This window comes from Perissodus microlepis, chromosome 22, assembly GCF_051167445.1.
Source record: "Perissodus microlepis isolate ML-2025 ecotype Zambia chromosome 22, ASM5116744v1, whole genome shotgun sequence".
Classification (NCBI taxonomy): Eukaryota; Metazoa; Chordata; class Actinopteri; order Cichliformes; family Cichlidae; genus Perissodus; species Perissodus microlepis.
The window spans coordinates 10,155,308-10,290,276 of record NC_140481.1 but is presented as its reverse complement, the minus strand read 5'-3'; the positions used below and the strand labels follow the sequence as shown (position 1 = coordinate 10,290,276).

The 134,969-nt window shown below is 41.3% G+C and overlaps 3 protein-coding genes across 3 annotated transcripts; all 3 read right to left on the bottom strand.

Annotated features, from left to right (window-relative positions):
• Positions 1 to 7,967: 7,967 nt before the first annotated feature.
• Positions 7,968 to 11,488, bottom strand: LOC146362590 (cholecystokinin-like). The gene is made up of 4 exons (XM_084919759.1): positions 11,369 to 11,488; positions 10,667 to 10,787; positions 10,432 to 10,587; positions 7,968 to 8,403 (listed from the first exon to the last, which is right to left on the bottom strand). The coding sequence occupies exons 2-4, from the start codon at positions 10,785 to 10,787 to the stop codon at positions 8,267 to 8,269; spliced, it is 414 nt and encodes a 137-aa protein (XP_084775885.1). The 5' UTR covers positions 11,369 to 11,488; the 3' UTR covers positions 7,968 to 8,266.
• A 51,831-nt stretch (positions 11,489 to 63,319) lies between these two features.
• On the bottom strand, positions 63,320 to 99,539 carry trim71 (tripartite motif containing 71, E3 ubiquitin protein ligase). The gene is made up of 7 exons (XM_084919182.1): positions 97,475 to 99,539; positions 77,316 to 77,483; positions 73,793 to 73,927; positions 67,349 to 67,591; positions 66,728 to 67,225; positions 66,344 to 66,484; positions 63,320 to 66,148 (listed from the first exon to the last, which is right to left on the bottom strand). The coding sequence occupies exons 1-7, from the start codon at positions 98,228 to 98,230 to the stop codon at positions 65,576 to 65,578; spliced, it is 2,514 nt and encodes an 837-aa protein (XP_084775308.1). The 5' UTR covers positions 98,231 to 99,539; the 3' UTR covers positions 63,320 to 65,575.
• A 2,617-nt stretch (positions 99,540 to 102,156) lies between these two features.
• On the bottom strand, positions 102,157 to 128,922 carry topaz1 (testis and ovary specific TOPAZ 1). Its single transcript, XM_084919502.1, has 23 exons — positions 128,783 to 128,922; positions 125,897 to 126,027; positions 116,453 to 120,409; positions 111,023 to 113,549; positions 110,888 to 110,937; positions 109,030 to 109,133; positions 108,632 to 108,678; positions 108,473 to 108,537; positions 108,264 to 108,325; positions 107,597 to 107,683; positions 107,339 to 107,396; positions 107,049 to 107,200; positions 106,862 to 106,954; positions 106,654 to 106,766; positions 106,513 to 106,576; positions 106,255 to 106,426; positions 106,020 to 106,120; positions 105,750 to 105,915; positions 104,572 to 104,724; positions 104,133 to 104,336; positions 103,748 to 103,931; positions 103,338 to 103,521; positions 102,157 to 102,469 (listed from the first exon to the last, which is right to left on the bottom strand). Exons 3-23 carry the CDS (start codon positions 116,745 to 116,747, stop codon positions 102,338 to 102,340), a joined length of 5,013 nt encoding a protein of 1,670 aa, XP_084775628.1. The 5' UTR covers positions 116,748 to 120,409; positions 125,897 to 126,027; positions 128,783 to 128,922; the 3' UTR covers positions 102,157 to 102,337.
• Positions 128,923 to 134,969: the final 6,047 nt, after the last annotated feature.

Sequence of the window (134,969 nt, the reverse complement as noted above, 5' to 3'; positions counted from 1 at the left end):
ACAGGATGTCTGGAAGCATCATTTTTATTCAATAACTGACACCCAGACTACTCTCACAGGATTTAGTGTTTATTAAAGGCTTGGGGTATTTGTTTGTTTTTTAAAATTTACCATACAATGTTGTTTCTCTGTAACGTCTTCGCTTAGCCCCTGGATTGCAGACTGCTTGGTGGTCTTTATAAATGCTTGTTAACCGGTTCATGTGCTGACATTCAAGCCCCTCGCAGTAATTCCTCTTGAAAGTCAAACACCTAAATAAAAAGATTTTTTTTCCTGTGCATGTGTTTCCTTTTTCCCACTCAAATGTGGAAGAATGAGTCTCTGGACCTGATTTGTGCAGATGAATGGGGGAAAAGCACCTAAAACAAACAAGATGATATTCTCGAGAAATGGGATTAGTAGCTTTTCCTGATTGCAAAGATGTGCACTACAGTGAGTGAAAAGATTATTTATTGATGGGAAACATCCCTCTGAATTTTTGATTCAGTAGCATCACACAATTGCTGCAGATTTGTCTGCTGCACATCCGTGATGGGAATCTCCTCTTCCACCACACCCTAAAGGTACTTGCCTGAGATTTGGTGACCATAGAAACCATTTAAGTGCAGTAAACTTCCGGTCATGTTGAAGAAAACAGTCTGAGATGATTTGAGGTTTTGAGACATGGAGCTGTATCCTGCTGAAAGCAGCTATCAGAAGATGCGTACACTGTGGTCATAAAGGGATGAACATGGACTCGCGTAGGCTGTGACGTTTAAACAATACTTAATTGATACTAATGGACCTAAAGTGTGCCAAGAAGATATCCCCCACACCATTGGATGGATCCATGCTTTATGTTGCTGCCAAATTCTGATCCTGTCATCCGAATGTTGCAGCAGAAATCGAGGCTCATAAGACCAGACGACATTTTTCCAATCTCGTTCTCCAGTTTTAATGAGTTTCCTCAGTTTCCTGTTCTGTGACATTAAGTGTGGTCTTCTGCTCGTGTAGATGATGAAGGTTTGACGTGTTGTGAACTCAGAGATGCTCTTCTGCATAACTTGGTTAGTAACCAGTGATTATATGAGTTACAGATGCCTTCCTATTAGCTCCAAGTAGTCTGGCCATTATCCTCTGACCTCCGGCATCAACTAGGCCTTTTCACTAGAGAGCAATGGCTCACTGGGCATTTTCTCTTTTTCAGACCGTTCTCTGTGAACTCCAGAGATTGTTGTGTGGGAAACTCCCAGTAGATCAGATTCTGAGCAGCAACAACCATGTCATGTTCAAACTCCCTTAAATCACCTTTCTTCCCCATTCTGATGGTCACGTCAAACTTCAACAGGTCAGCTTGACCATGTCTACATGCCTAAATGTTGCATGTAGTTGCTGCCACGTGATTGGCTGATTTAACATGTCGGTTATAAGCATTAAAAGGTGGCTGATGAGTCTACGAAGATATTAAAGACGTGTGAATATAAACTGCGATAAAGACATTAACAGACATGCTTTTAGCAGGAAAATTAATACAAGCAATAATTATTTCAGGCTTTATTATTATTTTATATAGTAACATATTCAGAAGACGTTACTCTCATTGAGTAACGTAACGGAATACATTACAAAATACATTTTGGAGCATGTGTTCTGTAATCTGTAGTGGAATACATTCTAAAAGTAACCTTCCCAACACTGGTCCAAAGATATCCATGTTAGTGTTACTGGTGGCTGTAAATTGCCCAAAGGTGTGAAAGTGTGCATAAATGGTTATTTATCACTTTGAGTTCATCTGCGATGGCCTGTTCAAGGTGTACTGCTCTGGAGGATCTGATTGAACTTCTATTGTATTAATATTCCTTCCTACAGTCCTTCGTTCTTTTTAACTGTCACTGCTTGAACCATGATCACTGGGTAGCAATAGCTACCAAGCTAAATAAAACACAAGAGCTATCTTTTTCCTATTTTAGTTACAAAATTGAGCTTCCTGTACTGGGAAATTTACCAGCTGAGCCATTTATATATATTGTATTCAACTTTCTTTATAATTATAAATTAAAATTGCAACCATTAATAACAAAAGTATGCTAAAATAACAAGCATTACAGGAACTACTTAATGAGTCCTATTAGCTAACTGGCCCCTGCCATATGTATTCCCAACTAGCAGCAACACTAAGAGCATCTTTCTAACAGTTCAAAATGCATAGCTATCCCATTTTATCATCAGCGTCTTTGCTGCACTGTCAGGTGGTGCTGTTAGATGAATCTGCGTTATATAAGCTTGGAATCGGAGCATTTTGGAGTTCAACTCCAAACATCAGAGGCATTAAAGACTCCCGATTTTACCACAAGCCCTTTTCTTTTAGACACCTCTGAAATGTGTTTCAAATGACAGATCTGAAGTCAAAGGAAGGAAAGTTTTGGAGATGGATAGAACAGAATGAAACGCAGCATATTCAGCCAGTTTCAGGAAGAGCTCAGACCATCTGCTCATCAACATGGCTGGAACTTCATTAAAGCCTCACGCCTGTTCCTTTCATGACTGCGTGGCTTTGCCCATAAACAAAATCTTGTCCATACAGGAGTGGTCAAATTGCCTAACATAGGATATGGTAGGCTTATGGTAGGCTCTGACATTTTTTATTTCTGCACTGACAGTTCTGAAACCACACACACATACAGATGTGCACGATACAAATGGAGACATTTACAGCTCGTTCCACTGAAGCCTTTAAACCTCTCCTAAGCCTTTTTAGCTCTGTAGCCTTTCTGGCCTCAGCTCTTTAAACAGAAGGCTGAATCGATTCCCATGGATCGCTGTGAATCTCAAGGCTCTGTAGGTTTTTGCTTCATGTGCGACCTCAGTCCGAGCCAGTGGCTTTAATGCCCAAAACACACACATACGCCAGCACAGCAAAACCAAACTTTTCCCCCCAGGGTTTCCCAGCCCACTTCTCTGAATAATTCACCGAACCTGCTTTGTTCATCGATCGCCCTCTCCACCTCTCGCTCACAAAGACACATCTTTCACTTAACACACACAGCCAGGAGCAGCATAATGGGCATCATTCATTATAATTCACCACCACTGTGGCTATTGTGTCTGCTAATACTTTCTACAGGCTCAACTTTATAACACTTTGTAACCACTGGTATTGTTTTCAAGATCATTTCAAAGAAAAGAGCCAAAATGTCAAGTAGACTGGAGTAAACAATATGACTAAATGTCAGTGCCGAGCTATCAAATCAGCTTTTCTCTTTGCCTACATTGTTTTCACAGCACGCCAAAATATACCAGACTCCGCAAAAGCCTTTCCTGCCTCTCAAGTGGAGTCAAAAGCAATTATTAGGATTTAGATTCAGACCTGCTTTAATAATTCAATTGATACCAGTTTCCCCCAGACGCTTCAAGCCATTTCAATATTTAGCATAGATGTTAATGCTCATAACGATCTTGCTGTTCTTTTGAAGATATTTTTGAACTCTCTCCAGCTGGCTCCCTAAATGATACGCTCTCAGACTTTCATCTCCTTTGTGCTGCTCCAAGTTGTCCCTTTATGTCAGCCTTAGACATTTTCTCCTTTACATTCATCATATTCTAAAGACAACATCATTACCGATAATACTTCATGTCCCTGCAAGGTTTTTTATTATTATCCTGTCTTCCTTTTCTCACCCCAACCGGTCGCAGCAGATAGCCGCCCCTCCCTGAGCCTGGTTCTGCCAGAGGTTTCTTCCTGTTAAAAGGGAGTTTTTCCTTCCCACTGTCGCCAAAGTGCTTGCTCATAGGGGGTCATATGATTGTTGGGTTTTTCTCTGTATCTATGAAGCGTCTTGAGGCGACTTTTGTTGTGATTTGGCGCTATATAAATAAAATTGAATTGAATTGAACCTTCTGCGTAGGATGACCTCTGTGTTCACATGATTATACAATGCTTGCAACGCACTTCTCTTTCCCTTTAACATGAGATTGATGTTATAGATTTTTTAACAAAATACTTATAAATAATCACTGTCCACCAAACTGTAGTGAAACTTGAAAGAGTGCAGTGCAAATGAGAAGTGAAACAAAAAAAGTGTCATGTCTTGTCGCTGTGACCAACAAATTCCAAAATATGCAACTTTTACTTTGAAGGCGAACATTCTCTGTTTTCAATTGGCGCTATACTTTTTACAGATTCAGTGCAGCTTTGCAAGTAGTTGGCAAGTGTTTGCAGACAGGTTGGCATCTTGCACGCATGCTATTACTGACTGCGGCAACCTGCTTGTGACAAAAGCAACTGCAAGGAGGTTTTGGTGCAGCACCACATATCTCTTTGCGACCAGTTTCACATTAGAGTCTGCCAGCAACCTCTACCAACCACTTGCCAACCTGTTGCAGAATAAAAACGTCTGCCTAGTTACCAGTGAGTCACTGACTGGTCTCTAGACCTATGGGCCCTCAGCAATTTCTTTTATTGTTAGCAACAACTCACAACCAGTCAGGTAATGCATATTTTTCAGATAGACACCGAAGTCCAATCTGGATGACAAACAATGGTCTGAACTACACAGGAGACTATGTTATTTAATTTAATTCCATTCAAATGCTCTAAAAGGCACTAACACTACAAACATGGTGGAAACATCCAGTTAGTGAAGGTAACAGCAAGTACACAGCTGTCAGCTGACGCTAAAGCTGCCTATGTCAGAATGATGCTAACCAAAGCAGTCATTTTGCCATCTCCCAGTAATCAGGAGGAGTAGTTATTTTACAAAATCACCAGGGAGAAACCATCCATAGAGACCAATATTGTTTTTGTATGAGGTTGTAAACATGCTGTAAAGCTTGTAAAGCTATGTATTTTAACATTTAACAGTCTCTGGGGATCGGCTCATTTTTAAGCCAGCTTCAAATGGCCACTAAAGGAGCTGCAGTAGTTCCAGCTGGCCGCTTAGTGAAAGTTTTTTTTCCTGGAAACATGTGGCTGCAAACCAGTCATCTACTGCTATCACCTGCTAACATATCTTAGTTATCAAATTAGCTACACATTCTCCCAAGGACCAGAAATGGTGAGCATGGGCTCCAGTCTACAATTATATTTGATTTATTAGGGGACATCAAGTCTGAGTGAAGTGTACGCTATATATACTGTATTGCATATATAATTTATGCAATTAGCAGTAGTTTCTTACCATTTAGTTGTACTTGCTTACAGTGGATTAGTGTTATAATATTCTTGCAAGTGCAAGCAACTTCACTGCAGCAGGCCTTTATTCACACAGTTTCATCATGTGTATGAAAAAGAAGAAAAGTAGAGAGCAGTACAGTGAGGAGAAAAGTCAGATGATAAAAGCATATGTTAGTAAAAGAGATGAGCCAATGTTTGCAGATACTGAGATCAGAAATGGTAATTCAGTGTTGGGGGGAATGACAGACCCCAGACTCCCAGCTTTGATTTACTCCACCCGTCACACCAAGGCCATGGCTACAGTCCAGTTCTGGTCTGTATTTTTATTCTTCAGGCAGAATCAGATAGTAATTGTCTTTCTCTATCACTAGCTCCAAGGGACTCAGTTTCGGTACTTCATCCTGAAGGTTCAGCTTCACTAAAAATGCACTATAAATGAAAATAAACAGCTTGCTTGCAACAAATTAGTGCTTTTAGCTCAGTTTATGCTAATATTTAAACTTTGCTTTCTTATGCTCAGGCTCATGTACATTTTGCATACCTACTTTCATTTAATATTTTAATAACTTGTTTTTCTAAATATATACAATTACACACTGACAACTGAAAAGAATAATTGTAATGTTGCTTTTTAACCTTAAATAAAGATTTTCTTAAATGTTATTTCACATATGCAGCATTTAAAGTTGCAGTCAGTCATTTTTAAGGTTATTTAACAGAAAAAAAGAGTATTGTCCTGATAGATATAACATAATTATGTATTACAACACATTGATGTGTTCTCATAAACTTAGAATCCATTAAAAATGCAAAGGAGAAGGCGCCAGTTAATGGAAGCCACCATGTTGTCCTGACATGAACTGACAGGAAGCCAGCTAAACAACAACAACAGCTAACATTAAGGAAGCTAATGTCAGGCTCAAGTGTGCTAAAAATAACACTTTCCCTCTGATAGGCAGTTTGATTACATTCTTATATTGTATGAGAGTTTATTCTCTAAGCATCCAAGTTCAACAATATTAGGTCCAATAAAGACAGTTTCACTAAAGGCAGCTAAAAGATGCTAACAGATGCTAACAGTAGCGAAAACAACAGCATTTACTGACAGAGAAGTTCAGGATATCCTCAAAAATTCACCTCTTTATTGCTGTAGTTGAACAGAAGTGAACTTCACTGACTCATCGACTCATATCAGACTCCTCCAGAGTAAATAATGTCAGCTGAGGTAAACGGCAGACTAACAGTGTACAATCACTACAGCCAGAGTTGTTTGTCTTACAGCGACCGCCATAGCTAGAATTATGGATTTAAAATGGGAGGGGTGAGAAAACTGAATTCAGGAGAATGCAGTCTACAATCTACAAGCATCTAGTGGTGACATTTTACACACTGTGCCTTTAAACTTTAATTGTAGTGAATGTATCATGTGGTTTACAAAGTTCTGGCCATGAGCAGGGATAAGGTTTAGTTAGTGACCATGACCAAGACGACTCTGAGATTCTCTGACTCGGAGATTAAAGATTTGCTTTTGAGTTGATGTCCAAATGTTAATAAAAATAGCGTTTGCACTAGCCGTGCAGTGTGTTGGACATCTCTGTCAACTGATATGTAATGTTGTTGTTCGTTTAACTACTTTTAGCTTTCTACAGTAAATAAATAAAACCTTTCATGATCACATTTTTCTGAGTTGATTTATCTTTAAACTCTAAACTAACATGCAAGCAGAGCTTGCTTACTTTGGAATAGTGTATTAAGTTTGAGTTTTATTCAACTATCAACCTTTGGCTCTTTCAAAATGGAAAAGCTCAAATCCCCACTTCCTTTAAAGAACACTTGAGGCTAATGTGAAAAACCAGTCTTTCCCCACAGACTCCAGCGTTAGACTCCAACCTTCAAGTATCACATTAACATGTTCAAAGCGATCTGGATCTCTATGGATAGTTTTCTCCTTTATAATACACAGGGAGTGATGTCTTATTAAAACTGTGGACTGACAGGCAAGGATATATAGATTAAGAGGCAGCTGTGGCAAATCAGTGCCTGCAATGTTTCACTCCACAAAGACTGGTCACTGAATTGGAGCATACCATAATTTCTTGAGGTGTTTGTGCCTTTTGAAGAACATCAGTTAGCAGTAGTCTCTGTGTTGCACATGTAGAGTTTATAGATGTTGATATTTAAAGTAGCTAGCGTTAACTGATGATGATGACTTGCTAATCTAAACATAGCAACTTCTGACTTCAAAATAAACTGCAGCAGCCAAAATGTTAAGGTTTCAGAAATGTGAGTCAACAAACCAGAGGGCAACTTACATTTTTTATATACAGCCAGTGGTTTTATTACTTTAATCACCGGGACTCAAAATAAATGATAGCAGTTACAACATATAACTTTATTTAAATGAGGCAATAGGTTATTTTATTTAGGCAAATTAAGTAATTAAATGGTGCACTAGTATGCACTGTTGCCTCACAGCAAGAAGATCCTGGGTTCAAATGTGCCTTTTAACTGTTAATCCTAGATGTAGAAACACTTAAATAAAGTAGACCCTAACCCTGACTGGGATGTTTTATCTGCCACCTTTGATTTACAAGCCGTCTACTCTCACAAACTGTCACCAAAGTAAATATGTACTGAGTATTAGTCCATGCTTATGTTGTCATTTCGGCTCCTTGCTATATAAAAGAGTATGATTGCACTAGAAATGAAGTGTTTCAGATAATCTGGTTCTTCGGCACGCATGTTACGTAACAGCAGTTGAATGTGAATGGATCTACTTTAAGCAGCGTGCATTGGAAGAATACTTCTGCAGAGCGATAGTTTAAATCTTTATTTGGTTACTTTCCACAAGCCCTGACACCATCCGACTCCTTTCCACTTTGAATGATAAAGAAACCAGAGAAATCCAAAAAACGAACAAAGTTGGACAGTGAGAGCTTTTCTGCAAAATTTGGCATACTGTATGTATATTGCATTATTACAGTTTTACAAACAAATGTACAACAAATACATCATAAATAGACTCTTATTGTGAGACAGCTTGCGCAGGGTTTTTTTTTTCTTCTTTTTATCTTGTGCCCATATGGTGGTGGTGGTGTGAGCCATGACTTCCCCTTATGAGGAGTACTCATACTCCTCTGCACTGCGGCGGCCGAAATCCATCCAACCTAAGTAGTCCCTGTCTGCTATCCGGTGGTTGGCACTCAGTCCAACGCCTTTGCTGTTTGCCGTGGAGTTTCTGCGCACAGAACCTTGGAGGGGATGAGGGAAAAAAGCGTGGGTGGAGGAGAGAAAAAGAGCATGAGTGAAATTAGTATTCCTCTGAGTGAGGAGAGCATGAGAGAAGCTGAGAACTTCTCTGCGGTGAAATCTTACTTTTGATTTCTTATTTTGCATAGAGACGCTCTGATTTTCAAAGTAAGAGACATGAATCAGACTTTTAATTCCGCGAGAAGCTTGAGCAGGGCAGAGAGGTTTTTAGCACATGCAGGAAATTTAAAAATGTGGGAAACGCTGATGCAAATAAGTGCTCTCATAAACCAAGCAGTTTATAGACTCTGCACAAAAGCTCATTTTCAGGGATTTATCTTTTGAATATCTAAATTTGCATCTCTTTTCCAACTTTTTAAGGCACATTTTGTGCACTTAAGGGCACTTTGACAGTTAGCTGTGTTCATTACCAGCTTACAGCTTAATTTAATTCTTTATTTGTGCCTTCTGGAAGAAAAAGTGCGCACAATATTCGAAAACTGGCTCTCCGCACTGAGGATATTTGGCTGGTGAGCTGGGCTTTGAAAAAATGTTCTCATCTTCGCTTCATTTTGTGATCGCTCTGCGGTAAACTGGGTGTCTTTTGGGCATTTTAATTGCCCGGTAGTGATTCTGAGCTCACATCGTCATTATTTCTCTCTCTCTCTCTCACACACACACACACACACACACACACACACACACACACTAAAGACACTAAAGACACAGCTGAAGTTTAGCCTGACAGCGTGCCATTAGCCTCCCTTCCTGTGTGTCATGATCGCTGTATCAGTGCATGTGTACAGAAATTTGTGTGTGCTTTGCAGAGAAATGACCGCACACACACACACAGACACACACACACACAGAGATCTTGTAGAACACGTCTGCTTCCGATCTTTTGATTTCTGTTCCAAGTGAACTGGAGCAGAACTGCTCTCCGTTTGGTAATCAATTGCACGCTCACAGAGATGGAGTTTTTTTCCACCCACATCCTCCTACACAACACACACACACACGCACACGGCGGCATGCACATGCATACACACTGCGTTTCAACTCCCTGGCGTGCTGAGAAGATTGGCTGCAGAAAGACTCGATAACGACACCTCCCACACCAAAACATGCAAGTGAACAGCATGCACATGAGCACAGACACCCACAATCGCACACGCACGATTAACAGAAACACACATTCCCCGAGGCATTACATATGAGTTTCACGGCGCCCTCTGACATTTTAGAGTGTTCACTGTCTGGCCCAACGCTTTCTGAGTCTGGGGAACTTTTATAATCGATATTACAAAACAGCAAAGTAAAAGTACGGCTGTAACTCAAATACATATTTGTGTTTTATTTAAGCTGAAAAAATGAGCTAAAGAACGGGGTAAAAACAAAATCCAGATTTCTCACTAAAGCCACTGATGCCAAAATAAAAGATTTCACTGTCCATCTGTAGCTCTGCAAAATGTTTCAGTCTGTACAAACTGTCCTACAAAGAGACACGCAAGGAGTCAGTTTCAGTATCTGGACGCCAAGTGGAAAAGTCTGATTCTGACAGTGTGTCTGTGCGTGTGTGTGTTTTCCCCTGTCCGGTCAGCTGTCCGAGAGACGTGAGTGCTGGACGTTATAATCTACGACAGGGTCGAGGGTTTGTTTCCTTAGCAAAAAAAAGAAAAAAAAGTGATGTGAAGTCAGATAGGGGGAAAACAAAAGTGAAATAAGATGGTATGAGGCAAGTGGCCGGAAGGCTCTACACACTAATACGTGCTCTTTCAAACCACAAAAGCTTTTCAGAGCCACTAATTCATTTTACAAAGCTGGTTGTGCACTAATTCCCGTAATTAGCATGACTGAGGGGAGGGGGAAGGCAGGAAAAAGCACTGCGCTCCAAATACTACTGTTGCCAGATGTTTTTCATTTCACACTCACATGCACACAGACACTTCTCTAAACACATATATCATTTAAGGCTGCAGGCATGGAAAGGATGCCACCTAAATCCACATTCCTCACACTCACTAACACACCTTTCCTGGAGGAGATGAGTCTAGCGAGCAGCTCACTGAGATTGGCCCGGGAGTCTGCATCCTCCTCAGCCAGAGGAAGAGCTTTCAGCTGGGGGGCAGAGCGCCTGTGTCGGAGGTGGAGATCTCCCATGGTGTGGGTGTCAGCCTCAAGGAGAGCTGCTCAAAACAGGCAAGAAAAGCACGAGTCAGGCACAAAAACTCACTGTGATGGCGAGAAACGTGTCGCAACTTTTACCTTCAGACAGAGCAGAGATGGGGCGCTGGCCCTCGTCTAATGGCTGGGAGGAGAAGGGGAGCCCCAAACAGCTCGCACACAGGACTGCCAGCACGACACACACACACAGCCCAGCATTCATCTGAGAGCGGTGGGAGAGGAGCAAACAGAAGTTTAATGAGAAGGAATCAGAGATGCAGTCCAGAGTGAGAAACGACAGCTTGGACCATCTGCCAGACAAGCGCTCCTTCACAACTAAAAATTACTCTGACTCAACACGTTAATGAGGGCAGCATATTAACATATTAACACAGTCACCCGCGCGCAACACACTCTGGCCACATTAGATAACTGAGGGTAGATATCACGAATGCAGCTTCACCAGGTGGAAGTGACTTGATTTTTATTGCAGACAAAAATGTCCATTTTGATTTTGGGAAACATCTCTGGAATTTGTTTTATGAATTCGTGTCAAATCATATTAATCAAATTGTATATATAAGGAGGGAGCATGTGTAGCTTTCAAAGAATTAAAGCTTAGCACAAAAATATCAGATTTTATCCTCTGTACCTCACTTTTTGTCTGTTTTAGAAAAGACTCTGTGTTTGAATTTTGAAATGATTATAAAGAAAACAAAAGAATAATAAAAAAGAAGGAAATTCTTAGTTTAACAATCCTCATAAAAGCCTCAAATCACCTGCCACAAAGCAAATAAAGCTTACCTTGAGAAAAGATCTTCAGCGCGTTATAAGAGTGTGTGAGAGTGAGAGCACTTCTGCGCTGAGTGGGAAGGATGCCCCTTTTATACTCCCTGCTCAGCGCCCTCAGAGTGTGTGTCTGCGTGTGCGTGATTTGCCTTGAGTGTGCATCCTGTGTATCCCTCTGAATGTTTGAGAGCCGTGCACAAGCGTGCTCGTTACAGTGATACAACGGAGAGCTTCACTTTTATTGTTTGTTAGCTTATCATAAAACTCCACGTCAAGAGCTGCCTATTTGACATCCAGTGACACTGCGTTATATGTGTGTGTGTGTGCGTGTGTTTAATCGTGAACATATCTGTGAACATTGCACACGACATTGAATCATTCTGATCTGAAGTAAAGCCTCAAACTGCTATTTAAATGTTGAGAAGTTCTACAGTATCCATGTAGGAAAATCGAGGACATTCATAATGCATGTGTGTGTGTGTGTGCACACGTGCATGTGTGTGTGTGTGTGTGTGTGTGTGTGAGTGGGGGCCGTTTGGCCAGGCATGCGTAGGTGTGAGTGTTTGTGCACACCCACATATGTGTTAGATGTCAGTGGCTGCTTAAAAAGTGGGCGGAAGCACAAATGAGAATCTTCGGTTTTGCTCATTTAACAGTTGACCGATCTTGAAGTGAGACATCCTCACCATCCACCTACTGTCTCTCTCCCCCCACCCTCTCTGCTTCTCTAACCACGCAGGATTAACCCGCCTCATTGATCATGCAGGTGCAAATCGGTTGATTGCTATTGATCAGCTGTTATGGGTTAACAGTTTTATTAATGAGGCTGATTTTCCCGATGCTGGTGGACGACTTAGAGCGCCGGGGCTCTTCTTACCTGCTGAGATAACATAGCGTCAATAAGGCTGTTAAATAAGTTTAAAGTGAACAATGGAACTGCACAAGAGGAACGCAGACGTCCTTTTCTCACAAATAGACTAATTAGGAGAAACATGAGTGGCGGGTCTGAAATGGAGAGGACGTTGAAGCTGTACTTGAGCAATGTTTCAAAGCAGCTACAGTTTACAGTATGCTTACATCTCCATGAAATATGGATTATTGGTTATTTGCTGTCAAATAAGTGAAAAACAATCACAATTCCAAGATTCTTTGAGGGGTTTCTGTTAAAAGCAATAACTGTTCTTGACATTTGACTTCTTTACCTTGCTTTTTTTTTGTCAGTGCAGATGAAAAATCTCTTTAAAGACACCATCCACTGTTTAAAAGATGAAGATTTTAAATGTACACCTATATACATTTCTTTATTTATTTATTTTAACCTGTCCTGTTCAGAAGTTGTACTGCCAGACATATATAAAGACACTGAGAGTTAGCTGCATTTAAGCCACAAGTCACAAATAGAAGCTGTATTAATGGTGTGACCCTGTAACAGAGAGATTAGAAAATTGCTGCAGTTTTTCTCACACATTTAATACCATGTTTGAATTAATATTTTTGCATTAGCAAAGTGGAAAGGTTTGTAAAATATGCAAAGCTGCACCAGATGAAAGCTTACATCATCAGTGTTTAATATGAAAGAGGTCACTCGCAGTGTCAAAGACCCAGGAGGAAATAAATATGTCATCAGTACCAATATTCATTTCACTGTATCCTGTGTGCTTTAAATAATTACATATTAGTCATAAAAGTCTTCCTTCTCTCACTCAACCAGTCGCAGCAGATTGCCGCCCCTCCCTGAGCCTGGTTCTGCCGGAGGTTTCTTCCTGTTAAAAGGGAGTTTTTCTTTCCCACTGTTGCCAAAGTGCTTGCTCATAGGGGTCCTGTGGGTGATTGTTGGGTTTTTCTCTGTATGTATTATTGTAGGCTCTACCTTACAATAAAAAGCGCCTTGAAACAACTGTTGCTGTGATTTGGCGCTGCATGAATAAAATTGAATTAAATCCCACTTCCTTCATTGCTATTTGGTCAGCTGTGCCACATGAATGCATTTAATATTTCACAAGAAGAAATTGCTGTCGGTTGAAAAACAAATAAACAAATATATAAATATCACCCTGCAGAGTAAATTTCTACATATCAAACTTAGAAAACAGTCCACTTTGACGATGTACTCTTTCTGCTTTTTGCAGAACATCACCTGCAGCGAGTTGCCTCCCTTTAACCCACATCTGCATCTCTAAACAAAGGAGGACAAAAGTGCTCGATTTACTGAGATCAGCTGCAAACTTCTGGAGTTGGAGAGTCAATAAATACGTGAAAATGACTCGCTCAGTCTAATGGAGCCCGAGTTCCAGCTGTGACTGATTAAGTGAATGGCGGACAGGTTAAGGTTTATCTTTTCACTAAGGAGGGTGGCTGCTCTTCTATATCAGCTCATCACAGCGGCTGCACTGTCATTTGCAGAGCCAACAAACTGTGCGGGTAATTTCTTCAGAGACACCCTTTATAACACGGTTTTCTACCTGGAGAATGTTGCAAGCACTATAGCTAACAGAAGAAGCTGCACACTCTGAAACGCCAGTGCTTGGTAGCTTAATAAAAAGCTGAATAAATCTAACTCATCGTCATCTGCTGAAATCCCAAGAGAGTTCCTGGTTTTAGTGTTGTTTGATCTGTAAACTGTTTTAAGATATAAATACTGATCCCCACCAGGAATGAAAATGGTTTAACAGATGAACGGATGTAGCCCAACACCCCCAATAAATCCCACCATGGACGTAGCTACCTATTGGTTTTGGATTGAGCATTTTGAACCCCCAGAGTTAGCATTTTAGTTAGTTAGCTGCCACGTTGGTTGGTTGTATCTGGTTGAACAGGTGCAGTGCTAACATATCAGCTAGCTAGCTTTAGTAAGCCCTGTACCTGTACCTGTGACATGTGCAATGACAATAAAGTTGAATTCTATTCTATTCTATTACCAAGCTTGCTAGTGACCCTGAATTGGATAAACAAAAAAAAAATGGCCAGATGGAACCAAAAGCTAGTGGTTTCCTTGCTTTTGGTCAGTGGCTTAGTAAGCTAGCTTACTAGGCTTGCTAGTAAGCAAGATGCATCCATACACAATGCAACGCACAGACACGGATACCCAAATCTCCCACACTGGAGCACACACTTCTTAGAGGGGCTATTAACTATATTAACCATGGAGCCATCAGTATTATTTGTCTTAACTGCATTAATAATGCACCAAAATGAAGAGTAAAAACTGGCCTCACATTTGTCAGATGGACATTAATATGAATCTAAGGAAATCCAATGTAGCTGCTGGATGTGTAAAAAAGTCATTATTCAGCACCAACTGCTGGGATATTTCTCAGTGTTTTCTGCTTTCATCTGTTGCACACTTGGATTAAGATGAATCAAAACCAGTGTAGCTTTGTGAGTTTCGCCTTTACTGATGCAAATGTATAGACATAGAGCAACGTTACACATTTGTACAATCTCTCACAGCTCTTTTAGGCGCACTGCCTTTTGGTTAGTCTTTAAACTCAAAACACTAATACTTCTTACAGTACATCAATGAAATAAACATAAACAAAAAAGTGTGATTCACCAGTCTTCATCTGCCCGGTACAGGTATAGATCCACAAAAGCGCCACTAGGTTTCCACACAAACTAATGAATTAGCTCTTTCTTGTCCTTACACATCAATGCCCCCAAGCAGCCAAAAAAAAAAATCAGGTTTTATGTTTTATATAATTTGCATTAGATATCATAACCTCACCAGGTTGTGTAACTGCTGTAAACTGTTTACTGACATCATAAAAAAATTATGGTACTTCAGTGAGAACCACTGTAGTTAAAAGAAGATTGATTTTTCCATGTACTGTAATATAATCTAATCTATGTGGCAACATGATTTCATTTTGGGACATCCCCAACCTTTTTTTGTGCACACATGGATTTCATAAGGCGGCGAGAAGCCAGCACTGAACATCAGGCATCAGTGGCAACATGTAAAACACTGATTAAGTTACATACAGCATGGGGATGGGGAGTGTGTGTGTGTGTGGAGGTAAGTAAGTAAAGTCAAATATTTATTTGTATATCACTTTCAAGATCAATATAACAACAAAATGCTAGAACATAATTACAAAAGGCTCCAGCCTCCTCGTGACCCTGAGTTGGATAAACAGAAAAAAATGGATGGATTGACCAAAAGCTAGTGGGTTCCTTGCTTTTGGTCAGTGGGTTATAAAGTGGCTTGCATTTGCACAGTAACTGTGGACAGGCTATATGTCTGTGAAGGTTCTCAGTCATTCAGGTCATCGTAGTCAAAGGAGCTTGGAAAGAAAAGTGTCTGGACTTCTTTAAGTTGCTTGAAGACATTTCACCTCTCATCCGAGAACCTTCTTCAGTTCTCTGAACTTAGACTGTGGCCAGGCTAAAGCAGCCAAAGTAAAGCACCTTATATCACTTGTGTAAATTTGCACCATCAGCTGATGTGTCCTAGCACTGACTGCAGCCGAGCTTGACGTTGTATCCTCCAAGAACTAACACCACACTTGATGACCATCTCAATCCAATTAAGCCAGCACTTCTGGCTGCCACTTGCAAAGCTGCCTTTAAAACATTGAGCCAAACTCCCAGCCACCACACAGGAACAATGAGTCTCTGTCAATCACATCACCTCCCCCTGACATTTTTTCTATTTTCACATTCATGCTTTTGCTTCACTCTGCTCGTCTTTTCCACTCACTGAAGATCACTGAGACATTTTCTCCAGGCACCATCAGAAGGCATGAGTGTAGGAGGTGAGGCTACGGTCGTTCAAATTAGAATTAATTAACCATGCGGTGTGGGAGGCGTGCATGTTTGTCTCAGGCACTTGCTTTTGGGCGTCTCTTCTTGGGCTGTGTATGTGTGTTTGGGATGTGGACAGATGAGATGGCAGCCAAGAGGCAACCTGTTGCTCTCACTCTCAGTTTTTAGTGGAAGTGAGCAAAAAGTCTGCACTCCAAGAGCTGAGCATCTATCTGCAGCACACATCTGGCCTGACAGGCGGGTTTTACTGCTTCGAATGAAGAATTTAACTGATGACGCTGAAGGAGATTTCCAGAAGTAACTATTCTTAAAGCGCGTAATTATAGAGACAACTGGCAGAGACCCCTCGCTGAGGGGTTTGCTACAGTTTTGGTATACACTTAGTAAACACACTAAATAATGCATAGATCTATTAATGCATCTGTCTCAGTAGCATTGTGCTCCACTCAAACAAGCGTCTTAGAGCAGTCACCATTAAATGGCTTACATATTTACGTGTTTTATTATGCAAGTTTTAATTGATTGATTTTGAAGATGCAAAAATAATATAATACAAATAGCCAATAGAAATACGGCACAATTTACATACTGAAAAAGGAGTAGGACAAAATATAAACTTGTGCAATCTTATGCCTTTCAATGTTATTTGGTAACTATTATCTCAGTGTCCACATAATATCTATATGTACGCACATATATACACAGATATACACACAAGAGGTTTCCACATGTGGAAACAATTAGGGAGAAAGCAAAAGGTAGACAAGTAGTACAAAATGAAACAAGATGTAAGGAAACCAAGAAAGGAAACCACTGAAAGACAAATAAATAAAACAGGAACCGAAATTCAATGACATCACAAAAGCCGAAGACCATAGCATAGCCAGACAGCAGGAAAATACACTCGGGATGAATGACGCACTCCTGCACCTCACATGTTCTTAAACCTTAATTCAGGGATGTCAAACTCATTTTACACCTTGGGCCACATACTTTGATCTGTCAGTGTCAGAGGTGGGAAGAATTTTTAGGTATCTGTACTTTACTTAAGTATTTTTTTTTTTTGACAACTTTTACACCCTAAATTTTAACGTAAATATCTGTACTTTCTACTTCTAACAAAACAGACTTTAGGTTCATAGGGTTTATACGGCCGGAAGGACTGCAGGTGTCCGTAAGTTATGTTTGAGGAACTTCAGATTCTAGCTAGCGCTGCAGAAGAGCAGGATGCATGAAGGGAATGACATAATTTAAGGGGCAGATAATCTCAAATTCAACATTTCCAACAGCTCAAATGTTGCAAGAAAATCCTGGTAGTTTTGTCCAGGATAAACAATTTAGTGTGCATCAATGTGGTAAATGTATAGTAAAGCAGCAGTCCACAACCTTTTTTGCGCCACGGACCAGTTTAATGTCCGACAATATTTTCACGGACCGGCCTTTAAGGTGTTGCGGATAAATACAACAAAATAAAATAATACGACCAAGTCAAAATCTGTGTTTTTTTGTAAATATAATAATAAACGTGAATTCACTGTGTAATTGTGTAACTTTATTAGCAGTGTCCTCCTGAAATGCACCAACAACATTGAGAGTAACATCCTCCTCTCTACCCCTTAATGCTCTCTGGTCGCTATGGTAACGTGTAAATATTTCTTTCAAAATAAGACAGAGTTAATAATAAAAACCCTGAAAACCATAAATTTCACGGGCGAGCTTCAACTTTCGCAGCCGGTACCAAACGACTCACGGCCCGGGGGTTGGGGACTGCTGTAGTATAGCACAGTGTGTGACTGGTGCACAGCAGCTGTGGTGCTCATGGTCAGAGTTAGGTTAAAGGGTAGCAGAAATGAATTTGCATTTCAGATAATGACACTTAGAATCCGTAATGAATATCAACTTTATACCAACTGTATACAGTCTAGTATAAAGACTATAACAGAGAGCAGCAGGTCAGCTGATCACATCATGTACATTCATTAGAATTTAGATTCGTATATTTGCATTCTCATGTAATATTATTTTATTATTATATTAAAATGTAGCACATAGTTCAGTTACCTTTGTACCAAAATAGTAGGTAGAATTGTCCTTCAAAGAGTTACTTTTTACTTTCTTACTTTGACTACCTTTCAGAGCCTGTTATGTTTTCACTTCTGCTTGAGTGAAGAAGTTGTATTATTTAAGAAAAGCATCTGTACTTCTACTTAAGTACAGAAAGTCTGTGCTTTAGCCACCTCTAGTCACTGTAAATAAGTTTAACTACACATTTAATCGCTCAGCTATCCTAATATAAGACAAAGAATTTCAACAGTACAGTTTTTCTACATGATACAGAAATACTGCTCTAATAAATAAATCTGTCAGCACGACTCTCTGAGCTTAAGTAGTAAGAAATTACTGTGTAAAGTTACAGAAAGGTTCAGGTACCTCATGGCACAGACTGTCTTGTAATTATAAAACAGAAAGTTTTTGTTAATTTGCACAATGATCCACATAACACAAACAGTAGATAGGGGAAAACGAACTTTCCCGTTATTTAATTGTTAATCTATTACTTAATTACTTTGGTGTCGTATAAATTGCCATGGGGGAGGTCTTTATCAGCAGAAAAAGCTGTAAAACTGCTGTAAACATTTTCCAAAACCGTCCAGTGTACCCGATAAGAATCTGTGCAGGGAAGATTCTGGCCTGCAGGCCTTAGGTTTGACCCCCCTGGTTTAAATGCAATGGTGCATGGTAAAATCTGACTGTTTTCATTTCACATTTCTCATCCCACGTAGACTTTTAAACCAGAAATCTTTAATTAAAATGAAAACATGAGTTTGCATGCAACTACAGATTCTAACAATGTAGGCATGAGCATAAAAATGATGCTCCACCCATCATGATATGAACCATTTCTACACAGGTACATGCAGTATTAAGTTTTGTTTGAGAGGCTATGAGCTGAGTAAAAATAACCAAAACAAATATTAAACTATATTTAGTAACACTGCTTTGCTGTTGCCATGATCATAACAAACTGGAGTTATTTGTTTGCATAATTAAGGTCTAAACAAGTAAAGAGAGGTCATTCAAATACAAAAAAGGATAATGATTTGTTCTAGAAAACAGATGAACCCCACCTTTAGCTCCCTAAAAATAACTATTCCAACTGTACGTAACCAGAGCAACGGTACTAATGCCTGACATAACAAGCCATTTCCTAGTTCTTCAACAAACACACTCAAACTGAGGCACTATCAGAGGTAAAAATGTTCCAGATTTTTCTACAATTACGTGATCAATGTAGTTGTTCTCCCAGGTGTTACAATCAAGCTCAGCATTCATACACCGACCAAACCAAGAAGTCCAGGCTCTTGATCTTTTTTGATAAGATAAAAGAGCAAAAAACAAGTTCATCCGAACAATGCTGCAGCTCTTTACACAGAAACATAACTTTCACATTCGAATGGTATGCTTTAAAGGTACAGTCAATCAATTTTTGAGTTTATTCATTAGGGGAAAAGATATTGTACTGATAAATATGCATTGGTTACATGTCTTCTCATACTTAAAGTAAACCCAATAAAAATAAATAGGTGTGAGTGGCATTTTATGGACATGCCTAGAGACTAGCCATCTACACTACTAGTCAAAACTTTAGGCACACCTTCTCATTTTTGTTTTATTTAAAAAAAAAGAAAAGAAAGAAAAATAAAGGTTAGGTCATTGTGTCTTGATTTATGCTCAATCATCCGGGTAGTAAATCCCAAAGGTTGATTCTGTTCATCTGGACGCAACGTTTTCAGTGGGAGAAACGTTTCGTCAATCATCCAAGTGGCTTCTTCAGTTTCAGCTGACTGCAGGTTTCCCCAATCTTAGAAACAGTACATTTGCACAATGACTGAAACTAGCCCACTGAAGGAACAATGGACAGTGAGGTCAATTCCTTGATCATTAATATGCAAATTGTCATGACCATTGATCAATGGCCATGAGTACTGTTTCTAAGGTTGGGGAAACCTGCAGTCAGCTGAGACTGAAGAAATCACTTGGATGATTGACGAAACGTTTCTCCCACTGAAAGCGCTACGTCCAGATGAACAGAATCAGCTTTTTGGGAAAGGTTATATTAGGTTTCGCTTTCTTTAAATGACTATTTACATTGTAGATTTTCACTAAAGGCATCAAAACTATGAATGAACATATTGAATGAACAATATTTAGTAAACAAAAAAGTGTGAAACAACTCAAAACATGTTTTATATTTTAGATTCTTCAAAATAGCTGCCCTTTGGTTTGATTACTGCTTTGCACACACTTGACATTCTCTCAATGAGCTTCATGACGTCGTCACCTGAAATGGTTTTCCAACAGTCTTGAGGAAGTTCCTAGAGATGCTGAGCACTTGTTGGCCCATTTGCCTTCACTCTGAGGCTCATTTCATCCCAAACCATCTCCATTGGGCTTAGGTAAGGTGACCGTGGAGGCCAGGCCATCTGGTGCAGCACTCCATCACTCTCCTTCTTGGTCAAATAGACCTTACTCAGCCTGGAGGTGTGTTTGGGGTCATTGTCCTGTTGAAAAAAAAAGATGGTTCAACTAAATGCAAACCAGATGGGATGGCTTGTTGCTGCAGGATGCTGTGGTAGCCATGCTGGTTCAGTGTGCTCCTCTGAACAGTTAATGTAGAGATGTGTCTGCTACTGGAGCTCTGTGTGGCATTTATCTGCGCTGTTAACTTTTGATTTCTGAGGCCGGTGACTCGGATGAATTTATCCTCAGCAGTAGAGGTGACTCTTGGTCTACCTGCGGCGGTCCTCATGTGTCCTCAGTTTTATCGTAGCGCTTAATGGTTTTTGCAACTGCACTTGTGGGCACATTCAAAGTCTGAGCAATTTTACAGACTGACTGACCTTCAGTTTTTAAAGTAATGATGGACTTTCTCTTTACTTAGCTGATTGGTTCTTGCCATAATCTGAATTTTAACAGTTGTCAAATAGGGCTGTCAGCTGTGTACCAACCTCACTTCTGCACAACACAACTGATGGTCCCAACCCCACTAAGAAGGCAAGAAATTCCACAAATGAACCCTGACACACCTGTGAAGGCCAAGGGTTTGCAGCACTGTCACTACTTTCAGGAGTCTAAAATATAAGACATGTTAGAGTTATTTATCATTTCTTTCTTTGCTACATACAATATCGCACAAAAGTGAGTACACCCCTCACATTTTTGTAGATATTTTATTAAATCTTTTCATGAAACATCACTGAAGATATGACACTTTGATACAATGTGAAGTGATCAGTGTACAGCTTGTATAACAGTGTAAATTTGATGTCCCCTCAAAATAACTCAACACACAGCCATTAATGTCTAAACAACTGGCAACAAAAGTAAGTATACTGCTAAGGGAAAATGTCCAAATTGTGCCCAAAGTGTCAATAAGAAGAAGGAAAAATATAACCTCCAACAATATTTCCGAAAGTATGTTTGTGTGATAACGGCTTTGTCATTGTGGCAAGTTAGAAATGATGTGGCACATGCGTTACACGACAAATTTAAATCCAGCTGTTTTTTCGCAGCGTGCTCGATGTGTAAAGGCGTAAGTCTTGTTCCAGACTGTGTTATCTGTCATAGCCATGTATAATCCTATTTGACTGATGAGTCACAGCGACTCATCTCTTATGCTTTTTGCAATAAAATTTGCGATAAATAACGAATAATGGTAATTGTCTTGCACAACAGCAGATGACACTACATATCCAGAGCTTGTCATCAGCTCTCAGTAACCCTTTGTGTGTTATGACGTAAAGCTACAACCTCAGTTCAAGTGCAGAGCAACACAACAGTGTAGCAACCACCCACTGGTGTATGCCCGCAGGTTTGCTCTGAAACAGTTTAAGCACACATACTTTTACATTATGGATGAATGCTCTGTGCTGATACTGAGGTGGTCCAGCAGCACTCGAGTCCCCATGAATTCAGTTTCAAGCGCAGTATGAAAAAGACACCTGCGCACTCGGCTGCATTTAGACAAGGAAGGAGCCCCCGCGCTCCCTTTTACACACCTACACAAGCAGACGTGCATACCTGGAAGGAAATCATCCAATCCTGCATCCATTACAAACTCAAAAAGGAATAGTAAAAGCTCATTTCTCAGCATCCTTATGCAGATCTCGGTTTCTTTCAATCTCATTGTTAGCTTACCATACACGGACCATATATCTAAATCAATTCTTTTATAGAAATCGAGTGAAAAAAACTGGAAACATTTTTAAAACAGAGATTTTATTCATCCCTTTGCTGGACGTTTAGGATTCATTTCTACACGTGAAGCTTTTCCATTTTCCTTCGCGGGCCGTAGGCGACGTCTCGTGTGAATGAATCTCCCAGGAGATGGAGCACCAGCACGGACAGGACAGGGAGACCTATTACACCCTGCTTCCCATCAATTGTTCTGACACATGGGTTGATGAGACTGAACTCGTCTCACCGCAGCAATGGACCCACTATGATGGACATGCTCACACATATTATCACGTGCAAATTGCTCAGAAATTCTTCCTGTTAAGCTTTTTCTTTCTTTCTTTCGGTCCACGTTATTCCTCCCGTCTCATATGACGGAGATGGGAATGTATTAGGTGGAAGAAATTAATATAATATATTGGCTATCTAATTTATTTTTGATTCCCTTCTCTGTGTGGTGTTCATTTTCTATTCTAAATTAAACTGACGACAGGAGTGAAAAGAGGGGAAACAGACAGCAGAAAAGAGCAGACAAAAGGAAGAGGCTCAGATTAAAAAAAAAAAAACAAGAGGAAGGAAGGAATCATTAACAGCAGGTATAGTTTAGCTGTTATTTAAAAGATGTTCAGGTGGTCAATAGTATGGATTCACTTTAATGAAAACGTTGTTTCACCTGCTTTTTGAAAAGCCTCTCTGCTGCCAGAGCTTAAGGCAGCTCGTGGCTTCCAGGAGCATCTGCGCTTTCATTTTTCCACTTTTCACATTTCATGATAAGCTCATCTGTTAACACATTGTTCCAGCAGCACATAGTTGGTCCTCTGCGATTTGTAGTAAATGAGCCTTTTTCTCATATTTAACTTCGAAACGCCGGTGGTTATCAGTCTATGTAGAGTAGACTCGGTGTGGGTTGTGTTTTGCATGTTTCATTTACATACAAATAAAAGGCATTATATTTTGTATTCACTGAGAAGACTATGTATCCTCTCAGTCTAAAGATTCAAGTTAATTTTGTATTTGCTAAATTGCATCTCATCAGCTCGGGACTAATTTGTGAATGTCACAAAAACCAAGCCAACTCCAGCGAGCTGGCAGACTCTTGCTTCTATTTGGTAGTCCAAACATGCAAAATTTACATCATCTCCAGCCAAATAAGCCATGGCAGCGTACCCATGTGGTTCTCTACAATGAGCATACACTGAATGATCAGCTCCATCAAAACATGCATGATTTGGCACATGAACTATAAGCTATATTTTTTTTAAACAACACTACTGCTCCTGCTATGTTCCCGTAGCTCCATTAAAAGAACTTACGGTTTTACTGCTTGAGGTTAATAAGAAAAGGTACAGTACAAACATGTAGTCCAACTTATAATAATGCAACATGAGAAAATATCTGATCAACCTAAAATTTAGATTAAAAAAACAAACAAAAAAAGACACATGAGAAGAAACACTGTGGAAAAAAGCCAGAGATTAATAATACCTAATGATTCAAGAGAGTGACGTATAAACTTAAGGTGAGTGATGAAGACACTCAGTGCATCATGGGAAGCCCCCAAGCCTAGGACTATTGCAGCGTAACTAAAGAAGGATTCAGGGTCACCTGTTCCAGCCCTAACTGTAAGCTCCATGAAAAAGCAAAGTTTTAAGCCTAATCTTAAAAGTAGAGATAGTGTCGGTCTCCCAAATCCAAACTGGAAGCTGGTTCCACAGAAGAGGGGCCTGAAAGCTGAAGGCTCTGCCTCCCATTCTACTTTTAAATACTCCAGGAAGCACAAAAACAGCGACGTCCTCTAATGAGGTGATACGGTGCTATGACTTTGTATGTGAGGAGAAGGATTTTACATTTGATTCTGAATTTAACAGGGAGGTTTTAGGACATCCTGATAATAATGAACCACAATAAGCATCACTCTGAGACAGGAAGTTTCTAATTTTAGAGACTGCACAAATGCAACAAACCAGTCCTACATATTTCTTTCATGTGCACATTGAAGGACATATCGTGGTCACAAACGACTCAAAGATTCCTCCCAGTGATACTGAAGGCCATCCAGATTCAGGTCAAGTCAAAAGTAAAGAACAGCCAACATTATTTTATAGCTTTGCCCTCAACAACATCTGAATCAGTTTCATCAAGCCTGGCACAACAGAGGCAGGCGTTTTTGATTTAGGGCAGAACACACGACACTTCTTATTATTCAGTCACCTTGTTGCTGTAGACTGAACTGCAAACAGTATTAAATGTGTCATTGTGACTTTTGCAGAAGTCAAATTGCATGATGTCAAACAGGGAAAAGTGGGAAAACTGACTCGATTTCTACATTTAGTAATGGTGGGTAATGAGACTGTACCGAGATGGGGTCATCTATTTAAGTGACTACTACCTCATGTCAACCTAGGATGTAAAATGCAGCAGAGCTGTAACAGTCTGTTTGCTTTTAGTGTCATTATCGTCCAGGAAAAAATGTAGATACACAAACATATTTTGTATTTCACTGGGAAGCCAGGTTTTTGCCCTCAGCTATATTCTCGCAAACTGTTCCTTCATGTCCTGATCTTTGGCATCTCCTCGTCAGGACTTGTTATATAACAGCATCACTTTTCTTATTTAGAAAACTACTGGCGTCGAGGGATACAGCCCAGAAGAAGAGAAAACTGTCGAAATAAGTTGGGCTTTTGTTTTTTTATAGATATCCTGACCTGCAATACCAAGCATGGATCTGCCTCTTTAGAGGAAGAATGGCTTTTAGAGAAAACTTGCTCATTAATGCTTGCAAAAGGCTTCCAGCTGAAATTATGGCTTTTTTGGATTTTCTTCCCAAAAACAGGAAAAGCTTCCATTAAGAAACTATTTCCTGTACAATAAATTTTCCTCCTAGCTGCTCGGCTAAAGCCTGAATCAGGACGCAAATATGTTATCGTGCACTTTTTCATTCAACTCGTACAGTATGTGCGCGTGCACATTTATCTGTATGTGTGCAGTCAGCTGCTATATTGACTGTATGTGAATTGTGCGCATCCAATTAAGTTGATGAGCCTTCATTAATTGACACCACATTTCTGAACCCAAAGCAATTAACAAAGCTTTTGAAGGAAAGGCAGCCTGTGACAAAAACTAGTGAAGGCCTATGGAAGAAGATGGGGTAAGCTGAAACCTTATTAATTCTGTCATGGAACATGGATTCCCACTGTCAGTCCTCCCGGTATTTATCTAAAAGCTCTAAAATGTCATCAACGAATTTGCACGGCGTGTTTACACATGCAGCACACATGGGTGGAGAGGAGCCCGACAGGATGGTGGTTGTTTCTCGGCTGCGGCGTTGTCTGCAGGAAAGCTATCCGCATGGCTCCTCTGGCTCTACTTGGTCTCTGCAATGAATTATAAATGATCCTGTGGTGTGTCACGGCTGACAGACGACAGTGGATATACTGTAGGTTACTCCGACTGAGCAAACAGCGGCATCAAGCAGCGAAAAGATATCTGAGATGGCTTTATTCCTACACTTATACTTAGACACGGACTCATGTGCAGTAAATGTGAAACAGTATGAGGTTTTTTTTTCTCTTCAATTTAACAAAAGGGGCAAATGGGACTCTTTTCATCAAATCTGACTCGTAGGGGCTGCAAATCAGACGGCTGTAACTGACAGAAACGAGGTAAAAGCTAATAAAAATATTATATTTAGGAACATAAGAGGGAGATAAGGTTAGGATCAAAAGGGAAGAGGAGGCACATCTTTTTCATCATCATGAGTGGATAAACTGCTGATGATTACGCATGCAGTGAAACCGCTTGTGTATTCTACGTGAGTGCATGTTTATTTTTTTAACAAACTCATTTCATGCGTATTTCATCAAAAAACACAAACATAGCATACAGTTGTTGATGAATGTGTCCCAAATGACAGATTCTGGTTTACTCTGATTGTAAGAAAGAACAGGGAAAATTTGGGGTTTTATTTGTGATAGATTTTGATATTCATCTTCAGTTATGGCCTCAGATTTCAATGTGCAAACAAAAAAAAGGGGTCTGCCGCGTGAGGGTGTATGGTAGGCAGAGAGAGGACTCAAAATGCAGGACTTGGCAGGTTTACAAGAACTTAAACAGATTAAACAGTTCACAAAATAAAATACAAGAAAACAAGAAACACACCTTAAATTGAAATCTAGAACTTACTGTGTTCATAACAGAACAAATAGGAAACACACAAGGAGGGAATGATGACGATGTGACAAGGAACACGGGAAAACTAAGGGCCTAAATGCACAGGATAAAAAGAGGAAGGGCAACAGGTGGAAAACACAGATGGAAGAAATCCAACTAATGAAACACAGGAAGCAAAACCAAACGGAATGCACATGAGACGAGGGACTATCAAAATAAAACAGGAAGTGGCCAGCACACTGAGACTGAGACAAAGGCATGCTTGACAGTTGATAACAGACATGGAAACACACAACAGACTGGACACGAAAACGGGAACAGACATGAAAGCAAGCAATAGCCAAAGTAGAACATGAGAACCACACATGACGAGGCCAACAGACACGGGTTAAATGTAAACAGACATGACTGACAACACACTGGGGACGCTGAGCAGCGAGGAAGGACTAAGAGACTGGACAAGAAAAGGGAATGAAATTAAACAAGAACTAATAACTAGAACTTTAACAAAACTCAGAGGCTCTCTCAATATTCTGCAACAAGAAGTCTAAACAAACTCAAAAACCCACGACAGGCTCTGAAAATAAAGACGTACTTTACAAAATTCTTTATTTTATTTTTTACTTTTTAAAAAAATTAGCAAATATTTTATTAGCTGATCAGAAACTTCACATTTTTATTCTATTTAGAGAAGACAGGATTCTGACATATTTGTTTAATCCAGCATGAATTTTGAATAAAAATAGCATTTTCTCAATTTTTCTTTTAGGTCACAACTGATAAAGAATTCCATATTAAAAAGTATGCTACTAAATCTCACAATAATCATTCTATGTGTCCAAACTTTAAACCATAAAATTTTAAGGCAAAGAAAAAATGGTTGACTAGAAAATGTTTGTAAAATATGCTGATTTGAGATGGAATGACTCATCATTCTGAAGCTACAGCTGTATGTCCCAGACAAAATCAGCATCTTCACCAGCAGCTCGTTCATTTAGTCAAAGTTTTTAAAAAGTAGCGCTCAACAGTCTAACGGATACTTTGTCACAGAGATGTTGCCAACAACGCCACAGGACTACACTACTCAGTGGGTGAAGTCAGAGTGATGGGCTCCGTCCATGCAAGCCTGGAAACGGATCCACAACATTCTGGCAACCACTGCACAGAAGAGAAACATTTATTCCCTGACTGGTTGCTGGAGGTTATTCCCTGAGCTGTTGGCCAAAGCTCCTTGCAGTCACTTTGGTTGCTTGCACACTGCACATCCAAAGAAGGACAAAGATCTGGAACAACTTTATTAGCTGACTAACGCGTTTCAGCTTGTGGCCTTCAGCCGTGGTCACCCAGTGTTTACATGGAAGTTGCAGACTTGTCTGGAAGCTGCTAGAGCTTTGTGGCACAAGCAAGAAACATAAAGTAAAAGTTGCTCCTTTTAAAATGTGTTGGCTTCAGCAGTAAACTGCAAAACTTTTACTTTGAAGCCAAGTGGGTTTCCAGTTTAGCTTCCTCTTGGCAAGTAGTTAGCAAGTGTTTGCAGACAAGTTGTTGTCTTTTATACAAAATACAGCTTGCAACCAATGCAGTGAAAGTAGGTTTTTGGGGAAACTTGCATTTTTCCTTAGTGACTGGTGGTTGTATCGCATCCAATATGGAGGAAACCTCATGATTAATTTGTCCAGGACTTTAGAAACACTTACTCTGATTTAAATCCTCTCCCTTCATTTTGGTTTTTGGAAAGTTTCACTTGATTCATCACGTTTTGTTTTTTTCTTTTTCCACCTCACTGTGTTTGCCTGGGAAGAGTCGGGCGCGTTAATGCGAACCGCAACTCACGTCAAAGCCAGTTAAGTACAAATCCATTAGATAAATCATTAAATATTAAACAAACAAGCTAATTGTCATTTAGAATGATGGACTCACACTTGGATGTGCGTATATGAGGCGTGTGCCGCAGATTTTGTGTTCAATGTTTGCGCGGGTGACAGAAGAAGGAATCGGCCAATAAAAGGAGATAAGCAGCGGTCGCTATCTGTCATCAGGGGAAACCATTAACTAGATTTAAAATCCGGCCCGGAGAATCTCTATTGATTGCTGCAGTTGTAACGATCAAACACAATCTTAACAAACTAACCAAATATTGATCGGATGAGATTAATATTTATGCGCCGCATGTGACACGTGCTGTTGCTCAAGGAAATGTATAATACTGCGTGTTCTGGATCGCGTAGAATAACACAGCATATTGACTTTAAACTATTTTTATTTTTTATTTATTTATTGTGTGATTAGGCAGCATGAATGTAAAAACAAAAAAAAAGAACAACAGATAAGGCTTAAAAGGTTTGCACCACAGACAACAAACTGAAGGTGTGACTGCGGCAGATTGCTGGTCCGCTCTGTTACCTATTGCTCTGTAAGCTTTCCTGCGAGCTTTGCTGAATTTGAATGAGGTTTTTCTTTTTTTTTCCATGTCTCTCAGTCATAAAAATTAGAACAAATTAGTGTCAGTTAACTAAAATCCTCATACAAATGTTCTCACTATTCCTTCAACTTCCATTTCTAAATACTTGTTGAATGGTAAAGACAGCAGGGAAGTTAATGACTTAAGAACACACACACACACCCTTTGCCTGGCTCTTCCTCGAACAGGATGTACTATTAATTATGCGTTAGTGGAGTTTGGCAGCTGCTGGCTCTGTGAGAGTTCAGAGTAGTAATGTGACACAAATTTGGCAATTACCAGAAGTAAAGGGTCCAAGCACAGAGAAGAAGGAGAGTGTGTGGGGGTGTGCAAGCACTGACCCGAGAGAATGACAGATGCTGAAAGCACTGAGGTGCGTTGCACATGTCAGAGATGCTACTGAGGAATTCAGAATTGGAAAGCATCTATTAGTCTTCCTAAGCAGCAGTGATTCAGTCGATCCAATCCAAAGGATTTTTAGGTGATAATGGCTTTTATACCAAGGTGATATTCAGGGCTTCCCATATGGAAAAGATATATATAAATCTTATAAAGTTTGTTTCTGTCTTGTGTGAAACTTGTATGAAAAGCATACAAGAGTGAAAACAGATATAAGATCCCTAGAAAAATTATATAAATGAAACTTGTATGTTTTGGATACTTACTAAAACAATATATGAAAGTGGCCACTTTCATGAGTAAATCATATAAGCCTTATATGATTCACTATATGAAGTGAAAGTTTTTTCTATTTCTTTTCCATATGGGTTATGTCACTCTGGCTCTTCTTAAAAACAGAACAAAAAAAAAAGTTTGTTTCTGGTAATGTGCTGCTTCCACCGTCAGCCATAGAAATACCAGTATACATGTACGTGGAGTTGTTAATAAATCTTTCTGAGTTTTATCACACTCATAGTCCTGTGAAAAAGTATTTGCTCCCTTCCTGAGTTCTTCGCTTTTTACATATTTGCCATACCTACATGTTTCAGATCAACAAAAAGAGACTGGGCAAAAATGGCATCCATGGGAGCGCTCCAAGGAAAAACACCACAGCTGACCAAAAAGAATAAAAAGGTTTGTCTCACATTTGCCCAAAAACATTTTGATGGTCCCTGAGACTTCTGGGAAAAATATTCTGTGGACTTGCGAGACAAACGTTGAACTTTTAGGAAATTTGAGTCCCGTCACATCTAAAACTAAAACTAACATCATTTCATAAAAAGAACATCACACCAACAGTCAAACATGGTGGCGGTACTGTGACGGTCTGGAGCTGGTTTGTTGCACATTTGAATTGTGCAGCAGGACATTAATCTGAAAAACCGCAGCGACTTCACCTCTGAATGGCTAAAAAAAAAAGAAAATGAAGGTTTCTTTGATGTAGATAACATCCATAGTGAAATCAGGTTGAGATGTTTGGGCGTGACCTTAAACAGGCTGTTTATGGTGAAACCCCCCCCCCCCCCCAGTGTGGCAGAATTAAAACAATTCTTCCAAAGGGAAATACTCATTACCAGTAATCACAAACGCTTGATTCCAGTTATTACTCCCAAGGGTGGCACAACCACACCAAGCCAAGTAGGTTGGATAACTTTTTTTCACTTAATAAATCAAATTATAATTTAAAAACTGCATTTTGTATTTACTTAGGATGATCTGAAACATTTAAGTGTGACAAATATGCAACAAAAATAAGAACTATAGATGTATATATTAATAAAATCTATTTATTAGACTTTTAATTACTTAAGTTTACTTTTTAATTATAGCTTCGGTATTTTTCCCTTTTTTGCACAGTGGAGCTGTGAAGATAGCAATGGGCGACCAGTTGAACTTGAATTCGGACCGCTGATTTTTCTTTCATGTGCTATATGGTTGCCTGCTCACTCAGTGAGCTCAACCAGCACCTTAATAAAAGTAAAGTTTTTACTTTCCATTAAATATTTGTAATCTCTAGACCATGATCTTTTTAGGATGACAGTTAATTTTTTTTCTGAGCACCCTCAGGACTTCAGAATGCTTTGATGTGTTCAACAAAACAACATCAGTTGCTTAAAATATGTTAAAAGTGTTTAAATTGATTAGTTGTTTCCAGTGTAGGGAATCAACTGGTGTCCTGGACCTGGATCTGGTGTCTCTCCCAGCTGTCACAGAATGAGAAGCACGGTATACCTGGACATGTCACCAGTGGATAGATCTATAAATCTGACTTTTAACTCTATATTTGTGTTTTTTGGTTTTTTGGTTTTTTTTGCTAAAGTAGAAATTCAACTTGCAGCTTTCGTGGAAACTTATAATATTTGTTGCATAAATTATCGGCTATACAGCATCTGTTTTCTGATGGGACTTTGTCAGCAAAATTTGACCTTTATCATTGCTTTGAAGGGAATAAATAAAAGGAGTGGGTAGTAAGCTGAACACTGATCGCCACCTTGAATAAACAGAGTGCCACCTACGGAGAGAGTGCTGACAGGAAGTGCTGTCTGATTGACAGGTTATCTCTAGGAGGTGCAAAAACACTCCTCTTATACAGAGCTATTAGTACAGAGAAAGAAGACAAAAGCTTAAAAGAAATTTAATTATGAGCACTGCAAACACCCACTGAGAGCAGATTTGGTCTGTTTCAAGAAGAGTGCCTTACAAACAACTCGTGTAACACATAAGCAGCAACCTGTAGGTCTGGAAAATGAAGCCAGTGCAGAACTGCTGAAAACTGCAGTTTCTAGCTTGAGCACTTGAGGCCAGATCAGAAGGCTGGTGTGATACGTTCACACCTAAAGCCTTCTTTTTGTAAAAAAAAAATGCAGCTACAACAGTATTTTCTTTTCTTCTTGGAGCTAAAAATGCAGTAAATTTAAACATTTAAAAAGCTAACAGTTAGCATTAGGGTCAGGGCTGTTCTATCAGAGGTAAATGTACCATAAATGTGATATGCTCAGCTTTGAATGTGACAGTCAAGAGCTAAACCAGTGGTTCCCAAACTGTGGTACGCGTACCACTGGTGGTACGTGGGCTCCCTCTAGTGGCATGTGGGAGGTCTCCAAGAAATTTTAAGATTAAATAATATACCATGTTCTGATTGAGGGATTTCTGAAAAATTACAACATACAGCTCTGCTATCACTTCCAACATACAGGGAGTGCAGAATTATTAGGCAAATGAGTATTTTGTCCACATCATCCTCTTCATGCATGTTGTCTTACTCCAAGCTGTATAGGCTCGAAAGCCTACTACCAATTAAGCATATTAGGTGATGTGCATCTCTGTAATGAGAAGGGGTGTGGTCTAATGACATCAACACCCTATATCAGGTGTGCATAATTATTAGGCAACGTCCTTTCCTTTGGCAAAATGGGTCAAAAGAAGGACTTGACAGGCTCAGAAAAGTCAAAAATAGTGAGATATCTTGCAGAGGGATGCAGCAGTCTCAAAATTGCAAAGCTTCTGAAGCGTGATCATCGAACAATCAAGCGTTTCATTCAAAATAGTCAACAGGGTCGCAAGAAGCGTGTGGAAAAACCAAGGCGCAAAATAACTGCCCATGAACTGAGAAAAGTCAAGCGTGCAGTTGCCAAGATGCCACTTGCCACCAGTTTGGCCATATTTCAGAGCTGCAACATCACTGGAGTGCCCAAAAGCACAAGGTGTGCAATACTCAGAGACATGGCCAAGGTAAGAAAGGCTGAAAGACGACCACCACTGAACAAGACACACAAGCTGAAACGTCAAGACTGGGCCAAGAAATATCTCAAGACTGATTTTTCTAAGGTTTTATGGACTGATGAAATGAGAGTGAGTCTTGATGGGCCAGATGGATGGGCCCGTGGCTGGATTGGTAAAGGGCAGAGAGCTCCAGTCCGACTCAGACGCCAGCAAGGTGGAGGTGGAGTACTGGTTTGGGCTGGTATCATCAAAGATGAGCTTGTGGGGCCTTTTCGGGTTGAGGATGGAGTCAAGCTCAACTCCCAGTCCTACTGCCAGTTTCTGGAAGACACCTTCTTCAAGCAGTGGTACAGGAAGAAGTCTGCATCCTTCAAGAAAAACATGATTTTCATGCAGGACAATGCTCCATCACACGCGTCCAAGTACTCCACAGCGTGGCTGGCAAGAAAGGGTATAAAAGAAGAAAAACTAATGACATGGCCTCCTTGTTCACCTGATCTGAACCCCATTGAGAACCTGTGGTCCATCATCAAATGTGAGATTTACAAGGAGGGAAAACAGTACACCTCTCTGAACAGTGTCTGGGAGGCTGTGGTTGCTGCTGCACGCAATGTTGATGGTGAACAGATCAAAACACTGACAGAATCCATGGATGGCAGGCTTTTGAGTGTCCTTGCAAAGAAAGGTGGCTATATTGGTCGCTGATTTGTTTTTGTTTTGTTTTTGAATGTCAGAAATGTATATTTGTGAATGTGGAGATGTTATATTGGTTTCACTGGTAAAAATAAATAATTGAAATGGGTATATATTTGTTTTTTGTTAAGTTGCCTAATAATTATGCACAGTAATAGTCACCTGCACACACAGATATCCCCCTAAAATAGCTAAAACTAAAAACAAACTAAAAACTACTTCCAAAAACATTCAGCTTTGATATTAATGAGTTTTTTGGGTTCATTGAGAACATGGTTGTTGTTCAATAATAAAATTATTCCTCAAAAATACAACTTGCCTAATAATTCTGCACTCCCTGTAAAGACAGAAAACTAAACAGCAGTGACGGTTATAGGGTTACTGAAGTCGGGCTAGCTGGTATATGTGCTAACGTGGTGGCTAGCTACACAGCTGTGGTTAGCATAATATAAACATTATTAACACAGTGAAGAATGATGAGCACTAACTTTTTTAACGTGAGGGTTCCCGATGGTTAGGGACAAATGCAATCGCATGGCAGGATGCTTTAAACGGACCAAACTTCAGTCAGGAGAATAACTGAGATAATCCATCCACAATACGAGGTTAGTCATTAACATACTGCTGCATGGTCTGGGCTGTAGTTACATCGTAAGGTTTTAAAAACTGAGTTTTAAATCGAATAGCGGCAATAAAAACAGAGAGAGGCCGACAGTGATCACTGACTTTTTTTAGGAGCTTGTTCAGATTAAATACAAGATACAAAACATTAAAATGTATTAAAAACATAAAAGGCCTTAATAAATGCAGAGTAGTTTGAACCCAGAAGCAGGGTTTATAGATCATCACTTAAAAGATTGGATATCCCACCTGCTGTGAATGTTTTAGTGCGTAAACCATTAAACACCAGACAGATAAGTGAACTTATCACTACCTATCACAACAACATACTATTATTATTATTATCTGCATAACTGTACTTGTTTTTTCGAGCACTGGCTTTGTCACTTTCTGATCCATACATACACAGAAATCAGTTTGTTTCACACATGCTCAGAAATGGATTTTTCCAGTTCCTTTCCTGTCATACTGCATATCTTCTGTACACACACAACTTCTGGTAGAGTTATGTCTAAGTTATGTGTGTATGTCTAAAGACATATCCCAATTAATAACAGCGTGGTTAGGCTTTCCTTCATAATTAATAATTTTAAGAAAACACAAAGAGGAAATAAAACCTGTTTTATCGTTACGATAAAGACAACGTCTTTGTAGAAACAAACGTGAAAATATAGTATACATTTTTTTAATTAAAATTAATATAATTGGAAACCTGATATAAAGACAAAAACACTGCAATAATTTTTGAAAAATTATCAGCCAGGAAATAAAATTTAAAACTGCAACAGTTCAAGTAGCAACGGCCTTCAAGGCATCCAGAAAGATGGGGGCTGAGATGTTACACTGAAGCGTCAACATCAGACTTCAATCACTGACATGGGTGTCATAGGGGCTTCATCCATATATATATATATATATATATATATATATATATATATATATATATATAATTTAACCTTGTTTAAATGTTCACAAATAATTCCTTTTTTCTTAGAATCTTTATCATCCATATATTTAAAACGGTGGACAAATCTTTTACTTTACAGAACTGCTGGAAATAAATCCAAAAATCCACACATACACAAAAATACTATGAAAACATTTATGGGTGGGAATGGTGGGGACGTTTCTTTTTTTCCTTGGAATAACACAGTCATATAGTAGCCCAGCAATGACAGGCTAAACGCTCCTAACTAGAGCTGGCATGAAGGAATTAGTCACAGAGCCATGACAACAGCCACACTGAAACCCAGACAGTTATTTTATGTGGGCACTCGGTCTCTCTTTCTCACACATCCCGACAGCTACATCCAGCTCCCAGCTTGTTGCATATGGATGTCCGTAGCCTCGAACCCTGCTGAAATACAGTATGCATGGTATGGGTGTGTGTGTGTGTGTCTATGAATCATAATGAATATTTCATATTTGGCATGCCTTGTCCAGATAAGCAGATGGTACCTCTTCTGCCTGTCTCCTGTACACCTGGACCTTGTTCACATATTAGCATTTAAGAATGTACTTCTCTCTCTCCACTCTCCTTTCTCTCTTCTTTGCACACACTGTGGTATGTACTCACTTTCCAGGAAAGGTCTGGTTAGTTGGGTATGGCTACATTAGATCAGCTGCTCAATTGCTTCCCGATTTCACCATATTTTGTTCTTTTCAGACTCAAATGGGATCCATAAAAAATTTGAAAGTCATGCAGCCAGTTGCTTCTCTGTAAAACTTCCTTTTTTCTACTCGTATTTGTCTTACTTCAGGTTTAATGACCAAAGATGCTGTTTCACATTTGTCAGGAGAAAAGCAGGAAAGCTTAACAAGGAAGTCGCTCCGTGAGGCGAGTGAACTAGGTAGATATTTGCTCAGAGCTAATTTTGGCAATAACGCAAGTCTGACAGTAGCGCTTCATCTTCTTTTCTAGAGTTGCTTAAAAATTAGATAAAAGCTTTTTAACTTCTACATTTTTAAACAAAAGTCAAGGCTAAGAAATTAACAATGTGCGGACTCATAAATGTTTGTTAACAGAGACGTCTAATGCACAGCCACGCAATCCATTAGTCCATGTGGTCCACGAGATACCGAAGTAAAACAAAGACGAAGAAGAAAGCAACCTGAATCTACAGAGAATCCCACAGAGACGAAGCCAAACAGGCGAGGCAGCACTAAGGCTTGACAGACGATCTCAGAGGAGCCAAGCCGCCCATCTCCCAGATGGCTCCATCCACAACCGGTTAGGGGGGTGTAGGCTTCAAAATTCCTTTAAGAACTAATGAAGCTTCTGTCGCTGTGCGAAAACCTTTTTAAAACAAACCACGTTCAGGTCTGAGAGAAAGTGTGAAGCTCTTCAATTTGGTTATAGAGCTGTGAAAGTGAAAATGAAAAAAGGCTGTACTCCATGTTTCCTTTTTGTAATAACATTTAAATTGACCCTTGTGTGGATTTTATGATGTCATACGACCTGGCTGGCTTGTGCTTGTGTCTGTGAAGTGTTCAGATGACATGATTTACTCTTCTGACAGACGGTAAACCACCAAGAGTTTTAATAAAACTGAGAAGTTTTATTTATAGGAGATATTTACAATCTAAAAATGGTTCCAGATCCTCAAAACATCTTTTGGTTTTTTGACTAGCAGTTAGAATACGTTTCCATTTTTTCAATAAATCAATGAATAATCAAATGGTTTCAGTGAGTCTTTAGGTAAGACTGTGTGTTGAGCTGTTTAACAACAGGTAATGACATTCTGAGTGCATTTTAGCTGTAAGTTTTAAGCCCACTTAAAACTGTATGTGCTTATTTTGTAATAAAGTATTTAATCTGAAGCTTCAACAGTATAAGAAAAGCTCAGTTTGCATTAGCAGTAACTAAATCACCACATTTTGCAGGAATAAGACCCCACCGGAGTGATGTGGGTGGGCCTCATGGGGCCAGGGCCCGCCCACTTCACCAGCAGCCCCATCCTGACTGCCCGTGCTTATTCTTAGGTTTTGTTTTCAGCTATTAAAATTAATGTTTAAATAAGCAGCAGATGAAATGTGTTTACTTTTATTAAGTTAGCAAAGGCGAATAGCAACAGTCCGCAATTCAGCGACCAGTATGTGTTAAATCTGAGCAGCACGTCACAGTTCAGAGGTTGCTCAGCAGAGAATTAAAAAACGTTCCTTAATATTTTTTTCCATTTTCTCTGTCTGTGGATGCCATATGTTGTGACACAGGCGTGACGTTTTACTCGGATTGAGCGTGGTGTTTTGGTAATAGCGTGCCTTTGTCCTGTAATTAAAATTATATGTTGTGAGAGTCATTAACAAATAGGTCACACCTGTAGTTAAGTGAGTGTGTATCACTCGAAGGGGCAAATGGTAAAAAAACAAACAAACTAGAGAGCAATAAATAAAACAAGATTTAGAGGAATTTTTCAGTGTGACATAAGTGACATAAGTCAGCGTAGCTCACTCAGCAGCCCCTTTCTTATTTATATGACAGCAACAGCAGCAAAAAATGTTAATTTTCTGGCAATTACGTCATGCTTGAAGCTTTACACAGTTAATAATCAGACATCTGTAGACATCTTAACATTTTTTGGTTTTCATTTCAAGTCTGCTGAGAATATTCCCCAGTCCTGTTTGAGTGGATGAGTCAGTGGATGGATGTTTTAACGGACTTTGGCTTCATCCAAGTAAACAGTCTGAGAGCAGAAGAGTAGCACATCGGCTGATTGGCTTTCTTGAAAGCATTGGCTGCCATCTTACAATGTTTTCCTTTTTTCTTTTTTTAAAAATAGGCTTTGCTTTCTTTATTTATTTGACTGAATCTGAATGTGAACGTGGGATGGCACATGATCCAGGAAGCCCGTTATGAAAATACTTGCTGGCTACATTGCTCCCTAAAGTGTTCTAAGTAATCAGTTAATAGAAGAGGCGTTTCCAGACTTCACAGCTCTTTATACGGTAAATACATAAATATCGTAATACTTTCCTCGGTAGTCATCTTTATGAATTTGGTTATGAATACTGACTTTCACTAACCATATGAAGTTTACCATGTTAGTGGTTTGGAGTGATTCCCTGATAGCATTGGAGTCTTGCTGGGAAAACCCTTCTAGAGTCACCGGCCTATCATAGAGCTAACATTTAAAGACAACCATTTGCACCTAAGGCCAATTTAAAGCTCTATGTAACCCAGCATGCATATGTTTGGACTTGGGGACGAAGCAAGAAGACCAGAGAGAACCCATACAAGCACAGGGAGAACATGCAATCTGCTCCAGCTGACTGAACCCAGAGCCTTCTTGTTCTCCCCTGCACCAGTGCAGCCATCTAACAACTGCATTACTGTTTTAATTCAGCTTTAAATTAAATAATACAGTAATTCTGAAGAGTTACTTGAAATGTTGTATCACAGAGAGAGAAAAAAAACAAGTTTTCACAGCATGCTTTGCACTTTGATCCATTCAGTTGACTCATATTACACTAATGGACCAGAAACTGCGCAGCTGAAATGACTTGCGCGCACAGTGAGTCTTATCACTCCACTACATGGATATTAGATATAATTTTATCCTCGAGAATTTATGAAGTTCATTTTGTGCGAGTTTTAATGGCTTGTACAAGATGAGCGAACAGCAGTGAACAGCTGGGTCTTTCAGTGATCAAGGTTACTCGGGAATGAATTGGATCATTAATTTTTTTTTTCTGGGGAAGATTAAAAACTGCACGTTAGCCCCAGATGTGCTGTTGTAGTTTGGGCATGGGCTAATTTTTTTTTAAATCAAATAAATGTATCGACATTGACCGTAACTCCTAATTTTATTCCAGAATGCACGGAAGATGCCTTAATTTTGAAAATCAAGCCCCCCTCGGTTGAAGTATGTGGGTGATACAGTAAAGAGGCAATGCTGCACCTCTGGGAGGTTTTAATAAAGACAAAATGTCTCAAATGTTTTATGTAATTTAGGGCAAACTACCTCTCTTGACTGATTACTTGTCATTTTAGTGTAAGCCATGTCCTGTAACAGTACTAATTATCACTCCCTCTAAGACAAGGGAATTGACAATGGAGCACTCAAGGCTAAAATCAATCTGCACTGATGTTTGTCTGAGGGGGTGTTAATTAGAAAGAGGGGGTGATAACATCTGTCTGTCCCTCAATCACAGCTGTGGTTTTGTCTTTTTTTCTTCTCCTTTCCTTTACTGTTCGTCAGGAGAAGCAGGAGCTACAGCGCAGCGATGATCGACTGCTACGATTTCTAGAAGGCCATCCTATCGCTGACCCTACCAAAAATACACCAGCGCTGCTCCTAATTAAATTATTACAGTAGATTATTTAATTTCCTGCGAGAAGCAGTCGATAATTGAAAAACAACTTGTTACTGTGCAGTTTGAGAGAATGACAACAGCTAGAGACAACACAATGGTCAGAAATGATTCAGGGAACACTCGATCATCACGGCGTGACACAAAGTCAATGAAGTTTCAGGGATGTCATCTGTCCAGCTAGGAAGCAGAAACCACGGTGAATGCATTTCATCTGCTTTGGTGCAAATGGAAGTGACAACAGGTGCACTGAAGAGACTATCGAGACAAACCCTAAAAAGGGAACCGTTTAGCAGGTGGTGGCCACAGACCATTGCATAATCCTCCTCACTGTTTTTTTCTTTAGTTTTGCTTTTCACTGGTGTCCTTCTCACTGCTGGTGGCATGGCACGTTCCCTAGCCCATTTAGGTTGCACAGGGACTCCAGCTCCAGGAATTTTTACTGTCTCCCTGCACAGTTCAAGAGTGTAGAGGAGATGCCGGGAGATACACGAGGAGAGCTCGAGAAGTCCGTAGAATGACTTCAACCAGCAGCAGGAGCGTTATCTGGTCCATAAGAAGGAACAGGAGGAGCACTGCCAGAATGACCTCCAGCAGGTTATTCATGGGCATGTTTCTGACCAAAGGTCGTAGTGTCCGTGAGGGTGGGATGTAGTCACAGCCTAGCAGCTCAACTGGCATTCACCAGAGATCACCAGAACTTGCAGGTCCACCACTGGCACCCGATTCTCTGCACAGATGAGAGCAGGTTCACACTGACCACATGTGAAAGGTGTGAAAGAGTCTGGAGATACCTTGGTGAACGTTATGCTCTCTACAACATCATCTGTGAATAGAATAGGGCACTGGCACCAGTTTAGCTCACCTGGTTTAAAGAGAAACCATATGCTGCAAGGCTCACTGCAGCAGCCTGAGTTTGACCAAGGGTACATTAATGTGCGTCTTCCCCCAATTTCTTATCTAATGCACTAATATTCACTGTTCTGGTGAACAAACACCCTTTAATTTTTCTTTTTGTTTATTTTTTGAAAACAACAGGACACCAGTAGTCTAATTTATTAATTAATAATAATAATAATAATAATAATAATAATAATAATAATAATAATAGGTTCAGGTGTAAGGATAATAATTTTACTAATATCTAAGCATAACAGTGGATTTAGTTGAATGGACTGCAGGAGTCCTTTAAACCTGGATTCTTTCTAATGGTCAGTAGTGGTATACATCACTCTTTACAAATAAGTCCAATTACATAGAAGTCAGTGGGAAAACGACCCTTCAGCTCATGGTTCAGTTTTCCACTTCATTATTTTGTGCATCCTTCCATAAAGCTTTGTATTAGTTTGGCTTAGGTCATGAAAAATAATCTATAACAGTAAACTCTGTCCCCAAAAGATGTTGTACTCATTACAAATAGCTCATTACACCACCTAGTGGTACAAGCTGATATTTGACAAAAGTACAGCCCAGCCCTGCTTAAGCTTCAGCTGATATCCCTTCAACAAAGTACTGCACACAGATGTTTTTGGAAATAAAAAACTGAAGTTTTTTTCTTGACATTTTCTTAAGAAATGTAAAGAAAGCTTTTTAAAATAGGAATTTGCAATAAGTAACTTTAACAATCGTGTATGAGTCAAGGATATCTATCTTAGGCAACAAACCAGTGCTCTCAGTTTAAGCCGCAGACCCAATCTTAGCTTTTCCATAAAGTGTCAACATTTTAAATTTTTAACTTTTACCCTGTGGCACTTCCGTGTTTTTGTAGTGCCACTGATCACCAGTGTTTTTGCTGTCAAAGTGAAAGATTTAGCATGCGTTTGAGAATGCAAAAAAAAGGCACGCATCCATCCATAACTGCCTCTTTAAAAATGTACTACGGTTCTCCCAGCAGCGTCACATCACTTGTCCTCCATGCTGACAGCGAGGACGGCAGTAAAGCTTCTAATCTCTTGATCCCCCTGTCCTGTTCAACCTGATGGATTCATCCACAATCACTGCATGTCAAAATACAGCAGCCTTGAGACACACAACAATCACAACAGCATATGGCGGTGCTTCTGCTGTTGCAGAGGGATATTCACACAGGGGTCTATGCGTGGTGGAAGGTTATCGGTCTGCTCCTCATTTTACACCAAATATCACTTGTGTTTCTAGCTCAAGTCAAGTCATCATCATAATAATGATGAAGATGAAAAAAATCCTTCACTGTCATTCCGTCTTAATTCATGAAAGCCTGCAGACCTTTGTGGTGACGTGCCATTATGAAGTCTCCCTGGTCTTCATTAGTTTTTATACCAAACTTTTGTTACAGAGTAAAAAGAAAGAGAAAAGGGAATAAAGGAAGAGGAAATAAAGTTGGGAGCAAAGGAAGTCAGAGGTAGGGAGACGGCAGAGATATCAAAGAACATTTGCACTTTAAATGTATTTCTGCCATTCTCCTCAACTATCAGTTTAAGAGCAATGTATCCAGCTGGAATGCAGAAAAACTGGAGCCTTTGGGTAAATGCAGTGAAGTGTAATATCTAAATATGCATAAACCTGCAGTGTATAATTACAGATGCAGACTGAAGTGCTGATGACAGAGAAATGGTCTCAGGGTCACGGCTCCTTTAAAGATGTAAAGTGGAAGATGTTTGACATATTCTTCCAATAATAAAAAAGGTACTGCCATCTAAAAAAGAGAAAAAAACAACCTTCTTTTCAATTTGTTCGACGTCAATAACACTGTGTGCTCCCAGAGAAATAAAACAGATCGAGTGAAATTGCACTGGAAACCATACTGGCGATGATTCATGCTTGTGCGAGGGCTCGTTGTGTAAGCGGCCGCTTGTCTGGGTCCTTTAAAGGTGATCAGTGGGAAAAGGATCAGAGAAACAACTCACTATTGTTAACCTCATGCATTTTTAATGCACATCCCTTCAATATTTGATGGGCCCAGAGACTTTGCAGATATTGTGGTGTCAACTGACACACGTCGGCTTTCGCAAATCAGGCTCCGAAGTTTAAATCTCAATTCTGTGAAAAAGAAAAGAGGCCACGCTTTCTGTGAGCTGTGCTTCTTTTTTTTTTCTCCTGCATCAAGAAAGAAGGGAACATTAGCAGCATGTGTGAAATTAGGGCTCTGGTTTGGTTTTGTAAGCTGCTTTTCTTTTTTTATTGTGCTGACCTGATTTTCAAAGCCAACTGAGCATCAAGCTTGAACACTGACATGTTATTGTGACATATTATTATGACAGACGTGTTATTGTTACCTTTAAAAAGAAGAAAAGTAAATCTATTAGAAAACAGTAGTTTCACTTATCCAGAACAAACAAATGCATGTGAGGATATACAGCACATAGCAACTAAAACCTGAATCACTACGACCCCAACCCTGCCCCTGGAAACCTAATCACTCAGTGGTTTGTTGTGCCAACAGCTCCGTGTTTGCCGTCCTCAGGTGATATTGACTGAATCATTTCCTGCAATGAAACAAAGACTGTATTGCAGTCCCTTATCTCGCTATCAGATGACTTTTACATGTTGAGCACATATCATTTATGTCAAGGTGCGGTTTGTCTCCGTCGTGAACGAAGGTTTACCCACGTGTCCCCTGTAGATCATTAACAACTTGGGTCCTTAAAATCAGTCATATCTAAATAAAATAAATGTTAAGAAACAGTTACCACCTGAACCCTCAGACTCAACTTCTTTTTCTTATCCCCACCAAATTATATTTTTATATTTTGAAAACTGTGAACTACTGTGCAAACAGTAAGACAAGTGGAACTGATTACATAATTATTACATAATAATAATAATTATTATTATTACATAATAATAATAATAATAATGTGTTTGTGTGTTTAACAGGTGTTTGTTTGAGTTTGGGAAATAAAAGGAGTTGGGACCCGGAAACGGCTAATGATATCAGACTTAAGAGGCGGATCCTGGTAATCTATGGCAAATAATGACCCAGTCTCTTTATTTTATGAATCATCTGGGTAACCGGTGGATGTTTTGTTTCTGAGTTTTTTGTTTTTTTAGCATATCACCAGACCAACAGTGCAGGTGTACGTAAGTTGTAATTGCAACTTCAGCATCTAGCTAGCGTGACAAAGGATAAAGAGAGAACATAAAGAGAGTGACTTTTTAAGTGGCAGGTAATTTTAAATGCAGCGTTTCTATGAGCTCAACAAACATCAGCAAATACACAAACTGTGTGCAGTTTGTCTCACAGTGTGTTGCTAGCTAAAGGTCCAGCTAACTTCACTCAGAGATGGGAAAAGATAAGAAAAAGGGCAGGAGAGGAAGAATAGAGGTTAGATGTAAAGGTAATGACTGCTCAGTGGGATTTCAGAAATGGGAATGTAAAGCTTACATCTAAGTCTTTATGTTTTTAAAGCAGATATTGGGTCTGTACATTTAACATTATGTTTTTTTTATATTGTGAAACATGCTGTAAAACAAACTGAGGTAGACTAACTGTGTTATTTAAAGACTGCATGAAAATCCTCTGCAGGATAAACAGTTCAGTTTGCTGTACTGTGATGGATTTAAAGTAAAGAACAGTGTGTGACTGGTGCACAGCAGCTGTGGTGCTCATGGTCAGAGTTAGGTTACATCAAGTGTCGCAGAGATTAATCTGAATTTAAGCTGATGCTGAGTTTATTCACTGAATTCCAACTTTATACCAACTGTACAGTGTCTAATATAAAGACAGAATAAACTGTGTACTGTCAGTGTAGAGGATGGAAATCAGCCAGGACAACTCATTAAACATCTGCTGACATCTGGTTAAATTCAGGTGTGTAAATCCACAAAAAACAGTGAACCTCAGAGCAGCTAGACTATTTCCTCACTTGTGACTTCACCATATCCTACACCTAATTTGCTTGAGATACACCCATGAGTTAGGGCAACATCCAAAATTGAAAGCTTAAAAGTTTAAGCTTCCCGTAGAGAGCAGTGCAGTTGATTTGCTTGAGGCGTGTGAGTGTTTCCTGCTTCAGCTGCTTGTGTGTGTCTGACTTTTTACCTTTTTTATGGGCGTTTCAAGGACAGCTGGTATCAGAACATAATTTTGCTGTGCTTTTTGTCACTGAGCCGGATGTCTTTCGGTTTTTGCTAGGTTTTCCTCTCCATTCATGCCCATTTGATGTATCCCAGGAGTTTATCCATGAGATGTCTAATGTTTTCTTGTTGTCTTATAAAGTGGAAGGATGATAGATCCAGTGGAAGGATGGATCTATCAAAAATGCACGTGACTAAGGTCTGAGCTCTCATTACTTAGACTAATTTATAAAACAGGCCACAAGGCTTTAAAAACCCAGCAAATTCATCTACAGCGCATCAGAGGTTCAGAATAAAAGCCTCAGCATGAAACAAACTTTGATGCTCTTCACCAGTGGGTTTTCCACAGTCACCAGAGAGGAAGAAACAAACAGAAAACTCTATGAATGAGTGGGAGGTTAAGAGAAAGGACCCAGAAAAGAACACAATTGTGACATAGATGCAGGAAAATGGGTGATGATGATTGATCTGTGTTCATGTGATGACCTGCGTACATGTATGCATGTGTGCTGACCTTTTCACACCGGCAACATGGGAGTTTAGTTTTTAAGAGTAGTTCATTCAGTCTTCAGGCTGTTGACAGACTTGCAGGAAACAAGAACAAGAAAGATGAGGAGACATGCTGAATGAATAAATAAAAGTATTATATTGACAGCAGCACCTGTTTATGCATGGCTGACTTCAAGGGGGTTGATTTAACAAACAAGAGGAGTGGGGGGAAAAAAATCACAAATTGGCTGGGTGAATTATTAAAAAAACAGACAAATTGTTAAATTAAGCCAATCTCTGGAGAGACTGAGCTTATCTGGAAGCAAGACATAGACCAAAAAACAAGTGAATAGATGAATATTTATACTGAAAATGTAAAGATGTTTTATGTTTTAGCAGGAAGCCTGTGTCTTTTCCTTTGCATCCTGCTGTGATTTCAAATCTGTGGGGACCTCAAAACTGCAGCTGCTTGGAAAAACTTTCTGTATTACTGTCCACCAGCCAGTGCATGAAATGTAATTGGGCAGTTTCACTCATTGTGGCCAACTTGTACATGAAAGGAGTGGAAAAGAGGGCTCTGTTATCCTACCCTGGAACACCAAGTCATCAGTTCAGGTATGTGGATGACACCTGGGTGAAAATCAAATCTCAGGATGTACCACAGTTCACTGATCACAGTAACTCGGTGGACCAACACATTCACCACGGACGACATAAAAAAGGACAGGTTAGACTTCTTAGACTGTGAGATTTCTATCAGTAATGGGGGACATCTAAAAGCTGATGTGTACCGTAAACCCACGCATATGGATCAGTATTTAAGGTTTGACTCTCATCGTCTCAGCATAAACTGGGTGTCATCAGGACGCTACAACACAGAGCGAAGACCATCAACACAGAAACAGCAGGCAGGGAAGCAGAAGAACATCACATCAAGAAGGCCCTGAGTAAATGTGGTTATCCCAGCTGGACATTTTTCAAAGCTGAGAAGGCACCTAAAGAAAACTCCAGGTGATCCAGGAGAGAAGAAGGACAGCTCCTTCCTAAGCGAAAATCCTTAGTGATCCTTTATGTGTCAGGAGTGTAAGAACAGCTGAGACAAATTTTCTCCAAACACGGCATTTTAAAACAAGAAATGCCGAAAATTGGTCCACCCTAAGGATCGGGTCCCCGGCACAAACAGAGTATTATAGTTTACGCTGTTAAGTGCCAGGAGGATTGCCATGATTTATACATCGGGAAACCAAACAACCGTTGGGGAGGCGGATGGCACAACACAAAAGAGCTAACTCGTCAGGCCAGGACTCCACAGTCTTTTTACACCTACAGGCCAGTGGACACTCTTTGAGGGATGAGGATGTACTCATCCTGGACAGGGAGGAACGCTGGTTTGAGCGCGGAGTCAAAGAGGCCATTTACGTGAAAAGGGAAAGACCATCGAGGAGGGGGCTGGTGTTTACCTTCAGGGGACCGTCATATGAATTTTTCGGTCACTTGGATTCTGACACCACATGTACAAACTTTTAAACACTTCAGTTTTGAGATTCTCATATGACATCATGCACACATTAGAGTTGTCCACCATATTGAATGTGATGCAACCACCAGTTGCTAGGGAAACATTTGCTTTTGGAGGCGGTTCCTGGAGGCTGGTGGTGGACCAAAAAACCTCGTGGTCATTGCTTTGGTCGCTAGCAGAACAGTTGCCTGTAATTTTTCCTGTCAGGGCAAGCAGGGCTTACCTAGTCATATCTAAAAACAGTCACCAATTATCAATTAAAAAGTGAAAGTGATATTTCCCATCCTCTTATAAAGCTTCTTGCCTATTTGCTTCCATTCTTTGCATCACTGCCATCTTGTGACCGCAGTTCACTTTTGTCTCTGAAAGCTGTTCTTGCCTTGGATCCTGCTGAAAACTGTAGCATGTCTCCATTTCACAGGTGCGGTAACAATGCCTGGTGCTCTCCGAGCTAACAGGTTAGCAGCTTTTCTGTTTGTTTGCACATGCACATTATGGATAAACCTGTGGTGTTTGACACAAACTAATGGGAGGCGCGCAATGAAAGCTGCCTCTGGCTCTACTTTTACTGCTCTGAGATCAGTTACAAGTTGCACTTTGGAAACAGAAAGCATTTCCTGGTAAACAACCTTCTATGATTTGTCATCATGACATGGGTTTCTTCTCGCCAACCACCTTGGCAAACATCTTTGATGTAGAAAAGATGGAGTGTGAAAAGGTTATTAGTAACTACTTTAGCATTTTAGCAAGGAAACTTCGACGATCAAGAGGAGACATCAAATTTGAAAAAAACAAAAACAAAACAGGCGTGCTGAATAGGTCAAACCTCAGCTAGCACTTTCAGCATCTCTGCGTAATCACTCAAGTTAAAACAACTGTTTTGCCAACACAGAGATATAGATTTAGAGATATGTGGTCCTCACAGGAGTCACACAAACATTATTTTATAGAATATGATGTACTATAGTAGATTATACAGTTTAGTTCGTGTGTTTCAGTAGTAGTATTAATCCATATAACACTGATTTGGAACATATTCCTGCAGAATCATGTTTTTATTCTTACATGTATGTACAACACATATCTGTGTGTGGTGAGGTTTAACAGGATTTAGATATATTTTCTTTCCTATGCTTCCTCTGTGACTTTACTGCTCATAAACACAAATGAAAGAAGCCTAATCTCTGGAAAGGAGGGGGTTACATCTGTGAAGGAAAGTCAGTCATCCAAAGTCAGTCTCCTTGTGCTAAGAGGGTACGTGGGATGGATGGACAGGTAATTTGCACCGGAGAATAACTGTGCCCAGAACAGCAGGGGTCAGTGGGCTCCAACATGACTCTATGTTGCACCAGTCACTTCATGTGGTTGTCAGTGCACTGCTTTCTATGAAGGCTTGCTCAAGTGTGTGTGTGTGTGTGTGTGTGTGTGTGTGTGTGTGTGTGTGTGTGTGTGTGTGTATCTTATAAACAGCTCTGATGCACGATGACCACGTAGAGAAGTGGTCAGCCTAGGCAAACTTTGAGGTTACAAGGCTGCTGTGAGTCTGTATTGATTTATGTCCCGCCTCACATTACTCACATTGTGTCTGACAATGGTGCAGTTGTGGAGTTGCCATGACTCCCTGACAGGATGGGAGAAAGATGAAGATGTCATGATGAAATCAACATGGGAAGAAATAAAGTTCATTGTATACGTCTATAACTTACCCTATGGCTCCAGCTGCTACATCAGCACAGTGTCTTCCACACTGCTCTATCCCATCTTCTGAAAAGAGGGGTTACCAAAAAAAACCCAAACTACCAGGAAGGAAAATGAGCCAAAGCATGACTCAACATGTCACTTTGATCTTCCTCGGTAGAAAAGGGGGCATGAACTTCTTAGGTTAGCATTCATTGAGTATTGTTGTCATCTGTGTAGAAGAGTTGGGTGAGTAAGTGTGCTCAGGATGTATGAGAGTGGGTTTGTGTGTGAGAGTGAAACTCATGGACTGTCCTGAAAATGGGTCTTTGCTTCCGTTAAGAAGGTTAGCTTGTATACATGAAATATTTCAGAGGTGGTCCAGTGCCAGTGAGTACTGACACTGTATTTAAAAGATATGAAGTCTCAAGTTTGGCATTATGGCCATCTTTGTTTTTTGGAGGGGGGAGTGAGTACATTTGGAAGAAAAGATGTCAGTTATGAACTAAGACTAGCAAGCTCGATTGGGAGTCTGTAGCAAAACTTTCTTGAATGCCTTGTGGCAATATTAACCACACAGCGAGCCCTGTTATCACATATTTGAATTAAAAACACGACAAATAGTCTTGAGAGATCTTAAGAGTCTTAAGTGTGGGTGACAGCAGACTGTAAGCACTTTCCTCGTAATCCAGGCAGCTAGCAGCCTCTAACAATGCAATAATGCTAAGCCACAATATTAATAAGAGCTAGCTCAAGCAGGCTTGGAGACCAGTTGCAGACCTGCTGGCAATCTGATTGCAAAGGAAAAATGCATGTTCCCCAACTGTTTGGCAAGTAGTTACTGGGGGTTGTTGGGTGAAATTAGTTACAATAAGGGCCAAAAACCTCCTTGGGATTGCTATGGTTGCTAGCTATTTGCCAGTGTCACCTTTACTTTGTATGGAAATTGCAGGTTTGTTTGCAAACAATCATAAACTAACCACTGAATTGTAAATGGACTTGTTCTTATGTAGTGCTTTTCTACTCTACCCGAGCACTCAAAGCACTTCATACAGCATGCCTCATTTATAGGGCTGGGTATCGTCACTGATTTCTAGAATCAATTCGATTCCGATTCACAAGGTCCCAAATCGATTCGATCCACGATTCAATTCAATTCGATTCAATTTGAATCTGGGAAATTTTGCCTCAGACAGTCAGAAATATTAGAATTCAGATCAGTACATTAACATATTTTTGTATCTATAAAAAGGAAGCTGACACTCGCAAGACTTTATCAAAGGTGTGAGCATCACAGCAGATGCCCTTGTGTCAAAATAGCTGAAGATAAAACACAGAAAAACATAAAGGTGGTTTTCCTGGCCTGGGATTTTATAAAAATATTCTGCAGTACATCAAAAACGAAAGAAAACCATTAACCAGAATATGAACGTTACCTCTGAAGTTACAGCGGTTTTACTAGAGACACGGCTAAGCGATTTGCATTTTGCATAATTTTAAAAAGTTTAAATTTGTTCAGTATTGAACGGCAGAAATTAGGTTTTCTTTTCGGAAGTAAGTAAAAGGGAAAAAAACAGCGGCCAACAGCTCTGTAAACAACGGTAGACTTGTGCGTAACAAGCAAGCGAATAATGCAGAAAACAGATTTTTAGATGGGAAACTGTTCTTGAAGTATACAGAGAGAGAGAGAGAGAGAGAGAGAGAGAGAGAGAGAGAGCTGTGCATGAAGTGTGGTTTTTATCGTGGTGGAAGCAAAACAGCAAAAGTAAGAGGGAATTCATGACGATGTTTATGTGAAGCGTAGTTTGGATCTTCTTTTGCTGCTGGTTCAGTCAGTATTGTTTGGAGAGAGATCAAACTAACAGCTCTAGAATCAGCGCAAAAAGGGCATAAACACAAAGCTCGGACCGCCGAAACATCAGAATCAGTGAGCTGTCGGCTTTCAGCCCCGACCGTGTCCGTGCCGTCGGGTGAGAAAGGCGACATCTCACTGACTCTGATCCGCCGGCGGGTCCGCGCTTTGTGTTTACGTCTTTGTGCAGAATCCGTGTACCTGCTCTCATTTACTGTTTTAGCTGTTTGGTGGTTGTCGAAACTGAGATTCTGGCATTTCGGGCAAAATAAATTTATATTAAAAAATCGATTCAGGATTTTAATGAATCGATATCACGTTATCCAAGCCAGAATCGATTTTAATCGATGAATCGATTATCAAAACCCACCCCTACTCATTTACCAATTCATACAAGCTATTTCATCTGTGCTTGCTTTCTAACATTCACACACAGATGGACAAGGATATTTAGCATGCAGACTGGAGCAGGTAGGGATCAAACCGTCAATTTTCTGTAGTAGATGATCTGCTCTACCTCCTGAGTTGCAGGCACCCCAGTGGGATTGAAACTCTGTTTCCAAAACTGGAAAAGGTGAACATTCAGCATTGTGTAACTGAGGACTGGCAATCAACTTTAATGTCAGCAACCAATCACAAAGGGCTTAAAACTTTTTGGGTATTTCAAAATGTGAGTCTTTGGGGACTTGCTCACTTTTGGAGCCAGACTCAAGTGGTTACTCAGTGAATGACAGTTTTTGATGTTTTAGCTTCCTTCTTTAAATTGCTTGTTCCTTATAGATGAGGTGGATGAGGTAAAGTCTTGGCCTGACACAAACGGTCCCAGAAGCAACCACAGAGAACTAACAGTTGCTGCATCTGAACATAAGGATGACTTTAACACCTTACTTTTAGCTCCCTGCTGAGCAAAATCTGTCTGTACATTTCTGTCCACAGCTCTGTTCAGCAGGCATGAAAAGAGGCAACAGAGAAAAATCCAACTGCACACATTACATGACACCGCGCACAGTAAGAGATGGAGCAGACATTAGCAACTTAAGACAACGCATGAGAGCTAAATGAAAAATAAAATGGGGAAAAATGCATAAAATGTTTTTATGTCAGTCCGGTCAGGAGAAGTTTTTTGAGTTTTTTGTTTTTCCCTGTCTTCACTGTGTGTGTCTTGTTATCTGTCTGAGTGGAAAGCCTCATTATCTCATGGGCAGGCTTGTTTTCTGGTTGTCTCTGTGATGAGGCGGAGCGTAAACATTTCTTGGCTGTGAGTTGGGGTCAATGTGCTTGAAAAGTCTTTGAAGACTGTGAAATACAAGACAAAATCGATGTGCATCTCTCTCTCTCTGTGGTTTCCTCTCCCTGCCACTCGTGCCACACATCTGCCCCCTCTTTACCGCCTTCCTGACACCACCTCAACTCAGAGGCTTCAATTGGATGTGAAGGCACATAAAGGGTGGGGGGGAGGGCGGAAGGGATGGTCACATTCCTCTGGAGCCTCGAGGACCTCACGCCCGTCATCGCCTCAACGTCAAGACTGCGTCAGCTGCCAGCTCCGCTCCGTATGAATGGGGTCGGCCAAATCCGCCCACGCCTCAGAGTATCAGGTGAAAAATCAGGTCCCTCCAAGAAGAAAGAAAGAAACTTCTTAACTCATTCACAGCAAACGTAGCAGCGCATAGATGACTCAAAATGACTTTTTACCCAGTAAAGTGTGTTTGAATTATGATGCACTTTCTTCCCTTCTCCTTCCCTTTTGCCCCCACTTGAGATCATCATTACTGAGATTTGATCTGATTTGACACCGCAATATACATGCAATGTGTCTCTGAGGGTAGCCCTATGAAGCTATATAAACTTGCAGTATTGCACAGCACTACTGTGCAGTGCTGTAATGCTCACCCTCGCCCAGCCATGTGACAGAAACTGCTCATTTCAGAAAACAGAAACCAGGGTGTCCTAAAGTAGGTGTCAGAGGGGGAAAGGGTTAAAAAGAATCATTTTTAATGGGACCGTAATGGGAATGTGCTGTTGATCACCTTCACCTTAAACCTCCATTTTTAACTTGTTAGTGGTTTTAATGGAGCTAGCTAGCTATCTGAAAGGTCCTGATGCATTTTAATCATTACTTAAATTTCTTCATTCGGTTATTTTTCTTTTTTTTCCCTCTTATTAACTACTAAAAACTGTGAAACTATGCTGGAACTATCTTTCAGCTCTTTGGTGGCTAAAGGTGACTGAAGCTTTCGGCGGATTCTGGCAGAACAGTCGAGTTTGTGCCGCCACCAAGGCGAAGCAGTCTGGATCTCGGTGCTCTGCGGGGCCTTCTCAGTCTGCTGCAGCTAATTGGCTCCTCTGAGAGCCATGTACAGTCACTCATAAACACAGTGGATGCAGAAATCCACACGAAAAACACTGACACACCAACTCAGGACCTCCCAGCCATCTGCTGGGGGCTCGCACATACAGGTGCTCCTGTTTTCCCAACTCTGAGCTCAGGAGACACTCGGGGTCCCAGCAGCCTGCTGTTGTGTTTGATCAGTGACGCCGCGCCGCTCCTTCTCATTGTGATTCTGCAAACCTGCGGTTCACAACTCACGTCTGTCCAAACAGCTGTTTCTTTTGTAAGAATCCCCCTCTCTCTGCCCGAGGACCAGAAGAGCACTTTACACAACAAGAGAGCTCATCATCATCATCACTTTTATGGCCCACAGAAGACCTGCATTTCACACAGCTTGCAAACCTCATCTTGATCGGAGCGCAGTCACTGCATCAACACGGTATCATACCACAAATCCACTGTGTCATAATTAACCCACAGTGGAGCACTCGGGGAGTGAGGTGTAGCACTGCTGACATCAAGTTGTAGAGAAAGGGAACTGCATTCAACTGCATTGGATGCACTTTTTTCCATCCTCGAGGGCGAGAGAGTGGCAGTCAGAAAAACACTCCAGCTCACGGGAACTTTAGAAGAAAAGAGCCGCTCAATACAGACGTCAAAACACAATCAGATTTAGAAATGGAAAAACTTGAGAGGATTATAATACCCTCCATTAAACAGCTCACATTTAAAACAGCTGCCTTCAGGTTCAGTGGTTCCACCCTCCCAGTGCTGCACAGTGGACCTCCATGTCTATTTTTGATTGATCTGCACCATCGTTGATCAATTTTGCTTTCAGAGAAACGGCCAAAAAAAGTTTAATGCTATTGTCAGACGAAGATTTTAGGCAGTTTTGTACTTAATTATACTAATAGGTTTGCTTTCCTTGCTTTTATCAGTAGTCGGGAAATTTTATCAGGTATAGTAATGTTAGGGTTTCGTTTTTTTAAGGCCACAGACAGGGGCGATTTTAGCCCCATGAATCAAAGCACCCCCAAAGATTTCTTACCTTTTTTTTTTTTTTTTTTTTACAATATTTGCTGTTTGTGTGACACACTGCTAAAAATATAAAAAGCATACAGTACTGTACTTGTTTGAGACGTAACATTTTAACAACAAAAGTATAGATAACCCCCCCTCCCAAAATGGTTTGTTCCAGCTTGCCTCTCCCCTACTCTGGCTCTAGCGCTCTTGCTGCCAGAGCGATGGTGGCTGAGACGCAGCAGAGCGGAGGTGTAAGTGCCTGGCTTAAAACAGGACATATTAGCTGCATTTAACCTTCAGTTACTCTTAATATAGTTAGGTAGGAGTCAGACCATGTTTCTTTTTAGCTGAAAAACATTACACCAGGTAACCTGCAGTGTTGAAAGCGTGTTTTCCGACAATGTTTGCTACTCTACAATCCGTAGTCTGTAGTAAATTCAGTGACATTTCACCGTCCTGTTGCTAACATTGAAATGTATACAGCCTATTTAAAAATCTAAAACTTTAAATTGTCCGCAGCCTGCTGTTGTTACCACTGTCCTTTTTGAAATGGATACTAACTAGCTAACTGACTGGATGCCCATTAACCTTATAACTCCTGTTGTGTGTGTGTGTGTGTGTGTGTGTGTGTGTGTGTGTGTGTGTGTGTGTGTGTGTGTGTACACGTGTGTACAGAGAGACAGCCTGGTAATATAATCATAATGGATATAAGGAAGTTTTTTCAAAAAAAGGAGCCACATTCAGGTAAAAGTGTAAAATCAAATGATCCATCAATCAAGAATAATGTTGGATCAGTGTTTCAATGTTTATATCTTTTATTGGTTGTTGATGTGGTTTGGTTATTTTCCTTTTGGTTGAAAGTACACTGAGAGAGGACTTTTTGTTAGCGATCTTAATAGAATTTTTTTTCGTGTTAATGTAATTTTTCATCTAATTGAATACAATCTATTTGTGTATGATTGTCAGTCCAAAGAGGGAGAACCAGGTAAGAAAACAGACAGGGAACAGTGACAGGCACAACAGAAACTGTTAAACTGACAAAGAGGAAAAAAAACCCTGATTTTACTCACACAATCTGGAAGTTGTGTTCTCCCGATATTAAAGCTGCTGTACAGAATCTGCAAAACAAACTGGGTTGAAACATTTTTGACCCTCTTTAACAACATCCCAACATAACATTATCATTGATTGGGGAGATTAAAATTAATGATATATTTTTATGTGGTTCAGCCACAACTCTACTAAAACCTCAGCCAGTAATAGGTAGGCCAACTTTTGGACCGTCCAGTTGTCTGTGTGCACCACATTTGCACACTATCAGAAAGTGCCAAACAGCCCGGTGGAGTGAGGAGCTTTAAAGAGAAGCAGAGTGCTCTGTTTATATTCTAAAAATGTTTAAGCTTGTTTCAAAGATTCTGTACAGCAGCTTTAAATGTTTTCCAAAAGGACACACACACTTATCAGTGTTTCTCAAACTTTTTACAGTGTGTACCACCTGATAAAATGTCAAGCTCTCCCAAGTACCACTATGAAAGCATGAAAGTCATAAATCTTACAACACAAAATTAGTATTATTAAATTAGTAAAATTAGTATCTGCAGTAGATTTTTTTCATGCATCGTATACATTCTACCACAGGCAAAGTTGCCTCCATTTTTATATTCTTTTTTTTAATATTTTGTAATAATTTATTTGTAATAATTTATTCTGTTTTGGGAGTGTTTTGTTTCTGTATTATATTATACACACACATTAAAAGTGAATCTCTGTCCACTATGAGCCATTACTCACTATGAGCATCATTCATTATTCTCCCCAGTAATTAAGGTTAGGATATGTACTTTTTTTATTCCAATCCATTCTTCTTTTGCAGCATTTAAATAACCTTGATCAGATTTGATGGTTTTGTTACAGACTTTTCAAAAAAGTGTTTTGCTTTTCTTTCACAAATGTGGAGATTAAATTGTGTTAAAATGTACAAAACAGTGATGTCATCTTTTGTGACGAGGACCCAGGCACAGAGAGACTTGATGAAGTTAAGAATCTTATGATTTAATAAAGAAATTTGCAGACTTGCACAGAGATGGTAAAATTATGATGACTGAAAACGGAGACGAAGACAACAGACGATGAGGACAGGGAGGAACAGGGGTTTAAATGCACCAAAGTCAGAGAGAACTCGGGACAACATTTAAGGATGCAGGGACTGACAGACAGGTTTATCTTGCCTGGCTGGGCAGCTCTCTGGGTGCTCAGCACCCCCAAAGCTCTGATCCTAGAATCGCCCCTGGCCACAGAATAGGATCCCAGATCCAAGAAATAAAAACGAGCCTTGTCCAAAGGATGGCTGGGCTACTCTTAGTGATAAGAGGCAGGGGTGCCACCAGGGATCTGGGGCCCTGTGGGGGAAAACAAATGATCACTTTGGGCCCCACCACTTTAATATTGCAAACAATTCCAGCCCCAGAAATATAACACTGTGCAGACATGGATCAATATTCTGTTTAGATAAATAATTTTTTTAATTAGATTGATGAGAGATGTGCAAGCCATTTTTCTTCATTTTAATGTTGTTAATGAAATTATCAACATTATCAGGGTTTGTTTGTTTTGTTTTTAACATTGATTGGTTCCTTACACCAAAATAAACATTAACTTTTTGTAATGAAGTAAATAAAATAATAATTATAATTCAAAAAAATTGTGTAAAATTGTTTAAACATTTTCATTTATAATATTTAGTATTGTAAATATAACCTAAATAATCTTGGAGAGAAAAGTGTCTGGACCCTTTTAGGTTTCTTGAAGACGTTTCACCTTTCATCCGAGAAGCTTTTTCAGTTCTAAGAGCAATTGGTGGAGAGTCCCAGATTTTGACTTTGGTGACCCACACCCGTTTTCACACCTTGGCTCATGTGATTAGGTAGACTAGAGGATCAATAGGGAGTCGAAGGCCCTTCAGATATCAGTGGGCCTGGTTAAGGGTCAGGAGTGTGGGGAGATGGGAGTGGGACTGAGCCTGAGCCAGAGGGTTGATCGGTTTAGCCAGGCAGCAGGTCGGCAGATTAGTTATTTAACACTCAAATGTACAAAGTGTCTGCGTGCTGGCTAAAATAACACAAACGTTATCTTCTGTTAGGAATGAAGCTAACTAATAAGCAGTTTCTTTCATGTGGACTTCTCTAGGAGTTTAATTTCCACCTGTTTCTCTTTTCTTTTTTGAAACCCAACGAGCTGTCTAGGATTTAGTGCTCATCATCAGCTAGGAGTGTGCACCTGGACCAAACCAAATCATGAAATAAGGAGGGGGTGTTAGCAGCTAACTGAATTTTATTATTTGTTGCCAAAAAATAAAATAAAGCTAATGATAGCAAACAAACACCTTTATAAGTTGAGACCGTTTTTAACGCCGTCAATTTAATGGTTCTCAAATGTAACTTGATATCTGAGTCTTCCTTGTCTAATGTCCGCCCTCCCCTTGTTTACTCAACTAAGAAATGAGTCACCAGAAACATACCTAGATAAACAAGCTTGCTAGCCGTTTGCTGTCAGCGCTCCACTCTGTCATCCAAATATGGTTTCCATTTCTTTCTAATGAAAAAACAAACAAAAATAGCGGCTGCCAAATTGGGCTATGTATGGGCAGTCTATGCATGTATCACCCAACCCTGGATTACCTTAGTACCTAAAGGTTTTCTTAATGACTCCTTTTCTCTAAAACAGTGATTGTTTTTTTGTGTACAGTCCTTTCAAAGCCTTTTCATATATTTTACTTAAATTCACGAAACCCCATCTGCTGTTTTTGGAGATAGAAGTCCAGCAGAGAGGATGTGAAGGTGTAGACTATTACATTAAAGACTAATCTAAATCTGCTTTAAGGTCTTTAATTCAAATAGACTCTAAAATGTAGTCATCTTTAGGTTTTCCTCTGAGAGCCCTTAAACACAAATATAGACCACCAGCACCCTGGAGAATATGCTTAACCAGCTTATACCAGCTTTCTAAATTATTAATTTCATTTTTCTTGCTATGTGATAAAGAAAAATAAATGAGACACCCACTTGATGCACGTAGCAGCTCTGTAAGAAGTAATGATGTAGCGAGACGTTTCACTGAAAAGCAACATTAGAGAGAAGCTTTTTGCATTACTGATGTTTAATGTAAACTTCCAGTGGGGTGAATGAGGTTTTCGCTCTACATTATGCAATTTTGCATTAGTTTAAATGATGTATCTTAAGGAGATGGTGATTTTAGTAACATATCTTGTTGCTATTCTGACACTTCAGCTGTGAGGTCTTTTACAAAATAAAAAATAATCATTGTGTGTAGATGGGGCTGCGGTCTCACTAGATGCAGTTTTCAAAATTCCACACAACACCTTAAAAAGTTCATTATGAGTTTTCCCTATACTCTTCTTCTTTTAGCCTATTGCACATGTTTTGTAGCTATAGCTGACTGATTTAAAAGTCAGAGGCGAGTGCTTTTTGCTGTATAAAATCCAGAAACATGTTGGGAGTGTTGGTCTGTGCACGACAAAATTACTAAGATGTGGTTACTAAGAAGGTTTAAATATTTACAACCTACCCCAGCAGTAGGCCAGGTTGTAACAAAGGATATAGTCGAACAGGTTAAAAACTTTGCAGTGCACAAATAGTCTGTGAAGTGCTGACACGATCATCGCCGGTCTGGAGTTCAGTCCTGCATGTGAGCTTGTCTCGTGATCTTTTAACTTCTTTGAACAAAGATTTTTACCCATCGTGTCCACTAGATGGCGATGACAGCCCAGAATGCGCTAATCAAGGACCATCAACATGAGTTCCATCAGATTTTTATAACTTAATGCACAATTTTAATCAAACAATACTGCTCCATTTCTTCACATATTTTTAAACTTCTCATTGTTTCCTTACAGTGGGGACTGTAAAGCTGTTAGCAAAGAAAGGATGATTGCCTAATAGGATGAAGTGCTTGCTTCCCTCCCCCAGTGAAACCAGTGTCTGTCCAATCCAGTTAAATAGTAATCTTGGGTGGGGCCGGGGGGGGGGGGGGGTCCAGCCTAGGGCAGGTTTACCCGTTTACTCAGTTATTCCTGGAAGCTTTAACTGGTGTGTGTGGTACTGCACATAAACTTAACACAGACCATTACGTTCACAGTTATTTAGGCTCTAAATAAATGTGTGCTTTAATGCACAGTATTGTGTTGTTTAACAGCTAAAGATTTTCCAGTTTCATGACCCAGCTCGGGCCAGTGACCCCAAACAAATCAAGGTGCAACAGTGGTTCAAAGTCCAGACCTCAATCTGACTGAAATGAAAGCTGTACATAAACCACAAATATCAACACTGTAAAGAAGAAAGGGCCAAAACTCATCCACAACAATGTGATGGACAGATAAAGTCATGCAGAAGATTAGTTGATGTTATTGCTGATAGAAGTGGTGCTACAAGCTACTGAATTGTTGGGTGTGCTTAGTTTGTCCACTGGACTGCATACACTGTAAATACCAATATACTGTCTGGGGAAGTAAGCCAGGATTGGTCGACAAAAGGCAGCACGGCTCAGTGGACGTCTGAGCCACACCGTTTGAGAACTGCACAGAACTGGGCATGAATTTTGCGTTTTTTCATTAGGAAGCAGTGGTTAGCTGTAGTGTTATCAGAGTGAGGTCTCGGTTGCAGTACTAACAGTGGTTGTGTCAAGGTTTCACTGATTATTGAATGTGTAGTGTCAAGCTTTGAAAATGGGTGGCTCACTAAACAAAAACCAAAAATCTCAAAAGGAAAAAAAAATTGTTATTTTAAAAGAATTTCACTGGTCCGGCCCACATGTGATGAAACAGGGCTGTGTGAAACAATCCTCATAAGTGTTTTAGCGTGGCCTAAGAGCAAAAAAAAAAAACAAAAAAAAACAAAAAAAAAACCACTCACAGGAGATTTAAGTCAAAGAAACGCAACTTTATTTAAGTGTAAACAAAGAAAACAACCCCCCCCAAAAAAAAAAAAAAAAAAAACTGCATAGGAAATGTTTAAAGTCCACAGAGCGCAGAGAGAGCAGCACGTGGCCGTTATCTTATAGTCTCCGATGCCTTATTTAGACTGAAGACCTGACATTTGCACTTCCATCCATTACAACGTGCGTGTGTGCGCACATGTGTAAAAACACACACACTGAGATTGAACTGATAACAACACACACTGCAGCGTGGATGAGAAAGCAACAGCAGCACCCATCTAAACTCAGCTGGCCACGCAGGCTCACCCCAGCTCTTGGACTGCGAGGAGGATACATTCAGTGGATTTCTGCACAGACGACACAGATGCAGCGCAAACACGCAGACACACGCACATGGCGCCCACTTGACACGCGACAACCAGCTGCTGGAAGAACAGGACACAGCTGACAGGACGAGGCGGCTCCCACCTCGGCCGGTGGTAATACAGATTTTCTGTGGTCTCTGCCGTGTCGTGTATCTGCCACCAGCAGATGGCGCCGGCGAGTGAGCAGCAAGATGCCATTTAACCCTTTTCTTCACAAAATACATTCTAAAAGGGCCAATGAGCATCAAGTGGTGTGAATAGTTGTACTTTTTGTTAAAGATAAAAATAAACAAAACAAAACTTGAACCAGAGGGGGAAAGAAAAATAAAATCAGGGTACAAATTGAAAGCATTATTTTCAAATTGAGAAATTATTTGTTTTATATATGCAAGTGGACACACAAAAAGAATCAGACTAGTACAGAGATCATAACAGTGGGGGGTGGGGAGAAAAAAGCCACTACATTATCACTACACGATTCAATGAGACACCTGCAGCACAGCGCTGCTGAGAACTACCTGAGTTTTGTCTTTTTCCTTTCTAAACACATCCCAACCCCTTTTTTTTTCCTCGTTCTTTTCTTAAGCGTATACAATCATTTAAAAGCAGGTCTATGACCTCGCACACCTGGCTTTGCTTTGTTCTCTCCTGTTAAATTGTGGGAGGCCAGAAATAAAATGGTAGCACAAAGAAACAAACAAAAAAACAAAACAAAAAGCAACGCAGAGCAGGGCCGCAGTCGACTGATCATGTGCTCAGCAGCCATCCCTGCACGCTGTCGGGTTCGGATTCGAGAAGGGGAGGCGATTTTTTAGTTTGTGCTGTTCCTCACACCTACTAAAAGGATTTCTCATCTTAAATTTGAGCAGGGAAGGTTTTTACATCACTTCAGCATGAAAGGACAGCATTCCTATATGCCCGCTCATATAAAGCATTTTAGAGGGAGTTGAGGAAAATTCATTACTAACGGTCGAGGGTCACGCCAGTCAAAACTCTGCCGGTTGTTTCTGTGGATTCAAAGTATGGCTACCCAAACAGTGGGTGCTTTGCAGAGCCTCTAGAGAACAGGAAATACAATCACAAAAGTCAACGGTTAATTCCATCCAACGCAATCCTAACACACACTCGCGCGCTCAAACACACACGCATTTTTGGGTATCCATTTTGGAAACACCACCCCAATAATCAGCTACCCACTCCATCTCAGTTTATCATCTATCTAAAGAGACATCAGTATAATACATAGACTTTTTAAAGCATGCAACAAAATTAAAAATCAAAATAAAAAAGGTTTAAAATACATTTTTTTCCTCTTTAAGAGTGAAGACCTAAGGATCTTAAAGATAGAATTCTGTAATCTTAATTAAAAAATAAAACCCGATGCAACACGAACAAACATGTCAAAGAGTAATACTGAGAAGAAGAGGAAAAAAAATGTTTTACTTTACTGGTTGAAACTGGGTGTTGTAGTCAAAGCAGCAGTGGTTAAATGTGCTAATAGCTACATCTACAATCCTGTCATGCATTTGTTTAAACCAGTGATTCCAACCTATTTCACGATGTTCCCGCCATTCATTCGCTACCTGTAGCTATTACTACTACTACTACTACTACTACTACTATTACTACTACTACTACTACTACTACATTTTTATTTTCATTTTTTTGACATTCCATCTGGCTATTTTAACTATTCAATCCAAGCTATTAGCTAACAATTTATCTGCTACCTGTACTTTTAGTCAAATAACAGATGTTTTATAAAAATTGGAAAAATAATTTTAGCTAGCAGTTTAAGGTGTCCTTTACATCCTTTGTTTACCCATTCAGTTTTATTTGTTTATCCATACTGCCATTCAACTGTTTGGCTATGGTTTTAGCAAACAATTTAACAGTTCATCCATCATGTACTACAGCCTGGTCTCGCACCAAACCAGAAACTGTCAAAGAAAAAATCCCAAAAACCATAGCGGCTAATTTTTGTCTTCTTGATCGATTGTGTTTTTTAAATTTTTATTCATAGACATGAATTGTGACCGAGCGCAAATTTGTGAGTCATTTGTCAGAAGCAGAATTTTCACCACAGAGTATGATGAAACATGGACGTAGCTTTTGAATGGAAAAACGAAGCAGATACGTCAGTGCCTTAAACCTGCATTCTATCCAAAGGCCACTAGATGGCGATAGCTATAGTTCTAAAAAAGGCTTCTGGTCCTTCAGAAATATGTGGGGAAAATGGCTGTCTTGTCTTTCCTCCTAAGTTTATGTGCTCAGCCACCTGTCTCAAGTCATACTAAAGTCCATTTTATAAATCTTGTACATACCATGTTTTTAAATGGAGGCCTATCCGTGGTACGCTCATTGGCTAATGATTTATGATTAACTACTCGTTAGCCAAATAGTAAGATTCACAATCTGACCTGCCCCTCATCAAAAATGTGGTTTTTGCGAGATTCACATAACAGTGGATGCCATCATGGTAGCCAAGTCTATCTTTTGTATACAGTCTACGATTTTATCCAGAGAAAGTGGGTACGTGTCACCATGGAAACCAAGAAAACAAAGATTTAAAAAGGAGGTGACAACTGTGATATTCTAACCCAAATTAAATGAAATCCCATCTTGAAATGATACAAATGATGTTGAAAATCTGAAATGCAAGACTGTCTCTGGTGACTCCACCATTGATTCCTCAGAATATCCTCAGATATTTTACCCCCCCCCCCCCCCCACCACCACCACCACCACCTTTTAAAAAGTGGGAAAAAAAAAATCTATTTCATACAAAAATTAGTACAAGGGTAGTGAACAGTTTAAATGTGATTTTCAGGGACATCATATAACATTTAAATTATAAGTATTCGTTTAAATTTGTGTAGAAACAACAGATTAAAGTTATGACTACATTGCATGCCATTAGCCTACCATCAAGCTTTCCAACCATTTTCTCACTTTTTGATACTAGTTAATCATTTTGCAGCTTTTTCCGGATTTATTTTTTGTTAACTTTACACCTCACATTTCTTCATCTTCACTCGATCTTTATTGGGGAACAGCTTTTGCTCAGTTGGGAATCACTGCTTTAAACCACCAGTCTGAAAGGATACTCCCAGAGGCTACTCCTCTGGAAGAGCCAACACCAAGCATCCTGAAAATCCACGCGGCAATATTGTGCTGAAATAAGAGGTAATTCATGTGCAGTCAAAAAAGGCGGACATGTGACGGTAACGCCTTAAAAGAGGACATTTCCTCTTGCCCTCACCCCCGGCTCACTAGAACAACTTACAAGTGGAATGGACATGTCCATTATCATCATGAGGTAAAGGTAAACGAGGCCCAGCCCTCTTAAGTGCATCCAGTCAGAGGAAGAGGATTTATCCTCAGGTGCTCTGATTTAACATTTGTATCTTTGATAATAGTCCAGTGACATTAGTCGTCTACAAAGGCGTGGTCCAAAAATTTTTAACTCTGCTTGGCACAGAACTATCACAAATCATTTTGGCACAATGCTTTCGTCTGAATCATTTGGTTTCTTGGTGAGAAAAGGCATAAACATACCCCGACATTTACAGTAGATGCAACAAACCAAGGGCTGTTCAGGTTTACGAGCATGGAGCGATGACCATAAAGCACATTTCATTCAAACTTTGAACAGTACCGTGGATCTTTGGTCCTAGAACTATGGGGCATGTACTGTATTGTGAGGTATGTGAATGAGGTATAAATATCCTAGGAGGTATGCATAAATAAAAGAGTAAACATGATCTATTCAGAATGAATAACAAAAGTAGAGGTATTTGAAGGTTTACATGCACAGTAGCAACGAGTGACAAACTTGAGGTATTTTTTTTAAAGAGTTGAGGTATATGAAACAGGAGTTCTGAGGTAAAGGAAATGTGAGATGAGAGGATGGAAATCCTGATCACGTGCAGACAGACCTCACCTCAGAGGTGAGAGCCAGTCAGCCAATATTTAATAGTTCAAGAACTTTGCAAGGCTAAGGAAGTGGTTAAGAAAACCGCAATAGTCTGGTGTTTGTGGTGAGAGGCAGATTGAAGGACAAGGGGATTCCCATAGTGCTTTCACCACAAATGAGTCTCCATCACTTTATGGGAATCTGGATATGTGCGAGGATGACCAAAGACGCTACTTTGAGCCTATGGTAAAACTGTGGCACTGCTCGATGAGCTGGGGGTGATAAATGTGAGGGGGGAGGGAGAATTTCTCTTTGGTGCAAGTATCTCCTGTACTCTATGACAAGGATCTAATTTAAAAATGCACTCACACAGGCAGTGCCTGTGTCTTAGTGGGAAGTGGAAGTACTTGTGCACCCAAGCACGTGTTCTTCTTCAAAACCCACAACTCATTTCAATGAGTGTTATCAACTTTTAGACTTCTCAACAACAATGATTATTTGAGAAATGTTTTACAATTGAGATTCTGATTTTCTTTAAAATCGCCAAATCTTCTGTTGGCCATTGTGCAGGATTTCTAACTTTGGTTGACTCTAGTAGTTATTCTGTAGACCTCCATCTTTAGAGGAATTGGTCTACTAGCGTTCAGTCTGGAGGTGTCTCAACTCCAAGCATCAATAAGTAGGGCCGGGCTTTGGAGGTCGTCCTCTCTCATTGGACAGGACTGAATACTTGGCCCCTGGAGCCAAAGAAAGTGGCTTTGAACCACAATATGAATGCAGAGGATTGTAATGTTAGGCCTTTAATCTGATGTCATTAATGTCATCTGGATGGCCAAATGAGGTGTCCATTTCCGAGGCTTTCGTCACACAGCACGCCTCATCATAAGGGTGTCATTCGATTACTTAAATAACCATTTTAATTTATTTTCTTAATTAAACGTTCAGACAAATCTATTAGGTACAGATCTTGGAAGATTCAATTCTAAAATCCTTTATCTAGTCCTCCTATTGGGAGACCAGACAAAGGATGCTGCTTTCCTTGCATATTACTCTCTCTTTAATTAACTGACTGGGTAGTAATTACTAATCCAGTCAGTGGGTTAGAGGTGAGGCCGGGGTTTATGGGGTATTATTCAAAGAATTCATATCATTAGAGGGGCTATGTAAATCTGACCTCCTGAACTTTATATTTCTACACATCAGTAAATTCATCATAAAAGCCTTAGCCAGTAAAGCTAGAGGGAGAGCCTGAGGTTACAGTTAATTAATGACCTGAGCTCATTTTAAAAGTCTATCAAGTTTGGCATCGCTTCACACAGACTTCTTAGGCTATCATGACACTAACACCACCACAGAGCCACACAAAGACAACGCTAAATGCGAGAGCAAAAAAAAAAAAAAGGAAACAAAAAAAAAGCAAAACTACAAACATCAAAAGACGCTATTCTACGAGTTTCCTCTCAGCCAAGCCTTCTAATTAGGGCGAATCATGCAACCTCTACAGCGGTCTGAGTATTGTCTCAGCAACAACATTCAGGAGGTTTACTCAAATTTCAAAATGCACAGAAAGAATTCTATTACTCCTGTGCAAATATTAAATGTAGAGTCTATTGTTTTTTTGGTTTTTTTTGTCTCTCTTAAATAACAAAGTATAGAGGTAGACTTTTCTTCTTTGTAAAACTTCACGGACAAAAACCTCTGCTTTGAGACTGTGTACATTCATAAGGTAAATGAGGTAGGTACGGAGCAGAGAGTACAAGATTTGAACAAGTGAGAAATTCCCTGAGATGTTTCCTTAAGGAGAGCCGACACAGAGAATTCGGAACAGCTGAGGCAGAGGAAGGGAAATATGGCTCTTTTTCTATTGATTATCAATTTTTAGAGGTCCCCCTTTGATGTATATATCACAGGTATCAGATTTTTTTTAAAGAATAGAAATGAAAATGACAAAAATAATCTATAGTTTCAATTTCCCTTCTTTTCAGCATGCTCCCAATCATCTTTGAGCTCTCCTCCTTTCTGCCGATCCATTCTCTCTCCACCGCTTCCTTCATCGGAAAAACTGCAAAAAAAAAAAGGCAAAGGTAGGGAGAGAATACAAAAAAAAGTTAGTTTTTTTCCTTTTAGAACTTGAGGATGCGATTATTTCCAAAGTCAACGACCACAATGGCTCCATCGGGCGACACAGCCACACCGGAGGGGCGATCCATCTGTCCGAAGCTGCTCCCCTGCGAGCCGAATTTGCATAAGAAGTTGCCGTTGGGCTCAAATATTTGGATTCGGTGGTTGCGGGAGTCGGCCACGATGATGCGGTTCTCTTGGTCCACGGCGACGCCCTGGGGACGCAGAAACTGTCCGTTCCCGGTGCCCTCGGAGCCCAGGAAGCGAGCAGACTGGCAATCTGGTCGAATAACCAAGAGGCGGTGGTTGTTGAAGTCGGTCACCACCAGGTGGTCTTCGTGGTTAAAGGCTACACCTCTGGGAGAGTCGAAGTGTTTCCACAGGGCCCCTTCAAACCCGTACTTGTTGAGGAAAGAACCGTCAGGGGCAAAGAGCTGCACACGATGGTTTCGGGTGTCTGAGACCAGGATCTTACCCTCAGAGTTGACAGCCACATCCCAGGGATAATTAAACTGCCCATTCTTGGTACCCTTTTCCCCAAACTTCAGCAGGAACTGGCCTTCGAAAGTAAACACCTGTCAGAGAGAGCAAACATTTTAGAGCCTCGTATGTTTACATGAGGAGTAGACAGAAAGTAAGCGTGAGGAGCTATGTTTTATCAAAAGCCGACTTTTTAAAGGGCTTTACCCTCCCACCTAATTTTTTTGTGAATAATGGAAAGTCAAAGGCAATTCCAGCTGTGTTGATCAGCTCTAACGGGGCTTTCATACCTGCACACGGTGATTGTCCTTATCAGCCACAACAATTCGCCTCTGAGAGTCACATGCAACCCCAGCCGGACGATCAAACTGACCAGGTCGAGAACCCAGAGAGCCAAACTTATGGTGGAAGGCACCGCAAGGCTTGAATATCTGGAGAGAAAACACCGCTTTATTACTCTTTAAAAGTCTCACAGCGCTCCATACTGCAAGACTCATTCATGCACTCACGCTAATGTAAACACAGCTAATGCTTTCATGCTAAGCATCACTCAAACACCTCAAACCAAGCTGTTCCTTGTATTTTACATCTAAAATTCATGCTCACTCTTTAATTCAATAAAGTGCTATTTCTAAGTCTTTCCGTTAGTGATGACATCACAATAACAAACCTACCTGTATACGGTTGTTGCTGCGATCAGCCACCACCACGTATCCCTCCTTGTCCACACAGATGCCCCAGGGTCGACAAAGTTGACCGTCTCCCTCGCCCTCACAGCCAAAGGATGACACTTGGGTGCCGAGTGACCCATAGCTCCGCCCAGACTTCACAATTACCTTGAAGGGGCTGCCCTGGATGTGCTGGTTGCACACCAGCACGGACACGAGATGCTCCCCCTCACATTTTGGCAGGTAGCCGACGGTGTACGAGCCATTCTGGTGATCCGTTACATCAGCTGCGGACACGTTACCATCTGTAACCGACATGACTATTGCAGACAACGCGTCCCCACCTGAAAGACGTGGCTCGCCATCGTGATCGTATCCAACCACAGTGAAGGAGGCAGGCTTACTGCGAAGGGCACTTTTCAGACCCTCACCGTGGGCTTTGGTCACGGGGGCAAAAGCACCGCTGCTAATCAGGCCCATGGACTGGATGGCAATGTAGAGAGCCTGCAGGGACCATTGATGCAGTTAATTGAGCTTCTGTGTTATAACATTTATTTGTAAATGTGAAAATACTGAACAGTGAGATGAGGTAAGCTAAGACTGGCTTGCGATCGTTCTAATGCTGACCTGGTCTGGAGGAGTGAACATGAAGCGGTCGTCCTCTTGTGGCTGCAGCAAGCCTCTGAGGGCCTTGAGTTCATGGATCTGAGTGAGCATTCGCTCCCTCGCCAGCAACACATCCAGGTGGTGGCCCTCATCCAACACCTGGCTTACAGCAGCAATGGTGCTGTCCAGCTTGGTGAGACTCTGGTGGAGTTTCTCCACCTGCAGGTACAGAGACTTGGCCTTCACCTGGCGGATCTTCTCCACCTGCAAGGAGTTGGTATGGGTGATTAGGAAGACAGCTACAGCGAATGTTTACCCACATTCAAGAGCATCCTGTTCGACAAGATTTAACTCATTAGAAATGCACTTTGACTCACAATAGCAAAGTAGAGTCTTGCAAAAATAAATGTACCCATCAACACACACAGTTAGCAGACTTATTTTGTTTCATGGTGTCACCCCCTCTTGTTCAAAAGAACTTAAAGGCTGAAAATGAAAAAGATCATTAAGAGAAATTTTCATTTTCACCCAAAGTCCTGCCGCTCACTCGATATTTTCCCTTTTTCAGACCATTCCCTGTGAACTCCAGAGATGTTTCCGTGGGAAATTCCCAGAACATCAGCAGCTTCTGAAATACTCCAAAGACCATCAACCATGCCACGTTAAAAGTCACTTAAATCCCCTTCCTTCCCCATTCCTATGCCATTTGATCTGCAGCAGATCATCCTGACCATGTCTACTAAATAGAATTGCGTAACTGCCATGTGATTGATTGATTAGATGTGTGTTTTAACAAGCAGTTAACGAGCCTAATGATGTGCCTAATGAAGTGGCCGGTGAATAGTTTCTGCCATGTGGATCAGGTCACACACCAATAATGTCTATCAATACTAAACCACTGAGTTTAATGAAGGCTAGTAATGTTACTGTTATAAGTTACTTTCAATAATTTTATCAAACTGCTTAAACTACGACTAGAAGGAAACCGATTACGCACCTTCTTATTTTCTATCATATACATACACAGTGAAAATATCAAGTCAGTGTATGTTTTACCCTGAACCAAAAAGCTCAGTCATCAAATGCTCTAAATGTGTCGTTTCAGACAGTTTTTTCTACTGTTAGCCCTGTATGATGTCAGATAGGATATATAAACGTCTCAGGTACGCATCATCAGCTGTGACCAAAGAACAGTCATCTGCCTTTTAAATTTTCCATTTGTGAAGGCCAGTCAATCCAAAGAAAGTTGGCCTTAAGTCAGAGCAGCTAAACAGCTCGTTTCAAGAGCATGAACTGAGCCCCAGCATAACATACATGATGATTATTCTGAACTGTCAAGAAAAGAGAAAACAGTCTCCTCTTTTATATACTGAAAGAAAAACATTTTCTTTATCCAAGTAATAAAAATCATGATGTAGCACATATTCTTAATACCTTTTTGGAAGACCTTTGCAAGTGAAAAACACTGATAAAGATTTGTTTAAATGTTCTAAATAGTTGCTTATATATTTCTGTTATATTTTAAATACAACATTCACAAAACAAAACAAAACATCATCATCTATGCAAAAAGACGACTCTAGTCAAGATTTCCTAACCAATGTCCAGAGACCTTTTTTCCTTTGTTGAACAACAGAACACAAAGTGCGTAACACTGCATCAAAGACACCAGGACAGGAAAAGCTGAGAGGGGAAGAACCAAAATGATTTATTAGTTTTAAAAAAGGGTGTGGTTTTTTTCCACCTCTTTTTAAGTACTTTGACTCTCGTTTAACTGTAACACTGCTCCTGTTAGAAGTCATATTAGGTTCCAGTAGAGTCAGAGAGTATAAAGCATTAAAGAGGGTGGTATAACCTGAGAAGCACCGACTGGGCTCTTACTTACTGCAACCCAACAAAAAAGAAAAAAAAAGAAAAAGTAAAACACAATAGCCCGACTGCCTCTGTGGTTAGAAGGACTTCTGATAGCGGGGAGGGACCCGAAAGAAACAAAGACTCCAGAAGAGAGGGATTCTTTGTTAACCCGTGGCATAGGTGAAACTGTAATTTGCATCTGTGAGACTAGAGTTACACTTAAGAGTCGCCGAGGACAAAGACTCAAGTTGGGCTTTCTGATGAACAGACAACTAGTTTTAGTCCCTTGGCTGAATGTGGTGAAGAGAAGAATGGCTGAGGTGGTGTGCATTTCAACGAGACAGAGCAAAGCAGGACCAGCTCCTGTCCTAGTTATTCAAGCGCACACCGACTCAGTCACGTATGCAGCATGTTTACCCTCAACTCAGAATCATGAAACTGTCCACTTTCAGATATACAGTGCTGGGTGACTGAAGAGCACCTGCCTGGAGACTGTTTCCTTTATTCTAGCACCACTGGGCCCACCAGTAACCCTCACAGTGGCCAGTAGAAGACGACATCCCTGTCCTGTTTTACGTGTGGTACGACCGGTCTATTGGCGAATCATCCTTATGCTCAAGTTGGTTGTTGGAGCATTTGGAGAGATGTGCAGCTGGTATATTGGAAGACAGCACAGGAGCCCGTTTGCATTGGTTTAAAATGCAGTACGGTAAGTCAAACATGAGGAGCTGCTCAATGCACCCTGCAAGTTCCCCATAGTATGAGAGCAAAGTCCGGAAACAGTCCTCATAGATAACACTGGTTACATTGTTACACTGCATTTAGGTTGATGCTCATCGTGTTTTACTCCAATTAGCCATTATAAAAACCTCTTTAAATTGTGTTTTTACTGAAAAATAGTTACAAATAACCCAAATACCATTTTGTTTAAATTAACAGACACATAATGGAACAAAACTAGCTTGCAAAACTCATAGCACATCAATATTATGCTAAGGACTTCCAAAGTGTTGTGAGGATGAAAGGCTGCTATTACTGTGGTGAGGATTCAAAAAGAGAAAAATGAAAAACCACAAGAATGACTAAAACAATAGAAGAGTTTGGAGGAGCACTGTGTCACGCGCCATCAGGTCAAAATATCAGACTTAGTCATATTTCCTAAACTCGCGACATACGGACTATTTTCATGTGATTTAAATAATGATACGCATGTTGGAGAATTGGAAGCAGAGTTATCCCAGGGTGATGGATCTTCCTGTAAACCTGGGTGGCCCTGCTTCTTCTGTAGGCTTTAGGCCAAACTGTCAGCGTAACAGCTGCCGCCTTGATTTTGTTTAATTAACCAATCACGACATGTATGCTTTCAAGCACTGCGTATTCCCCTTAACTATGATTTACAGCCCCGTGTTTAATCCCCACGGAGACTGCGCCCCAATGGGTGCTATCATTTGCATTTTCACTCCTGCACTGGTGTGCGTGAATGCTAAAGCTGAGATGATTACATTGGATATGAACCACTTAAAGTAACAGTTATTTTACTGAAAGGTAAAAGGAAAGGAGAAAGAAAATGGATGGAGCAAACCAGATAAAAAAATTAAAAAAAAACCCTCCATCCTGAAGTCCTTTAACGACTGGATGTCTAAAGTGATTGTGAATATGTCCTGCGTTAAAATATTTCTGGACTATTTTTGAACCAAGCTCCATTTTTCACATGCAAATAAACAGATCCAGCCAATCACATCACTGCATTTCCCAACAAATGCACTCACAGCTCAAGACATGCACAGATGCTGGATATATAATGATATAGAAATGGTAACAACCTGAAATATGTAAGCGGTCATGATTAGGGATGGGTATCGTTTAGGTTTTATCCGATACCGGTGCCAAACCGGTACTTTTGAAATGGTGCCGGTGCTTAAACGGTGCTCAAACCGGTGCTTAAAGAATGGAGAACACAAAATTGGTCCAAAAACCTCTCATGTTCAGCTGGTTTTTTGTAAAAAGATAACAATGTTGGCCTTTTCTGCAGCTATGGGGCATATATGGTATCACTCTTGGCTGGAAGCAGTGCTTGAACAATGGAAAAAACACAAACTTTGTCCAAAAACCTCTCATGTTTAACTGTTTTCCACTTTTTCTTTGGTCATTTTAGCCTTTTTGGCCAGGGTGAAGGGAGTATCTGCCATCAAACAAGAAGACAGCCGCATGTAGCTATGATGATGTTTGCTAGTTCACCTTACATGCATTAATGTAATAACGTGGTTAGCCTACTCAACGTAAATTACACACGAACAACATTAAGCTACTCGCGCAGAGAAGAACGGCGGCTGCTGCCATCATCATCCGTCATCATTTCTGCTACACTGGCAGGGCTAGGGGCCAGGACTCTATTCTTCGGGTTTTTGGGGGATGTTGCTCCGGGTCCGATAACTGGCAACCCACCCGCAGTAGATGTGCACGGTGTGAGGTCTCGCAGCAAGCTATCAAATACGGCGCATTTCTCGGCTTTTAAAAAAAACGCTATGCGTCGCCAGGTGTTTCATCGGATTTGAGGTGTTACCTCCTTTGACAGTATCACAGTATCAGCTTAAAGCACTTGTTGCTGCTGAGTTTGCATCTTTTGCTGTAAAGTACAGCCAGACTTTTGACCGCTTCGCCTTGGGCATTTTTAATCTGTAGCTCTGCTCTAAAAGAGCGTACGTACCTGGCCCCGCCTACTATCCTCGGAAACGTAAAATGATTGGCTAGAATCTAAAGTGTATCACAGCTCAGGAAAAAAACAGCACCGAAATAAAGCACCGAAATGTGCGCTGCTTTTCAGTCTGGTTACTACCGTTTATGTCAGAACCGGTGCCATGATACCGGTACCCATCCCTAGTCATGATACAGCTTCAACTTGAAAATGAATCTCTGTTTCTGTTTAGAAACGTCAGGACCAGCTCATCGTCACTTGATGCTGACTTCAGTGCATTTTTGAGGAAAATTTTTTATACATTTTGTTTATACGTTACAACAAGTTTGAATCCAAAAAAATTCTGAAGTGTGGGGTGTTTTTCTTCTGTGTATAATGTCCTTTATCCTTGTTGTTGTGGTGTTGTTGCTACAACATGACCTGTAGTTGCTTTTCCAATAGGAAGGTGTAACTCTGCGACACTGGAGGCAACATCTGAGTCTAATTTGCGTTGTTTAAGTCCCACTTTCACAGGGAAAAAAAAAACATACACTCCACACAGAAAGACACAAGCCGGTCAGTAGATTAAAACCCAGGATGTTCTTAATGTGAGGACAGTGCTAACTAGTGGTGCAACAGATCAAAAATCTCACGGTTCGGATCGGATCACGGTTTTAAGTCACGGATCGGATCAATTTTCGGATCAGCAAAAAAAGACAAAAACTTAACATTTACTTATTTACTTATTGAAGTATTTTTTGCCTGTTAAAAACATTCAACTCTAGACTCATTCCACGCAATTATTTTAAAAAAATTATGGTACAATATAGGGCAGTAGTCTTTGTATCTACCACTCAATTCAATTAAATTTTATTTATAAAGTGCCAAATCACAACAACAGTCGCCTCAAGGCACTTTATATTGTAAGGTAGACCTTACAATAATACATATCGCTCATTATGTCACACTCTGCTGTGATATAATGAGCTGTCACGGTCACGTAGCTTTTTGTTGCCCTGGAGGTCCACCCATTTGTAGTAGTTAGGGCAACAATGCCTGGGACAGTTCAGCCACAACTTAAATTTTTTCCTGCTCATACATGCTTGGAACGATCTTGCCACTAAAGTGGACGCGAACGGGATATCATAGCGTGGCTCAAGCACGTTCATCATAGTTTAAACCCCTTGTTTTGCACAACAGAATACGGCCTCCCGTCTGCAGCTAAACACCCCAGTAGCTTTTGTAATAGCTTTAGCCCGGTCGGATTGGGCAGCAAAGGGCTGCTTAAATGCCGTAAACTCCTCTGCTCCTCCACTTGGACCGCTAGCGCTGGCCATAACTATCGCTTGACAGACCCACCACGCGCACCATACACATACTTTTTTTTTTTTTTTTTTTCGAATCTTCGGATCACGTGCCGAACCGTGGAGTGGGATTTGTTGGGATTACGGATCAACCGTGATCCGTTGCACCACTAGTGCTAACCCACCATGCTGACCATGAACAGTGACCAGTAGTATACCTTTTAGACATCCAATATTTAGTAAAGAAGTGTTATCAGTCAAACGTAGTGACATTTGGACTAATATTTCAGCTATAATAAGACAATGCACTACCGCCAATCCATTTAAAACTCAATGGCTAAAGAGGAATCAGATCCGTGAGCATTCATTTTGGACTGATTTGTTATCTTTGATGGTGTGTGTTTTTACTTTTATCTGCTGTTCTAGCTTTTCTTATTGGATTTTCACAATGTAATCTTATGTATTTGTTATACGCTGTCTGATGGTGCTTTAAAGGACTACAGATAAAAAGGTAGCCGTTTGGCTAACTCTGGCACATTTACACTAATATGTCCCTTTTGAATAAAATGAGTTCAAAGTCAGGTGTAAAAATGTTTCACTAAAGGCTGATAAATACACAAAGTAGCAGCTCACCTTCCATAGAAGCTCACACTCCCTCTCCTCCAGCGCTTTCTTGTGTCTCAGGACAAGAGCCTTCACTTCTGTTTGCACCACTTTAGCCTTGATCTCCACCTGCTCAGACATGGCCTGGACCTTGTCCATGCTTAGCTAGAGACACACAACACAAAATTGTAAGATGTGACATAGAAATGCTGTCAACTTTGGAGACAATCAGAACAGGAAAGAAAACCCAGGCTGCTATTTATAAAAAAAAAAAAAAAAAAAAAAAAAAAATACCACTAGCAATGGAAAGGCACAAAGAGAGGACTATAACATGCAAATGTAGCGGTCACTCTGTAGTGTGACAAAGAGCGGGAACGTATAGAGACTGGCCTGTTTTATTAGCCATATGGGACACAAAAACAGGACGCAGAGGATCAGGAAACATAAAAGGACACTGTATGTGACATCCAAATCAGTGCACGAGCACCTGCAGAGATTTTGTGATCTATTCTTTTGTCACATTTGGTGGTACTTTTAGAAGGGAAGAGGAAACATGGGCCAGGAATAGGAAGTCACTCCACACTGCCCAAAAATGATGCAACTTCCTGCTAGAAGGGACAGACTTTGGGAAAAAAAAAAAAAAAAAAAAATCACATGAAGATCATGTTTGAAGTGGATTTCTCCATTTGTTGAGACACTGAGGATTTAAAGTCCACAGAATGGATACTGAAAAGTATTGGAAGATGCCATTGCATGGTTAGACTGGTTAGATTAGACTAAAGTATTTACAATGTGAATCTCGGTGAACTTAAAAGCAGTCTCATTTTACAGTCGGGCTCAACAGAAAGAGCACGTTTATAACCTGGATCAATACAAGCACTGAAAAGCAATAGCACCAAACAAAAGGTCTTAGCTTTTACAACACTGAGTTTCCCTTTGCCTCCCCCCGCCTCTCAGTTTTATCTGGCCTTTCCTCTGGCAGTTTCTGGGGGGTCAGAGGGTGATCAGGACCTCACAGGGACGAAGGGGAGGAGGGTTTAAGTCTTCCTTTGTGATATCGGCCGCAAGGATCAAAGGTCAGCTAAACCACCGCTCGCGATCTGCAGCCCCGGTCTTAAGACACATAACACCCCCCAATGCATCCCTGCAGCAATAAAGCCTGGCAGCAGGGCTCTTTTCTCTTTGGCCTGGCTATTTGAAACAGCCAGCTAAAGGGACAACTAAATCAGGCCCCCAGAGAAGAAACAGCAGGACGGGAATTCTGAAGGAATCAGAGGGGCCGACTGTTATCAATAAAGTTAATAAGGAGCCACGTTGAAATTAAAATGCTACCACCTTTTTCCTCACCGTCTGTGCATTTCTACAAGATAGATTTTTTTGATACTGATAGGAAATCTATTTAACGATTTCTCTCACCCTCTCCTCTCTTAACCATCTCGGTTTCCCTCCCCGTGATTTTTTTTTGCATCTCGTGCTTCCACCCCTCCATCTCTCTCTCCCTCGCAGTCTCTGTGTCTCCATCATCTTCCGCATTTCTCTTCACATTCCCAGAGGAGCACAGCTTGCAGCACAAAGAGAGTCAAACTAACCAATCAAACCTTCTGAGGCATAGAGCTCCGGCCAACCAGGAGGTCACAAGTCCAGGGTTAGGGGTCAACGAAGATAATGGGTATAGAGTGGGCGGAAATTTCCTACCTCAGGGGACAGCAGAGTGTGTGCGTGTGTGTTGCCTATGCCTACGTGTGTGTTTGCACATTATCTGGCGTCAGTATTTACTCCCGCGGTGACCTGGACAAAAGTGGACAGACACACAAACACACACACAAAGCCCAAGGTGCTGCCAGACGGCAGGTGGTGTATCTTATGACTCAGCTACTCGTACCCCAGTGCTTCTCATGAAACCAAGTGTGTGGTGTTTGTTGTTGTTGTTGATGATAATGATCCCAGTGTGTGCTGTGGGACATGATTTTTTATTTCTGGCCAGGAGTTTGGCAAATCTGTGTGGTGACATTTCTGAATTTGTTGACATAAGCGCTGCTCATGCACCGATAAATCAGCCAAGCAGCACAAAGATACAGAGAGTGTGACAAAGGCCAAGGGTTAAAACAAACAACAAAACGAACACACGAAAAAGCCACATTTGTTAACTTGCTATTTTAAACACTGATATCGGCTGAGAATTTCACAATCAGTGCATCCCTACAACTACCCATCCATTAAGGTACAAAGCAGGGCGCGGTCACACAGAGGTTAAGCTGGGAAATGGATAGGTGAGGCACATGCTCTACTGAATAGATAGTACGTGCCAGCAAGTCATGTGACCTCAGCGCAATGAGCTAGTGTTTCATGTTTTGGGTGAGTGTTTACCAAGGTCACAACCACCACCCCGCCTTTGAGGCAAATTAGATAACACTCGTGTGTCTGACGTATCCCTGTGAGCCAGTTACCATTTCAAACTAACAACTAATCCATTACCCGACTTTACGATTGGCTGAGTGTTTGACCACAAGGTATTCAAAAAGGAATTTCTAAACTCCTTTTTTTTTTTTTTTTTTTTTTTTTTTAAAACTGCTCATTGCAATTTATCCATTCTTCCCCCTACCTTAATCAAAATTTAGATTGACATGTGAATAACTGAAGATTCCACTATTACTCATAGAAATCACAGAAAATCCTTCTGCTCATCGTTTGGAATTTTTAATGTGAAAAACTACAAGTGTAAAAAGAACCCCCCCCCCCAAAAAAAAAAAACAAGACCAGGCAGGCTAAAGTGTTAATAAAACTCACATTTTTTCCTCCAACTTATTCATGTGTCACTGTATAAGCAGGAATTTCGGTTGGGGGTGGGGGGGCTTAGGAAGCTGCCACCCAATCTATAATTATGTAAATGAAGAGAGGTGTTGTGTGTTTGTGTGGGAGTGGGAGAAAGAGGTGGAGGGGGAGCGAGTGAATACAGGGGGGCAAAGTGCTGCACTTCTGTGAAAGAAGAGGGGAGTTTTCCTTTCTCTGAAATCCTTTAAATACCTCATCTACCCTCCCCCATGCTCCTTTCCACTCCTCCTCCCCTTTGACCTTCAGCCTTATCCCCCCCCCCACCCTCACCCCCACTCAAAGGAACTCATTCCATACAGCCCCACCCCCCTTTTTTTTAGGGCCAGCTGGAGACCTCTAACCCCTAAGGCTTCCCAGCACCAGGGACTGGTCACTCTCAAACATATTGAAGCTGATTGTCTCCCATAGGTGGTCACTCTGTCCTGAAGGAAGACGGGGGGGGGGGGGGAGACACGCACAGCTGCTCTCTAGTTTCCACTCAGCCTCATTAGGCAGTGATAAAGGTTCATTTGGATATTTTAATCTTCGCAAGAACCTTGTTTTTGTCAGAAGTAGGACAACTTTACCTGTAAGTCCTTGAATTGTTTGGGTTTGTTGAGTTAACACTCAAATCACTTTCTTCTGATTCTGCTCCAATATTACACACAGTGCGTTGAGTCACCTCACCACCACCAACATACAAACACAACAGAATTTATCATCAGTGAGGTTGCGGTCCTACCTGCACCGCCTGTCGTCCCTGCTGTGCATCTGCCAGCAGCTGGATGGTGATGGCCCGGCAGTCCTGAACGGCGTCTTGCAGGTAAACGAAAGTGTGGCCCATGTGACGGCCCACGCTGCACTCTCTGCAGATAGGCACCGTGCAGGTTTCACAGAAGAACAGAAACACCTGAGAAAACAGGTAGCACACACATCGTTTCAGCTTTGCGTTCAGGAATCAACATCAAGCTCAAAGGGGCCAAAGTCTGGGTGCTGACCACAGCAACTCCAGTCTGCATGCCAAATATCCTTGGGCAAGATATTAACCTCAAATTGCTCTCAGAGGCATGCATCAGAGTATGAATGTGTGTGAATGTTAGATAGCTATATAGCACTTACATAAAAAAGGAAAAAAAAGAGCTTATATGAATGGGTGAGTGAGGCATATTGTACAAAGCACTCTGAGTACTCAGGTAGAGTAGAAAAGTGCTATATAAGAACAGTTTAACATAGGGCTTAATGCTACACACACATGCTGACACATGAACCTCATCTCCAAATAATAAAATCAAGTCTTCTCTTTCAGATACTGCTAATATGGTTGTGTCTGGCAAAGAAAGCCCCACCCATCTGCTTCTCGAACCGTCGGTTTATGTGGAGCAACCAAACAGAAGAAAGCTGGCTTAAAGGGAGGGCGGGGCGGGGCCTAAAGCAGCTCGTTTTAGAGAGTGGATACAATGAGGGCGATGCACTGAGGTACAGCGTAAGATAAGCGAGTCTGCATAAACAATTAAGCAGCATAGTAGCAACAGGTTTCCTTTAAATTTCCAAATTGCCACAAAATATGGCAATGCCACATATAATGGTAAATGGACTGGTACTACTACCACCATCACCATTCACATATGCGTTCATTATTCAGCACGGGACTAGTAGACCTGAGCCTCTGACCGCCTACATGTGAATTTTATACTTTCAACCACAACAATCCGTCCTCTCAATACCCAGCTGTAATAACGCAGTGAAAGAGAACCTAGCTTTACCTGTGACTCAGCGTCTACGTTTCTATCGCCTGTGACTCGTGTCCACACCACTTTGATGTCACTATTATAATTATATTGTCAACGACAAAAATTAAGACCTGTGGCTATTCAGGTGATGGAGACACAGTTTTGCATCATTCACTATTGCTTTTCATTCACTGATTTAACATGGATAATGATTATCGATGCATGGATGACTTCCATCTATGCTGTATTTTGGTTTTTTTGCATTTTAAATCGCTACTAGCACGAGCAGCAAATGTTCAGGTGATATGCGTTTTCACGCCTGTTACTGATGGATGTTATTTCTGAAACAGTGCCCGACTCCTCATCTCAACTATAATCTGGATGCAGCGTCGGCGTTTGAAAAGCTGTTGTGTTTTGCTGCTGTGAGTCAACAAAAGGTCGACAGTAAAATGAGACAAGCAGCATGAATAAATTAAACACCACAATAAGTGTCAGTCCCTTTCTCCCACACACACACACACACACACACACACACACACACACACACCTACCTACACACACACACACCTAATTTAAGAGAAAAGGCTTTGAATGATAAAGAAGTTATCCATATGCATGTCCTAGCAGGGAGGCTCAAACAGAGCTCAAAACCCCTGAGAGCACTTCTCTTCTTAAACATGGCGGCCAAAAGGCCACCAAAACTCAATCAATACTCAATCTGGAAAGAAGTCTTGGGCTTGTTGAGATTTTAACACAAATACTGCTAATATGCTCCCATGTTTATCAGGATGCACCACATACAGGAGATGAGGTAAAAGCTGCACTGATCATCGTGGACAAAAATGTCCCTCAGGACAGAACTGGAAGATGTCATTTAACCTTTGCTGCTAAACACTGAGCTTTGCTTTAAACCCCCCTGCTTGAATACCGATCGCTTGTAATGGAGGGCTAATTAAATATGCACAGGGCGTCATATCCCAAAGAGACACCAGATCAGTGGCACCCAATAGCAGGAGACCTGAGTGGATGGGGAGGGGCCTGCAATCAATCCATCAATATTGGCTGTTCCCCTGGGGAGCAGGATAATCTAATAGGACGCACACCTCCCCCTTTATCAGACTTCCTCCTCTTTCTGCCTCTGGCTGTTGGATCCTTTTCTTCTTGTGCTTTTCTTATAATCTCTCCTTCTGTTAACCTCAGTGCTTCACTTCGATCTCGGCACCACTTTGTCACTCAGTGCCTTCCTCTTCCCGGCTTTCCTGTCCCATCCCTCCCCCGATGACTTCTCGCAAATTCCAGGAGCACAGGACACACAACAGCGAGGAATGCAGCTGGTTTGGAGAGGAGGGGGTGAGGAGGGTGAGGAAGGTGATGTGGGGTGGGGTTGAGCGATTGACAAATAGCTGCAAATCAGCAGTACAGGGATCAAACGCAACTCCTCCAAGTGACTACTGCATGACCAGTTATTTAATGAAATCCATAATGTTTAAGGCAAGTGGGAAAATAATTTTAGATGAAGACTCTTCTTATAATCATTTAGGGTGACAAATAGAGGGAATCAATTCCATTGAACACCTCTATCATCACTAAAGTTTAATATGGGTCATTCAGAAACCAATACCTCAAAGCTGTGTTATTTCAGGCTGCCATTTGCCCATGCTGTAACATGGCCAAGGGAAAAACAACGGGAGTCTTCTTTCACGGTAGCAGATCTTAGCTGCAAGGCCCTTCACACATTTTTAATCCTATCTGCTCCACACATGTCATCAACGGTCCTTGAGGTGAATCATACTCTCTCATACACACAGTGTTGGAGATTACATAACAACACCAGGCCTCCAGGAGCAAGGATCGATATTATTGACTTGCACAGAATACAGTCTCTTTAAGGCAGTGCTCTCTCTCTCTCAGCCTGCCTCTGTCTTTAGTACCTCTTTCAGTCTGAGGCAGGTTCTTTCTAGGAGATCGGTTGAAGTGGATTTGCAAGTTTTAAACTGTATAAGGACTGTGTTTTTATCAGAAATAGAGAATCATGCCTGAGAGTTGTGGCTTTAAGTTAGGATCACAGATTGTACATGAAAGAGAGACACTGCCATCCTGTCGTTGCCCAGAGGTTAAATGCTAACATTTAATGAAACAGTGATGTGTCAAGTTATTTGCAAAGGACGGGGGTATTACACAGTCACTGATTTTAAAATTTAAAGGGGGAAAAAAAATATGTCAAAAATTGAATCTGCCCCGAGTCCTTTTACTGCTTGTCTTCCCCCTGCTGTCTCACATTTTTCATGTCTTCTCTCTAATACCCTATATTAATAAAGGTTCAAAATTCTTCCCCTGGAGCTGTTATGAAGGAGGAAACCAGTTTTTGTAAAAGACTATTTACTTTCTTTTTAAAAAGGAGTTTAGCTAAAAAAAAAAAATTATTTACAGATGCAGCCCACAGGCTTTTGGACAGTGAGACACTCTGTAATTGTGTTTATGTACCACCACAACTTTGCATTACCTGTTTAGGACTTATGGTCATTTTTAAGTAAACAGTGCCCCAATTTCAGAGGCTCAAAAGTAACTGGCCAATTTATTGATGAGCAGTGTCATGGTCAGGTGAAGCCTGTTCCCTGGTCACCCCATTACAAATTACGTAAAGATTCTGAGATGACTACAGGTGTTGGACTTGTATTTGAAAGCGTCTGACTAGAACTTCAATTGCCAAATCAAAATAACATTTGCCTCGAGGTGCTTTATAACTGTAAGATAAAGGTTCTACAATACAGAGAAACCTCCAAAAAGCAGACGTCCCCCTATCAGCAAACACTTGACAACAGTGGGAAGGAAAAAACATGCTTTTAACAGGAAGAAACCTCTGGTAGAGCCAGGCTCAGAGAGAGGCCATCACTAGGATGGAAAACAAAAAACAAAGCTATCAAAGAGATAGCAAAGCTTAAACAGTCTGCAGACTTTGAAGGACCCAACTGTAACATTCACTTTTCAAACTTAACATGTGCACTGGTGTTGAAAATTGTTAATAGTTGACGCGTCGTTTGAAGCTTTGTAAGATCCCAAAAGATGCAGGAATAAGTAGTAGGATTTCAGAGTGTAATAACGGAATGAAACAGAAGATGGCAGCACTGCATGTACGAGGATGCCAGCTGCCGTTAAACCCCGAAGAAGAAGAAGCAGTGTCCGTTATCGTAGCTGTGTCCAAATTCAGGAACCGCATCCTCCTGTGCCCGCTTTTGTAGGCCGATTACGTTACAGCGGCACGACGAAGACTGTCCAAATTTGAAGACTCCGACAAATGCGCCCTTCATTTCCCCAGATTTGAAGGATGGGTTGGGTGTATACTTCGTGGCCCAACCTATCCCAGAATTCATAGCGCGGCCCTGTTCAGTTTCCAACAATGGCGGCAGCTAGTTAGTTTTAATATTACTGTTATTATTCTTTCTGGGTCACAAAATAAACGTTTAACATGTTTTCAGGCGAGAATGTAGCCGTGTAAACTTCAAGCATCTGCTCAGTTTATCAAGACACCACATATTTTCAGAAGTGCTCAGACGTTTTCGGAGACGTCTGTTACCCACCAGCTCGATAGCTAGCTGGGGTTCAAGGCTCACTAGAGCCGGTGAGAACACCGGACTCCCGGCAAATCATTTTCAAACCCAACTCCGTCTTTCGCTACTCAGGTTAAACATGATAAAAGTTACTTCGATAACTTAAAAATGTTATTGTTTGGCTTTTTTCAGTATTTTATTTGTTCCTGAGTAAATCGGTTTGGCTGAGATTAAAGTTATAGTTTATACACAGCTGAATAATGTCAAGCAGACAACTGATTATCAGAAGTGTGAGATGCTCGAGAATTTACTCCGGTGTCCTGTTATATTTTAGATAGCAAGGAGCAGACGGCTGAGTTTATTAAACTTCACCGAAACAATCAGCAAATGTCATTAAAATGTAATAAACTATCATCTTGTCTTTATTTTTAGTTAGCACATACCTTAAACACTTAAAGCTAATGATAGTTATATAAAAGCAGATGCATGCTGGTGCAATAAGCTGTACGTTTTACGTCCAATGGATGCATGATCTGATTAGTCGACTAATCGCAAAAATAATCGATGACTAGTCGACTATCAAAATAATCGTTTGTGGCAGCCCTAGAGACAATTCTACAATATTTTGGACATGTCGGATGTCACATCAGGCTGCACCATGTGCTTGCCATGAAGAAATGAGAACAACAACATGAAAAGATGTGAAATGTGGGTAATGCCATCAAAGTTGTAAATTCCACAGAGAAAAGCCTGGAGGGGAGGCCTCGAGGCAGAGCAGACTCACCAACATTATTTATTACACACTAATGTGTGGCACGAGCAAAAGCTTCAGGCAGAGGGACATTCTGCTCGTCTACATCCAAAAGGCATGGTGACACAGAGGGTCAAGTACCAATCACGTCCAGACTGCTGGATCTTTGCACACTTTTATTGCTTGAATGTTATTTTGCTCCTATAGGCTCCTATACCTTCTTGGTTCTTCTGCATTCGGCTCCACACAGTTCACAAAAGCCTTGTGCTGTAATGAGAATGTTAAATTAAATGACGATTTCATGAAAATGGTAAACACCTTAGCTAACACATCATTATAAATACTATTTTTCAGTTGTGTGATGTAGTGCAAAAGATACATTATTGGGTAATTCATAATAGCAAAACGACTAACGTCAATACGCGTTAATATTAGCCATTTAATCATTAAACAACTTTAACTTTTTAACATTTATGATAACCTATGTTTACCACTTTGTTTACCATGTTGTTCAAACAGGAGGTCTGACCCCCGAAATTCGCCCCAAAATCATTGTTCAGTGTTGTGAACTTCATCAATTTTAGCTGTTATTATTATTATTATTATTATTATTATTATTATTATTATTATTATTATTATTATTATTGCTGTATGAAATGTAGGCATCCTAAATCTTAAAATTATAAAACTAAAAACAAAGAGGAGAAGCTGGAGAGGAAGAGGAGTAAACAGAAACTGATTCAATGACAAAAATAAATACATAAAAAAAATTTAGCGTTGATCTTTGTAACCTCAAAATCATGAATTGATTAATACACTGATGAGTTAGGGTTTGCATTTTCACCCGAATCTGACGTTGTGTTGCATTTTTGTTTTTTAAATAAATGCCAATAGTTTCACACCGCAGCACCGTCACGAAGCAAAAAGGTTAACTCCTGAGGGAAATAACAGCGATGCACAATGGCTGCGAGTTCCCCATATTTGTATTCACACAGCAGCAGGATCAATCCTGTTTCCCCTTTCCCACCATGCAATGCACTGGGAATGGGGGGGGGGGGGGGGGGGGGGGCAAACTTCAATAGCCAATTTAAAAAAAAAAAAAAAAAAAAAAAATCACTGCATGCAGCATGCGCTCCCTGCGTGCACAGCCGAGTGGGGGGAAGGGACGAGGGCCATGTAATGTCACACAGTGGTGCCACAGAGACAGGGCTGCTTGGGAAACTGAAAACAAGTTTGCTCAAAAAACAAAACAAAACAAAAAACTAATCGCGCACGCATTGCAGCAGTGAATTTCTACAGCTGCCCACTGGTACCAGACAATGAATAGACGTTAACCTGCTGGATTACTTCTACAAAACCTAGTAGTGTCAATAAAGCAGGTAACCATCACATCATTTGACCAGCCCGCAACACGCTTTATCCACAAACCAACACAAGAAAAAAAACCTGAGTTTTTCCTGCTGCCAAGATTGCCGGGCAGAGACACTTGGATATCTGTAAACTTACGGCTTAATTCAGCTTGTTACCAGTTAAGAGACTCTTGTTAACACGACCTTTAAACTAGATTGAGATTTGAAAAGGGAAAAAAAATGTAAGAATTTATTAAATTGCACAAAAAAAACCAAGCAATTTTCAGACCTGGCAACCATATTTCTGTCAGCCCCTACAAAGCACTTATGTCTGACAGCTGAAATTTGTAGGTATTTGTCTACAAAGGGTGACGGTCTATGTAGACTGACTGAACTATTGTAATGGTTTTTAAACACTTTGTATATCAGAACCTCGTCTCCTCCAAAGCCGACTCAATGATCAACAGCAGCACAAGCAGAAGATGGTTGTCTCCAGTGTTGTTGACAGTAAGCAGCTCCAGCATCTAGAAGGCCGACTCACAGCCCTGCTAGCAACTGCATGTCCGCATGTGCAGCCTCCTCTAATTTGTACAAACACTATCATTTTAAACTCAACTGAAGTAAATTGAAGTAACCTGAAGCCAGCAAGATTTAGCAAGTTTATACTTTAATTTCATAATTTTAAAAAACAGCTGTGATCCAAATGCGTTTCCTCCTGTATTTTATTTTTCCACCAACAGTGTGTAAGAGCTCTGTGAGAAAACTCATGAACATTTTAACCCAGAATGAATCTGTTTAAAGTTGAATTCATTTAAAACATCTTTTAAATGGAAATGGTTTCCAAAGTTCAAAAAGTGACGCGTGAGTACAACAGGACTTGCTTGAATCATTTAAATAGAGACCTTCTGTTAATCTGTGTCATCGCCTCAGGTCTCTGTGCTCTTTTCTTTAACTGCCTGTCAACACAAAGACACAGAAAAGGTCAGAGTGAAAAGGAAAATTCCTAGAAGCTGATGTCACATGTCAGTGTGAATTTGTGAAAGGCAGTTTTATTCACCAGTGGAAAAAGTAAAGCTTAAAGTAACTAAGTAATTAAGTAACTCACTTTATGTAATTACTATACTCAGACTGCTCATCTCTTTTTTGAATAAAACAACAAAACTTCAAACACTGCTTTTAAAGATAGTTATACTGGACTTCACTTGGAAGATGTTTTTATGTAAAACAAAGTTCAGCAATAAATATATTTCACACAATCATAAAGAGGCAAAAAAAAAAAAAAAAAAAAAAAGCTAAATAAATACTGTTATCATTTTTAGAAAGTGTCTCTGTTTTAAACTTCCAAACACTTGATTACCAGTCCAGAATTGCAGCACACCCCATTGCAACACTTCAGGCAGGAGCAGACGTCAGGACATAAGGTTAAGCATGTGCATGTACACACACAAAACCTTCCTTTACTAAGACATGACTTAGAGGCCACAATGTGAAGTGCAAAAAAAAAAAAAAAAATCACTGTCTCAGCTACAGCAGAGGTCCTTTTTTCTTCAAACAGGCTGTTACACCAGGCAGATTTTATGCATCAGTCATCCTTCAGTGAGCAAACTAACTTCAGCATGTGCTGGAGTTAAATTAGAAAACTAGAGGAAGATCAGCAGAGTTACTCCACTTATGAAAGCCTAACCAGCCAGCATCAGCACTAAGCCACTTTGGTATGTTCGGGCTGGATAATCTGAGGAATAACTGATCCTAACATTCCCAGCAATCCTTGGAAAGCCATCTGGCAGACAAAGGTCCTTCTATGCAAATCACAGACACCTACTCTTATCTTTTGAGAAAACGCTCTGCATATCTTGTTCACAAAGTTTCTCCCTCCCCTCTTTGTTCCCACCATTGCTCTCTCTCTCTCCTCTCGCCATTCTCAACACCTTGCCCTCGCCCCCACCCCCACCGGCCGCTGCTCCGCCCTCTTGTGGCAACCCCCGTTGGCTCGCTGCCACGAACACAACATGCACACGGACACTCCTGCCGATGTTTTGAAACTCTGCCAGATACGACACGCGGAGGGCGGTGGCTGTAATCCAACGATCTGATTGGACAGCCCCGCTGAAGGAAAACAAACCCACAGTCAGCTGGCCTCCTTTGCATGGACAGCATGTGAGTGATTGTGATGCGCTTACTGGAGCAGTGAAGCTTAAAACTAAATAAATAAACTGAAGTAATGACACAGATAAAAGGAATAATCGCAACAATACAATTATGAAACACAAGCCGGCAGAAAAGAGGAATTAAATGAATAGGATGTAATGTGCAGCAGCGTTCTGCCTAATAAACAACCCACATGCTCCATGAGCCTCAGCTCGTCACAGCCACCTCTTCCCCTCTTTTTCTTAACATAAGGCTTCAACTGTTATCTTGAAAGCTCATTTGCTGGAAAATATTCACAACGTATTTAATAAATTCTGACACTGGTTACAAAAACACAATGTTCACAGTCAGCCCGCCATCCTAGCTGTTATTCAGCATTTACTTTCTGTACTTTTGTAGCCAGTTCTCTGCACATTACTTAGGCTCTGATGTTGCCACCTTTCTTTGCAGTCACCCTTCTTTGGTCTCACAACCATCATCTGATTTGTCACACACCACAACATCAGCCCTGAAAGCTGAGAGATTCATTGTGAGTGAGGCCGTAAATAATGTCACAAAGTGAAGTGGCAGTAAGACCTGAAGTGTGAGCTGCATCAAAAACTGGTGCACATGTTCCTCAAGCACAAAGCCATCACTCAAAAACTGAAGAAGCCCTAGCAATCACCACAAATCAGGCAATTAGCTACTCTTACGTATGAAAGGCTAAGATACTGATACAGACCAGCCCAAAACTAATATTATGAAGGAAGGATTAAGACTTATTTTTCTATTTTCTTTTAAAGCTACAGCTTCCCTGCTACACATATTCTTAATATGAAACATTCAAATGACTGAAAGAAAGTCTTGTGTTATTCTGAATGTTTGTGGGTTTTTTTTCTTAAGTTCTCTTAATTTTTACAACTAATGTGTATATCAGCTTTTTTCTAACTTATTGGAAAAAGAAAGCACGTTAGTCACTGGTCAAATCCAGTTGGTACAGTACAAAGATTACTTCTTCATGTTAGCGTTGCTTCTGTTTTGGAGGCATGGAGGACACTTAACATCTTTATGATTAATAAACGTTCTCTTTTGTTGGAAGAGGAAACCTTTAATGTTGGAATGTGAGCCAGAGTAAGTAGCAAATGTGATTGGTTTGCCTTTTGTGTTGAACAACTCAGCGTTATCACACAGTGTTTCACTTGCACAAATGAGCAATCTTTCAGAAAAAGCAGGTCATGGAAAACACATCCAAAAGTAACAACAAAGCACGCAAACTACCGCAACTGCATCAAACACCTGCTTAAAGCTTAAAGACTAAATAAAGTGAGGTGGACAAATTATGACTGGAAGCTGTGCAGTGTTACCCAAATAAAGTCAAATGTGTTAACAACACAATCCCACCGAGTGAGGTCAAATAATGGCCAATTAAAACCCCATTTGGACACAGCCACGGAGGAGGAAGTGGCAGGCTCCAGGTTTTGAATGGGTTTTAAATCCAGTTGTCAGAGAGAATGTGATAAATGCCTTCCTTTCTATCCATTAAATTTATATGGCCCAAAGTCTTCGAATGGACTTCAAAGTCAACACACACAAACACACACTTCCCTTTAGCCTACATGAAACACAGTCACAACACACAGGAAACAAGGAATGCTTTCTAATTACTAGGCACATGTTGCACATTAAAACTCTGGAAGTCCAACTTCATATAATCCAACTCTGGTGGCTGTGTGGAAACACACACACAGAAACACTAAAATCCTCTTCAGAGGATAACTACCTACAGATGGGAGATGCTCTTGGATGAAAATGCTGCTGCCACACTCGCACAGATACTTTGAGGAGTGATGAAAAGAAATCACTCGCTCCTCAACAGCAACAGCTGCTACATCACGCCGAGGAGACTTTCTGCATCTATAATGTTCATCGTCTCTGACACAGAACAGAGTGCTGATGAGAAAGACAGGAGTCGACAGAGGAAATACCCGGTGTGTGTGTGTGAGTGTGAGAGAGAGGGGGGAGAAAGAGAACCCAGGAGGTATAAACTCAAGTTACAGGAATTCCTCTGGCCTTGTATCAGCGTCAGTGTTGGGTTAGGTTTCCTTACAAACATTCTGTGTTAGCGAGCTCTGGGAGAGGGGGGAGTAGCGCTCAGGATCACAGAGCCGAGCATGCATGTGTTTTAAGTGATCACATTCCTCGGCAGAACATGACAATGGTTCAGTAAAGTTTAACAAATAACAAGATGAACTGTGAAAATGCCTGACAAACGCTCCTCACCAGTACTGACTTTAACTCCTGACTCAACTGGTCCCTGAGCAGATACGAGAGCACCGTCAAAGTAATTAGTTTAACTTCACCTCATCCTCATACCGCTGCACAATTTAGGTACTCACTGCCCAGCATCCACTTTGTGCCTGCTCTCAGGCTGCTCCACCAACCCCCGAGACTATTTGGGCGTGTGCTGCTGAAAAACCACGCACGTGCACAACCACCCACGTAGCTATGGCGACAACAATTTAATTTGAAGCACAGGGTGACGTTCTGTGGGATTATCATACCATTATCCCTCTCTCAGACCGGGATCCATATGTATTTGGGTATTGGAGGGTGACACCACAGCAAGCAGAGGGCACTCCTTCGATGTAATCCAATTTTCCATTGCTGCTTCACACTAACACACAGACGCAGCGTGGGACACTCTCTGCGCAGTCCAGATTAGGAGCAGGGGCATTTATGCTGCTAAAGTAGACCAACATATTCACTTGGCCGTCGTCTATAGTGCAGCAATACCAGCTCTCCAGCCAGAAGCATTAAGAGCAATTTAAAACTCAAGTTTTAAAGTTATATTTCTTTTAGAGGAAGAGAATAAAGTCACAGAAAGCTTCAGCCATAACAAAAGAACTCTGGATGACCACAGTTCATTAACCCAAGTTTCTCCACCATCTTCTTGACAAGAGGATAGCATACACAAAGTCACAAATTTAAATCTTTACATCTTCATTTCGCATTTTATTTTTCTTCTCATAAATCAATCAATATCAGCATGCTGCAGCATTTGCGAGCAAAAAGTTGATGGACATTACTGATGCAGTAACAGTGAAAGAGCAGAGCTGGTTAAAAAGCTTCACCCAAGATATGACATCCCAGGCAGAAAATATTTGTATTACCTGACAACACTGTGCATTCCTGACTGGTAACAAGATAGCGTTCTTTTAGTTGTGAAACAGCCATGTTGTACTTTTATTTGAGGTTTTCAGCCAGAACACTACGACAGTGCTGTGTCACTGGATATAATGCTGAGTCACTACTATTGCAACGTGATACTGCTGTTGGCACTGTTTGAGAAGATTCACACCTCAAATTAGACGGTGTGTCATCAGCACCTGCAGCTACCTGGAAAAGGAGGATGGAAAGTGCTCTTGATTTGCTCATACTCACAAGAGCTGCTGCCTGCAAACATGAATAAAATGATATTCCCTTTTTTTTTTTTTTGACATTTTACATGATAAATAAATTTAAATAAAATGTTAATATTACCACGTTTTCTTGAAATGTGGAATATCTGCAGTGCAGACCAGCTAACATTAGCCATTTGACGATTGATCAGTATCGTCATTTATAACAGCCGGTAGAAGTCAAGAAGAGTCCAGGGAAACACCCTTCAGCAATGTTGTGACAATTGACGTTGCACAGTTTATCCACCAGAAGGTGCTCTTCAACTCCCTTATTGGACACATGCTTTTGGAACGCCACAAAGCGCCTTTTAAATTACAACCTACTCTGATCGACTGTTTTTCCATAACAATCGAGTACCACATGCATAATGTGCGTGGTCGTCATCATAGTAATGCAGCCGAGCGTCCTGTGATGCAATTAATATGTAACGCGAACGCGACAACAAAGGTGGACGTCAAGGCGATGATATATCTGCTGCTCAGTCTGTGGCTTTTCGTCACTGTGGTGTTGTTTTTGTAGCCATTTCCCTTGTTGCCAGATTTCAAAAAAGGCTGTTTTGATTTTTGTGAACAATTCTTAGCGAGTATGCATGGACCGGTCTATCACATCTTATACTACGTGGCCAGTTTCCTTTACGGCCTACAGAGCTTTGTCTCCCATCCACAACTCTTCACTGGCAATTCCACCAGTTGGAAATCAATCAAATCAAAGCTGTAGCCAAAATACCTTAAACGAGTCATCTGTAGATTAAACCAGTAGGGTAAATAGGCAAATGGCAAGAAAACTCAAGCCATAGCAAATTAACATTCATTATAAGGATTCTTTAAAGGGGGAGAGGGGTGGCTTTCTCCATTACAGCTAATTAGGGCTGCCACGAGTAGTCGACTAGTCACGATTACGTCGACTATCAAAATCGTCGACGACTGATTTAATAGTCGACGTGTCGTTTGAAGCTTTGTAAGATCCCAAAAGACGCAGGAATAAGTAGTAGGATTTAAGAGTGTAATAACGGACTGAAACAGAAGATGGCAGCACTGCATGTACAAGGATGCCAGCTGCCGTTAAACCCCGAAGAAGAAGTAGCTCTGTCCCACAATTCATAGCGCGGCCCAGCTCAGTTTCCAACAACGGCGGCAGCTAGTTAGTTTTAATATTACTGTTATTATTCTTTCTGGGTCACAAAATAAACGTTTAACATATTTTCAGGCGAGAATGTAGCTGTGTAAACCTCAAATATCTGCTCAGTTTATCAAGACAGCACATATTTTCAAAAGCGCTCCGACGTTTTCAGAGACTCCTGTTACCCACTAGCTCGATAGTTAGCCGGGGGCAATGCTCACTAGAGCCCGTGAGAACACCGGACTCCCGGCAAATCGTTTTCAAACCCACCGCTGTCTTTCGCTACTCAGGTTAAACATGATATATAAGTCATTTAGATAACTTAAAAATGTTATTGTTTGGCTTCTTTAATATTTTATTTGTTCCTGAGTAAATCGGTTTGGCTGAGATTAAAGTTATAGTTTTTACACAGCTGAATAAACATCAAGCAGACAACTGATTATCAGAAGTGTGAGATGCTCGAGAATATACTCCGGTGTCCTGTTATATTTTAGATAGCAAGGAGTTTATTAAACTTCACCGAAACAATCTGCAAATTTCATTAAAATTTAACAAACTATCATCTTGTCTTTATTTTTAGTTAGCACATACCTTCAACACTTAAAGCTGTAAGCTAATGATAGTTATATAAGAGCAGATGCTGCTGGTGCAATAAGCTGTACTTTTACGTCCAATGGATGATGATCTGATTAGTCGACTAATCGCAAAAATAATCGGTGACTAGTCGACTATCAAAATAATCGTTTGTGGCAGCCCTACAGCTAATGAGGTCAAACATGAGTGAGGGTTTCAGCACATCTCTCCAACACCATCACATCTTTCCTTACAACGCTTGAAGAGGCTGAAAAACCTGATCATGCACAGAGTATCAACAGACAGGATTCCCACTGCACGTCAGCAGCTGCCAGTACAAACAGTCGAAATAAGAAGCATCAGCTGCTTACAATTAACACCAAACCTTTACACGTCTGCAGACTGCACTGTAGGGCTGCTCGATTATGGCAAAAATGATAATCACGATTATTTTCACTGAAATTGAGATCTCGATTATTTGACGATATTTATTTAAGAATAACAATGTATTGAATAATGACTTTAAAGATTGTCAAAAAATAATATAAAATAGTGTGCAAATACTGATAACAGTGCAAATGTTTGCAATATAACAAATAAATGAAAAATGTAAACATCTATGTTTAGTGAACTTTGCAGTGTTGCAGCACGACACTGTAGCAAAGTTTACACACTATGTCTACTTGATCCACGTCTGACTCCGCGAACCCATAATGTTTCCACACCACTGAAGGTTTTGTTTACCTCTCTTTTCAACCAACAGCAGTCACTCTCCTCTCCAAATAACTTCTGCTTAGCTTTCCGAGCTTCCCTCGGGTCCTCTTAATCAGCGGTCCCCAACCTCCGGGCCTCGGACCGGTACCAGTCCGTGAGTCGTTTTGTACCGGGCCGCGAGAGTTGAGGTTCAGGTGTGAAATGTATAGTTTTCAGGGTTTTTAAATCGGTTTTCAGCGTTATTTTGTTATCGTTTTTATCGTTTACTCGGTTTTCCTGGGTCTTTTCACGTGTGTTATGAATTAATTTTCTTTTTTTCGGTACCGGTACTAGTTTTATTTTGTTATATTTATCCGCGACACCTTAAAGGCCGGTCCATGAAAATATTGTCGGGCATAAACCGGTCCGTGGCGCAAAAAAGGTTGGGGACCGCTGCTCTTAATTGTTGTGACACGTGTTCGAAATGCAGAGAGGTGCGCTCGATTTGCCACACGGAGCAGCGCGAGAGTAACGCACGAGGGAGGGGCTAATAATCGGCTCAGTCATTTTTAATGATCGTTGAAAGCCCAGATCGTAATCGTGATTAAAATTCGATTAATTGAGCAGCCCTACTGCACTGCATCATTTCTTTTAGTGTTTCTCCAAACCAAACCGCTGCCTGAACCAGTGTGCTTCAGAATGTTTTCTGGGGGAGTTTGGAAGTTCAGCACATATTATCAAAAGTCCTTCTGGAGTCAAGTTTTGCCTCTTAATGGCCATCTTGAATCTCAGAACAGCTCAAAACAGTACCTCAGTGGGCTTGCTTAACTCTTCAGATGGAACAGCTCCTAGAAAAACTCTTGAGGGCCCTCGCAGACCAAGCCAGCCTCGAAGAACTAGCCCAGGCAAAAGCCGCACATAACAGCTCTCGACTTCTGCTAAGAGTTACACCTGAATACACACAGAGCCTACAGCTGATGGCCAGCTGAACGTCAGACAAACATGAATATCTGGATTTACATGAGAGGGAGCAACTAGTCAGAATATATTCTGCAGACGGACAAGCAGAAAACCTTTATTGCTCTAGTACATGTCTATTTATAAAGGATACTAAAAGGATAATTCAAATAAAGAGCCCTGTGATCAGTAACTAGCTCCCATGATGCACACAATTACAGTACATAAACATCTGATTAAAACTTTGCTGTATAAGAGTATTAAGAGGCCTTTACATTCTAACACCCAGAACTGTACGAGACTATATGTGGTTTATGAAGAAGCTATACTGACCCACTGTGCACAAGTGAAGCCGTAAATGTCAGTAACTGGATGACAGAAAAAAGAGATGTGAAATTTATCACTTCAGCAATTACATCAAATTATCTCCTATTGATACTTTGTTGCCAGATATTGAAATCATGTTGTCACTCTTAAAAGGTTTCCAACTCTTAACAGATCAGCAATGATAATATGGAGCAAAGAAACCAATCCCCTACCTCAGACAACCTAAGAAATTGTCTTTCAAATGGGTTTTGTGTAAACTGTAAGGCAGACTAGTATACAGGATTTAGTAGAACACAAGAAACTGATTTTGATGAATAATTACCAACTATAAAAAAGCTAAAATTGTTTCTCCCGTCAGTCAGAAAGACTAGGCAGTTGATGAAAGTTTAAGATATGATGGACACAGTCCTGGATGCTGGACAATGTCTCAGCTTTCTCAGTGCTTGTAGGCAAAGAAAGACTCGCCTGCTCCTGTGTCATTCCCTCCCCCAGGGCTGAAGCTGTGAGCAAGTGAATGGGAAATGAAGCCCTTACTGGAAAACTGAACCCACCTACTTACTGGCAGCGGACAGGGGGTATGCGGGGGTAGGGGTTATTTAAAAAAAAAAAAAAAAAAAAACTTAAATTGGAAATTTGAACTGGGCTTTAGTGATTAGTTGGGTTACGTTTTTAACACTGCCCCGTTTACTTAAATTTCACACATTTTAACGAACACCGGGTAACTGAACCCCACTCACGCCAGTAAACAGCTAAAAGTAAAGCAAGAGGAAGCTGAGCTAAACAGCGCTAATGGTGGGGAGGCAAAGTCATTAAACTGAAAACTTTACTTGGGAGACATTACCTGTGTTGTTACATTATTGTTGGCAAAATTAAATGGCAACATTTGACTTTCCTAACATCTGTTTCAAACAGAGAGGGTTAAGGCTGTTTGTTCTCTTTTTTACCCTTCACAAGCCTCCGCCTTGTGGGTGCTTTAAGGCTGAGCACTTAACACACCCTGAGAAGTTTTTGAGCACTAATGACAGGCTTTCCCCTTAGGTATCTGGGGGGCCTCAGGCACAGCACGTAGAGGGTGAGCATTTTCAGGCTGTTTTTTCAATCATCTGTGACAGCCACCATTTCTCCCTGCTTGTCATGGATTTATTTCCTGTGACACACTAACACACAGCACAGGAGCCTTCATCACCTCTGGCAAATAAAACTGGGCTAACCACCCTAATGCTCCAAAGGCACCAACAGCACAAATACAGCTGATACGTGCAGGTCATTGGCTCAAATTAGGCAAGCCGAGAACTGGGAAAACAGCCACACCCCTAACTTTAAGCCTTAGCAAATTCTAAATATCCCCCCTCCTACATTTGTTATTAAGGGTTAAACCACTCATAGAGACCAAACATGTGTTTTAAGCCAGACTATAAACAGGTTTATATTTGCTCTAAAGGCATTTTAACATGAGACTCTATGAAGAGAGACTTATTTTTGGAGCTGGCCTCAAGTGGCCAATCAAGGAACTGCAGTTGGGTTTTTTTTGGCAGCTTCAGGGGTTGTCACTTGAAAACCAATAGCTAGCCCAACAAGGTGCAAACTGAACAAATTTTTCGTGTGTGACATGATGGTAGATTTGTGTGCGTTTTGCTCATAAAAAGGTTCATCTTGGAAACAATGGAAACAACAGTCCCCAATGCATTTCTGTTCTTATATTTCTGTTCTTATACTCACAATTAGGGGCCAATAACTATAGAGATTGACAGACCACGTGACTTTCACGCATTGCATGCCGGGAACTCGTGGCAAAACAATCCAAGTACCGCATCAAATGCAAGCATTTGCACCACCGCAAAACGTTCATTCTCCGGTTCCAATACCTTCTTGCTTTTTCTTTGCTCCCCAAAAAAGGTATGTACAAAACGAAGGAGAACAATGGCGGTCCGTACAAAGACAGACTTGATGAAAAGTCAAAGAAAGATACGAGGAAAAAAAAAAATCAAAGGAGTGAAAGGGTTAGACCCTTACGAGCACACAGAGTGGACAAAATACGTTAGCGTGCTGCCCAACTTTCACCACGCTAATTATACGGTTCTTGGAGTGAGTGCATACACTCATGAAGTTTAGTAACTTCAGGTTACTGCAACAAGCCCAGGTACAGTTTACCGACGGATGGGTACAGGACCTTGAAATGCACCGTGTAGAACGAAAGACCATCGTACGTATCATAAGTTTACCAGTCTCACAAATCGTCTTCATAAATACACATTCGTTAACAGTTTATTAATGGGAACTTTGAGCTAAACGGTAATTAATTAGTAGTGGAAATACCTTCTGGTATGCGTTACAGAAATGTAGCAGTGACAATAATATTGTATGCTGTAATCGTAATGGGCAATTAGTGATACAAAAAAAACCTGTTTTATCCTGTGAATAAAAGTATATGTTTTCGTCAATGTACCGTGGTAATAACAGAAGCGAAACGCAATATTGTGTCAGGACAATTCACTATTTATGCACAATAAACACAGGAGCATAGCGCGACAATTTCTGTTCAGCGCCAGACTTGCTTGTAACCTATATCACCAATTATGTTAAGAAAAATGACGTATTAACTACTACAAAACACTGACCTTTGTGGGAATGCTTGGAGCAGACTAACCTGTGAGCTGGAGTGTTCTGGGACGTTATATTTGGTCTTCGAATGGCTGCAATCCAGGCCATCAGTCGGCTCTTTGTTACTTCGGAAACATGGCTTGAACAATTTCTCTTCAACGACGTAATCTGATAACAACTGATCTCTTTACCCGTCGGCTTCCTGTGGCTGACATGCGACCGGCTATTGCAGTTAATAATACTACAGCTTCTTGCCATTTTTTGTTTCTTTTTATCGGTGCGTAACCAATTTCAATTGAAAGCCTGTGTGTGCGCTAGTACCTCTTGCCATGAGTTCCCAGAATCCTTTGCGGTTTTACCCCTGAATTACGTCACATTTTCAATCTCTATTGGTCGATACTGGCCTTATAGACCGATATTGACAAATAACCTTTACTGATGTTAGCTGCATCACATCAATCCCATATTAGTTAAAACTTGTCTCATGGCAAGTTCAAACCATAAAACAAATCAATTACTTTTGTTATTTAACAAAAATCAGCAACAAATGACGACAAAAACAAAGATAAAAAGACATCACCATCACCTTCTGGCTGATGGTGATGACAATTTGCTTCAGTTTAGAACAAAGCAAATAGCCGTCTGGTCATGAAAGGGCACATTTTCATAAAGTCAAACCCTTTCTTTATTTCTCAGCGTTGTATTCTCAGTGTGCACAGCGAGCCTTATGTCATTGCAAGGTTCTGTTAACAATGAATGGCATCCTGCGGCGTCTACAGCGTTTAACTTCTGGGACAAGGCTACACATGCTGCTGCAACTTAAAAGATTGATGTGCAACCCACGTCTGTTATTGGTTATGTGAAAAAGTTAGCTCTGCTTTAACATTTGCAGTCTATTATTCTGTTTGATTAAGTGACTTACTAGAATGCAGGTAAATGTACCGGGTGATATTCTGCACTGGTCTGCATCTGCTGACCACTCTCGATCAACCGGTTTGCTGACCTGCTCGGGCAAAACTGCGTTTTGTTTCTAGAAGATGCGGTGAGAACTATTTGGAAGCAACTCAACAGAAACCAGAAGTGGGTCAAAAATGACATTCCAAGACCTCCTGCTGGTGCTATTTGTTATTCTTCCTGACCATATGACTCTACCAAGAAAAAGCTGTTTTCCTGTTTGACAGGCCTTTGTAGTTCTGCCCAGATCACACAGCGCACAAGGAGAGAATTCCAACTTGTCTTTCCCATTACCAGAGCAAAGGTAGATCTCCACAGCATGTCCAATGCCAAGAACTTCTAACAGTCAGAGAAACATGTGTGCACTTACTACAGGGGCCTCTGTCTGCCCTGAATGGATGGTGTGGTACAGATTAACCAGACTGTGTGCACACACACATACACACGCAGAGCCTGTGTGTGTGTGTGTGTGTGTGTGTGTGTGTGTGTGTGTGTGAGTGAGTGAGTGAGTGAAAATCCAGCTTAACACACGTGCCTGTTCATCTCCAGGGAACTAGGTGAAGAGCCAGTTAGCTCCCTTTGAATCCAAGGCCATATGGCCCCCCAGTATGACTCCATACTACATACTGAGACTAAAAACTAGCCAGTATCTAGAACATACTGGTACTATGAATGAATGAATGAGTGTTTGTCCTCCCCAATGCTGGACTTACCTCACTGTCGTGGTGCTGGCAGTAGCTCATGCGATCCTGGAACAGGGACAGCAGCGCGAAATTGTTCTGCAGGGACTGGGCGAGGGACACTGACATCCCTGGCTGGCTGGCGTTGCTGTTAGCGTTGACCCTGCTCAGATGGAGGTTCTCTCCCAGGCGCTCGATGAAGTGGTCTTTGGTGAGTCGCACCCGCTGGTGTGCTCGCACGCAGTTATCACACAGGTACTCCTGGCAGTCAAGGCAGTGGGATGTGGCCAGGTTCTCCTCATCGCAGGAGCTGCACTGAGGCTCTCCCAGGTGGTGCGAGTGCAACAGGCTTCCACGTGACGGATGACTGAAGCCAGAGGAGCCTCCACTCAGACCTCCCCGGGAGTGGTGGTGGTGGTGGTGATGGTGGCCATTCTTGTTCTGGATCTGCTCCTCTGAGCTCACCACCACATCCAGCAGGTTGCTGAAGAGGAAATTGGAGGAAGGCAGGGAGTCCACTCCGGCCTCTGAGATGGACACCTTCTGGTCGCAGGTGGGGCACCGCAGCTTCAGCGGGTCCCCGGGACTGCGCTGTCCCTCCAGGCACTGCCTGCAGAAGGCGTGCAGGCACGGCAGAACGTGGAGCCTCTTGGTGGTTTGGCTGGAGGAAGACGAGGTGTGAGATGAAGACGATGAGGTAGAAGAGCTGGAGGAAATGGGAGCAGAAGAGCCGCACAGCTCCTTGCAGAGCGGGCACGTCTGCAGGTCCGAGTCGGGAAACGAAGCCATCTGCAGCGTCACCAAAACTGGGCTCAGTTTACAACATGCGCGACGACGAGGCTGAGGTATTCATTTGGAGACACATCAGCCCGTTTGGGGTGTGTAGAAGATAATTATCTCTCCACGTTAATGTGGTGTTTGAGGTAGATTCAACGATTTAAAAAATGAAAAAGGAAGAAAGATTTGCCACAAAAAAACAAAACAAGGAGGTAGCCACTTATTCATAAAGTTATTCAAAAACAGTTGTGAGATCAGATGAAAAATCAGAATACTTAAATCAGTTGTGTAAGGCGTTTTTTTTTTCTCTCTTTAGCAGAACCGACAGTCCTCCTTTTAAATACAGCATTCAGCAACAGACGACGCTGGTGCTTCCGTGGAGAAAAATAGTGCGATGCTGTTCGGGATAGCTCATAACATAAACCCGAAAATGGAAAGATACTGGGTCGGCTGGGGGGCTCGGTCTCTCCTCCCCCACCAGCTCGGCAACATGACTACAGGACTGAGAGCTACAAAGCAGCACCCGGACGAGTAGCTACCTCAAAATTTTCCCTTTACTTCTCCGTTATCGCTAAGCCTCCAAATTCAGACCGGTGTGGCTGACCGTCGGGATCCGTTCAGGCGGCCAACGGTCGTATGGTTGTCGCAGCGCGAGCCTTGGACCGCGAGAGCTTAAATTATTCATCAAAGCAAGGGTATCATAGCGTGCCTCTGGTCACCGAGGGTTCACCAACAACCACAGCGAGCCTCCAACAAAGCCAAACCACAAGACAGCGCGTCTATCCCCAGTGTGGGAGAATTCACCGGCCCACCTTGTGAGGAGGCCCCCTTCCAGCTCACCTTTCCCCGCTGCTGGTCGCTCCCTCCGGGCTCTCTGCGTGGAGGAATGCGCAGGGTTTTCTCCCCGGCTCGGTGTATGGGGGTGGGGGTGGGAACGGTGGCTTACAACCAGGTGAAACTCGGTACAGCGACAGTTTGGACCTTTAATGTACTGCTGCTGGTTTTTCTTTTATTCTCGGATGAATTTAAAAAGAAAAAAAGTCAAATTAAAAACAAGCTGTGCGCTCTCATGCGCGTGCTGCTGGGCTTGCAGCTCCTCGAGCTGCTCTTATCGGACTGAGGAGGAGAAATGGAGCCAGCTACTTCCGCCCTAGGGGAGGAGAGAAGGGTGTGCGCCAAACGCAAGCTCCCGATAGCTGGGGGTATGTGGTCACGTACGCGTGAGTGCGAATTTAAAGGGATTCGCTGTCATCAATTTACCTTCCCTTCATAATATACTGCGCGTATATTTTATTATAAAAGAGTTTTGTTGTTGTTTTTAGTTTAGACTAGCTAATGGCTGCCGAAGTCGAGAATCTGGGCCTGAAAATATCAATTTTACTGAGTAACCTCAATGGTGTTCTTGTACATCGCACGAAATATCACGATCCGCGTGTACTGACGATAACTGAAGGTCTGGGGTTCGAACCCTGCCTGATCCAAAATGTAATTCAAAATGTCCTCTGGTGAGATATTATCGCTGTGCAATAGTCCACATTTTGATATTGATCTGTTACCAAGTGAATACACTGTCAGTATTGCTGAAAATAATACCGATACTTTTAATTTACAAACCATCTTATGTAGGGAACAGGAGTTTGTCATATTTTAAAAACCTGTAAATCACTGTGATTTTTAAGTTCGGCAATAATTAGTTAATACAGCAAAACAAACTAAACTTTTCGTGTATTTTTAAATAGTTTTTTTGTGTGTGGGGAGGGGGATTTGAAATGTAAATGTGCCTGTCTCTTTGGGTCAGCTTCTCTTGTTTAACTGTGTTATAGGCTATATTGTGCATGTTTGAGATTTTTTTTTCACTTCCAAAATAATTAATTTCACACAATTCAGTGGGCTGCATACTGAACTTGGAGGACAGCATTAATCATATCATGCTAATGTTGAACCAACATCAATACCATCGATATTTTGATCAGTCTCTACAAGATACTGAACCCTGAGTTTCCCCTGACGCATCTCTGTATGTGGATGATGGATGTTTTACAGATGTAGTTACAGACTCTCTCGCCACCTCTACGCATGTGTGCATGTTTTTGGGTTTCTTTTTTTTTTTTTTTAGTTTAATCCATTGTATCAAACAAAGAATTTTCTGTTTTCTCTAAAATAACAGTAGATGCTCTGCTAAGCTAATGCCACAGGGTTCACCAACACAGGGCTGTGGCTAAAGTGGGCTAAACGGTGGCATCCTCCCTCAGTTTTGTCATATCAACGCAATCATGGGTGGAAATGATCAAAGTGAGAGAACATTGCTCTCAACTGTCCACGAAGCACGATGTGTTACACTGTTCCTCGAATAAGCTACTGCAGGCACAGCGGATGATTGCTCGTGGCACTGACTGCAGAATCAGTGTATTCTTTAAAGCTGAAGAAGAAGAATTCCCTGTTTGTCAGATGACACGGGCCAAAGTGCAAAGGGTTGTTTTGAGAGACTGAAGAAGGCGCTCATTAAGACCACTGCTCTGAGTGAAAATGAGTCAGACAAACGGCCCTCTGTTAGGGTGCCATCCTGGAATGACACATGCACAGGCGCCCGTTTTCCTGCTCGCTGTATCATCTGACTCAGTGATCTCTTGACAGTGTTCACATAAAGTGCCGTCTCTACAGATATTCATAGTCCACAGACACATGAGGGCTTATTTTGACTCTCTCATTGTTAAAGACATATCTCCTTATTACTTGAGCGTCTCTCAAAATGAAGCTCTAGAAAGGCAGTGAAGCTTGTGAGTTGAAAAGTGATTTCACCATCACATACTGACATATTGTAAGAAACCGAGGGGTCAGTAAAGGGACCATTAAAGCCTGTATTGTACTCCACTTGCCTTTTTAAATGGCAGCATTTGTCTCATGGCTGACCCCATCTTAACACAATACTTCCCCCTGGTGGGTATGAAGCTCTGCCACACCTTCACAGTGCTGTTTAATCACTGCAGAGTAGACACACATGCAGTGGACGCCAGCATGTAAAGAATGACCCATCTGGACAGTCTTGATGCATGCTCAACCATCCAGGTAAGGAAATCCCAGAAAGTTGATTCTGTTCATCTGGATGAAGAGTTTTCAGTGGGAGAAACCTTTCGTCACAGTCTCAGCTGACTGCAGGTTTTACCCACCTTATAAACAGTACATTTGCATAATAACTGAAACAAGCACCACTGAATGAACAATGAGCTGTGAGGTCAGTTTCTTGATCATTTATAGGCAAATTGTCTTGACCATTGAAGAAGTGGAAAAAAGGGCTCTGTTATCCTGCCCTGAAACACCAAGTCATTGGTTCAGGTATGTGATGACACCTGGGTGAAAATCAAATCTCAAGACATACCACAGTTCACTGATCACAGTAACTCGCTGGACCACCGCATTAAGATCATGAGGAAGGGTAGCCTTCTTAGACTGTGAGACTTCCATCAGTAATGGGGGACATTTAAAATCATCTACTGGAGCTCAAACTGAGTGTCATCAGGATACTACAACACAGAGCAAACACCATCCCCACAGAAACAGCGGCCAAATGTATATTATACATTTGTTTTGTATAATATTAAAAGAGGAGGACAACTGCTCCCTGAGCGAAAACCTTTAGTGATCCTTTATGTGTCAGGAGTATCAGAACAGCTGAGAAACATTTTCTCTAAACACCGGTCTCTGTGGCTTTCAAACCCGCGTGTCAGCAAATGTGTTTATTTTATGGTCTGCTCATGTCAAAGTTCGCCATCTAGTGGCTGAATAGCAGAAACACCACATAAGGGCCACAGCAGGGCTTTTACTCCAAGCACTGAAGGGAAAGTCAAGTCTGTGAGTTCTGGATAGAAGCAACTAAATTACATTAAATTATTTAGCTGTTCTGCCACAAAGTAAAAAAATCAAATAAAAATCTCACCCAATAGTATGCAACAACTTTTATTGTCAATCAGCACTTTGATATTTTTGTGACAGACATTTCAACCTATGCTGCAAAGACTCTGCAACAATATTAAATCCACCTTTCTGTCACGCACGATCAGACATGTCAGTCAGCCAGTGTTGTGCTTTTTAACCAAGACACCGCGTCAAATGCTTCACGCCTCAACTGATGTTCCAGTAATCAAGCTCCTCAAACATGTCGCAGTCACAGATAACTGATTTTTTTCTTTCATGAGGAACCCGTCTGCTACTACAGGGACCATAAAATGAGACCCGTACAGTAAGCGATGCTGGCTGCGAAAAGAAGAGGAAAACATGTCTGAAAGAATTTAGAATAGGAAAGTTCTCTGGAACAGAAATTATAAGTAATGTTGTGTATTGTAAAGTGGCCAGAATCTGAGATTCCAGTAACGCTGCATTTACCCGCTACATCATCGCTGGAGGAGAAATGTTAAAGACTGCAGGGAAGCAACTGTGGTCAAATCCAAAAATCACTTTTTAGAGAAATGTCCCTTCTCATTTGAAGAAAAAAAAAAAAAAAGAGCCTTTTTTTTTTTTTTTTTTTTTTTTTTAAGTAGAACCTTTTTTTTTTTTTTTTATATATATAGATAGATACATAAAAACTTCATACAAAGAAAATGTAAATCACAGCTCCTTAACTGGCAACAATTGAGGTTTTGACATTAATATAACAACATAATACTGTCAAAGACTAAACACCATTATAAATATATACCTATTTACACTCAGATGTTATTTACAATGAAGTAAACACAATCGTGCAACAACACACGCTGGACTCTGTTTCTAAACAGAGTTTTTGCTTTCAAAGAGTCAATCTCACAAACAGATTGACAAATCAGCTAAAAGAACTCAGGAAACAACCTCTTAACATATTTTAAAACTACTCTGAACCCAAAAAAAATAAAGATAGAGAGAAAGAAAGAAAAGAATAGTAGTTTTTGGTCTTTGTGTTTTTCTGCTCCTCAGTTCAAGTCAACTGAAACATGACCAAGAAATATGCAATCTTTCATATTCCTGATTTCATTGGTTGTTTTCCTGAGAGTCAGCGGCTGTTGAGCACAAGCAGTTTCTAAAGGAAAGAGAAGGAGTTCTGTAGACAGCAAAGAAATAAACAGCTGGTGGTTTAATGTGTCCACACCTCATGGGCCCACAGATGATTGTGGCGGAGCCAGCGGCGGGCAGAGGGAACGTCCAGCATGAACACTTGTTCTTGTTCCGAGTTGACTGCTGTGTAATGGACTATTAGTTTGGGCTGAGGGATACAAGCTGCAGAGAGGAGGCGGCTGCCAGCAGAGAGGTACTCGCTCTCACAGCTTTGAGTCCTGGAAGAGGAGAAAGCACGAACATCACGTACCACTGCAGTCGAATCTTTACACACACTCACCATGGACAATCGTTTTTTATAATTTTGAATGCAAAGAGTTCTTTATTTCTGGGTGAAATTATCACATATCAAAGTTAATTGACATCAGTCCCATCAATCAATCAATGCCAATATTTCACTGATACCATCTGAACAGGCTCCTTATACACAAAAACACAATTTACCTTTTGAGAGTAATGGTGAGAGACGTAGTGGGCTCTGATAGGTGGTGAATGACTGTGGCGTTGACAGTGATGAACATCTCGAAGGTGAGAGCCAGCTCCACCTCCCCCAGTCGACAGGGGACGATCAGTGTCATGAAACCAGGGGGAGCTGAGACTCCAGGGTAGTAGCCCACACTCAGAGAATCTAATGAACATGAACGCAGCGAGCACACCTCAGAGTCTAATCTAATCCAAATCTTTGACCATTTGTAAACGTTAGCTGAGACTGATCAGACTCAACATCTGGTGCCATAATAGAATCTGCAGCTGTTTCCTGCCTTCAACAACTCACATTTATGATGCAATGATGTAAGTGTAGCAGTAAAAACCAGAGTGTGGTACTTACGTCTGAAGACTTCCCGAGCCCGGAGCCAGAGGTTTTGCTTGCCCAGTTTCTGTAAAAGTATCCGAAGCACTGTGTGGTCAACAGCCAGGTTTTTAGAGAGCATAAAGTCCACCGTGTCTGAAGCCACAGGAAGTATCTGCCTGTCCACACACACTTGAAGGTGAGAGTTAAACAAGGGGCTGTACCTGGAGATATCCATCGAGTCTGGAGAAAAAAGAAAAACCTCTTTATCAATTAAATTTTTCTCACAGTTGAGCATCTATTAGCGCTAGCAAACACTGTACAAAATTAAACCAGCACTTTCTAATCAGACTGTAGCGAGTCAGTTAAACTTGTGGGATATTGATCTGGCCAGTTTAGTAGCAAAGCTGACTAACCTGCTGTATCATTGTTTGTTTGTTTTTTTAACTTTAATTTCAGCTCTCTGTAGGTTACTCACCACTTGACTCTTTAACTCCAGGAAGATTACAGAGAAGCTCCAGCGTGTCTCTGTGAGAGGTTTTTTCAGCCAGACGTATCAGCACACGAGTCCTACTCTCCAGATCGGCAGGCTCACACGGCCATGAGGACGAACTCAGGAACCACTTGTTTTCTGGATTAACAGATGTATAAACAATATTTAAACAATTCAGCAAATAACTGGTTTCACAGTTCTACAACATTACCTACAAGACTATGAAAGCTAACATTTCTCAGGGCAGCGAGACGGCTATCACTTTTAAGGTTTCCACATAAAGTCTGAGGACATAAAACCAAATTTGCTTTTACTGATTTACAGGGAAAAGAACTTTAAGTTTGTGAGTGTTAAGAAAAGACATTAATGGAAACCTATTATTGAGGATTGTGCAAAGTCTTGAGTCATTTTTTACACTTTCCTCGCAAGAAGCCAGACTTGTCTTTGTTACACAACTGATCCTGAGCAGCAGCTCTCAGCACTTTTTTTGATGGTCATTCAAATCTTTCTTTTAGACATTGGTTGCTTTTCCCCTCATCTTCAGCGCAGTCCTTGCGCCTGACCACTTTCTTGTTTGCAAAGCTACTTAACACTGACATAGAACTCATCCAAGCATAAAATGATTCATAATGGCCCATACATATCAGACAATTTCTGACATTGATTCTTCAGGCACTTTGTTTTTAGCAGCCAGTCACAAAAACAAAAACAAAAGAAATCATGTTTTCATCTTAAGAGCTCAGAAAAAGAAGAAAACTTCAGTTCTGATAAGGAAAAAGCCTCTTGGATCAAATGTCTTGACAAACGTAATGAAGTCTCCTTTTTTCCAAGCTCTTAAGACTACCATGAATGAGAAACTACACAGACATAGTTTGTTCCCATTTCTTTATGCCAAAGATAATACAGTTTAGACAGGCGCAAAATAATATCTTTGGGAATCAGCTTGTTGACACAAACAGCTATTAGCTGTAAAGTTGACATATCTCAGCACCAGTTAAAAATTGGCCCTTTAGATGACTTTGCTTTGCTAATGCAGCATAAATCCCATTTTTATTCAAGCTGTGAAACTCTGCACTTATAAACCATGAAAATAAAACGCTGGTTACATTTTAAGCATGACGACATTAGCTAAATGAACATCGATCAGCTTCACGAGTCACTACCTCGGAGTGTGTTCAGAGCTCCCTCCACGCTGCCACTCAGGAGGAAGAGCTCTGCAGCCACAGTGATCAGGCAGCATCGTGACGCTCCGTCCTCGTTCCCAAACAGACCTTTCAGAGTTGAGAAGCCGACTTTTAAAACAGACAGCGTCTCGACCACCCTGCGACCCTGCATCAGTAAACATGACACAGACAAACAATGACATCCTAAATTTGAAGATGCTGCTCAGATGTGACGAGGAGAGAGTGATGCGAGCTGCACGGCCTGATTACCTTGGCCCACTGATGCGTTTTGTGGTACCGTAACATCAGAGAGACTCCAATTCTGCCTACGAAACTCCTCACCATGCTGTCCTCACTTTCATTCTGACACACTAAAGAACATTTGAATGAATGAATAAATGAACAGCTACTATTTTTTTCTCCAGATTGGAATCTGGAAGGTGCTAGTACACAGAACCACACCGGGGGAAGAAAACTGATGTTTATCTCTACTTAGAGCTTTTACCTGTCTCAGCAAACACAGAAAAGGGCAGTGACAGCTTGTCTTTGCCCTCAGACAGGAGCGCGACAGCAATGCGACCACTGATGCGCTCCACTTGGCTGGGGTGCTGGTTGGACTGGCAGATCCCTCTAAAAACCTCACCTATCCTCCTCCAGTCCTCTTGTTTCATACAAAGCTGACACAGACAACAAATGTACACACATGAGCACAACGCACCACCATCTTTACAGACAAAGCTGTCAAAAGATGTGAAGCTCTTACCTCCATTTCCACAATGGAATGGGCTAAATTCAGGTACTCTGGAAACGGTGCACCAGGGGAAACCCTTTAAGAGTGAAAATAAGAATTATAAGAGTTATGATTAACAAATGAAAACAATTGTGAACTTTGTGGCTCACTCACTTGTTGTTGCCGGACACCGAAGGCGAGTTTGGATGAATCATTTGCTGGAAAAGAGGAGTGTTCCTTACACAGTCGAGGCAGTCCAAACTCAGCTCTAGTCCAGCGTTGGCCATCTGTAAACATGCAGACAGATAGTCTAAATTCTTCCAGAGGCACATAAAACAAATGAGCTAAACTCGGAGCATAATGAAAGGCAAACAACTGATACCTTGAAAGTGAGCTGCATGAGTTCAGGCACAAAGCCCATCAGACCCTTTTCTCTCACGCAGTTAAAAAGGGAGAGGAGGAACTCATGGCTGGGCTAAAAAGAAAACAAGTTCAACGTCTAATCTCATGTCAGCATCAATCAGTTGTTTAGTTTTCTCCGTGGTTAATGTCAGGACTGCTACACTGACCACTATGTTGTGAGCCAAGCCAACACTGAGGACGGAGAAGACCTCGGACAACATGCCAGCTTTCAGCAGAGCCCAGAGGAGGGAGAAAAATATCGGCAAAGAGAAATACACTCCTGGTGGGTTTTTCTGGTAATATCCTGTAAACACAGCTCCTGAGGAGAACAGGAGTAGAGCAGGAGAGGAGAAAGGAGACCGATGACGCAGCAAAGATGGGCAATCGGTTTAGCATGCAGCGTGCACAAAGGCTGTGGGAGAAAAAGAGAAGTGGGAAGGAAAGGAAGGAAACTCACCTGCTTTCTGAAGGCACATTGGATTTTTGATGAATCTTGTCACGTTTTCAATACAAAACTAGCAAATGAAAAAGAAAGTGTGCAATTACAGCGATGTCACAACAGAGGGTGATGTTGGCCCTGCAATCTCCAACAATTCAATTTGATTTTTTAAATTTAAGATTAAAAACGTAAAATTTACACAATACACAAACAATTTACTGTCTTTGGTGAAATCAAGAAAAAATAAATAAATAAAGTAAAAACCACAGAGTGTACCTTTTCATCCCCCTCCATAGGCAGATGTTGGAAGCGACACATTTTGAACCCACAGGTCAGTGATTCACTGAAGTACAGCCTGCAGTACTGAGCGTTTAGACGGCATCACACAGTGAAGTTATAGCAATGCAATTCACCCACAGTGCAAAACACATTTATTGTACAGAAGAACAAACTGTACATCTACAGTAACCACGGCGACATTAGTTTAATTCTTTTGGGGAAACTCAAGCTGAAACCGAATGATTGTTAGAGCAGACCGTGAAACTGAGGCCATTTCTGTTCATGGTTTAGAAAATGGAAATCGTGCTGTATTCAGCAAGGATTCATTCGTTTTAGAGACCACAAACTCATCAGTGAGTTGTTTACTGAGGTCAGAGATTTAAAGGTATTTGAGATTCATTTTCAAATGGCCACATCCATCTTTATATACAGACTATGGAAAGGACCCTTATATCTCCAGATATATATGACAGTAATTTCTTTATAAGTTTAAAATTAGTTGTCCCACTAGAACTTCTAAAACCAGTTCTGACTTTTCCAGATTTATTTCAGTTATATTCTATTAAATAACTGGAAAGTCCAATCTATGCCAACGCCACCGAACATGTATTTAAACTGTGCATTTTTTCAGTAGCAACATGGTAATATACAAAGGAACACTTACAGAACTTGATTTCAGGCGCCTAAAATCCATCATGTTTGCTGAGTTTGTGATCCATGCCCCTGCTTGGAGACCAGAAGAGCCAAAGAATAAAGTAACGCTGAGCACTCACATTGGCAATTAAGTTATAAAATGAGGAGTTATTAGTGAGAACAAGATAAACGTAACAGCAATTAAAGTTCATTGTCTGAGCCCTTTTCATTTTCCCTCACCGGTTCCCATGGACATGAGTGGGGGGATGCTTTGAAAGGAGTTCACCGTCTTGATGGGCTGGCTCCTGTTACAGAACATAAACAACATGATGATCGCGAGACTGAAAGATTAATGTGACAAATCAAAGATCAGGTCATGTGCACTAAGCAAACTGGTACCTTTCTGGGCCACTATTTACATGATTGCTGTTGGTATCAGACTGAACCTATTGGAGAGAAAAAAACAACAACAACAACACATGACAGATACACTATTGTGCATTTATTATACTTTAGAAGCAGGATAACGTATGAAACACCCATTCCTTTGAAAATAAAATTTTTTAAATTCAGTATTTGATGTGTCAGATCTTTAAACATTGTCGCTGTAATACATCAGACTCAGTGCTTTCTAAAATGCACAGAGAGCATTTATGCAGGAGAAGCCCTGTTAAAAGCCCTGCCATGTTTTTCTACAAAACCTCAGGGAAGTTGAAACCACTGACGTGCACGCTGCTCCTTTCTCTATCTATCTATCTATATGATTGTGCAGAGGTGCAGAGGACCCATTACTTTACCACATGTTTGCTTTGCTTCTCAGTGGAGGTAGGGCATGTGTCGCTCTGTGTTCCAGTATGGGTGCTGCTAGAATGAGGTCTCCATGGCCTGCTGTTACTCTCCTCTATAGGATTTGAAGAAGAAAAGAAAAAAAAAACACAAGTAATCTCTGGACTACTGAAGTCTGTTCCAATCATAGAGGGGAATTTTTTTTAAACCATCCATATGTCAAAGTTTTGGGTCATTTGAAAATTTCAGGCCATTGTCTCCATTATAATGGCCATTATCAAAGTTAGTTGAGTTAGGCATCTTAAAATTTCCACTTACTAACTAAAACGTCTGAGAAAATAACTTGAAATTTTGAACAAACGTCTGTACTGGACAAAATATAATCACATTTACCACATTTCATTTCTCACAAAAGGACCACAAGCTTTGAAACTCATGTAAGCAAATCAACTTACTGCACAATATTAACCACAAAAAAAAGAAAATCAATGCTTTTAAGCTTAATGGCGAAAAACAACTTAGACATGTTGGTATTTTCATGTGGGACATCATAAGCAGTCAGTTAAATATAAAATGCAAAAAAAATTAATTTCCTTTTAAAAGCAGTGAGTTTCTCATTTAGGAGCTGTTGGGATTTTCAGTAAGCTCCGTAAAACCAGTTTGCATGTCTCTCTAATCTTTGAATTAAAAACAGTTTGAGATATTAGGAGCAATGCAAGAACTAAGTAACTTAGTAATGTACTGCTGCAGAGGTGCCAAAGTGGATTTTAGCCACATAAAAGAATCAACCAGGACATTTTTATTGCTTTAACTGCAGTCGGGCTGCTCTTTCCAGCAAGTAAGTGAATCCATAAAACTCCAGACTCCAGCTGTTTATCTATATCTGTAACAAACAAACAAAAAAAGCAGCTTTCTCCATTTCTTTCACAGCAACTAGGGCTGTGTGATATGACCAAAATCTCATATCCCGATATAAGACATTTATCATCCCAACAATGATAAATATCACAAAAATTTTACATTTTCTGTGAATTTCGGGCAACTTGACTTGCGTGAAGTGGCTTCAGCTGGGCACCGATGCATTCAACTACATTTTAAGACACAAGTTGAAACAGCCACAGTTTTATTTGTGAGCATTTATTACACGGCGCGCTGCAGGAAAAATCCTGTTCTAAGGTTTATTTTTTAGCACCTGACGGCTCTTTTTAGCTTCCTGTCCGTAAACACTCTGCATACTATTTCACGTGATTCAGTTTATTTTGAAAAATCTTAACAGGATCTTCAGCTATATTGTGAAAGGTTTATTTGGAAAATAAGCGGACGGCGGAGCCACGCGATAGTTTTACTGTCATTGTTGCTAATGACAACACATAAAAGCAGTCGCTTGTCCGTCCATAGTGTGGTTATATTAAATATAAGAGAAAGAGAGAACTTAAAGAAATTAATTCTACAGTGACCATCAAAACCATGAAAAAAATATTACCGTAAACAATTTATTTTGTGACACCACGAAACAAATGATAGCGTAAAATGAAACAATAGATGTTTTCATATGGTCATCCGATATATATCATTGTATCGAACAGCCCTAACAGCAACCCTGTTAATTTAGATCATAACAGGTAAAAATCACAGACTCTGGCTGACAGACGAGCACTGCGTCCCATCCATGTGGCAGAACTTTAGGTTGAGTCACAAACACTGACATGCCTTTACTTTTACCGAGCGTTCTACTGTTTTTACTTATTTTCCTTTTTTTAAAATTTTTAACTTCTTTTGTCTTATTTTCACTTTATACATATCAAAGGAAACAATAAAATATAGAAGACACTGTCATCATGGCTCAGTTTCTCTGCGCACTGATCGTACCTGTGTTATCGGGACTGTCACAAGGCAAACCCACAGTAACCGGAGCCAATCTAGAACAAAAATAACTTTTATTTATAAAGCATTCAACAATTCATCTGTCACTTGCAGGACTTAATGTTAAATACAAGACCTTACCTCTCTTGCAGCTCCTGTGACGCTCCATCTCTTCTTGGAGTATTCACCACAGCAGCAGGTTTGGTTCCCGGAGCCTCGGCAGCTCGGGTAGGACCCAGCTTCAGCAAACTTTGATCAGGCAGGTTGTCAAACAGTTCTGGGTCGTCCTGGATCACGTCAACAAGCAGGATGTCCTGTTCGTAGGCTGTTAACTCGTCCAAAATGCCAGGCTGAGAATCACCAGCTGCTTCTCCTTGGGTTTTATCCTCTTCCCTGTTTGCTATTTTAGACGGGCTTGATCCCTCTTCTCTGTCTGAGTGTGATTCTCCATCACTCAAGGCCGCACCGTTCTCTTCGTCGCTGCAGGAAGAAGAGCAGGGCTCTGTCAGAACACCTGAGCTAAGGCTCGGCTTTATTTTACGATGTAAGGAAACTTGTTCTGAAATTCGGTTACCCTGCTCCACATCATCCTCGTCATCACTTTCTTCTTCACTGCTGGGAGAAGACTGAGGTTCCCTTGGTGTCTCAGGAGTTGTAAAGTCTGACAAGTCTCTTTCCAACTCTTCAATATGGTGCTCAAGACAATCCTTGCAATTATCATTTTGTGGCAAGTTGCTCGCATCTTTGTTCATTTCTTCCTCTTCTTCTTCCACGTTTTCCTCATCTGTATTGCTTGAGCTGCAGCACGAGAAGCTTCTCTGGTACAACTGCCGTTGTGGTGAATGGACAGGGGAGAGCAAAGGTGGAAGCATGAATTCATTTGAGTCTGACTCTACGCAGTGTTCCTGGGAGATGCTGCACAATAGTGAACCCACTGAAGCATTGCCCCTAAACGGACTTGCACAATAATATGGGTCCAGTCTGGGGGGGCTCCTGCATGGGAACGGTTCCTTGTCATTTTCATGTTCATCTTGAGGAAGGACAGAGGATTCACATGAATGAAAGGAGTCAGGGGTGTGCAGAGGAACATTGGGAGAGGAAGAAGCTGTTTGGGCTTCTTCACAGGAGGACAATATTTTGTCAGCAACATTGACTCTCTTGGGAATAAGCGATGAAGGTGGGAGAGAAGATGTTGTGGCTGAGAGGCTGCTCATGCTGCCCTGTGTGAATGGAGATGACATAAGAGACAGAGTGGTGGCAGTGTCCCAGTCACTCAGGCCGAGGACTGAGGGGGAAGGGGTCGATATGGAGGTGACAGTTTCTGGTCCATTAACTAGCAAAGCCGAGGCTGAGACTCCATCAGCGCCACGCTCCCTTCCACACTGAGCTGGAGGGGGGAATGATGCCGTATCTGAATTAGGCCTGGTTTCTGACTCTTCAGGCTGGTTAAACAGCGGTGAGGTCTCCATGTCTTTTCTGTGCCTTTTCTCATTTCCCTGAGCAAAAGCGCTTTCTCCATCCTCTTCCCATTTCTCTGTAGGCGCCTTCGGGGGAATGTCCTTGAACAGGTTACTGGATGAACCTGGCATACTTTGATTAGCTGTTGCAGAGTCAATCCCATCCTTTGCTGATGGATCAATAGTCCCTGCTGTGGTAGAAGCATTTGCTGTGCAAGTCTTTGAGAAAGGCCAGGCCATGTAAGTGCGTGCACATGAAAAATGTATTTTTCTCAAATACGCCCTTACTCTCTGGCAAGTGTACGACTCTGGTGCATCTGTATCCTCGTCACTAACATGATCGATGAGATCTGACAACACGTGTGATCCATCAGCATTTGTGGGATCGCCTTTCTGACCACCTGAAGCACTACACTTATCTGTGGGCACGAAGTCCAAAGTGCTGCTGCACTCAATGCTATCCCCTACCTTTCCTTTTTCTCTACAAGTCTCTGGGCTTACTGGATCAGATCCTGGACCAAGGTCCACTTCAGCATCTCTGTCACGCATGCCACCTCTGCAGTTGCCTGTCTTTGTATGCTCATCTAGTAAAAAAGAAGCAGAACAAATTGCAGAGTCTTCGCCTGTCTGACTCCGGTGGAAAGGACTCACGGTATGATGGGATAATGGCTGTGAATGCATGCCTTCATCCAGGTGGTTCTGGCGGATCAGACTTTGAGACTGACAGACGGTCTTCTCATCCTGAGCACTTGGACAACACTTGCTACTTTTAAACAGAGCCTTTTTCTCAGTTTCTGATTCATTATGCCTTAAACAAGTAGGCCAAAACCGTATTGAAGCTCTCATCTCCTGCTGGAAGCAACGCACAACCTTGTTCTCGAGAGCATCCGGTAACACATACCCACAATCGTGACCGCAAGCTTCACATTTTTTGGCAACGTCACAAAGGATCACTTTGGGATACTGGTTTATCCACACGATAATCTTCTTAGAGCTCTGAGTGATTGTGTTTTCTTTTTCGATTTCTGACTGAGCAGCAGGTGGCTCTGACCCTGGGCTAGCTCTTTTTAGCTTACCCGGCGCCTTGCGCTGAGGGGAAGTGTATTTACATTCCCCACAGAGACCACAGTGGGAGGCTCCGACGGCTCTTCTTAGTAACACTTCTGAACCAGCAAGACCGGAGAGGTTTGGCTCTTTATGTCTATCAACATCTGCAAGTGGAAACAAAACACTGTCAGAGAGTGCAAAACGAAATAACAATGATTTACCTAAGCATCAGAAAGAAACATCACCATGGCTTTCTTTCCTTTTTTCTTTTTCTTTTTAATAACTGCTTTTCAAACAGCATCGATTCCAATCAATATCGGCACCATTTGGGATCATCTCATTCACCATCTTGGACAAAGGCTTAGAGCAGTGACTGATTTCATTAGAGGCAGGAAAGTCAAACAGACCAGTTAATCACAGAGGCATCAAACGAAAAAAACCTGAACAGAAATCAAGCAAATCAATCAAAATTTTAGAACTGTGTATATTCTGTGTATTTATTATCTCACTCTTATTGCCTGTTTATGCCCTGTCCTTACCCTCAACGTCATGCTGCTCTGGTGTATCTTAATTGCCCCTTGGGGATAAATAAAGTCTTTCTGATTCTGAAAAGCCAAACCAGGACATATACGAACCAATCGTGTTGCTGCACTGAGGAACGTGGATGACGTCCTCACATATATCGCGGTGGATATATTTACTCATGGATCAATTAAATCAACAGTGTCTATTCAAATGAACTAGAATGGCATTTGCTCAGTGTTCTGTCAGGATGAACAGGGACTTTTTTTTTCCCCGCATATAATTTTAAATTCTGATGACAACTCAAAGTTAAGGTGCTCTCTTTGTTCATTTAGGTATAGGCTTCAAAATCAGCTGAGATGGCTTCTGAGTCACGGAGACTTGCTTCTTGAAGAACTTTGTTAGGATTTGTCCTTCTTAACGTCTCACCCTTGAGAAAATAAATAAAATAAAAATCGATTTTCATATCAGTTTAATTTACCGAAGCTACCCAGGCACAACCTTTTTTTTTGAAGGCTAACCCATAAGTGATTATAATTGTGACTGGTACAACAAAAAGGCAGAGAGGTTTTGAATTATGTCAGAAAATAAGCTCCATAGGAAATAAATGTTAAGACACGTTCACTTTTGTTCAAGAATCCTCTGAAAATGAAGACACTAAATTCTAACACTTTGGTTAGGCCATAAATGAACTACAGTTTCACCACAGAGGTTCTGTGTTCAGTGTAATGACACTGTACACATAATTTACTAGAAAACACCTTCTCTGGGACAATGGACAGCATTAAAAAATGTAAAAAAAATAAAAAAGATTCACAATTGGGGCACTATTTACTGATGTATTTTATATTGCAGGAAAAAATGTCTAGAGCTTGTGTTAACCAGAGATCTTATTTCAGACATCTAACCAAAATATCACTCAAAAGATATTGACTTTAGGGAACTTGAAATACAAAAATGTAAATGTGTGTTAAGGTTTAGAGAAAGAAAAAAAAAAGCTCTTACTTTATAACTGGTTATGATTTAGTAACAACGACCGACTGAGCCTGGAACACATACATTTGGTTAACGTTCCCACTTCTAATAAAGAACTGTAAAGAGGAGGTTCACTAAGCTCTTGAGTGGCAGCTATGTGGAACAGCTTCCCAGGCTGTGAATGAGACAATCCCCAAATTACCCAACTGAGGTTTTGTCGATATGTGAAGCACTAACCATGTGATATTAAACTGTCTGCCATTTGGACGTTTGACTATCACAAGCAAGTGAATAAGGCCTCAGTCACACAGGCCCGCAACCATCAGTAATGAGGGAAAATTGAGTACTCCAGCCAGTTTTGACTGGATGCTAGAGGTTAATGGCATTCACTAAAGGATTGCTGACAGACCGGTGCGAGACCCCCTGGCAACCACCTGCTACTAGGGAAAAAGGTGTATTCCCCAAACATTTGGATGAAACATACTTTTGACTGCTTTGGTCACTGGCATATTACAGGGATTTTGGTTTAAATGATTTTTGAGCAACGCCCAAGAACATAAGAACCACTCCCAAAAAGTGTGGGAATAGGCATGTTTCCCTAGCAACCGGTGGTACTATCACGTCCAATATGGGGACAAATCTGTAACAACATTGTTTTTATACACTTTATAAAATAAATAGATTATATTAAAAAAAAAAAACCTTAATAGGAATATACAGCTGGGGATTTATTTAGTCAATCTAGCTCATGTTCAGCAAATAAGACGAGTGCCAACTATATGAACAGGAAATGTATCTGCTATTAGCAGGCTGCTAGTTAGTGTATAATTAAACTCCATCAGCTCCAATCCGGGCAAGTAATAGCTAAGAAGATCCTTCATGTCAGGTTCAACCATGAACTGCATGATATCCACTAAAACTGGATCGTGTTCAGTAGGACTTTACCACATTGTTAGCTTAGCATCTGACACAATTTGGCACAAATTAGCAAAGAGTTAGCTAAAAGCATAAACCTATCACAAAACGCCCAATTGTAAAATCAATTTAAAGGCAGTTCAATTTAACCAACCTTAAAACCTTTAACCTTAAAAGCTCTAACTTATAATCCAGCTAAAGTGCACCTTACTTGGGATTCCCTTCGCACTTGTCCCGATTTTGCAGAAGCAGCAGCGGGCTGAGGATCACACCCGGCGGACGTGGCCTTCACTGAACTCAGTCCCTCTCTAACGCCGACCCTCACGCTTTTAGTCCGGCGTGCCACACCACTTTTACCATTAACGTCGCACTGTCTAAAATGACATCTACCCGACGTTAAATCGGCCTGTCTCCTCCTCCTGGCCAGAGTCGCCTGGCTTGTCAGCTTCATTTGATATTTGGACCTTTCACTCCTTGGATTCGTCCTACCGTGGAGCCGTTTGAAAACACACCAAATAAACCGCGGTCTGAGGCACATGTTTCTGACCCCCCCCCCCCCGTTTGCTCTGTTGATACTTGCCTCTAGTGTTCGGCCCGTCTTGTTTATCAGCGCTTCGTGACTCAGAGTCTACTTTACTCTTTGTTTTCTGCGTACCTGAGCCATTCTCCTCCGGCTCCTCCTCGTCGTGAGTGCTCGGCGCCTGTGTCTTCTTTTCGGAACCCATTGTGTGCGTTAAGTTTTGGTCGGGTTCATTGCTGCCCGGAGGTGACACCATATCTTTCTCTGACATTAGCTGCACGGAATCAAAGTTTTTCTCTTGTTTTTTGCTTTCAGCCGAAATTCTATTCAGTAACTTTGGGAATCGTCTCCGCCGCGGGGTCAGCTTTAACCCAACAACGTCTTTTAGCGCAACTCTGTTGAGTTTCACCCTGCTAGACGATGGAAACATGCTAACAGTTAAAACTGTGCCTTCCAAAACTTATTAAATAATTCACCAGGCTGCTATAAAAGTATTTTTCAGAGTAACGCTGGAACTTGTTCTTCTTAAACCATCATTACGTTACTATTCGGGGCCCTCGCACTCGTGTTGCTGCAGCTCACTGTTAATTTGAGATTGACATGGGGAGCTAAGGTGTGCCCGAATCATTGCGCATGCGCAGAGCATTTTGCGTTTCTTAGCCGTCCTACGCACATTGCCTATACAAATAACTTCTTTAACTATACTAACTTTTAACCAGAAGTGGCCCAACTATAGATATTCTGTACTCAATTAGAAGTGCACATACGTGTATTAAAATACTCTTGTAATACTCTTGTTAATGATTTAACCTATTCACTCAAGTAATAGCAACAAAGTACAGGCTATGGAATGTACTCAAAGGAAAAGTAACAATTGAGGACGCTTCTACCAGGAATTTTGGTCTAAAGCCAACAGAATCTCGTACTATGTTAATGTAATAAAATCATATTAATTGCTGTGAACACAAACTTATTTCAAAGAGAATTTTAATTCTAATGATTGTGCATTAGTTCTCCAGGCTTTGGTCTTTCAAAGTCTTCTCTGGACATTGGCTGCTTTTTCACTCATTTTCATTCTTGGCCCTGTATTGGACTATTTTCGGAGGAATATTTTCGTGTGCTAAATGACTAAAACTTGACCCATGAATCATTGAAGAGTTAAGAAAAATGGTACCAAAAAGCCTGCCAAAAACTCTCCACAGCAGACGAACAGCAACTGATAGTCATGTACTTAAGAAACAGGGGAAAAAAACAGCAATGACCTGACACAGGACCTGAGACATGCATCTGGCCCTTCAGATGATCCATCTACTGTTCACTAAAGCCTCGTCAGAAATGTTGTAAGTGAAAGGTTGGCTGTAAAGAAGCCGTTCCTAAGGAAGGGAACCAGGAAGAAAAGGCTTATGTATGCCAAATTACAAAAGAAGTGGACTGAACAACATTTCTGATCACGTAATGAACCCAAAATTCTTTGGTTCACATCACTGTATGTACAGACTAATGTACAGGTTGCTGTTCAGGTTATACCCTGCTTTTCACCCTATCCCTAGCACATCTGCAACCCTGAATGGAATGGATGGTCATCAGTAAGTACATAGGAGGACAGAAGAGAAACACAACAGTGAGTTTCTACAGTCATCAGTAAAAGATGGTGGAGACTTTGTCTTGGTTTGGGGTTACATGAGGATCTTGTTGAAATTATACTATCTGTGTTTATAATTTCAATCACTGATGAAATTCTAAACAGAGAAAAGTACCATCAGACATTGAACTCTGTGCAATACCATCTGCAATGTATGGTTTGGCAGCAGATTTATTTTTCAGTATGACAGTGATCCCAAACAGACTGTCAATGAAGCATACCTGGATAGAAAAACACACAATGGAGCACTATAAGTCATGGACTGGCCTCCCCAGAGCCTGGATCTCAGCATTAGTGTGGGATCGTCTTGATCATCTTAATAGAAAATGGAAGAAAAGGCAGCCAACATCCAAAGAGCTTTGATTGTCTAAGAAGCCTTGAACTATTCCTTGACTCTTTAAATAAATTATGAGCAAGCTTGCCTAAGAGAGTTCAGGTAGTGTTGAAGGTGGTCATACCAAATATTGACTTTCAAGCTTGTTAGATTTGTACAATCTCCGATTTTGCCTTGTATACTGTATTTCCTTTTATATTTGCACATATCAATAAATCACCTCACATATTTCCACATTTCCAAGAAATATATAAAGAAATAAATGGTGGCTTGAGACTTTTGCACAGTACTGTAAATAATAAATCAACATTTAAATTAGCCTGCATTTTGCCGGTTGTCTGATATGCACCACTGCCTGAATGAGTGATGAAATACATGTCACTGGAGTAGAGTTCAGCAGCAGTGCAGTGTTAGAACAGTCATAAACCTTGAGATTCCCCTGCATAACCCTTCCCATTTTCATTTTTAAGGGTTGTTTAATTTTCTTAAGGATATTACTGACTGGAGTGAGATAGTCCAAGGATCACATTCCAGCCCTCAGGCCATATTTAGCCAATGTATGATATAGCTACACATTCTCATGTGAGTGTAATAAGTACATTAATGGGATGAAATAGAAAACTGTTTTTATCCAAGGTCTAAAACTAAGACATGAACTAGAGTGGTGCAGCAAATACTGTGTGTAGATGTGCGGGTGAACCGAAACTGTAATTGTTTGATATTAGTATGTGGTGGAGGTGTGGTCCCGGGCTCGGCTGCAGGGGAGGAGTGGTGCAGTGGGCTCAACGGGGCGGTGCTGGGGAGGCAGGTGAGAACACAGCTGGTGGCGTTTGGACTGATGACAGTCTTCTTTCCGTTTTTTTAGTGAGGCGGGAGAGGTGTGCTTAAAAAAAGCTGAGACCGGCACTGCATCAAACTGTGTGTGTGTGGAGTGCATTCTACGTAGTTCTTTTCTGAATTGACTGAAAGCGAGGCTTAGTTTTAGAGGTGTTTTATATACGTCTTTCCATCAACCACACCTGTGCCTAGCTATTCATGCAGATGTCTGAAAAAGGTATGCTATGTATTTTGTGCATAGTTTTCAAGTAGATCATGCATCTCTTGAAACGGGGAAACGAGATGAATGCAGCATAATGATGGATGCAGATTAATAAGAAGGAGGTAAAACTGATGTGCCATATATTCATCACATTTTATAATGTTAAGTTTCACATGTGTTGGGGCTTATGCGATTCAGTCAGTTTGCACTAAAGTTCAAGAGCGCTGGCACCACAGTAAGCCCTTTCCTTGGGCTTATCACACAAAACCATAAATGTCCAGATGTCCAGTCATAAATTAAGTTTATTTATGTCACTGAAACTTTCAGATCGTGAGGCAGGGTACAACCTGGACAGGTCAAAAAGTCAAATATAAAGGCCCCAAAATAGAGCTCTGTGGGATCCCATTACTGTTTGATTCCTATTTAATATGGATGGAACTAGTGAGGAGTATTGGCAACTCTGACATTTTGCTTACAAATTATAATTGGGACAACAACAAAAAAACTGACAAATGTTCTCAGAAATATTTTGACGACTTTATTTAATTACCCTACTAAAACTACAGATAATTTATAGTCTCATTTTTTCCATATTTTTTGGAAGATTTACTCACTACTTTAAAACAATGGCACTTCAACTGGGTTTTTTGTTGTATTTTTTCAGGTATTATAGTGATTATAGTGTGTAATTTACAACACAGGCAATTTTACTTTTAGTCAAGTGAGAAGTAGTTTTTACAAAAAACAAACAAGTAACAACATGAACGAATGTAAGAGACTAGAACAACAACAAAACTAGAACATTAGCTGACAAATACACGCACAATGAGATGTGAGGGGTGATGGTGAGACCCTGGTGTTGGGAAGTAGCCGGTCCCTGGACTGTGGCGGCCTGATTCACAACACCAGCTGTCCCGCCCCACCGTGTCCGTGTCAGCAGATGGCGCTCTGATGGGTAAAGTTTTTTTTTCCAGTGGGAAGCTGAGAGGCAGTTCCACCTCATTGCATCCTCCCTGGGTGCACAGAGTCAGCTATGCCTCTTCTTCACTCTCCTGATCTTCGCTACATCTGTGGCAGCTGTGAAAAAAGGAAAAAAAGAAAGAAGAAGATGCAAATTAGAATCCGAGGAAACCATCTGAGGCGAGCAGAGAGAGAGACGCCGAGACACGAGGGAACTTTCTCTGGGTTCCTCTTGTTGGGTTATCGTAAATCCAGACGTGAGCGAGATTCTGGGAGTCTCTGCCCCACCTCTCTACACCTGCCAGACATTAGACCACCCACAACCCCCGCTTTAGCTCTCCACAGCTCCGAAAACATCCTCTATGCAAATTTTATAATCACGCCACAGCGATGAAGTGCGTGTGTGTACGTACAGTGAAGAGGGGATATAAGCTTTTACTTAGCATATGAAATGAGTTGGGATTAGAGTGAGATAAAGAGCAGAGTGAAGAGCAGAGCGAGTATTACGAGCGGAGGGAGTGTTACGAGAGAGGTCACTCATAATTTTGCTTCTATGAAGCACTTTAAATCTTCCTGACTGCTCTCACAGGCTTTGGAACAGCACGCTGGGCTCGACTCAGTGATAAAGAACACCAGTGGTTTTATCCGTTATTGTGCACTTCAAATTAAAATGGTGGTGAACATCAGCATGATAAAATAACATTAATGAGAGAGGAGGAATCACCTATCCACCCAGTGATCCCAAACCAGCGAGTCTGATTCCTCCAAAGTGTTAAACGTTTTCACTTTTCTAGCTGATGCTAATTTGTTCTGGAACAGACCCATTAAAGTAAGTCTGCAACTAGCTGTCATGTTTAATATAAATTAACCTTCCCATTATTTTCTTAATTAAACCATTAACAGTTTAGGAAACTGTGTAAACGTCACACAAATACCTACAATTAAGGTCGAAAATGAAGTGCTGTCTGGACTCCTCCCCCTTGATTAATAAACATCACTGTTTCACTCCTGGATCGCCCAGGCTGCTGCAGCTTATTTGATCTCTGCCTTAATTTGCTGACTTGGGAAAACTAACTTTTATATCCTGAATACTGTGCTCATAACAGCTTCCTGTGGGGGCTTATTTGGTGTAAAGCTGAGACGGAGAAGTAAAAGAAAAATAAAGCACTGCCTCTCATTCATCAGTTAAATGTTGCGACACATGGGAGGCTAAGCTAAAATCCAATTTCCTCAAGAGGGCAATAGGAAATATATGTACGCTTTCCTTCAAGTCTGCATCTTCAAATGACTATACTGACGGAGAAAGCGGCGTACGAGGAGTGTGGTCCCTTTGTGCGCGCTCTCTGCTTTCCTGTGTGTGTGTGTGTGTGTGTGTGTGTGTGTGTGTGTGTGTGTGTGTGTGTGTGTGTGTGTGTGTGTGTGTGCATAGCAGTTGTTCTTTGTCTCGCACTTGTTTCCTCGTGTGCTGCTGTCCTCTGAGAAATACCTCTCTGGAGGAAAAGTATGGGTTTATTTGTCATGAATAATTTGAGACATTACACAGTACAGTGGCCCCTTCTGCAGATAATTCAAGCATATACACATCAATGTAAAATAAAGAAAATACCACAAACATCAAGCTTTAACTACATTTTATATTTTAACAGAAAACAGGAAGTGCATTCGTTTTTTTGCAGTTAGAAGCTGGATGCGAGATTTGCCGGGAAGGCTGCGAATAAAGCTGATTTATTAAAAACACTTCAAATGGTGCTTGGAGAATATATCCTGAGGAGTTGTAGACAACAACAAAAAACCAAACAAAACAGAATATTTCAGTATTTTTAAGTTGTTTAAGGGAAGTACGTCTACATTTAGACGTTCCCTTTGTCACATTTTCTCCATTTTGTCACCGAGCCGTAATGCCGGGCATTAGATCGGAGGGCTCGGAAAGATGGGGATCTATTTCTTTGTCTTTCGTTGGACCGGTGTGAAGCTGACGGGAACGCGAGCAGCAGCTGAATTCCTTTAAATAGCCCTGCCTGCTTCATCATATGGTTGCTATGGCAGCCAGCCCCTCGTTTCAAGATAACGTCCACAAGCTAGGAGAGAGAGAGACCCCCCCTCCACTACCCCTCCTCCTCACTTCCCCACCTCCACCTGAGCACTATGGATCTACACAGCTGCTCGGCAGACAAAAAAAAAAAAAAGCCATTTAACAGCATATACGAATAATGCTTTGTGTGCTCGCCGAGTGAGAAATAATCAATATTTGCGCTATACATGTGAGCGAGTTCTCAGAGGCTGATTCAGGAGAAGTGCTTATTGAAGAAAATTGAGTGTTTAAGGCTCATAAGAGAGGGAGGAAAAAAAATTGTTAAGGAGGCAGAGAGAAAGAGTATGATGCAAAAATGAGCAGATCAAAAGTGAAACAGATGAGTGAACAGCTGGTACAAGAAATGGGGTGATGCTGCGAGAAATGGAGGGTGAAAAAAGAGGCTGAATGATCTGTGACATTTGTGCGAGAACGCAGGAACCGAAAGATAAGGCGGCGTAATGGCAGATCTATTCAAACGCGTCTCTTTCTTCTCTTTCAACCGCCGCTTTCTCCATCTCTTCCTCTGATTTCTGCCGCTGCCGGCCCTCCTCCTTTGTCTGCTCCTGCCTCTTCAGTTTTTTGGTTTTTTTTATTACCTTGAGCTCGCAATTAGTCATATGTTTAGCTAAGGGTCAAACAGGATGCTGCACGTTGCAGGATTGTAGGCATTGTAACTGGAACTACGTGGATAGAGTGGACTTTGTCCTGAGTGTCTCCACTAAGCACACTCACAAAACTACTGCGAAGCTTAAATGTGTGAAATCAATTACAGAGACAGAGAGTGAGAATCTGCTGGTTTCATGAAGCCAGGTTTAAAGAGTGCTTCTTTATTTATATCAGGATCTGAGATCAACAGAAACAAAACTGTCAAACTAGCTTATTTTTGGTAATTAAGTAAGTATGTGGTGGGCAAAGAAGAAAAATAAAAAAGCACTGACTGTGGCATCTGCATTTAACATTTAGCCCTGCATTTCATTTCAGATGGGCCCTTTGTAAAAAAAAAAAAAAAAAAGAAGCTTAGAAATAACATTAACTGAAATAAAACTGTGAGATTGATTGAAAAACCTCTTTTCAGGAGACGTGAGGCCTTAAATCTTAGGACTTAAAGGGCTTTGTTGTTCTTCGGCACCTAAAAATAATCAAAAATTTGCAAAACGTGCTCAGATGAATGAACATTAACCAAGCAGCTAAAGACAGACCTGATTTTTTGAAATCTAAAGAGCAGTGATATTTTGAACCTACCACAGCATAAATGACGACTACATCTAAAGCTTTGACAGAATGGTTTCAGCAGTCCTCACACACGTGCTCAGATTTTCATGTAAAAGGAAGACGAATTAGGAAAGGTTGGCTGTGAATAAAGTCTGCATGCAGAAAAAGAAAAACAGCGAGTCTCCAGAAGACGAGAGGAGAAGTCAAAAAGGAGTCGATAAAGAAGGCACCCTCAATTTCCTCTTAAAACACACAGGCGGGCTGATTGCATTTGAGAGAGTTGGGCGCGTCTCAGCATCTCCTAATGCGTCTGTAAATTGAGTTGGAAAATGACGATGTCTGTTGTCTTGGGAAGGAAGCCAGGGAGGCAAAAAGCTTTGCTGTGGAGAACATCCTCCCCTCTCTGCATTCTAGACCCACATTATTAACTGCAATGTGCACTTCTGTCAAACTCTCCTCCTCTTTATTTATTTATTTTCTTTAGCAAATCATCACACGCTGGGGAAAACAAAAAAAAATGGTCACAATGCTGATTTATTTAGTTTCCCGTTTCCTTCCTCTTCATCTTTAAATCAGATGATAACTGTCTGCGTTAATGGAGCCGAGCGGTCCGCTGTATGGCGGCACATCTTATATATTATCTCTAGAAAGGTACTGACAGGCGGCGAGGTGTTATTGCGAGTATAAATAGACGTGACTCTGTGTTTTGTGTGTCTGTTATTAAGGAGCTGTGGTGGTCAGCTCTGAGAGCAGCAGCGATAAAGATGCTGGCTGAGCATTTGCCAAGCATCCATTTCCTTTTTACTCAGGTCTGAAAGGCCCTCTGCCAAACACAGGTACACACACACACACACTCATGTCCTCATATTACCTTTTAGTCCAAAGTGAGCATCCATATAATTCCATTCAAACACTTTAAGAAAACAAGATTATGTCTTTACTTTGGCCTCTTTAACTTTACCTCTTTTATGGCCCGATTTTTAAATTGTCCTTAGGTTAGCACCGAAAACCAGAAGCTCTTTTAAGCGAGTCTCTACTTGTACTGCTCTGTAACAGCACGTATAATTATCAGACATTATGACGGATAAAATATCACAGGATGTGCATTTGTCTCATTTAGAAAACAACACTGTGTGTTTACGGTTATCTGGTCCCCATTAAGAGTAGAAGGTAATTTCAGAGATCATATTTGACGTTTTCTTAAATTCTTCTATTTTTTTGTTGTTTTTTTTTAAAGCCAAGCTGCCTTTTTTTTCTCCCCACTGGAGCCTCTATTGTATTTATAGGCATTAAGCTAATGGCTCCTTTGTATTGATATTACAGTAGTTGGCAGCGAGAGAGTAGGGGAGACAATTATACACTCAATCAATAGCAGATAGCAGAGGTATCTCACATTCACACGCATACTCTCTTTATGTCACACACACCTATACATACACATCCACAGACACACCCCATCAGCAGGCCCGTCTCGTGTGAACGTACGGCGGCGCGTTACTCGTCTCCGTCTTTCCTCGCCGCTATTCGACAGGATGTTGTGTCCATGCCATCGCTTGACAAATGCACTGGAAGTGGCGGCAGAGCTCTATATGTGTACGCCCAACCTTTGGCGTGCACGCGCACACACGCCGTCGCTCTCTCTTACACATGAGCACACAAGCCGCACACCCACACACTCGCGATAAGGCCTGAGCGCTGGTAGTCATTTAGTTCAGCTTTGTCTTTTTAGAGCGTCTCCCTGATGAACTGCAGAAAAGGCGAGCACTTGCAGTATTTGAATTATTAGCAAAACGGCACAGCTTTAACTTAATCCAGTGATGCTTATAATCTGTGTGTGTGTGTGTGTGTGTAGGCTAATAAGAGCAGAAAAAAGTGGGTATGTAAATGAAAGAATGCTGCTTATCTCTGTACAAAAGCGTGTGCGACTACATGTGTGCGTGTGTGTGTACTTAAGCAGGCAGCCACCTCTGGAAGCTGCTCTTTCTTAGATAATGTATCGAGCTGCTGTCAGAAGAGAACTGATGAGGAAAATGAACTCTGTGCTCTTTGTGTAAACGCATGAAGAGATCCGAGGATGTCAACAAACAAAATGGCCGTCAGTAAACCCCCACCCCCCTTAAGATGACAAGGATACGCCGCTTTTCGTCGCTCGGATTGTGACTGCGAGAAGCAGCCTTGTTTTATTAGCGGCTCTTTGTTCATTCACCCGCTTCGGTTTTTCCTCCATATTATCTGATTGTCTGGCCTTTGGGTTTAAGTGCAGATCTATAGGTTTACGATATGATTTTGGCACAGAGGCGTGCCAATGGAGCACTAACCCTGATGACTCCTGCGAGTTGCCAGTTCTGCGCAGGGCTGGCCTGGCTGTTTGGGCGGATGGATGGGTGGGTGGGTAGCTGGACGTGGTGCTGGCCGTGCATTCGGGTCCTGGGCTGGCCAAGGCAGAGAGCTGTAAAGAAACAACAAAGTCAGCTCTTCGGCAGAACACATTCAGCACCTTAATGGCGATCTTGTGATAACGCAGACGTTTTGAAGATGGCCGTCGTGAAGCCGAAAGCCAAAAAAATAAAAATAAAAAAACGGAGAGGTTGAGTCTTCTTCTCAAAGCTAAACGTCTGCGCTTTTTTACCGAAGCCAGGAAACATAATCATCAACTGTTACAGTAAGACGGTTTGACATAATGGCTCCTACAGTCTAGGTATACTGAGGTGGGTAATTATGGATTAGCAGAGCTCTCCGGCGAGCGGAGACTTCCCCTGACACAAAGCAAACGGAAAAAAAAAAAAAGCAAACGCAGGATTACTCTCATATAGACTTATCGCACACACACACATTTATATACAATCAGGCATACAGACAGACAAATACACACGCGCAGCTATACACGCCTCAAACCTACACACTCTTGTCGGCCATCACAGACGGCATGCCGGCTCGGCAGCCATTTTGCAGGACTGTTCTGGAATCTTCAATTAGGGTAATTGTTGCTTACGCCGTCATTTTGCAGCGTTACAGCCGTCACACGAGCAAACCGCGCTGTGCCACTTACCTCATATTATCCAAAATATATAAGAGGACGCCTTAATTGTGGGTCTTCGACGTCTTTTTTGAAGTGTGTCTCTGTGTGGGGGGCCTCTCAGTGGAAACCCACGACACGTATGACGGCCGGCGTGTCAGTTGAGTGTGCAGCCGTGTGTGAACTCCACATGGCGTGGATGTATGTACGCTGCATGGCTCGCTGTAAACGTACATTACGGTGTTGGGTGTGGGTGTGTGTGTGTGTGTGTGTGTGGGGAGGGGGCACGCCCTACAGCTTGTCAGTGCTCACATATGGAGGATGAGGAGGAGGAGGAGGAGGAGGAGGGGGAATGAGTGTGTGCATATGAGCTCGGAGAAAAGAGGAAATGGAAGAGTGAGAAATGGAATAAATTGAAAGGAGGGAGAGAGAAGAAAAGGACACTGAAAGAGAAACGTACAGCTCGTTCTTGTCACCACCATTTTCCCTCGCAGACTGTGCAGTTTGGACACCGAAAGCTTCATTTTTTGGGGAGGATATGGATGACTCAGATCTTACGATGTATAGAATAGCACTGAATGACAGCCCACACCTGTCATGCAATTAATAAACCCCCATCTGTTTAACTTCGATGCATCGTTCCTTGTGTTCAGAATATGGGTCCCGTGTGTCACGGGTCTGAGCCCGGTTCTTCCACCCTCGTAGACCCTTAACTTTCTTGTCTCACCCACACTGCGCGAACCACCACAAACCTGATGTGGGAAAAAGATGGAATAGTCTCTTCTTACGTAAGAGATATTTTTGTCCAAAGTAAACGGGTCCTTCTGAATGCAAAAATCTTCATTAATTTAAGTGTCCAACTGTCTGATACAGCATCCCCCCCTTTTTTAAAATAAAAGCCCATAAAATGCTAATCAAGAGGACTATAAACTTCCCCAGACTGCACTCCCTCCACAAAGATCTGCAGTCACATGGGCAGGATTTAACAAAGGCCACCTAAGGATATGAGAACATCTATTACAGTAGCTGACACAAAGAGAGGATTGATAATTTAGTGTCATATGGACGGGGTTGAACCAGTTCACAGCCTTGTTAGAGGGAGGCTCTGCTGCTGGTGCCGCTGCTGCTGCAAGACGGCAGAGGGTTAGGGTGGGATGACGACCGGCTGTCAAATGGGACGGGTTGAACGACGGTGTCAGAGAGGACCACGCACACAGCGGCGCAATGCAACTCACACGTGTGATCTTCGGGAGACGAACAACACCATACTCATACGTAGCGCTCACGCGTTACAGTTTGCAGGCGTTTATGGAGCGTATACCGTTCAATGTACGGACCCAACCCCCATCACCCCCACCCACCCATCCACCCACGACACGAGACTGCACATATGATCCAACGCCCCTTTGTCTGGGATCATCGGTCAGTAACGGATTGGCACATTTATGTTCCTCATCTCTCTCTCTGTTCTATTTTTTTTCCCTGCCTGCTCGAACTCTGTCACATGCATGCATGTAGTCATGTGAACGGCTGATAACCCACTGTCTCCCCCCCCCCGCAGCCCGGACACACAGATTTTAACCCCGTTCTGTACGTCTATTACACATTACAGTAGTGTCATGACCGCCAACCACCCTCCCTCCCCCTTCCTCTCAGCCTCCGTGTCCTCAGAGCGCACCCCCACCCCCACCGACCGGCTGATCATCTGCTGTGACCGTGTCCTCCTATCACCGTGAGTCAGGAGTCTTCGACGAGGATGGGGTGGGAGGTGGTGGTGGTGGGCATCCTATTTGACTTCTTTTTTTTTGGGGCTTTTTCTGATCACATATGATTGCTGACAGGGAGAACTTTCCCACCCATTGGCGGAGGTGTGAGCAGTGGTGCTACAGCGCCAGACAGAGGGGACCCTTTGTCTCCCACCACCACAGGGAGGGATGGCGTACGTACGCACACACACATATACGCATATACTGTACATTCTGGCATGGCTACAAACACACACAAATCCACACACTCCACTCAGCTCCACTATTGTGTTAACAGCATCCCAAAAAGTGACACATGCCAGAGCACATCAGCAGCTGAATACCTGTGCATGTAATTCTGCCAATTCAACACATTCCTGCATGTGCAGTCACTTCATGTGTACAGCATGTGTATCAAAGTGTGTGTGTGTCCTCAGACTCACCTGGAGGCACCCCCGGAGTTGGTTGTCGTGGTAATGCAGCTTCAACTGGGGTTGCAGAGCTGTGACACCTGATGTCCCTCCTCCTCCTCCCTTTCACTCTCTCTCTCTCGCTGCTGTACCATGGGATCAGCAGCTACACCCTAGCACTGACAGAAGAGGGGGAGACAGAGAGGAGGGGGTTCTTATCGAGCCACTGGTGGATCGTACCACCAGCCGCACCGAGCCAAGGGGACGTGAGGGGCCATAGCTGACAGGGAGGGCCCGGCCGACTGCCTCCAAACCTCCCTGCCGTCTGCTCCGAGATGGTCTCTCCCCGCTCTGATTGGACGACGTGCTTCCTCCTTCATCAAAATGTAAAATTCCAAGACAGAGAGAGTAGTGCATCGTTTGTGTGTGTGTCTGTGTGTGTGTGTGTGTGTGTGTGTGAGAAAGAGAAAAAGAGAGAGTGTGCATGTGAGAGAGAGACAGACAATGCAAGAGAAAAGAAGATGTGCATTTGAGAAATACTTGTCATGCAGACTAGTATGACTGTGGGCATGAATTTAAGTGTGTGAGTGTGTGTGTTGATTCGAATGTGTGTGTGCGAGTGTTTGCGCCTTTGCGTCAGGGAGACAATATACAGGATGCCATTGTCTGTGTGGGCGTGTGATAGAGGAAGAGGTAGTCGAGGGAGAGAGACACAAGACAAAGAGAGTGAGGGATAGGAAGACATCGTGAGTGTGAGTGTTTCAGTGTGTGTGTGAGAGATGGAGGGGGAGAAAAAGAAAGCAGTGTGTACGGCCTGAGAGATGTCATCATTAGTCTCTCTGCAGTGGTTGGTGTTGAGCTGCAAAGAGCTTGTCAGTCAGTTTCTGTCACAACATGTCACTGAGTGGACGCGTGTACACACACACACTTTCCCAGAGGGAGATCATGTCAAGATGGGGGCCAGGCTGCTCTGACAAGCACATCCAAAACCTCCCCGGTAACCTTTCACCCCCCCACTCCTCTGCCAGACGCAGGATCAATCCCCAGATTCATATTCATATGAAGTGCAAACATCTGATTTTTACAGGGGGGAGGGGGGCAGGTAGAGGCAGTAAAAAGGGCGAGAGAGTGGCAAGAGGCAGATGGCAGCCGGCGCTCACATACAGCCGAGTCTCATGAGAACTAACCGCTGAAATAGTGCTGACTCACTGCGCTCTGAAGGCCCTGAAACACACGCAGTTCAACCGCCATGTCTCGTGTGTGTGCGTGCACGCAAATCTACCCCGAAAATGACAAAATCGACAGTGCGAGTTTGAGGAAAATAAGGCCACACAACGAATGGCGTTTTGCTGGCGTTCAATCGATCTTCGCGATCCCCTGCAGAGGGGAGTTTCACCCTCGCACATAAAGCAGACCTTTCCTTATACCCTGGCTTTTCTCTGCCTCTTTCTCCTGCTGCCGATTTAATTACCTTCTATATTTATCGGAGCTCAAGATGCTATTTTGGTTTCGAGACTCTTGTCACTGATATCGGGAGGCTACATTATTCAGAGTGAGAGCACTGGGGGCCATCAGACAGAGCAAGAGCACTGCTGTTAACCCTATGGAGAAGGATGTGTCGCACGATGTGTGTGTTTGCGTGTTTATTCCCTTTTGCTCATAACATAAGGTGTGGTCTGTGTTTCTCCTGTCTCCATTTTGTGACTGCTTCATCTCAGATCTCTGCTTCAACCAGAGCATCGAGAGAAAGAAGACGACTGTTTCACATGGGACGCACTAACACTGTCACCGACGAGTTACCACAGACAAAAACAAAGAGCCGTGTCCATCCTTGTGCACACGCGTGCACACAGACACGCACGCAGCGACAAACTCAGTAGGTATAGATCGCTGTCCTCCATATTTGGTTGTGATTTATGATTGCTCTTCAGCAGAGGCCACAGTCATCTGGGAGATGATGGCCATATTGATCTGATAAACAGTTTCATTTACTGCCAAAGCCTGCCATTTATACGCACACACACACACAGAGCAAAGACACATAGGTTCACAGCAGGAATAACCCAGCTTTCTGCTTCATCAATTCCTCACCTCCTCCTCCACGTCTGCTTTCCTGTTTCTCTGCTCTTCTTCTTCTTCTCCTTCCCCCCAGGCCACCTCGCCCTCTCCTCTGCTCTCAGCACGCTTTAACCCATTCCACTTCGGCCCTCGCTCTCGCTCTTTCTATCAGCACCGACTGTCATTCACCTGGCAGCAGATGCCACGCTCCATGGCCTCTTTGTTTCTCCTATAAATTCCACAAGGCTTCACGTTAAGCTTACGTTATGGTTTGCCGATGTTTACCAGCAAACACAAGAAGACCAGACGGTTAAGGTTGGGTTAAGTTTACCATTACACGAAACAATGCACAGAATATGATCACAAATCAAAGAATAGATTTTAAGTCTATTTTACTGCAAAAAAGAGGCAGTGTAACTGTAACCCTTTGCACAGGTCGCACAAACACCATAAACCTGAAGATTTTCAAGATACTATATCCAATGCAGATGCATGTAAAGGCACCAATGTCCTTTAATTTGCAACTTTTCCGGTACAGCGTCTGCTGATGATGTCTGATTGCTCCAATTTTTGCAGCGCTGATACTAGTACAGTGTACTGACAGCTAATGAGCAGCCGTCCTGTCTCCTGCACACTCTACCCAGGCAATACCCTCACCTAAACCAAACTAAGTATTCTCGGCATTTCTCTGCATCCACAAAAGCACAACTTCACACAATGTGCTAATCTGACTTTCTGACTCTTTGGTTTGTGTGTCAAAACAATTCTAGTCACACAGACCAGCAGTGCTATTTAATACAACATGAAATTTATCCTCTAAGTTATGGTCACCATCAGTGTCCAGATCCAGAACATCTGGAACTCAAAATACTCAAAAGCCAACGCACCAAGATCAGAATCTTGAACACCAATTGTGAAATCTGTGTTGCTCTATGATGCAGAATTAATAAGATACCGATGTTGATCAACAGCTGGCTGAGGAAACTTTTAAAGGTCTACTGGCTCAACAAGATCTGCAATTACGACCTGTGGGGAAAAAAGTGAAGCAAGTACCTGTAGAGGGAGAGATGGGAAGAAGATGATGAAGATGGACAGGAAGAAACCAACCAACAACATCACCACCAGACAAGCCCTGATGTGGAAGCTCCAAGAGAGGCCAAAGAATGCAATGCATCGCAACAAGACCTTTGAAAGAATACAAGAAATTGATACACACCTGACATCAGATTAAGACTATAACTCAAAACTGAACACCTTGGAGGATCCCTTGTTGATGGCCTACACCCCAGGAGGAATGCTGGGCATAAGTAAACTGATTGGTTTACTTATGTCAAAGTGTCGAGTACGGTACGACAAAAGTACAACTTTAGTGTGTAACATTACTCTCAAAAATAAACAAGGCACTTTGTGAAGTCTCCAAGTGGCATCCTAACTAGTTAACCTTTATACAGTAAGAAGCTCTGAGAAGAAAGCACACCACGGCCTCCCATCATCACCCACTGAAGTGCAGCAGAGACTCGGCTATGCCGCGGCGTTTTGTAGTCTCTGTTGTTGTGCTAGCTGTTACATTTGGTGCAGAATCACCTGCGTCAGATTTACCTGACCATCCTTTTTACTTACATGTCCACGCCTCACCAGCAGCGCAGAACCAAGACTCCTGTTTATGTAGGCCTGCCACAACATCCCCAGTTATAACTCCCCGGTGTTTGAGCTGCTGTTTTATGATATTCACTTCATCTTAACCAACTTGACCCGTCTTCATGAATGCATTTCATTTTATAGTACTTTTGCATTAACATAACAGGTTTTGCTGTCTCTGTGACGACTTGCTCTTCTACCTGCTTTCTGAGTGGTGTTTGGAACTGCTATTCACACTTTTAATGCACATTAAAGTCTAAAAAGTTGGGGTTTTTTAAAAATTGCATTTGCATTTGTATGCAGCTGTTATCAGCAACTGATGTTAAAAACTGCACATGTTCAGTCTGCGTCGCTTTGAACTGAGGCCCGCTGTGAAATGAAATAGGGACTGCTCTATCTAATTTAATTTTTTTTAAAACTGATGTCAGGAATTAATCCAACATTAGAAGGACTAATGTTTTCCTGAGATTCACCACCATTTAATTGGTGTGAGGGGTCAGGCTGCCTTAATTAGACCTTCTGTTACGGCTAAAATTAGTAGGAGAGTTTAAGTGTCTGATGACAGCCAAAACATTTGTGCTAAGGCTTCGACGCTCTGAAAAGAATAAAACTGTGGCATGAAACTCTGCATATATGTAAACATTATACATCATCACTGAACAGCCTTCATTAAAACTGGTAAAACTCCTTCATTTATTTATAAATAATGCCAAAACGAGTGGAACTGAAGAAAAAAACACCACTGAGTGTACAATATATTCCCCCCACAAGCACATATACACAAGCACTAACCCATACACACACTAGAAGGCTTTCAGTTTCTAAATCAATCCCACATCCGTAGCTAATGCAGTGCTGGGCCCTCTTCAGGAAGCATTAGGCCTATTAGTCAAAGTGTGTACGCATTCCTGTGTGTGTGTGTGTGTGTGTGTGTGTGTGTGTGTGTGTGTGTATACAAGCCGCACATTCAGCAGTAGCAGATCTCGGTGGATCCTGTGGGGTCAGCAGGTGCAACAGGGAATGAGGGACCATCTTGTTGTGTGTGCGTGTGCGCGTTCCCTCCCCTCAATATCCTCCGGGCTCTTTATCGCTCTAAAATTATCCTCCATTTACTGGAAGACAGTGGACGGATGGAGAGAGAGAGAGAAAGAGAGATGTGGACACTCTAGTTTGAATGTCTTCCTGGATCACTTATGGGCGCAGAATGAAGAGAATAACAGGCTAGCTGCTTTATCGAATAAACTTATTTCATAAGTGCAGATGAGTTAAGAAGCCAGACTGGAAGGGTGGTAATGCCACAGCTAACCGGGTGAGACATTTCAGCTTCACAGAATAACTCATTTGTCAGATCAGACACAGCAGGGAAGCATGAACCTACTGTAGCTACACTGAAACATCGTAGCTGCTACAGCTAAGCATACTCCCCACGGAACAACTCTGTCTCTCTTTTCACCAACACGTTGCTAACCCCAGTGGGATTGTTACGATTGAATTATTTTAAATACCTAAAAATGAGAGTGACAGTACACTCTGCAAAGTGACTTGTGTTGTTGTTCTTCCACTGTAACGCCACAGTGAACAGAAGGAGTGAATACTGAAGTGAAAAGACTGTCAGTAACAGAGATACCACCTTGACCTGCGTAACAAAGCGTGTATATTTGCACAGAATGATGACTGTGGATTTTGTTCCCTGGTCTGTTATTGCTTTAGGGAGGGATCTCCTCACAGTCAGTATGGACAGGAGGAATGATTACAGTGACCTGAAACTGTCACTGTGTATAGGCGTGTGAGTACTGTTAGACAGGCTTGAAAAATGTGAAACCATCCTTTAAGGAAGTGAAACTAAAACTAAGAAGACTTCTAAGTAACAAATTTAAAGGACATTTATTTGATGCTCTGCAAATAATAATCCTATAAACTAATCCTTAATAGTCTCACAATCAAAAACCACCTATGACTTTTGCTAGTAAGACTAGTAAAAACTGTCTGTAGTAAATTTATCTTTATCTTATTTCTATTTGTTGTATCACTGTCTATAACAACAGAATGATCAGAATTATACACACATACACACAAAACCTAAACTGTAAACTTTAGGTCGTACGTATTTAACCTGTAGTTTTAGGAGACATGTAATAAACACTTTAATCTATATCCTGTTTGTAAGTCTAAATTTACACAGACTGATCGTTTAACCTCAAACTGCTGCCGTTATATCCGTGTTAACTTTGTTGCCCAATAATTTTTAATCTTAATTTTTCTTCTTACAAATACAAGATGGAAACTAAATAAAAACTATGATTAGGTGTATCGGTGCTTTCGTCATTAAATAAAAATGAGATGAAAAAATTCCTGAGAGATGAGATCCAGTCAGAACTAATTAAGTTGTGTAGAAAGGTGGATGATCCAATCAGAAGTAATCTTTTTGTGCAGGAAGGTTAGACACGCACGTTTAATTTGCCCCCCTGGCTTTTTTTGGTTTTTTGGTTGTTGGTTTTATTTTCTGAGGCGGTACGACGAGCTC

Coding starts and splice junctions, on each gene's coding strand:
- LOC146362590 (XM_084919759.1), bottom strand. CDS start 10,787: ATGAATGCTGGGCTGTGTGTGTGTGTCGTGCTGGCAGTCCTGTGTGCG. Junction 10,588..10,666: donor CATCTCTGCTCTGTCTGAAG/GTAAAAGTTGCG, acceptor TGTTTTGAGCAG/CTCTCCTTGAGGCTGACACC. Junction 8,404..10,431: donor ACTCATCTCCTCCAGGAAAG/GTGTGTTAGTGA, acceptor ATCCCCTCCAAG/GTTCTGTGCGCAGAAACTCC.
- trim71 (XM_084919182.1), bottom strand. CDS start 98,230: ATGGCTTCGTTTCCCGACTCGGACCTGCAGACGTGCCCGCTCTGCAAG. Junction 77,484..97,474: donor GCCAGCACCACGACAGTGAG/GTAAGTCCAGCA, acceptor CTGTTTTCTCAG/GTGTTTCTGTTCTTCTGTGA. Junction 73,928..77,315: donor AGGGACGACAGGCGGTGCAG/GTAGGACCGCAA, acceptor GTGTGTCTCTAG/CTAAGCATGGACAAGGTCCA.
- topaz1 (XM_084919502.1), bottom strand. CDS start 116,747: ATGTTTCCATCGTCTAGCAGGGTGAAACTCAACAGAGTTGCGCTAAAA. Junction 109,134..110,887: donor TGACAGTCCCGATAACACAG/GTACGATCAGTG, acceptor CAAATCCTATAG/AGGAGAGTAACAGCAGGCCA. Junction 108,538..108,631: donor GTAAATAGTGGCCCAGAAAG/GTACCAGTTTGC, acceptor GTTCTGTAACAG/GAGCCAGCCCATCAAGACGG.